Here is a 144,179-nt window from a genome sequence, read left to right on the forward strand (position 1 = left end):
TGAGAAGTTAACCCCAAGGTAAAGCTAATGAATGTTATGGAGAAAAGAAAAGAAAAGAAAAAAATCAGTCTACTGGCTGTTAAGAGACAGGACTGGTTAAATAAGTAGTGAGACCCTTAAACTGAAGTCTTGGCATCATCAAAGTGTGCCACTGGAAGAATGCTACTGGAAGCATGACCTGTGAGCTTAACAATGGTTTTGAGCTAGCTGATTCATTGAAATTTCCTGCTCTCTGCTTTTCAGAACTTTATTGAATCGTCAGCCTTTTAAGTCATGATGACTTAAATACTGCCATGAAAACTAGCTATGATGGATACTCGACATTTAGGAGTGATATTCATACTCGTTCTCCCAGAGCAAGGAGGGAGGGAGGAGAGAGCTAGAGAAGATTCTGTACTCTAAGACTGTAGTTAGAATACAGAATCAGACTTGCTTATTTAGAATCTAAGTTAGAAGCTGTGGGCATTGCTAAGCAGACTTTCCGAAACTGTGACATTTCATATTTAAATAAAGCCTTCAGGCACATGCTATTGTTTATTTCTTAATTGCTGGAAGTCTGTAGTTCTGGAAAACGCCTTTTCTCCAGAAGACCAAAAAAAAAAAAAAAAGAAAAGACTAGATTTCAATGTACTGCTAATGTAAAATATCTACATATTTAAAAGTTTGCCTTTTAAAACTTCTGTCCAGGTCTTGTCTATTTTATCTGTATGATTAATTTAAGTTACTCTCTCCATTATCGATTTACATCTGTTGCTTCTTCAAAAACATGAGAAATGTTTTTTTTTAAATTCTCGCTGAAATATTTTGATGGATCTGTGATCTCTTTGATATGATCATTCCTACCAGCAACTGTAAAATTTTAGTTTGCCTGTGCTAATTAAATACAAGAAGTTCTTTAATTGATTATAATGCCAGTTAAACAATCTTTTAAAATTTTTTATTTTATATTTAATTTATAGAATAAAACAAGCATTTCCATAACTTAGTAAAATAAAAAAGATGATTGCATATGAACCTTCTATTTATTCCACCTTCTATTTATTTTAAACATGTAACATTTAAAATATATAATAAAGTTATCATATAAATTTCTTTTTTCCCTTTTTTCTTCCCCTAACCCCCCAAGGTCACCATTAGACTTTGTGTATGTGTGTGTAGGGGTGTTTGTATGTAAAATCATTCTATACATTCTTCTATTTATCAGTAAAATGTAAAATATTCTGTAGACATCAGTAAAATGTAAAATTTCTCTAGATGCTGATAGCGTCTTCATATGTTTTTTGTAGCTAATTTGGGTATTTATAATAGTCAAAAAGACTTATTTGCTCAAAGGTGTTCTTAAAATAATATTGCCATTGTTGTAGAAAGTCTAAATCGCTTATGAAATATTTAAATAATGCTGAAAATGTGCTGTGTTCAGTTAAACCTTTGGATGTTATCCACTCCTAGAGCAAATATTCAGCCAAAACGATCACAGCTCTCTCTCTCTCTCTCTCTCTCTCTCTCTCTCTCTCTCTCTCTCTCTCTCTCTCTCTCTGTCTTTCTGTGTCTCTGTTTCTCATACACACACACACACACACACATTTAGAGAGAAAGACAGAGCGTTTCACAAATTTTATTTCATTGATCCTTATAACAGCCCTTGGAGTATATGTTATTATTTTCACTTCACAGATGAATAAAGTGAGCCTCAGATTAACTGATTTGCTCACTGTCATTGCTAGTAATGATCTGAGACAAGGTGCCAAGTCAGGCCATCCTAGGTCCCAGTACAAGACTCTGTCCACTATGCTGTACTGCCTATGTATCAGTTATGTGGAACTATCAGGTTGAGTGGTTGAATTTCTCTGTTTTCATTTAAATTGTTGATAAACATAAGTATTTGCTTGTTAATTTTCTTAGTTACAGGAATCTCAGTTTAATATGTTTTTGTGAAAGTATTTTAATCTTGTTTTTTTTAATTTGAAAAAGTGAACAGTGGCACAGTCTTAGAGCTTTCTTGTGACAATTGAATTAATGAAATTTTAGAGTTGAAAAGAAACTTTTCATTTTACAGCTTAAGAAATTTAGGCCCACAGAGGTGAAATGACTTGCCCAAAGCAACATAACCTATTTAAGGCAGAGATAGACTAGGATCCCTTCTTCCTGACTCCCGGTTCAATGCTTGTTTCTATTATAACATGTTTGAGGAAAATTTATGAGATAAATTTCACAGAAGCCTTCCATTACTGAAAATGCTGTGTCTATCATGTCCATTTCATCACTTATGAAATGTTTCTTGTTACCTGCATATGGTTTCAACATTCATCAATAAATTCATTGTAACCTTAAATATTCTGTTATTTGCTGGTCAGAGTAATGATTAAGGATATATGTGTCAATTTCACACAAATTGTGAAAAAATCTGAAATACAACAAATCTCTGGAATATAAATGACTTACTATTATAATGGTTAAGAAAGAGCAGCATGACTTATAGTCAGTATTTGGTTATATTCTGTAGTAGCAAATGTTTCCTTATTTATATGGCAGATTGAGTGAAACACACTTCCTGAACATATTTCCATGGAGGAAGAAAGCAATACGTGTTTAATATGACAGTGATATTTTGTTCAGGTGGTTTTAAAAATATTGGAGTTTTTTGGTTTCTTTGATTGGGAAACCAGGGGACAGAAGAACAGAACATTTGCTGTGAAAAACAGGAAATCAGATTTTATGCTTCCTCTTATGGGCATCTACTTCATTAACTGAATTATTTGTTTAGAAAATATGTATTTTCCTGAACAGGACTATTACAGTAAAAAAAAAAAAGTCTATGTGCTTAATTAGAGCACTGTTTTCTTTTTATTAACCATCCTCTCACTTAACCTTCATCTCACCCCATTCCCTTTTTCCAGTTCATGAGCTATAATCAGCCAAACTACCAAAACAATTTTATAGTCAGGGAAAATGAGACCCAGAGAAGTGAACTGACATGTCCAAGGCCACACAATTAGCTAGTTCTACAGGAAAAGCTAGCATGAGTTATTCTTTATTATTTTTCCGTATCAGTTTAGACAAGAGATCAAGAAGCAAGTTGCCTGTTTTCTTACCTGTATTAATCTGGTCATTTCTTCAACTTGTAATGATCCACTTTCCTCAGTCCTGCTAGAGGATAGTGCTGATGTAACAATGGCTCCCTAGGGATTCTGGTAGGTCTTTGGAGTTTTAATTATTTACACTGTAGCGTACAAGGTATTTTCTGAGGGATGGAGAAGAAAATCAGCGTGTTAAACTCCCTGTACTCTTTTTCTTAGGAGTTTTCTTTCTCTGTCCAGAGGCACCGTCAGTTTTTGAGAAGGTTATTTAGAATTTCTGGCTTTCTCCAGCCCTTGAAGAAGTAGCCTGAGAGCTTAGAATTCTGATCCCATATCCAGGTCATTTATGACTCTTAGAATGTGCATTATCCGTAAAGCATAGGGAAATAAAAGGAGAGGGTTCCAGTGCTATATTTTGGCTTTACCAGAGACAGGAAAGAAGGAAAGATCAGGGAATTCTCCTTTCCTTATTCCCTGTGTCTAAATGTGCCATCATGTCAATACCAGAGGATATCCGAGGCTCCCTGAAATTGCCACCCTTAACCATATATCAGAAGGGGAAAACCTTTCGCAAAACTGAAGATATCTATAGCACCTTTGACAAACTCTCTAAACTTCACAGACTCCTCCCTGATCCTCTGAGGGACTTGCTGTGCTCCTTCATTAGTGAAGAGGACGTTCGAGAAAGTACGTAGGCTTAGACTTGGTCATAGGATTTTTGTGTGAACAATCTGCTTCCTTTGCATTCTGTCAACACAGCCTATGCCATTGTTATAGGTCTATGTTCTCAGAACTTTATGGGCCATTTAGGTTTTATACATATATGTTTGCTCTTTCATAATTTCCTAAAGGACTTTTTTTCTTCAATTTAATGTAGCTCAACAAGTATTACTCAAGTTTGTGTCCTACACTGTATTAGGTGCTAGGGTAGCAAAGACAAGAACAGTATAGTCTGTGTCTTCCAAGATTTTATATTATACTGGAAGAAAACAATATGAACATAAGTATGTGTAAAGTAAATAAAGTAGTTGGGGACTGGAGGTCACTAAGAACTGGGTAAATCAGGAAAGGTCTCATGTTAGAGTAGACATGAACAGAACCTTGAAAAGGATCTAAGAACAAGAGGTGAAAGTGAGGAGGGAATGCATTGAAGGTATGGAGGGCAAGCTTGGGTGAAGACAGAATGCAGAAAAGTGAAATATCATCCATAGGGAAGAGCAAGTAAGTAAGTCAGTTTGTCAGGAAAGCTAGAGCAAAGAGTAAATTTTGGAGGTTGGGAGTAATAATATGTATTCATCATGAAAAGGGAAGTTGAAACCAGATTTTGAACAGCTAAATAGGTTTGTATTTCCCAAGGCAAGGTCTTAAAAATAACAGTTATGATAATAATAATGATAGCTAGCATTTGTATACTGCTTTAAGGTTTGTAATGTGCTGGACATATGTCATCTCATTAGATTTGTGTGATATCTTTTTGACTATAGTAGATGCTTCATGTACATTTTAAAAAATTTCTATGTACCTATAGTAAATACAATTTAAATTAGAAAAATTGCCTGAGGCATTCCTCAGTATCTAATACTTTTTTTAAAACTAAGAACATAGACCTAGAATTCTGTTTCTACTTTACAAATATTTCACATTGGGCTAATTATTGAGGTTCAATTAAATATACACTATATACTCTAAGGATTTAGTCCTGGCATATGTAATTGGATTACATACTTTTGAATAAGTCATTGCATTTGTGCAGAAAATTTACTATTTTATTAATTCATCCATTTATTCATTACCCATTCTAGCCAACCCTGAGTTTAGTGAAATGTATGGGAGCTAATTAGAAGGCTTAGATAAATAAGCTCACACTGAAAGCTACATGGGATGAGTATAAGAATAGCTAGGGTCTATTCCCAAGTCTTACTTAAATGTTGGGCAAAATGACTTAGAGTGGACCTACAAGTAAAGTTGTAAATTTATCCAATTATCTTTTACTTGAATTGATGAGACATGGTTCATTAAGGCAAAGTTGTGAGAGATAGCAACTAAGGAAAGGCCCTCTCCTGGGGGGAAGAGAGTGGGAGATTTTGTGTGTGTATGTGTGTGTGTGTATAGACATAGACAGATAGATAGATAGATAGATAGATAGATAGATACATAGATACATAGATACATAGATACACAGATAGATGGATGGATAGATAGATAGATACATAGATAGATACATAGATAGATAGGAGAGACAGAGACAGGTAAAGAGATACAGAGAGATAGAGAGATGGATAGAGACAGACACAGAGAGACAGAGAGAGAGACAGAGAGAGAGAGTGAGAGAGAGAAAAGAGAAGAGAAGAGAAAAGAAAGAAGAGAAAGTTTGAAATAGCATTTCATAAAATAGGATAGATTATTTGTCAGGGAGGAATAAAAATTCATAGTACAGTAGGGATGAACTATTTACGATTGAGTAACAAAATGTGTAGGAATCCCAGTCAGTATGATTTTGCTACTTCTTTCCATGGCTTTCTTCAAGGTAATATTGGAAAAAGCAGAGAGTGAGAATAATCCAAGAATAGGGTTCAGCAAAACATGAGTGATAGTAGGACAAGGAGAAAAGTGATTCAGAGGTCAAGTTGTCATTGAGTTGATTAGCTCTGGACCTAGGACCAAGAATGGGAAGAGAGGAAAGTGAGATTTGAAAGGCCATTATTAATAGGAAGAAAAATCAAGATTTGTTGTACTTGGTCTGAGAAGGACAGAGCTGAAAGAAATATGTTGTTGAGTTGCAAAGAGGCAAATTTAAGTTTGATCCATCAGAATATGTCCCAACAATTAGAGCTATGCCAAAAGTGTCATGACCAGACTCGGGAGATAACTAGTTCCTCTTCACTGCTGGTCTTCAAGCAAAGGTTGAATGATCATTTATCAATTAGGAGGAGATTCTTATCCAAGTAGAGGTTGAACTAGATGACCTCTGAGGCCTCTTCCAACTCTTAGATTTATTGTCATTTTGTATAAGATTTTGGATTTCGGGTTATTAGATTCTTTTGTAGCTGGATTTCAGAGGATCTTTCTGAACAAAAATGACACTTTGAACCAATTCTACCCTGAATCTGATATGAATTCCTTGATAAATGAAAGCAGAGAACCCTCTCATAGTATTATAACTGTCTGGTTATTAATGTTGATGAAAGCATGCTTGGCAAAGGTATTAATTACTGTCATGGAAGATTCTCTACATAGAGTCCAAATAGAGGATAGATTCCTATAGATTAGGTTATTTTGGATGCCCCTTTTTTGAGGGGGATAATCTTTTCAGATGATTTAAAGCCCCTCAGAACATTGTCAGATCTCTTCAATGAGATCTATGATTGCTTATTATTATTATAGAAATACAAAATGTGATTATGTTAACATTTTCAGTAATGACATGTCACTAGACTGAGAAACATTTTATTATTAATCATCTCTCCTCTATATATAATACTGTAACTTATTATTGTTGTTATCAAAGAAATACAATGCATATATTAACAGAAAAAAATCATATGGCAACTTGCCACTTGCCAGGCCTAGAGGCCTGAGGGCTACCCGAGTCTTCCCTTACCTCTATCGGAGGTCTTCGGTTGGCCAAACCGGATGCTCGTATGAGAGAAAGGACGTTCCAGAGTCGAACAAGGGTTGAGCTTTATTTCAGGGTCTAGTTACAAGTGCAGGGGAATTCTTCCTTAGGAGGGAGCGAAGAATCTCCCAAGGAGGCAAAGATCTTACAATAAGAGATTGGAAGTAGAAGTATAAGTGGGGAGACAGGGGGAGGGGAGAGAGGAGAGAGGAAAAGCGGAGCCTTGTTGTCCTGTCCACTCCGTGCCCCTCCGCCCCAGAGCGCTTTCAGGCTTTCCTGATCCTACTTAAACTCTCCAGCAGCATAGTTTGCATCTGAATACCGTGCTGTTAGATAACAATAGTGTGCCCAGATCCGGGACAATCTCGAGGGCGGGGAGAGCTCTCTCCCATCACGTTTCTCACGGGAAGAGGCGGAAATACACGAGATAGCTCGGTTCACCTCGATTCCCAGTCGTTTCCTGGGGGGTCTCGTGAGAACTCTAAGATTTAGAAGTTCCCACCTTTACCCGCCCGAGACTGTCCACCTGGAATTGAGCTTCCATCCCCAGCAGCCACTAGTTTGAGAAATGTTTGAATATTATTTATCAGAAATGGTGTCACTTATTGATTTATACTTATTTCATCTATCCATTTTTTAAAGAAAAATATTAATGCTATACCCTGTATTCTGGGGAAAAGATCACCAGAAATAATTTTTATTAATTTATTGTTATTCTAAGTTCAAGTATTGATCTTCTTGAGAGATGTCCAATCTGATAGGGTTCCCTGATCCCTTTATGTATACATCTCCAATATAAGAATTTTTAAAGTAACATTTATGGGAATTTTGAACAAGGAATAATAAAACCTAGTAACTTCCAACTCAGAGTCAGGCAAAATTTAATTTTTTGCTTCATTAAAAGTAAACAAGTGACCTGAAGCAATCAAGAGATCTTATTATCTCTCCTGTCAATACCCTAATTCTTTCAGGAAACAGGAAAGGCAATGATCTTAATTAGATGAAAACTGTTTCATTCTAAGTTTGATTACAATCCATAAACCATTTCCCCGAATTTTTACTTTCGTTCTTGATCTTTTACATGATTTTCTAAATGGAAGGCATTTTGGCTTAAGATAAAGAGGGAAAGAATTTCAGTGTTTGGGTACTGTTTCTTGGGAAGTTTAACTAGGTACCAGTCAAGTTTCCTTCTTTCAGGTGAGTCTGGAGAGAATTGTAAACTGGAAAAGTATTTATTAATATTTTAAGTTGAACTAAGCCTTCAACATGGTTCCACACATTCAAAAGTAATTTTTGACTATCATCTAGTAGAAAAGCACCATGCTAAATATTAAATAATGCTCAGTAATACTTCTTGAATAAATGAAGGGACAAATGATTAATTATTAAGTAGCACAAATATTATTTCATGCCATTATTATTTATCAGTGTTTCTCAGACTAGTAAGTAACCTGATGCATTTGTTCCTTAGTAGGCTTAAAATAGTAGAATGTAAGTTTTTCAAGAGCAGGAACTGTTTCACTTTGTATTCACAGCAACTAATAGTACCTCATAGGAGGATTAATTGTAGGAGATTATTATTAAAAGTAGGAAATTAATAAGTGTTTGTTACATTGAATTGGTAAAGTGGAACTTGAGTGGAACTAATACTTCTTCTGTTCCTGAGTATAGATTATGAATTCCCCAAACTTGAAAAGATTTTAAAAGTTAAGAAGCTGCCAAGTGAGATTTATGTAACAGCAGCACCAAATCATGTGGCCCTCTGGAGAAGAAACATTAACAACACAATGTATGAAGGAAGTAGAGAACTCAGCCTTCGGAAGAAGCAGCTTAAGGGGATTTTAATGTCAGCTGTAATTGCGAGGTACAGCTTTCCTCATTTTTCAATTTTTTTTTTTTTGGATTGGGCCTGAGGTTTCATTTGCTGTAAGGAACTCCCAGGTGAAGAAACTCCTACCAATGCAGGTCAGGATCTGACCAGCCATTTATTGACTTAGAGAGTTGACTAGAACACTGAGAAATTGACTTGCCTAGGGTCACATAGCCATATCTTCCTGAAACAGGCCTGCTCTCTAGCCACCATGCAGCTTTACCTCAAAATTTTTCATTATCAAAATGCTATTGAAAGATAAACAGGAGATGCGAAATTCCCTGTGCACCCCAGCTCCAAATAGCTCCACTCCTTGTTTACTACTTTGCATATACTTCATTTTTACTTATCTCTGTGTAAGCTCCTTGAGGGCAGAGCTAGTTTTGTCTTTGTATCCTCAACACCTAACACAGGGCCTCCCTAGCACATAGTAAGAGCTTAATAAATATTTGTTGAACTGCTCTGACTTGTCTAGAATCAAGTAGGAACCATAAAAGACCATGTAGTATACCAGAGAGAGCACCAGACTTGCAGTCAGGAAGCAGCTGTGGACAGAACTTTCAGCCTAAAGTTTGGAAGACCCAAGTTCAAATCCTGCCTTACCCTCAACATTCCCTAGCAGTGTGACCACCCTGGACAAGTTGCTTAACCTCTGTGTGACTTTAGTTTACTTGACTGTAAAAATAGCACTTGCCTTACAGGGTTGTTGTAAGGATCAAATGGAATAATATTTATAAAGTGCTTAACAGCACTTAATAAACAGCTCCCCACCCTCCTCCCTCCTGCCATTCCCTTCAGGAGACTTAGATTTGAGTCTTGGTTTTTATAAGGGTAAGTTATTTACTCACTCTAGATCTCAGTCTTTTCGTCTACAAAATGGCGACAGTAACAATGCCACTACCATGCTACCTACTATATACTAACAACACTACTATTATATTACCTACTTCAAAGGGTTGTTGTGAAGAAAGTGTTCTATAACCTTAAAGTACTAGGTAAATGTGAATTGCTATGGAAGTATAATCAATGATTATACTTCTGTGTACTATCATAGTTATTTAGAGAAGGGACACAGGAACTTTCGACTTATAATTGGAATTGCTCATTGAATATATAACATATTTAAAGCACATAAATGCATGTTGACTCCATTATAGTTAGCATGGTATTTTTTCATATGTTGGTTTTGTAAAACATATATGCCAAAAGATGCAAAACCAACATTCTGCATCCTTGTGTCATCAGTAGCTTGGTAGTTAGAAGTAGGGAAGAGACTCTGAAATGGTGTAATAGCATCTTATTAATGCAGATCCTACTCATTCATAATTTGTGGCAATTTGTATTCAATGTCAAGGACAAAATTACAGAATCTTCAAATTCGAGGGGACTTCAGAAGTTCATAGGTGTTACAGGGGCAAAATCTGAAAGTTGGAAAGAGTCATCAATGGCTATCTGGTCCAAACCATACCTGCAAGAAATCTTCACAGTCATATAAAGGAAATAGACTGTCCAGTGACAGTCATGGGGTGGAGTGGGCATGGAGGTTGTATCTCTCTCTTAGTTATGGCTGGCAAGTTTCTTGCCAGAGTTCTCCTTGAAAGGCTAATCTTTCACCTGGAAAATGGTCATCTCTCTGAGAGCCAGCATGGCTTCAGAAAGTGTCGAGGAATGGTTGGTATGGTGTTTGCTGCACAACAACTTCAGGAGAAATGCCAGGAGCACAACAGAGACCTGCACACAAGATTTGTTGATCTGACTCCAAGGTCTTTGATAGTGTTAATCATGAGGACTTATGAAAATTACGTGAAAATTTGGTTGCCCAGAGAAATCGATCAGTATTATATGTCAATTGCACAATGGCATGCTCGCCTGGGTACTAGATAATGGATGGTGCTCCTGTGCTTTCTCCCAGGCACCAATGGAATGAAACAAGGCTGTATGCTTGCTCCCATTTTTTTTAGCATGACATTTTCATCAATTTTGTCAGATGCCTTTTGTGAGGTCAAACACGTCATTAAGGTCAACTACTGCACTGATAGTAAATTATTTAACTTGAGAAGGCTATAAGCCAAGACTGAAGTGGAGAGAGAGTTGGTTCATGATTTTTTATTTGCAAGTGATTGTGCACTCAGTGTGGCCTCTGAAACTGAGATACAACAAAGTAAGAATTCTCTGCTGCTTATCCTAATTTTGGCTTAACAATTAACACCAAGAAAACACAGGTGTTCCACCAGCCAGCCCCACACCATCCATACATAGAATCATTGGTTACAGCAAATGGAGAAGTTCTGATTGCTGTAGATAAGTTCACTTACCTTGGCAGTATACTTTCCACAGAAAATGAGGTTGACATATGCATTGCCAGAGCTAGCTCAGTGTTTTGGAGACTTCAAAGGAAAGTGTGGGAAAGAAGAGGTATTGGACTGCCTACCAAACTGAAGGTCTACAGAGCTATTTTGCTGATCTTATTGATGCAAGCCTACGAAACCTGGACAATCTACCAGCACCATGCCACAAAACTGAATGTGTTCCATTTGAATTATCTTAGGAAGATTCTGCAGTTCATATGGCAAGATAAGGTACCAGACAATGAGGTCCTTTCTTGAGCTAAACTGCCAAGTATTCAAACCCTACTGCAGAGAGTACAACTCTGAGGAGCTGGCCATGTTGTCTGAATGCCAAATGCTTGCCTAAAAGACCATTTTATGAAGAACTAATGCAAGGCAGGTACTCACATGGTGGTCAGAAGAAGTGATACAAGGATGCTCTCAAGATCTCTCTGAAGAACTTTGGAATCAATTGCATGATGTGGAAGATGCTGGCAAACGACTGCACAGCATGGCATGCCCCATCAAAGAAAGTCCTATGCTCTGTGAGCAAAGCAGAATTGCAGTAGCTCAAAAGAAATGTGAGATGCACAAATTTAGAGACATCTCCTTTCCAAATGTTCCTTTACCATCCTGGTTGCTTTCTAACTTACCAATAGAGATAAGAACTATTCCATATCCTCCCAAAAATGTGTGTCCAGAATTGAGCTCAGTACTTCCCATGGGACCTAACTATCAACTCTCTAATCTTGGGTATTATGCTTCTCTGATTAGCTCTTTTGGTCACCATGTTGCTTTGTTAACTCAAAGAGACATTACAGTTCACCAAAGTCCTTGGATATCATTTGTCCTTCATTTTCTAAGAGCACCAATGACGCCACAGGGTGAAATCTCTAAAGCCCTTGGATATTTTTCAGCTGAACATATCTCTAACTGTGCTACTCCCATTTTGTACTTGTGAGATTAATTATTTGAACCCATATAAGACTTTATACTTACCCCTATTAGCTCTTATTTTAAATCTGACCCAATGTTCTAACCTCTTAAGATCATTCTGAGCAAAGGAAGGAAGTGTGGTTAGGGTGCCACTCTCACTTCACTCAGGCAGAGAAATTGTATGTAACACTCCTTCCTCACCTCTCCACTTGATGTTTTAGTCATGGAAGAATGAATAACTTGCTTCTGTAGATGCAGAAAAAGAGATCAAGTGGGAGATTAGGAGTTTATCAAATGCTTTATTCCAAGAAGATCAAGAATAAAGGGTTTATATTTGACAGAGATAAAAGAATGTTCTAAAGGCAAGGAAGATGAATAGTAGCAAGGAGAGGAACATCTGATCTCCCCCATAATCTCATCAATGTAGAACTCTTTCTATCAGTTCAGATTGTAAGTCATGCATACTTTTTTCCCCCTATGCTGTTCTTGTCCATCTTTCCATAAATCTCCCATGGAGAATTTTTAGTAATGAACTGCAGCCTATCTACAATGATAATATGTCTTTCCATTGTCCTTTGAGTCATCTGCAATTTTGCTCCTTCTGACAGCATGATATCCTGTGATTCAGAGTCACAAGGAGAATGCTGGTGTGTAAAAGTCATTGTTTAGGATTTTTTGTCTTTGTTTTGTGGCACTCAGCAGCCTGGAATCATTGAAAAGTGCTCCATAATTTACCAAATGCTCTCTAACCTGTTCTTATTTTCATTTCTGATCCTAGCTTGTCATCTATGCACAGCATCTGTCCTCAAGATAAATGTACTAAGGGACTAACTTAATGAACTGTCTATCCAACTGCATATCATAATTTGGGTACTATACATTATTCATCCTCTTGTTTTTATATGCATGAATTGCTCTGTCAATTTCTATTGAATGACCATGAATCTCATTGAGGATACCCACAGTGTCATGAGGTTAAAAGCATTCAACACAGTGTTGTTCAAGAAAAGAAATCCAGAGAACCTCACCAAATGGAAGCTCTTTTCCATTTGGACTTGCAGCAAGACATCCTTTGTTTTAAGGACAAATAACTTCAACAAGGATATATCCCCCTTATTTTTATTTCACTTGATGTTAATGCTCAGTCACTGAAAATAGACTTATTTCTATTTTTTCTTCTATCAAAAACATTTGTATGATCTTAACATATGCACAGGAGATCCTTTGTTACAAGAGAACTCTTAGGGATGTATTTTACTCAGATGAGTCTAAGATTTTGTGTTGTTTTTGTAATAAACAGATATGGCAGAATCCAGTATTCTCTATGCTTCTCAACTAATTGAGTGACTGAAGTTATAGCCTGCTATAGAAAATCACTGATGAAAAACTTTAAAAAAAAAGTATCATGTTAAAAACCATAAACATTATAGACATAGAAAGGTTTCTCTAGCTCTTTTCTATCTTTTAAATATGATAAAAAACATAGGTAAAAATAAAATGAGAACATTATTGATACTGGAGGAAAACTAGAAGATTCCTTAATATAAGTATGGACAAAGCAAAGATATGGTCTCTCCCCACTATAATTTGACTTGCTTTAGAAATGCTAGATAAATAAGAAAAGAGAGTGAGAGTAAAGGGACAAAACTTGATGTGGAGGAGATAGGATTATCCCTATTTGCTGAGGACATGAAGGTTTACTTACAAAATCCCAGAATGAAGAAATTAGAGATGATTAGTAGCTTAAGTAATGTAGAAAAACAAAATAAACTCACAAAATCATTACATTTCTACATAGAAAAGAATAAAACCAGAAGTAAATACAAGAAAATTCCATTAAAATGACTATAAAATGGATAAAAATAACTGGAAATTCACCCACCAAGATACATTTTGTTGTTCAGTCCATTTTCAGTTGTGTCTGATTCTTTGTGACCCCATCTGGGGTTTTCTTGACAGAGATCATGGAGTGATTTGCTATTTTCTTCTCCAGCTCATTTTACAGGTGAGGAACTAAGGCAAACAGGGTTAAGTGACTTGCCCAGGGTCACACAGTTAGTAAGTGTCTGAAGACAGATTTAAACTGATGAAGATGAGTCTTCCTGTCCTCAGGCCCAGTTGCTCTATCCATTGCAATACTTAGTTGCCCCACTCAAGATATATATAGGATTTATATAAATATGACTGCAAAACACTTCACCTAAAGTATTTTAAGAATTAAGTACTAATGGACTGTGCCAATATAATAGCAATGATACTAATTAATTTATGTATTCAATTCATATCAAACTACTAAAAGGACACTTTACATAACTGGATGAAAGACTAACAACTCACTTGGAGGAACAAAATGGTTGAGAATCTCAAAGGAAATTATGATAAAGTAGAAATAAAGGAGTATATCATCAGAATTCAAATCACAAAATAGTAAGCATGAAAACTATTTGGTACTGATTAAAAAAAATAGAAAAGTAGATCTTTTTAACAGACTTTTAAATAAACAAAAACCAGAAGTAATTGAAAACAATAACAATCCGATGTTGGATAAACCCCCAAAAATAAATTTTTGAGTGAAGGTTACTTCCTATTTGACAAGAATTGCTAGGAAAACAGGGAAGCAGTTACTGGAAATTAGCATTTTTAGATCAGCATATTATATGCCACAATAATCTCCAATTATAGTCAATGTAAAAAGAAAAGATCACATCATAAAAAGTTAGAGAAAAATAAAAGGAAATATCTTGCATAACTATGACTAGGAGGAGAATTCAGTGTTCATAGAAGACAAAGCTGGAAATTTCAATTACATTAAAAAGATTTTGCAGGAAAAAAAGCAGTGCAACCAGAATAAGAAGAAAAGTTGTTGATTTTGGAGAAAAATCTTCACAGTAAATATTTCTAATGAACATCTGACATCCAAGATATATAGGCATGTGACACAAGCGTATAGAAACAAGAGCCATTCCTCAATAGAAATATGGTCAAAGGATATGAAGAGTTTTCAAAAGAATAAGTATAAGCCACCACCAACATCAAAGAATGTCCAAAACACTAATAATGAGAAGAATAAAAATTAAAATAACTCTCAGGCTTCACTTCATGCCCAGCAGATTAGCAAAGACAAATATGGGAAGTGTTGGAATTCTGGAAAGACAGGTATAAGAATGTACCTTTGTCGTACCTGTAAGTAGTTCAATTGTTTTGAAAAATAAGTTGAACTTATATTAGAAAAATCACTGAACTGTACAGATGTTTTTACTTAGAAGTGTCACTACTAGGTATATATTCCAAGGATTTTAAAGATGGTCTTACATATACACATGATTATATATATATATATATATATATATATATATATATATATATATATATATACATACATATACATATATATATATATACATACATATACATACATATACATGTACATATATATCAGCACTTTTTGGAGTAGCAGAAAAATGGCATAAAAGTGGTTACCCACCGATTGGGAAATAGATGAACAGTTGTGGTATATGAATGTAAATGGAATGTTATTATACTGTAAGAATGATGGATATGAAGAATTCAGAGAAGCAAGAAGACTTGGATGAACTGATACAGAGTAAAATAAGTAGGATAAGAATTTATATGATGACCATAATAAAGCAAAAGAAAGCAACTCTGAAAGACTTTAGAACAGTGATCAATGCAATGACCAATTCTAATGTCACAGGACTGATAGTGAAAAATGCCTTCTACTTCTCCTTAGAGATGTGATAGATTATAGGTGCATAATGAAGTATAAATTGTCAGATTTGGTCAATGTGAGTTTTTTCTACATAATTGTACTTTTTTGTTAAAAGGAAGAGTTCTGCTGTTGAGGAGGAAGCCACTGAGAAGCAGTTACAATAAACATTTAAAAATTAATTTAAAAAATTAAAATATGATAATAAAGCATTTTGAAAAACAAAGCAATTTATAATTGTGCCAGAAAATTTACTGAACACTTTATACTCTTTGACCTCATATTCCCACTCCATAAGACATACCCAAAGGGGGTAAAAAATGGAAAGGTCTAATAAAATGCCAAATGATTCATAGCAGAACTTTTTGTGGTAGCAAATAAATGAAAACTGTGTGAACATCAATTGAGGAGTGGATAAACGAACTGTGGCATATGAAGTAATGCAATATTACTGGAGAGTAAAGAAATGAATTTGAGCAATTCTGAAAAACCATGGAAAGATTTGCATGAAATGATACAGAGTGAAGAAAGTAGAAATGAGAACAATACACACAGACAAATGGAATGAATACTAAAAGGAAGCAAAATTCTAAGAATTGTAAAAATCAATATTTATTCCAAAGAACAGATAATGAAGTAGATGTCTCTCCTCTTGGCAGAGTGGTGAGGAAGGATGGGGGGAAATTGCTGTATGATTTTCAGATTCAATAACTAATTGTTTGTGTTTAATTTTTTTTTTTTTTGCTATAGGGAGGGTTAATTTTGTGGGGGCAGAGCAATATATACAGAAATGACTGTGATATAAAAATAGACATCACTAAGAAAACATTTTTTAAACAAAGAAGAAAAATCATCTTCAAAAGCTGTTGTGTTACCTTTTCATATTTATATGAAATATGCTTGAACTGTCCCATACAATTTTGGTCCTTGTGAATCCTAGACCAGTCAAGGATCATAGCTGGTCAGGATTTATGATCTGGGTCCTGTCCTGTCCTGAGTTCAAGTGAAGTGACCAGGTCAAATAAAGTTCAGAAATGGAGAACAATCTTTCAATGTCAGGATCCAGGTGAACTGGTAGTTCAGTTGGAAAAAGTTAGAGGCAGGAAGTGGTGTCAAAAACAGAAGCAGATCCATAACTAAAAATTCCCAACAAGATACAAGAAAGGAGCTAACGAAGCAAGGTTTGATTTTCAGGCTGCAAGATCTGATGCCAGGAGACAGTCAAGATTTTGGTTCAGAGCTAAATAAAGAATGTGAATGTAATTTTTCATAAATTTCAGGGCATATGTGAGTTTTAAACCCATCTGTGTAGCAGCTGGCCACCATTCTCCCAACCCCACCTTTCCCCTCCTAACTTCCATTAGCTGCTGAATTAATTTTGTTGCCACCAACTTCATTTATATCTTCCATGGAAACTACAGAGAGGTGGCTTCATATACTTCAGCTGGAGGGCTCTTTGTGCCGTCTCTATCTTAGCATGCAAATTTTATGGGGGAACTATTCTAGGTGATCTTTTTGGCTCCTAAAGCCAAGGCAGTGGGTTGACATTGTTGAAAGGCCTTCATCAATTCAGGGACATAAAGATGGAGAGTTGATTTCTATGACATCCGCTTTGTTGCATTCTTGCCCCAACAAGTTTTGGAGATGCCTACATTGTCTATGTGAATAATGATTTTCTTTCACTAGAAATTCTTCAGCACTGAGGGTAGGTGTGGGTATGGTGGGTACAGGTCTGACTTCCTGTGTGAATGCTGGGAAAAATATTGGTGAGACGAAGTGAATAAATGGGGATGAAAGGCATCATAGATGATACAATGAAAGAGGGGCAAGGGATGTGCAAAAACATTTATATAACATCTACTATGTGCAGGCACTGGGCTAAAGTGCATTACAAATATCTATTTAATCTTCACAACAACCCTTCGAGGTGGGTGCTGTAGGGCAGGCAGAATTAAATAACTTGCACAGGATCACAGAACTAGTTAAATTTCTGAGGATAGATTTGAAATCAGGTTTTCCTGACTTCAGACCCAGGACTCTCTCCACTATGCCTCTGAGGAAGGATCCTATTACTCAATGGGTCAACTTCTTTGATAGCTTTTCTGTGACATCTGGTAAACCTGGGCTCCTATGTGCAAAGACTCCCCTGGGGTTTCTCTTGGTATCTGTCCACTTTCCATGGGCCTTTTTGGTTGTGTGAAATGAATATTGGGCTGACTGTAACACGCCTAGCTATTGTCTGTTGTTAACTCCAAATTCAAGTATGGAGGCAGGGCTGTGAATGCAGGAAGGAACTAAGTGAAAATCATAGTCTGACTGAAAAAGAAAGAATAGACTTAGTTTTATAGCCAAAATAAGTTCTGTGATATGACCATGGTCACATGGCTTGTAGGTAAACAGAAGTGCCCATTGATCTCAGGTTTGACTAAGTCTAGCACCTTGTCCACTCTAGTATGTTGCACCTCTCTTCTCATGATGAGTTTAAGTCAGTGGGACTGATGATTAGATCCTATAGGTATGGAAAAAACCTTCAGATATGAATAGAGAGCCTTTGCCACTGATCTTTGAGAGATTCTGCGGAGTACAAGAGGTATTGCTGGACTGGAAAATGGCCAATGTTTTCTCAGTTTTTAGAAAAGAGAAGAACATCAAGCCTATAGATGATAACCTGAGGAGCTTGACTGTGATTCTGGGCAAAATTCTTTGACATACTACAGAAGGTATGCTTTGTGAGCATTTATAAAGGGAAGAAATGATCACTAGAAAGAAGTATGATCTTAGGTCAATGCTAGACAAATCCATTTCCCTTTTTTGAATACATTACTAGCTGGTAGATTAGGAAAATGATGAAATAGTAATAGCTGATCATATATGTGATCGTATATCATATCATATAGCAAATAATGGAGCAGTGGATAGAGCACCAGCCTGGAGTCAGAAGGAGTCTGGAAGACAGCTTTCTGAGTTCAAATTTGGCCTTAGACATTTACTAGTTTGTGACTCTGGGCAAGTCACTTTAACCCTGTTTACCTCAATTTCCTCATCTATAAAATGAGTTGGATAAGGAAATGACAAACCACTCCAGTATCTTTGCAAAGAAAATCCCAAATGGGGTCATGGAGAGTTGGACACAACCAAAATGATTGAACAACAGCAAATTTATGTATAGCTTTAAGTTTGATAAAGTTTTTTTACATGCTTGATCTTTTGAATTGTTCTTACATCTTTTTTACTCCGAACTTAACAAACTCCAAATAAAATGAGAATTCCTTTATATACATAAAAATAGAAAAAGAGGATTGCAAAGGAAATTGTGAATCTCTAATTCTTGACATATATATTTTTCATTAAAAAAAGATTGTTTGAATAGGTCAGGTTGGAGCTATTTTAATTGCATGCTATATCTCTTCATCTTTATCCTTTCTTTGAATTTGGTACATTGATTTTTTTCTTTAACAAGTAGATGATCTGACTGTACAGACATAACTGATTTGGAAATGATTCCCACATTGATAATTGGTCATTTTCTATTTGCTAAAATATAATGTCATCAATTTCTCCTCTTTTTGGTGTATAATTCGGTGTTCTCCATGTCCAGAACTATCAGGTTTTCTTGAAGAAAGTACCCAGTGGATCATAATTTAGATATGGAAAGGATATTGGAGATTATTTGAGGACCACAGAAGAGAAAATGGCTTGCCCAAGGGCTACACAGCTAGTTAATGGTAGATTTGAACTCACACCTTTGAAACCTAAATCCATCCAGGGATCTTGTCCACATAGGCACAAGACTTCTATATGGTTTAAAATCTTCTGACTTCTCATTTGCTTCTTGTTTTTGAGTCACACTTTCCAATATACATTTTTTAGGGGGTCATCTTGACCTATGCCCAATTTTGCATTAAAGTCACTGATTATTATTAAACTATATATTGATTTAATTTGGAGGGTCTTCTTGAGTTATTCATGACATTTTTCTACCTCTTTGTCCTCTGAACTATTTGGCAGTAAACTTATACTTCCTTAACTCTTTTGTTTTCTTACTTTGTAATTCTTGTCATTAGAGGTATAATGCCTTAGTAGAGAGAGTGTGGGTTCAACTCCTTCCTCAGATGTGTCCCCCTGGACAAGCCATTTAACCTCTCTAGACCTCAGTTTTTTTCACTTTAAAGTGAGGGAGGTGGACTTGGGGGATCTCTGAGGTTCCTTCCTGCTCCAAATCTATAACCCTATCATTTTCTTACCAAGCAAAGAACTATTTACAGTTATTTTTACTGTTACTTCCAATTACTTCCCTTACTTCCAATTACTAGCACCTTCTCCTAATTGACCAGTCTTCTTTGCTTCATTTTTTTTTTTTCAACATGGAGTGGTCACACTGGGACAAAGCAATTGCCACACTTATTGTTTTGTCCTTAGAAACAGGATTGCAAGCTTTGTGGATGAAATACTATTGTTGCTTAGGTAGTAAGGCATAGGGTAGGGGGAGGGGATGACTGTAGAACCTTTTATTAGCATTCAGAGGTATCATAAAAGCAGGCTTAAGACTGGAAGGAAATTTAGTTATAATTAAAATTTTAACAATTAAGCAAATTTAGGGATCATGCTGAATTCTTTTATTTTTGTCTAGAAGAAATATATGGTTATACTTTTTTGTTGATAAATTTTGGCTAAAAAGAATTTTTAAAGCCCTTTCAAAAGTTATTAGGATTTTAAGTTAACTTTTATCTAATTGTAAAAAAGATTACTCCTTTGTTCCTGAATGCCACCACTGATTTATAAAGGAAAAAGAGACAAGTCCTTTATTTTTCCTTCCTTTTTTCTCCCTCCCTCCTTTCCTTTCTCCCTTCCTTCCTTTTTCTTGCCTTGACATGAAGTGTGTGTGTGGGGGGGTTATATTAAAAAATGAATTGTGATTATAGCATGGTATTGTGGAAAGATGACAAGACTGGTTATGAGTCAGCTCTCAGGGTCCCTATGACCTAGTCTACCACCTAGCTCCTGGACAACTGCAGCAATGGTGACAATTTTTTTAAAAAAACGTTTGAACCCAAGATCCTGGCTAATATGCTCCATGTATATATTAGCTCTAATCTTTCTTCTGTATTTTTTGAAAAAATGTCCTTACCAGAGGATATAGATGGTGAGGATGCCTGGTCAGAGACTACTTAACTTCCTGATATTTCAAAGGGACTGACTAAGCAAGTCATTAGTGAATTAGGAAACCTGAATTAAACTCCCGTTTAAAAGGGAGTAGGAGCTCCTTGGAGGCTGTCAAAGCAAATAATACTACAAGCCCTTCCAGGAAAATAGAGTCGCTTCTTCACTTCAGTCCCTGTCTCAGCCTTGTATATACCCTATACTACCTTGGACACTGAGATGAAACATATGTCTCATTTCCCTTGCTCTACCCAGTCACACTATTCTTGGCCCATGGTAATGAACCCTTGGTGACCTGGACTAGTAACCTTGATACTGTGTAACTCTCAATTGTCAATACTGACTTAGGTACAACATTACCGTTGCGGCCCAAGGTTAAAGTCAAGGTTTGGTTGCTTACTTGATTAGTGACCTTACATGAATAATAGATTTTAGAAATAGAACCCTTGAGATTCATCTAGATTAACTCCCATATTTTACAGATAACAGAGCTGAGTTCTAGACAGATGAAGGAACCTGTTTAAAGACCCTGAATTATTTAGTGATAGAGCTGATACTCTTAGAACACAGGGCTCCTGGTGGAAATTAGTTCAATAATCTTTCCACTATGTCACACTGAATCTCTACAGACCTGAGTTCCCACATGTGTAAAATGAGCTCAATAACTCTCCTTTTTGGCCTCACAGAATTTTTTCAAGAATCAGCTAAGATAATGGGAATGAAATCTCCTTAATAACAATAAAGGGCTATGTAAAACATTAAGGTATAGTATTATTCTAATGGACTGAAGCCAACAAAGGCATTTATTTCAATCCTACACTAAGCCATATTTCAAAAGATCTGTGACTTCATGGATCTCCGTAGATTTTCCACTGGTACAGAATGCAGCGTTTTCACACTTTCCTATCCTATGTATATCGTTTATGTTCATCCATAGATCTTCTAGGAGGAGCTATTCGAAGTTCTGAAAGCTCTCCTCTGTCATTTTAATATTTCATGGTTATCAGTGCAGTAATGTGGTTGTCTGTCTGCTATCTCATGCTTATTTTAACAAAATGTAGACAAAAGTAACTTTTATATATAATACTTAAAGCCAAGCTTCTTTCCTTTCCAGTGAAACAAAATAGAAATTTCAAAATAAATGAGGAAAAAAATGACAATACTACATACCATCTTCAAATAGGATCCTGCTGATTCTCCACTAAGTGGCAGAACTCAAATTAGGAGAGAATTCTAACTTTAAAAACTGTCATTTTAAACTGAAAGACTGTCTGTTAAACATCACAAATAAACATGCCAAAGGAGAAGTCATGTTGTCAGATGCCCACTTAATCCAAACATGTCTAACCCATTCTTGCTGATCTGCTAACCACATTGTCTCCTCATCAAGAAAGTAGACAGATGTGCATTGGCAAATACCAACTATACCTACTCACTGAGATGCAATATAGTTGTATGGCCCAATATGTAGAGAAGGAAAGGGGAAAAAAGCTAGAATTCTATATATACTTCTATGCAGGAGACTAGCACTTTTCAGTTTCCAGCAGTGTGAGAAAAGTCTGGTTTTTCCTTTTTTCTCATAGACTATAGTCTATGTATATTGATTTCCTAAACAGTTTATAAAAAGAAGGAATAAAAATGAATTTGGAACAGAAACTGGAAGCAATTCCTTTTCCACTGTGTTCTTTGTGAGGTATTCCTTGTTCTGCCTACATACACACATTAAAAAAAAAAGATTAAAAATTTTTTCTGAACAAAATTGTAAATTACTATTTTAGCCTTTCTTTCTTGGATATACTAGGATACTTCAACATACATTTTAATACTCCTTAAATACCATTCCTGGAATCAAGACTCCTCTTTATGAGTTTAAATCTGGCCTCAGTCACTTACCAGCTGGCTGACCCTGGGCAAGTCACTTAACCCTGTTTGCCCTAGTTTCCTTATCTATAAAATAAGCAGGAGAAGGAAATGGAAAACCAATCCAGAATCTCTGCCAAGAAAACCCATAATGGGGTCACAGAGAGTTGGACACAACTGAAAAATGACTTAATAGCAAATAGCTGAATTTCTCAGTTTAGTTCACTCATTACCCAAGATCTATTTCTTCACTACACTTACATATAGAGATGGATAGAGATAGTCATATCCTTGATCTTGTCACCTATTTGATCACATACTAATGTTCTGTTTCCATATTCATGAACTGAAATTCCTTTATCTGATCACAATTCATTGTCATTCCGCCTTTACCCCTGCTTTGTAAGCCCTGATCTGTTCTTTGTCCTCACATTCCTTTACTTTTCAATTCTTTTCTAGGTCATCACATTTGCTTTGGCTGACCTTGCCCTGCCAAGCCTTAGCCTCATTTTATTCCCACTATCTGCTGCTTTTACTCCTATTCACATGATGCAAATGAAGATGGAAAAAAAAATCACAAAACATAGTGACTGAGTGACACCACAAATTTATGTTACATAATCTCAACTGGGTCCTCACTGCAGCAAAGCATTCCTTTTGCCCCTTCTTGATTCATTATCCCATTCACCACAGGAGTTTTTCCAAGATCTTTTAATTCTTCCTTAAACATTCCATGGCTCTTCCTACCCCACACTTTCTGATGAGAATCTTGCCTGATATTTCACTAAAAAAACAAATCATGACCATTCTCTAAGAGCTCCTTCTTATTTGTTCTCACCTTCTTCTTACCTTACATCACTCAGATATCTTTTGCTACTATTTCCTTCTTTACTCTTGTCTCGTGGCTCTTCTTTTTGCCAAGGCCAATCCCCTCTATTTGTACCCTTGATCCTAACCTCTCCTTTTTTCTCCACCAGATTGCCCTTTCTATCATCTCCATTCTCTCAAATCTTCGATCTCTCCCTGTCCATTGGCTGCTTCCATAATGGCTACAAACCCTCATGTCTTCTCTGTCCTCAAAAAACACTCCCTTGATCATTGTGTCTGAACCAGTTATCAACCTAGACCTATCTCCTCCCCTTTATGGCAAAATTCCTTGTGAAGTCTGTCCACTATCAAAACTTCCATTTCCTTTCATCTCACTGTCTTCTTAACTCTAGTGTGGCATTCAATCTTATCATTCACCTGAAACTGCTCTTTCTATGTTTGCCAATAATCTCTTAATTGCCTTATTTAATGACCATTTCTCAATCCTTATTCTCCTTGACTTGAGGCTCTGCAGGTCTTGACACTGTCAGTCACTGTCTTCTTAATACTCTCTTCTCTCCTGGTTCTTCTAGCGATCTGACCACTCCTTAATCTCCTTTGCTGCATCTTCCTCCAGGTCATACCCACTTTCCATGGTAATCTGGGCTCTCTTCTCTTCTTTTTCTATATTTTCATTTGATAATCTCATCAGCCATCATGTATTCAATTATCTCTATGACGATTATTCTCAGATTTATTTATCCAGCCCTAACTTCTCTCCTAACCTCCTTTCTTACATCTCAGTTGCCCATTAAAAAATCTTAAAGTGTATGTCCCATAAAAATCTTAAGCACCACATAAGTTCAAAACAGAACTTGTCTTTACCCCAAAACTTTCCCCTCTTCCTAACTTCCCAATTACTATCAAGTGTACCACCATCCACCTAGTAATTTAGGTTTATAACCTAGGTGTCACCCTTGATTCTTCAATCTCTGTCACATCCCATATTCAATCAGGTAGCTGGTACTGTCAAATCTACCTTCTCTACATCTTTTGGATATGTGCCCTTCTCTCTTCTGACACTGCCACCATCCTAGTGCAGTTACTCATCACCTCATGCCTGAACTATAATAATGGACTTCTGGCTGGTCTCCCTGATTCAAGTCTTTCTCTATTCCAGTTTGTTATCCACTCAGCCAAAGTGATCTTCCTAAAGTGGAGGTCTGACTGAATCAACCCCACCCGCTCTTCAATAAAGTCCACTCTTTCCTTTTTTACTTCCAGAATAAAAAATAAGATCCTATGTTTGGCTTTTAAAGCCCCTTGTAATGTGGTCCTTTCCCATCTTTTCAATTTTCTTAACACAACTCCCCTTTATATGCTTTTTGATTCAATGACACAGGTCTCCTTGCCATTCCTCAGATAGCACACTCCATCTCTTGACAACATTTTCACTGTTCTCTATGCCTGGTGTTCTTTTTCTCCTTATTTCCAACTCAACTTCCCTAATTTCTTCTATATCTCAGAAACCCCACCTTCTGTAAGAAGCCTTTCTCAGCCCTCTTTAATCTTTGAAATTATCTCTAACTTCCCCAGCTGTATCTTATGTACCTAGTGGTTTGCATTTTGCTTTCCCTTTTAGGTTGTGATCTTGAGACCAGAGATGTTTTGTGCTTTTCTTTGTATGCCCAGAACTTAGCACAGCTCCTGACACATAAAAGTCATGTTTGTTGACTATGGTAGAAGAAGGAGCAAAAGACCTCAGGATAATAGAGTAACTAAGCACAGGAAGAAAAAACCAGACAACCTGCAATTTGCTCCCAGGGACTGAAGAAAGTTTGAAAGATAGAAGGATGCTTGGAATCCATCTGTGCTCTTCTTTTCCATTATCTTCACTTTTATCCACTTTCCTCAGTGACCTCTAAAGTCTCTTCCTTTTCCTTCTCATTCCTTTCCCCATCTCCTTCCCCTTCTTTCATTGTCTATATTAGACAATATGAGTAATCCATTAAGGAATCTGGCTAGATGTCATCTTTGGTGACCTGCGTGGGCATGGCCAATGAATCAAGTCAAAAAGCTTGCTGGTGCTTCATGCTACCTCTCCTGGCTGCTTTATTCTGCTCTTCATTTCTAACCTCCTCCTCTCTTCCAATCCCTGTAATCTCCTTAAGAATTTAATCCCTCCTTTGATAGACCCTGTTTCTTATTCTCTACTTTGCTTTCTACCATTTTGTTTTGAGCCAAGCAAGCATTCAAACTATGCTTCAGAGAGCACAACTCTGATGGGCTGGCCACATTGTTCGAATGCAAAATGTATGCTTGCCAAAAAGACTATTTTATGGAGAACTCACATGTGGCAGGAGATCACATGGAGACCAGAAGAAGTGATATAAGGACACTCTCAAGGTCTCTCTCAAGAACTTTGGATCTGACTGTGCAACATGAGAGACACTGGCACAGGACCGCTCAGCACGGTGTGCCCACCATCAGAAAAGGTGCTGTGCTCTATGAGCAAAGCAGAATTGAGACAGCTCATAGGAAACATAGGATGCACAAATTTGGAGTATCCACACCAAATATTCATCTGTGCCCAACCTGTGGTAGAGCATTTCAAGCTCATATTGGTCGGATCAGCCACACACACTGAAATTTCACTTTATCATGGTGATGTCATTTTGGTCCTCTTTGAAAACGGACAACCACCACCACACTTTTCCTTGTTTCCCAGTTGAGTTCAAGTGAGAGTGAGGTATGTGTCACCCACTCCACCCCATCCTTAATGCCTTGTTTATATAGGATTCTATTTTTGTACCCAATTATGTGAGATAATTTTCTCTCCTTTTATCCTCCCTAGTATTTTCCTTTCCCCCCCTTTCCATTTTTCTCTTAAGATCATCAGACATTATACACAACCACTCCTAAGTCCTCTAATTAACCTTCCTTTCTGATATTCTCTATCTTAATCTCCTTGACAGGCTACATGTAAGAACCCCACATATTAGAATGTGAACAGTTCATCCTTATTTAGTCCCTTTTGATTGCTTGTTCATATTTATCTTCCTACATTTATTTTTGACTCCTGTGTTTACATTTCAAAATTTCTATACATTTCTGTTTTTATCATCAGAAATGTTTGGAAGCCCCCTACTTCATTAAAGACCCATTTCCCTCTCCGAGAAGATTATACTTAGTTTCTCTGGGTAAATTATTCTTGATTGCAAGCCTTTATCTTTTGCCTTCTGGAATGCAATATTCTAAGACTTCTGCTGCTTTATAGTGGTGACTGCTAAATTCTGTGTGATCCTAACTGTGGCTTCTCAGTACATGAATTCTTTCTTTCTAACTGCTTGCAGCATTTTTCCATTAACCTGGAAGCTCTAAATTTTGCCTCTAATATTTCTGGAAGTTTTCACCTTGGGTTTTTTTTTTTTTTTCAGGAGGGGACTGGCCACTTCTTTCTATTTCTATTTTACCTTCTGGTTCTAAGAGATCTGGGAAGTTTTATGATTCCTTGAAATCTAAATTCTTTTTTTTCTTGATGTCTAACCTCTTTTTTTTGGTCATAGCTTTCACATAATCCAGTGATTTTTAAAATAATTTTTCTCTTTCCAGGTCAGTTGTTTTTTTTTTGCTATGAAATACCTTCCATTTTCTTCTATTCTATTTTTTTCAGTCTTTTTGACTTTCTTTTAGGATTTCTTGGTGTCTCATAGAGTCATTGGCTTCTATTTGATCCATTCTAATTTTCAGGGAATTTATGCTTTGGTCAAGGTTTATACCTCTTGTTCCAAGCTGTTGATTTTCTTTCCAAATTTCTTCCATATCTTTAATTTATTTTCTCATTTTTTCCTTCTCATTTCCCTCATTTTTTTCATTTCATTTTAAAAATCATTTTAGGTTAAAAAAAACCCAATTCTTTCTTTACTTCTTCAAGGAATTCATATTAGATTTGTGACCAAACTCTGTTTTTCTGAGGCTTTGCTTGCAGATGTTTTGAAGACATTCTTTTCTTCTGGATTTGTGTCCAGAACATCCCCATCAAAATAATACTCTTTCTTTGTTTGTTTGTTCGTTCTTTCAGCCAACTTCCTAACTCCAAACTTTATGTTAGGGATTATTTTAGGAAAGGGCTCAGTGAGAAGAATGTTTGAACTCAGCTTTTGTCATCTTGGTTCTTTTGCTGCTTTCTTCGAATACTGAGTGTTTTGTCATTTCACTATCTCAGGGACAATTCAGGCTGAGAATCTGGAAGGTTTCAATGCTCCCAAAGTGGTCTAATCCAGGATAAAATCTGATCATTGCTCTCCTGGTCTGAGCTCTCTGCAAGTTCCTGACCTGGATCTGGGTCTGAGAAACAAGCCTTGCCATTTGTAGTTTCAGCTAGAAAGCTCTGCAGGTTCAATATAACTGTTGAATATTTTTATATATAAGGATATACATATAAAAGGGAAGGGCTGGTGAAAGGAAGTTACATCACCCAGTTTCCCCAAGGACTTTCAAATACAGTGTTTAATTGAAAATAAGTTTGCCCCCAACAGTGGCATTCCTAAGGGACAGGCAAGTTGTACTGGGTGTCAGTGACATAAATCTGTACAGGCTATAACTTTATTAGAGCAGGTATCTTTTATTCACATGTTCTGAATTAACCTAATGCATGGGGGGCAAGGAATCAAGGAGGATCAGGAATTGTGAAGTTAGGTTCAAATGGGTTATCAACATGGATGTTAAAGTCACAAAGATGAACTGGAGAAGTTCTTCTGTTGCTTTTTAGTAAGGACATCTTTAATGTATCCAGAAGAGAGCAATCATCATGAGTTGAATGCCTGGTGAAGCGAAGTAGAGAGGACTTGAGGGTTGAAGGGAATATGATAATTGTCTTTAAAGTACCTAAATGTGGAAGACCCATTTTTCTTGCTTCTTGAAGGCAGATACTAGAAGCAATCCACAAAAGTTAAGGAGAGACTGATTTAAGCATACCATAAAGAAAACACTCCCTAACAGTCCTAATAGGACCATCCCAAAATTGGATAGACTGCCTTAAGGGTGTCCCTCTTGTTGGAAGTCTACAAGTCTACAAGTCTAAAGGCTGGATACCACTTGGGGATTTTGTAGAAGGGATTTTTGTTCATTTAAAAAATTGTTTTATTTTTTTTCAAATAGCAAAAACTTACCTCTTCTCTCCGCCTCTTCAACTCCTCTTCCCCCTACCCCACTGAGAACTAAAGGAAAACAAAACCCAATACATATATAGTCAAGCAAAAACAAATTACTGTATTGGCCACAGCCAAAAAAAAAATTATCTCATTCTGAATTCTTAGACCTTTACCTCTTTATCAGGAGCTGAGTATCATGTATCATCATTAGTACTCTGGAATTGTGGTTGATCATCATTTCTAAATCTTTCAAAGTTGTTTGTCTTTACCATATTGTTGTCATTGTATAAATTGTTCTAGTTCTGCTCATTTCACTCTGCATATGTTCATACAAATTTTCCCAGGTTTCTTGAAACCATCTCTCACATCATTTCTTACAGTCCAAAAGAATTCCATCACATTTATCTACCATAAGTTGTTCATCTGTTCCCCAATTTATGGACAATCCCATCAGATTTCCATTCTTTGCCACTTTAAAAAGAGCTATACTTTTATACAACCTTAGTTTGTTTTGCTTAAGACCAATCCCTCCCTTAATGTACCTTCCAATTTCCTCTTCTCCCCTTTCCTATTTCTCCAGTGAATGAAATATATTTCTGTACCCCACCATCTTAAGACTAGTTCAGATGTGAGGTTCAAGTGTTACTCTGCCCCAAACCCCTCTTTCTTCTTTGTAAAGATGTCTACTTGTATATTATATAAGATTATGTATTGCCCCTTAATCTAACTTCCTCTCAGTCCATTCTCTTCCCCACCCATGCTTCTTATCTTCTCTTTAGGTCATCAAGACACAAAAGAACCATTCTCAGTCCTTGTCTAATTAGAATTCTTCTCTGAACCCTAATGATGAAAGGGCTCAGAGGGGACAAATGTATTATTTTCTCATATTTGAATGTAAGCAGTTTATTATTGTTTAGAACTTTATAATTGTTCATTTGTGTTGACCTTTTTGTTTCTTTTAACTCTCATGTTTGAACTTCAAAATTTCTATGCAGTTCTGGTCTTTTCATTAGGAACGATTAGAAATCTTCCATTTCATTAAAGCTACATTTTCCCCTGAAGGATTATACTTAACTTTGCTGGGTAAATTATTCTTGGCTGAAAACCTGTATCATTTGTTTCTATAATATTATATTCCAAGCTCCGTAAGAGTGGTGGCTGCTAAATTATGTGTGGTCCTGACTATGACTCCTTGGTACTATTTTTTTTTTTGGCAGGTTGTAATATTTTTTTTCTTAGATCTAAAAACTCTGGATTTTGGATACAACATTTCTGGAAGGTTTTTGTTTGTTTGTTTTTCTCCAAGAGGTGACTAGTGGATTCTATTTCTTTACCCTCTGGTACTAGGAGATCTGGACAATTTTCTTTTAAGATTTCTTGAAACATGATGTCTAGTATTTTTGGGGGGGCATAGTGTGCATGTAGTTCAATGTTAATAAAATCACATTCTCCTCTGTTTTCCAAGTTAATTGTTTTTGTTATGAGATATCTTATATCTCCTATTTTCTCAGTTTTTTTAAATTTTGTTTTAATATTTCTCATTGTCTTATAGTTACTGGTTTCCATTTGGTTCATTCCATTTTCAGGAAGTTTGTTGCTTGGGCAAGGTTTTATACCTCTTGTGCCAAGCACTTAATTCCCTCTCCAGTTCTTCCATAACTCATTTCTTTTCCATTTTCCACCTCTAGTCCTCTCATTTCATGTATACAAAATTTTTGGAACTTTTTAAAAAAACTTTTGCTTTATCTCTTCCAGGAATTCTGGTTGAAGTTGTGCCCTACCTATGTTTTTCTTTGAGGTTTTGCTTGTAGATGGCTTGGAGTCATTCTCTTCTGGATTTTTTTGTCTTGAGCATACTTGTTACCGTAATACCTTTTCATAGAGAGATTTTTTTCTTCTTCATTCTCCTAGCCTACTTCTGCATTGTACATACTAGGTTTAGTTCCTGCATACTTCTGGAGGGAATGTCTGGGCTGGTTTTGTTGCTGCCTTCTTGGAGTATTGAACATTGTGTTATTCTAGGATCTCAGAGACAGCTGAGGCTGGAGGCCTATAAACTCAGTGTTCCCCAAATGATCTGATCCAGGACAAAGTCTGTTCACTGTTTTTCTTGTTTAAGTTCTGTAAGTTCCTGACCTGGCTTTGAGTATGAGTATGGTAGACTGCTGCTAGACTTGGCCATCATCAGTCAGCTAGGAAGCTCTGCTCCTTCTGAGAAATAGAATTGTAGGCTCCCCTTTGGTCCATGATTTCTACCCCAGTTACTCCTCTGCTGGCTTCAGTTTGGGCTAGAAGTTGCAACCAAAACCCTGCTCTGCTCCTGGGGTTAGTCACAACTGCTGCTGCTTGTTTCTGGACTCATTCCCCTCAACTTAGGGCCTGTAGCTGTTTCATATCATAGAATACCAGCACAGGGTACAAGGCCCATTACACAGTATGTTTTGGATTTGGGACCCACAACTGGGTAATGACAGACAAAGCTGCTAGTTGGCACCTGTTCTTGAACCCTGTGGTACCCCAGCATATATTTGAGACCTTATCTGATCCTGGTGTGCAGCCTTTCTGTGTGTCCTAGAATTCTCACAGCTGCCCATGGCTCTACCTGTCTCCAGTGTCCCCAGCTCTATCTCCTGATGCTGGAAAAATAACTCATTATGACTTTTTCTTGGATATTCCCATTAGGGTTTGATCTGGTGGATTTTCTAGATCTGTTTGGAAGAGTTTTGTGGAGAGGGGCAGTTTGCTGCACCTATCCCTGTTAACTCTGCCTTTTTGGCTTTGCCTCCCTCAATTCCTTGCTCATTTATGAAATGGATCAGGTGTCCTGAGGTCCGTTCAGTGTGCAGATTCTGTGATTCAGATGCCAACACTGTCTATGAATGCTTTCCTGAGGCCATGGTCATACATCCAGTCTTTATCCAGTTGCAAACAGATAGCTGAACAGAAGACAACAGCATCTTTCAGGTAACTTATTCATACAATACCAAATTCAAGTAGGATGTTAAGCACCACATAATAAATAAGGTAATAGTTATTAACCATAGGGACCAGTTTCCCTTTTATTCTCTTTATTACACTGTGAATAACTGTAGCTTATGATAATTTTTTTTGTAACATCACTTTCTCCTTTTATTCTTATGTTAGATGGCTGGAAAGAAACATGAAACCATCAATGAATCAAAAATCGGTTACTGAAGAACTGTTAGTATTTGGCCCTATTGAATCATTCACTCCTATGGGACGACAAAGTGCTTTAATTATATATGAGGACATTATTTCGGCTTGTAGAGCAGTCTCTGCTTTTCCTGCTAGTCTTCGAGGCACAAAACTACAGTGTTCTTGGTACCATAGATTCATGGAAAAAAATATGAAATGGGAACAATTATAGAAAACAGTTATATTGAAGCTCTACAGACCATTTAACATAATTATGTGGGTCCACAGTGAAATATAGGTATTCAAATAGTAGTTTAATAATGGCAAAAGGCACCCTGGTTTTAAGCCATGTCTAGTAAACAAGATGAAATTAATTATGGCCTCAAAATGTTTGATCTTCATTTTCAAAATCCTCAGAGTTTTGACTTTCTATTTATGAAATTTACTATGGCATTTAGGCAGTCCTCAGAGGCCCACCTTTCACGGAGTAAAGCACACTCTTCGACGTTAATTCTGTGCAGTGTCTTCTTTTCAAAATTTCGAATCAACTGTTTTGAAGCCACCATACTCTGCAGGAAAATGAAAGCAAAAATATGATAAATAAAAGATTATTTCATCCTTCACTCATTCATCCAAGAAAAAAATTTCTTGTCGAGTACCCTTTATGGGTCAAATGCTATAAACGGTATAAATATCAGGTATGGTCTATGCCCTCGAGGTCCCTGTGATCTAATTAGGGACATCATATACACACACATGTGTCCGCATATGTATGTGTACACATGCATACACACATATATAATGAATAAATAAAAATTATTGTAACAAAAGGCAGTGTGCTTTACGTGATATTTCAGAGTTATTTGTATTTTCTCCCACTGTATGCTCCAACACCTCATTCTTTCTTTTTTCCAATTTATTTTAGTTTTTAACATTCACTTCCATAAGTTTTAAATTTTCTCCCCCCTCCCCCAAGACGGCATTCAATCTGACATGGATTCTACACATACATTCCTATCAAACACATTTTCACATTAGTCATGTTGCACAGAAGAATTATAATGAAGTGGAGAAACCACAAGTAAGAAAACAAAACAAAAAAAGTAGTCGCTTTGCTCTGTATTCCAGCTCCATGGTTCTTTCTCTGGGTGGGGATGGCATTTTGCATCATGAGTCCTTTGGAGTTGTTTTAGGCCCTTGCATTGCTGAGAAGGGCTGAGTCTGTCGAGGTCAGGCATTGCACACTGTGGCTGTTTCTGTGAATAATGTTCTCCTGACTCTGCTCACTTCACTCAGCATCAGTTCAGACAAGTCTTTCCAGGCCTCTCTGAAGTCTTCCTGTTCATCGTTTCTGATAGCACAATAGTACTCCATTACATTCATATACCACAACTTGTTCAGCCATTTCCCAATTGATGGGCATCCCCTTGATTTCCTGTTATTGATCACTACAAAAAGATCTGCTATAAATATTTTTGTACATATGAGTCCTTTCCCCATTTCTATGATCTCTTTGAGATACAGCCCTAGAAGCGGTATTGCTGGGTCAAAGGGTATGTACACTTTTATAGCCCTTTGAGCACAGTTCCAAATTGTTCTCCAGAATGGTTCAACACATTCTATAAAACCTTTAGACATAGGGTTGTGTAAATGCACAAGGGATTTAGTTGCCATATTAAAGCAAGGGATACAGTTAATAAATCTACAAGGCTGTCACTTTAGGTAGCTGCATTATCTGCTTAGAAGTCACCAGTGGCAGCTCTTTGGTCTCTCGTTCACTTTCTCATAGGATGTGCTTTCTTGCCTCCATGTGTCATCCCCATGGCCTTCCTCCAACTCCATTTATGATAAACCAATGGGGCTGAACAAATCACATTCCTGCTCCTGCTTATACACATGCACACATAACATCTCATTGATTTTAAGACCCCAAGGGATTTACTGATAGAAAAATTTAATCTATTAATTGCCATGCAAATAACTCAAGGTAAACATGATTTTCTTCATTTTGCTGAATTGGAGTAAGCTTACTCGAAGTTAAGGTGGAGAAGGGAAGGAAAGGGACTTTTTTTTTTTAAAAATTCAGACTTCACCTACTAGCAAATGAGTACAAACAAAGGGCCTGCCTATCCACTGGGGAAGGAGCGAGTAAAGTATATGAATGTAATGGAATACTATTATGCCATAAGGAAAAAGAGAAAAGATGTTACAGAAACCTGAGAAGACTTGTGTGAACTGATGAGAGCGGCTGAGAGCGGCTGAACAAAACCAGGAGGACACTTTGTACAATTGTCCTTAACGCTAGAAAGAAAAATAACTTTGAAAGATTCAAGAATTCTGATCAATGCAATGACCAACCATGATTCAAGAGGACGGATGATGAAGTACCCACATCCTGACAGAGAGGTGATGGACTCAGCATACAGAGACATCTATTTTTCGAATGTGGACAATGAGGAAATTTACTTTGCTTGACTATGTATATTTATCTTAGGGCTTTTTTTAATGAGGAAGTGAGAGGGAGAGAAAGCAGATATTTTTTTAATTGAAAAAAATTGATAAAATTTTTAAAATTACTGAATGGTCAATATAATGATGAATGTATAAAAAATCTTTGTCAAATTTACAAAGTAAAGTCCACTTTTTACTTTTCACAATATCTAAAATGATATGCTATGTGATCTTCTTTCCTAAGAAGAGATATCCCTCTGTTCTAGAAATTTAGTTATGCATTAAATGGAATGTGGTGACCCTTTAAATCAAAATTTTTTTAAAAAGTGGAAATTAACTTTCAAGCTGTGGCATTAAGGCTGGTAGTGTCACAAACAGAGTAATTCTCTACTCCCCTCAATTCCCCCTCTCCGTTACTGGTCACCAAAATCACAAATGTCAAGGAAAATGAAATGTTTCATGTTTGCTTGAGATCCTTCTCATCCTAAGAGCTTCTAAGTATCAAAAGACTGTGATTTTAGGTTTTCTGAAAAATATATTGTAAGTCATTGGCTTCAGTATTCATTATGGTATTTGAATGACCAAAGGTCATACCTTCAAAGGCAAATATCATATGTCAAGATTTCAAAAATTAAGAAGTTTAGAAACCAAGATATCACTCAAAGTCCTGTCTTCCTACTTATTTCTTTAGTTTAGTTTCTTTTGGAGGGACAAAGGCAAGGCATTTGGGGTTAGGTGACTTGCCCAAGGTCATACAGCTAGTAAGTGTGTCAAGTGTCTGAGGCTGGATTTGAACTCAGGTTTGACTTCAGGACTAATACGCTTACTCACTGCACCACCTAGCTGCCTCCCTACTTATTTCTTTAAAGCAAATTTTCTCCTTTTTTGGAAAGTTATTTCCATAGACCTATATTTGTGAAACCATGAACACTTACCTTTGGGGGCAGTTGAGAGTAAGCCTTCAACCTGGTCCAAACTTCTTTCTGAAAAGTGCTATCTGGAAAAACCTCAGTAACAAGTCCTCGAGCACAGGCTTCTTGGGCTGTTACCTTCCTTCCAAAAATGAGCATCTCAGCTGCCTAAATTGAAAATCAAGGTGAAGATACTAGCTTGATGAAATAAATATAAGGTGTCTGGTAGCCTGAGACTGATCTATCCTCTGAGGGCACTGGGGCGTTTGCGGACATTTGCTTGGTGTAATCTGCACCTTTTGGGAAAGAGAGATGGGTGAGAAGCAGGGATGGGCAAATACTAAGCTTGACCTTCATTACATACCTAGTTTCTACCCAAAAAGATCTCATAGAAAATGCCAACAGCTCTCAGGAGCCCCTCCCCACAAAAGAGAAAAGCCCCCGTGTGTGGGAAGCAAGGATGTGACCTCAGTATATTTTACATCTGGGTATCATGGTTATAAAATAGTAACACAGCTTTATTGTGGAACTGTCCTTGGAAAAGTTACCTAACCACTTAGGTGACCATGGGTCATCTTTTGACACCAAGTCTTTTTTGTTTTGTTCCTATGTGACATCTGGCTAGGACTGAATGCCACCCAGGACCAGCCTTGTAAATAAGTTTCCTCAATAAAACCTATTTATTATCATGCTGCTATAGACTGCCTCTCTCTTCAGTACCTCAGTTCCTTTTCCTTATGGTAGGGCTGTCCATCTAGATGGTCTGCTCCCTGACACCCTGGGAATTCTGTCCCTAGGGTCAGCCTACTTGATCTGAATTTGTCTGGCCTATGGAGCAGACAGTCAGACCCTGACTGGCCATGAGGAACAGATATGAAAAATGTTAACTCAAATTCAGTGGGCTTTCATTCCTGCACACAAACTTCTGGTTAAGTAACATACTCTCCCCACAGGTTAACAGACAAATGCCCACATTCCCAAGGAGTTAGTTCTGCACAGCTCTTCAAAACAGTATATGATGTTCTTTTATACTTAAAACAATTAACCAAAATTTAAAAGAAGGTGGTATGTAACACGTTGGCCTTATTCTCCCTATGCCATCCACTAAGATTTCAATGATTTTACCTTGACTGAACCCATTATCTTTGGAAACGTATAAGAAGAACATGCCTCTGGACTCTGACCCAGCTGAGTAAATGGTGTATGAAATGTTGCCTGTTAAAACAAACAAACAAAAACACTCTTGTGACTTTTCAGTTGGCTTTATTCATCCATCCACCCACCCACCCACCCACCCACTCATCCATCTATCTATCTATCTATCTATCTATCTATCTATCTATCTATCTATCTATCTATCTATCTATCTATCTATCTAATTTTACTTTTGGGGGACCAAGAGGCCCTTGCTGGGAAGTGCAATGACCTTGCTCCCACTGCTGAGTGGCACCAACCTTTTGACCTGTTTCTGACATGGGAGGCAGGCTGGTGAGCCCTTGCTTCCTGGAGAGGGCGAGGGGAGCTTTAATAGCATTGGTGCCAGACTTATTATGGACACCTAATCAGTTTTAGGCCTATTACAGCTCAGAACTCCCGAACTCAAGAGAACCACTAGTTGCAGTCTTTCCAATAGTAGGAATTACAGGTACGTGGCACCACCATGCCTAGTTTCATTTTAAATGAAAATCAGTTAGTTTTAAAGGATTTTTAGTTAACTTGAAAATTGCCTCAAGCATGGACATTCTTAGATTTTCTTCAGGTCTTGAATTTTTTTCTGTGCTTCACAAAGAATAAAAGTCTTCATAAATTTTAGATGGAAGGGAACTAATTTACAGTAATTATAGTCTAAACTGAACACTCAGATTTCATTCAGCTTTTCATTTAGATTGTGATTAGATACATAGGCTGAGTTTTTCCCTCTGTTTTTCAAAGGTGCTTTTAAAAGTTATAGCTGAATTAGCAAGCAAATGAAATCAAGAGCATTTTAAATTTTCCTCATTCATTTCTCAGATGAAATCTTACCTTAAAAAATGCTTCTTGATTCAATAAAGTAGACACAATTGCAAATAGAGGGATATAAACAGAATATCTCAGCTATAGTTATGGAAAAAATCAGTAATAGATACTAATTAGATAGCTACTACTGTTAAAATAGTAAAAGATACATGTGGGGCACACATTAGGGGAGAATTTGGCTTCAAAGACAGATTTTGGGGCAGGGATGTATTTAGTATAATATAACTCTTTTTTAGTATATAGGAAAGAGGGGGCAGGCAAATATGCCCTTTGCTCACATGAAGGGAAAGGAGAGTCTTAGAATCATGGAGTTTCCAAAATAGAACAAACTGAACAAAATAATGGTGGAAGCTTTGAAAGAAATAGGGAAGTCTGGAAGAAGGGTTTTGAAGGAAAGAGAAAGAGTGTGGAGAAAGACAAGAAGAGGTCCAAGGCAGAATCTTGAAGAATACTCATAGTTAAAAGGGTATGATATGGATGATGAGACCTGTCAGACAGGTAGAAGAAAAACCAGGAGAGAGTAGTATCATGAAGGTCCAAAGAAGAAAGAAATTATAGGTGGAGAAAGTGGTCAAGTGCCGAAGTGTTAAGAGGTCAAAAAAGGTAAGGACTGAGAATAGATTTTCAGATTTGTCAATGAATATCTTATATATCTTATAACTTTGGAAAAAGCAATTTTAGTTGAATGATGAAAAATGAAAATCATGTTGCAAAGGGTTGAGGAATGAGAAGTACAGACAAAATAAATATAGGCAGTTATTTTTCTAGGAGTTAAATTGAGAAAAGGAGGAGTATTATTGGAAGTGGATGGTAGAATGTAATGGAATTTTTAGAGATGAGAAGACTTAGGCATGTTTGAAGGCAGTAGGGAAGGAACCAGTAGTAGATACAGAAAGATAAAGATTAGAGACTAAGACTTTCAGTTCTATGGATATGATCAAACAAGAAGAGATCACAAGAAGTAAAGTGGATGATTTTTATTACATGAAATTAGAAAGTTTTTGCACAAACAAAATTAATGCAGCCAAGATTAGAAGGGAAATAGAAAACAGGGAAATTTTTTACAGTTGGTTTCTCTGTTAAATTTTTTACAGCTGGTTTCTCTGATTCAAATTTATAAAAATAAAAGCTATTTCCCAAGTGACAAATGGTCAAAGGAAATGAAGAAGCAGTGTTCAGAAGAAGAAATCAAAGCCATCAATAGTCATGTTATAAATTGCTACTGATTAGAGAAATACAAATTAAAACAACTTTGAGGTACCACATCACACCTGTTATATTGGCTAGCATGACAAAAAGGAAAATGACAAATGCTGGAAGGGACGTGGAAAAAGAGGTACACTAATGCTCTGTTGGTAGAGTTGTGAACTGGTTTAACCATTCTGAAGAGCAATTTGGAACTATGCTCAAAGGGCTATAAAATTGTGTATACTCTTTAACCCAACAATACCATTATTAGGTCTGTATCCCAAAGAAATTAAAAAAAAGAAAAGAGGAAAAGGACCTATATATAAAAATATGCTTATAGTAGCTCTCTTTGTAGTGGCAGAAGATTGGCAATTGAGGAGGTGCCAATCAATTAGGGAATGGATAAACAAACTGTGATATTTGTTTGTGATGGAATACTATTGTGCTATAAGAAATGACAATCAGAATGGTTTCAGAAAAACCTGGGAAGACTTATGAACTAATGCAAAGTGAAGTGAGCAGAACCAGTAGAACATTTTACATAATAAAAGCAGTGTTGTATGATGATCAACTGTGAAAGCTTAGCTATTCTAATCAAGACAGGGATCTACAATAATTCCAAGGGAGCCATGACAAAAAATGCTATCTACCTTCAGAGGTAGAACTGATGAATTCTGAGTGCAGAAGGAAGCACACTTTTCTTACTTTCTTTATTTTCCTTGGCTTTGTCTGTTTTCTTTTGCAACATGGCTAATTTGGAAATATGTTTTGTGTGGTTTCACATGTATAACTGATATCAAATTACTTGCCTTTCAAGGAGGGGTTAGGACTGGGAGAGAAGGAGTGAATTTAGAACTCAAAAATGTTTTTTAAAAAAGGATGTTAAAATTTTTTACATTGGGAAGTATTTAATGAAATAAATTTTTTAAAAGAAAAGAAAAATGCTATCCATCTCCAGAGAGAGAATTGATGAACTGGGCACAGACTGAAACATCCTTTACTTTTTTTTTGGCAACATAGCTAATATAGAAATGTGTTTTGCATGAAAGAAAAAAGATTAAAGAATGAGAGGGGATGATTAAGGGTACATACAATCTGTTAAAGAAGACAGGAGGGAATGGGATCAAACGCATATACAAAGGGCTTTGTAAGGAGAAGGACTGCCTCATTTAAAGGACATGAGAATGGGGAATGATGTCAACAAGTTTTGAGATGATGAGAAAGGGAGAAGAGGGAGTTCTTGGTACAATGACTCAATTTTCTCAATAAAACAGGAGGGGAGGTCCTCAGTTTGGGGAGAGGGGCAGTGCTTCCTGTCTATTTACTGCAGTCTGTGTATGTTGCTCCTGCTGCACAGAAGTTCAAGTTTGGAGGAGTCTTCTGAGGCCATCTAGTCCAACCCCATTCACTATACAGATGGGGGAACTGAGTCCTAGAAAGGTGAAGATATTTACTAAGTACTAAGTACTAAGTCAGCAGCAGAGCTGCTGACAATACAGGAGTCTGGACTGCCAGTTCAAAACTTTCCTTTCCTTTACTAGTCATTAGCTGATGCCTGGGTTAACTTAGGTGGGCTGTCCTCTCAACAGCAGCCTATTTGAGCAACGTTTTCTTTATTTTTAAGTCAATCAGTGGGGGTATTCCCTTGAATGTTTTGGTTTACAATACTGTTGGACAAAATCCTTTGACAGAATCACCTTTTTCTCATCCTGAATTCTAAAACGGAGATGAAAAGAGAGTAAAAATCAGGGCAGGAGAAATGGCAATATGGCTATTCTTTTTCATTCTAAAGGAGATGTAAAGTCCCATGACCTGGTGCCAGCTTTAGTTCACCCTACTCTCTTTTATGCAATTCAAACACCAGTCATATTGCTGAACTTCTTATCTTCAGAACTCTGCCCTTTCATATTCTACCTTATAACATGTCCTCTGTACCGAGAATGCATTGTCCTCCTCCCTCCTCTCTACCCTAGCTCTGAGATCTTTCCTTCCAGCCAGCTCAGGTGTTCTCTCCTATGGGGAGTCTTTCCTAATGTCTCATCTAGCAGCTCAGGGTTGCAATGGATAATCCTGAACCTGGAGTTAGGAAGACTTAAGCTTAAATCCAGCCCTGGACATTTACTTCAATGTGTGGCCCCTGGGTATACATCACTTAACCTTTGTCTACCTCAGTTTCTTCATCTGTAAAATGGGAATAATAATAGCACCTACCTCACAGAGTGGTTGTGAGGATCAAATTAGATAATATTTGTAAAGTGCTTTGCAAACTCTATATAAATGCTAGCAATGATTCTCAGATTATCTTGTATTTACTTATCCCTTTATTTGTATTTCCTTCTCCTTCCCCCCTCGTAAGATCCCTGGGGTCAGGATTTAAAAAAAAAATTTATCTTTGTATCCCTAGCACCTAGCACAGTGTTTTCCACCTACCTAAGACCACCTTATATCAACTCTGTGCTTGTCTTAGATGAACCAATTTATGTATATCTTGCTTGTGCCTCCATGAGGGCAGGGATTTTTTTCAATTATAAAAACAATCTTAAATTTCTTTTTATTCTTAGTTCTAAATTCTTTCCTTTCTACTTCCCTCCCTCCTTGAGAAGGTAAAGAATTTGATATAGGATATATATGTGCAATCATACAAAACATATTTCCATATTAGGCATGTTGTGAAAGAAAATACAGATAACCTTCCCCCCCAAGGAAAAAAAAGAAAAAAGTCTGCTTTGATCTGCATTCAGACTCCATCAAGTCTTTCTTTAGAAGTGGATAGCATTTTTCATCATGCTTTGGAATTGTCTTCAATCTCTGTATTGCTGAGAATAGCTAATTCAGTCACAGCTGATCACTGTACAACATTACTGTTACTGTGTAAAATGTTCTACTGGTTCTGCTCACTTCACTTTGCATCCGTTCATGTAAGTGTTCCCAGATGTTTCCTGAAACCATCCTGATTGTCACTTCTTATGCCACAATAGTATTCCATCACAATCAGATACTACAACTTATTCAGCCATTTCCCAACTGATGGGCATCTCCTCAATGGCCAATTCTCTGCTAACACAAAAAGAGCTGCTATAAATATTTTTGTACATATAGGTCCTTTTCCTTTTCCTTTTTAAAAAATCTCTTTGGGATCCAGATCTAAGAGTGGCATTGCTGGGTCAAAGGGTATTGAGAAAAATAATTCCTAATTAAGTTAATATTGATTATCCTGATGACTTATTTTATCTTGTAGGGGTCTAATTCTGATAGCTTTTAGATTAAGAGGTATATAATCACCATAGTCAGAGACTAAGTTTCTCATTTTTGTAGAGCTGAGCCTCTGCAGCTAAGTGGACATGAACATTACCTCATTTCTCAAGTCTAAGTTACCCTCTGTGTTCACTTAACATCTTGACTACACCTTTCCACAATTACAGGACATTTCAGTTAGCGAAATACAACACTGATGGAACTGCCCAGCATGGCACGCTCACATCAAAGGTGCTGTGGTCTATAAGCAAAGCAGAATTGCAGTAGAAAAGAAATGAGAAAGAAACAAGATATGGACAAATTTAAAGACATCTCCACTTCCAATGTTCATGTGGACTATTTGTGACCAACCTGTGGTAGAGCTTTCTGAACTTGTGATCTGCTGTGGTCAGCCATATGTGGACATACCGTACTTTGATCCCGACATAGTGATGTCATTTTGGTCCTCTTGGAGAAGGAAGGACAACAACCACCAACTCCCTTCATGAACAGATTGATTCATGTGGTATCTTGACCAATTAAGTTAAACAGCTGGTGACGGTCCCTCCTCCGAAATGCTCCCTTTTACTCCCAAAACACCTACACCCCAAAAGCTATCAATAGTTGACAAGTTACATCTGCACTGTTCCAGGATGTACCTAGACTAACCCCAGGCAAGGCACTCGTCTCATACAAACAAGTTTTCAGGATTCGGTAATTTCCCAGGTCCTCTTTCACCACCATAAAAGAAGCTCTGTAAAACCCCTGTGTTTGTCTCAGACAACTGAGGAGGCAGATAACCTGATTTGTTGGCAACTGCTTGGCAACTTGCAAATGAATCGCTGTGCTCAGATCTTTGAACTGGAGTTTTCCTTATTTGCAGATTTTTATTGTGATAGTACACACTGTTCTGTAGCCCTTTGAGCACGGCTGCAAATTGCTTTCCAGAATGGTTGGATCAGTTCACAACTCTGCCAATTGGGACATTAGTGTCCCAATTTTCCCACATCCCCTCCAAAATTTGTCGTTTTCCTATTCTGTCATATTAGCCAATTTGATGGATATGAGCTAGAACCCAGAGTTGTTTTAATTTTCTTTTCTCTAATTAATAGTGATTTATAGCATTTTTTCATGACTATAGATAGCTTTGATTTCTTTTTCTGAAACTGCTTGTTCATATCCTTTGACCACTTATCCACCGGGGAATAGCTTGTATTCTTACAGATTTGACTCAGTTCTTTATATGTTTGAGAAATAAGGCTTTATCAAGGGAACTTGCTGTAAAAAACATCCCCCCCCTCCCAGTTTTCTGCTTTCTTTCTAATTCTAGCTGCACTGGTTTTGTCTGTGTAAAGCCTTGCCTTTTTAATTTAATATAATCAAAATGATCCATTTTTTTTTACCCCATAATGCTCTCTATCTCTTGTTTGATCCTTATTCATAGATCTGACAGGTAAACTGTTCCATGGTTCCTTAATTTGCTTATGGTTATCATCCTTTATGTCTACATCACATACCCATCTTAACCTTACCTTGGCATATGATGTGAGCTATTGGTCCATACCCAGTTTCTGCCAAACTGCTTTCTAGTTTTCCCAGGAGTTTTTGTCAGATAATGAGTTCTTGTCCCAAAAGCTTAGATCTTTGCATTTATCAAGTACTAGATTATTACATTTGTTTACTATTGTGTATTATTCCTATGTTTTCTATTACTTTTAAGAGGAATGAGTGTTGTATTTGGTCAAAAGTTTTTTTTCTGAATCTAGTGAGATAAATATATGATTTCTGTTGGTTTTGTTATCAATATGGTCAATTATGCTGACAGTTTTTCTCATGCTGAATTTGCCTTGCATTCCTGCTATAAATCCCACCTACTCATAACAAATGATCTTTGTGATATATTGCTGTAATCTCCTTGCTGGTATTTTATTTAAATTCATTAAGAAAATTGGTCCAAGTTTTTTTCTCTGTTTTTGCTCTTCCTGGTTTAGGCATTAGCACTGTATTCCTTCTTTGTCTATTTTTCCAAATAGTCTATGTAGTTGGAATTAATTGTTCTTTAAATGTTTGGGAGAAATTTGGTCCTGGCTATTTTTTCTTAGGTAGCTCATTGATAGCTTATACAATTTCTTTTTTCTAAGACTGTTCTTTTAATCTGGGCAATTTATATTTTGTAAATATTCATCCATTTCACTTAGAGTGTTAGATTTACTGACATATAATTGGGCAAAATTACCCCTAATAATTGCTCAAATTTCCTCTTTATTGGTAGTGAATTCACCCCTTTTATCTTTGATACTGGTGGTTTGGTTTTCTTTTTTCTTTTAAAATCAAATTAGCCAATAGTTTATTTTATTGGTTTTTCATAAAATCAACTTCTAGTTTTATTTATTAGTTCAATGGTTCTCTTACTTTCAACATTATTAACCTAACCTCTCTTTTGATTTTCAGGATTTCCATTTTAGGAATTATTTTTTATTTTTCTTTGTGTTCTCAGTGTGCATGGTGCCCGGTCACGGAGTAAGCATTTAATAATGTCTTGTTGATTGATGGCTTAAAAGCATTACTTCTGACAATGTGTTCTACAGGGTCTGGTTGAATACAGTCTAACGATGGCATAATCAGGAGGTATTGAATATTCTGATACATGACTAGCTTCCCTAGATGGAATATTTAGCACAGAACAAAAAATTCATGCCTTAGGAAAGGCAAAACATATCCCAAATGATGAGCAGATCATGATAATTTACTGAATTGGGAACACATAAAAATGTGAGCAAAAATTATTAGCAAAGGAGATTATTACAACGTGAAACAGTTTTAGGCCCTTGAAATTAGCTAGGGTCTTCTATGCTAGGCTGGGCGAGATATATTCAGGAATAAAGCACTCCTTTATGAAAGGTGAATTTTGGGGGAACATAAGGTCTCTCACTGGTTATGTAAATTTCAGTAAGCCACATAAACTTTCTGGAACTGTTTTCCTTCTCTGTAAAACATTGAGGTTTGATTATAAATAACAAAAATAATAATAGAGCTAGCATTTAGTGCTTTAGGGTCTGCAAATTATATTATTAGAGGCAGCTAGTGGAGCTGTGGATAAAGTGTTGGGCCTAGAGTAAGGAAAACCCAAGTTCAAATCTGATATCAGACACCAGCTATGCGACGCTGGATAAGTGACTTTATCTCTGTTTGTCCCAGTTTCCTCAACTACCAAATGGGAATAATGATAGCACCTACCTCGTTGTGAGGATCAAATAGGATAATATTTGTAAAGTGCTTAGCAAGTGTCTGGCACATAGCAGGTACAATATAAATGTTATGAAAAAACAAATTCTATGTCTTGCCTGCCTCATTGGGTCATTATGAGGATAAAATAAGATAACATTCGTTCAAAAAAGCACTTAACACAGTGCTTGGCACATAATAGGAGCTATATAAATGCTTATTACAGTGCCCATTTTCCCTTTTCTCATTTGATTTGATTATATAACCTTTAAAGTTGATTATAGCACTAACACCTTATGGTTCTAAGATGTATGTACTTGGGAGAAGTGGATTACAAAATGATTATTTTTTTCATTCATTCATAATTTTTATGTCAAATTTGGTATGATTCTTAAGCAACATTTTTATAAAGCAGCCTTAAACCAAAGACTGGATAATAGGCTGCCTGATATATTGACTAGCATGGCTCAGTAAGAACAATTCAGATGTTTTTCAGAAAAAAAAAAAGACAGGGCAGGGAGAAGGGGGAGATCATCTCTCTTCCAAAGAAAATATCATTTTTATTACACTTGGACTTAGACTCTGGGAATCTAAATGTAGCCACCAAAATTCTGTGCAATTTATCCAATAGCCATACAACTGCTACAAAGAATTATATTACTGATAGTGACAATTTAAAAAGAGAAATGAAAAGATTACCTTGTCAGTTGCATATACGATGTCAAATAGCGGAAGAAGTGTAACCGCGATTCCTACAGCAGAGCCATTTACTACTGCAACTAGGGGCTTAGGAAAATCTATGAAATGTTCAACAAATTTCCTAAAAGACAAAAAAGAACAATGGAGAGTAATAGTCTACATTTGCCCCCGCGGAACATCAATAATGAAACTATACAATACAGGAGAAATATTTCTAAGCCTGAATTAATGGATCCCTATGACCAGATGTAGAGTCCAATACAACAGTCTGTATCTTTACATTGATTTTAAGTATTCTTTGGCCTCCCGTTATATTCGTTTTAGATAGTCATCTAGGTAATGTTAGGGTGTCTGATATATCCTTTAAAAAAATTATGTGTGTGTGTGTGTGTGTCCCACAAATTTCAAGATTCCAAAATTTTAATGTCAAGAGTAGTATTGACCCAATGATCTGTAAAGAGACAGTGACCCTTTAGAAAACTATGAGTCTTTTCGGTATCACATTACAGTGTTCCAGCAGTGGGAATTCAAGGACCTTGGAAGCAACACATGGACTCCCCCACCCCTGTCTCCTGTTGAAATGTTTAAACCAAAAAATATTATTAAAAGAAGACAAGATGACTAGTTGCATTAATACTATCATAATATTAGTAATATTAATACTATTACTAGAAACTTTTATGAAAATATGATGGGATCTATCCAGAAGAATTTATAATTGGAAGAGGTGGTTCTAGTCATGAAGTCCTCTGGGTGGGGTGAGCATTTGCTAAAATCTGTTGCCTGTTACCTTAAAAAGTAGAAACATTTCATATGTCAACTGATTCTTAATCAGGTTTTTATGGACAGCAGCATCAAATGTAGTTAACAAATTGCAAAAAGCAGGAACATCAAATAACAGATGGGAGCAGTATAAAGAACTATGCTTTACTTTCTAAACTTTATTTTTCTTGTTCACGTGTGTGTGTTTGCAACATGGCAAATAGGGAAATGTGTTTTGTCTGACTTCACATGTACAACTGATATCATACTGCTTGCCTTCTCTATGAGTGGAGGAGGAGCAAGAGGGAGGAAGAGAATATGAAAGTCAGAATTTAAAAAACAAATGTTAAAAGTTTAAAAAATGCAGTTTGAGATGAGCAAAATAAAAATGTACTTAAAAATTAAAAAACTATGCTTGCTTACTAAATCTTCTTACTAGACAGACATATAGGAAAAATTTTTTTACTTTTGCACATAGAAGGGAAATTTTGATGAATACTGTTCATTCACCATGTAATCATCACTACCATGTAATCTTTGCACTGTTTTTTTCAGTTCAAAAGCTGGTTTATAACTTTTCCTAGCATAATTCTGTTTATCACACCTCTTCAAAGGTAACCAGAACAGCAATGTATTCACCAGTGTCATGTGGATACGCATTTATCTCTTGCACATTGTGAGCCATGAGCCTAGAATTCTCATTGCATTCACACTATCAGTACCTTTCTGAAAGCTGATTTGTGTGGTTTGTTTAGAGCGCAGCAGTATTAATTGTATTGTCCTTCAACGCAACGAAGAGCCATAGGCTCAAGGGAAGTGGGTGGGCAGGCAAAGCTGCCATGAGTAAGTCATGTGATATAGTAAGACTTGCATCTTCCCAACTGCAAGATATATTCACGAGTATTCTGTGCATCCTAATTTTGTACCAAAGATAGTTCAGTAAGAAATGATTTTTAAGTAATACCAGTACAATTTTAAAAAAATAAAGAGCTTCACATAATGGTCTTACCCCACTTTTTGGCAAAAAAAATTGTCATAAAATCTGCAACGATTATGTGGTGAAACACAGTAATGTTCTTAAAAACCAGTAAATGCCATTCCTACCTCAGTAACAAATAACTATCTTGAATTTTCTTTTCAATATCTTCTGGTAAAACAATCCCAAATTCACTTAAGTCATTCCCACTAGAGTAATAATCACCATTTCCTAAAACCAAAAAAAATCAACATCAACATAAAAGAATTTCAGAAGGAAAAATGCAACAGATTTTGTGGGTTTTAAAGTACAATAATAAATTATATAATTATATTTGCTTTTGGTGGTGTGTTTACATCTTGACATTTTTTTTTTCTTCCTGATACTGTACAATTAGCCCGAAGTGGCCTATAAGATACTAATAGTGGGGAACTGGTAAAAACATGTATGAAGTTCCAAAGTTGGGTCAGTTTGGCTTTATTTGAACATATAGGACCTGTGTGTCTGAACCTCAAAGGAAGACCTAAGGGTGACTTTTAGTATCAGATATGTCAGGCACCCTAACATTACCTAGAAGACTCTAGAATGAAGATGGTGGGAGACTAAAGACTGTTTAAATTCAGTGTGGAGATTTAGGAAAATAAACTGGATGAAAAAACACTCAGGAGAGAAGAAGAGAAGGGATACCATGATAACCTACCGTCTGTTATGGGGAAGTTGGGAAAATGAAAAAAGTCCAAAACATCATGTGTGTAGGCTAGCTTACATGTTTAGATGAAGGAGGAAAATGGGATGGCTTATTCTTGAGAAAATCTACTCCAATGGTTTGGAGATATGCAGCGGAACGTGATTTTTATTTTATCTGCAATTCCAAATTAGCCGAGGACACTGAGTGCAGGTGGTGACATCTGATCGTAAGCTGCATGCTATTCACACTTGTGACATGATTCTAAGGCAGGCGCGAGTAAGCTTGTGTCATACACCCCTGGGCATTTTAGGGAACACTCAGGACTCCCTCAGAAGAATGTTTTTAAGTCACTCAAGGAAGTCCTAAATTTCAATTAGAGGTTAATGAAAATAAAATGGCAATTTTTTTTCTATTCTAATTTGTAGACCCCTGATATAATAATAAATAGCATTTATATAGGACTTTAAGTTTTGCCAAGTATTTTATAAATATAATCTCATTGATTCTCACAAGAATCCCTAGATGTAGGTGATACTGTTATCTGCATTTTACAGACAGGGAAATGGAGGCGAGGGCAGGGTTAAGTGACTTGCCTAGGGTTACAGAGCTAGTATTTAGATGCTACAGCTGAACTCAGATCTTTCTGACTCCAAATCCAGTTCCCCTATGCAATGGGTCACCGAACTCTATGAAATCTATCCACAGACATTCAAAGGGTCCATGGACCCCAGATTAAGAACACTTGTTTCAGAGCATAAGAGGGGAATGTTTATAATAAGCAGGGCTCATACTTTGAGGTCTGATAAATGAGGGGTAATAAAACATCTACCTATCTCACAGGTTAATGGTGAGCAAAGTGCTCTCAAGACCTTAAAAGTACATCTCAATGGAGGTTATTACTTAGTACTATCATCTTATCATCTTCCTACTGTCTGTCTGGGGAATCCTTGTTTGGTACAGGTACTGTCTAATACCAGGTAAGCCATGACAGAAGGGAATAACTGTTCACTCTAGGGCTATGACTTGGGACCAAGAAATTTCCTGGTCTGGAAAAGTGTTAACTATGAGTCCTCTGGGAGAAAGACTCTTCTGACACTGTCGTGGGGTTCTGGGTGAAGGCAGTGGGTGTTATAGCTATTATCTAGGCAGTAGCCTACCTAGGAGCTTAGCACCGAGGGAACCAGGGAGCTCCCAGTGAGCAAAGCTTCCAGGGGAGTGCCGATTCTTACAACAGGCTAAATGTTTATGCTGAGGCTGCACTTAGCAGGTGGCTGAGCCCTGAGGATCCACACACCTATTCGCAAACAGAGTCTTCTACCCATTTACGTGAAGCATATCTTGAATCCAGGAGGATTAGGTGGAGAAAACAGGACTTGGTTCTCCCACTCTAAGGACCTCTTCCAAAATCTAACGACCTCTTCTTTGATTAGCAATTTGTTTTAAATCAATATTTGTACAAAGATCTCTCTTCATTCTGGGCAAAATCCCAGGCCACAATTACCATTATTAAAAGTTATGGGTTATTCTAATAGATTTTACCTTTTGGGGGCTGTTTTTTGGTGACATATATGTATGTATGCATGCATGTACATATATACATATACATTTAAAAATTTTATTTAATATTTTATTTTCCCCAAAATTACATATAAAAACAATTTTAACATTTGTTTTTGAAAATTCTGAATTCCAAATTCTCTCTCTCCCTTTCCTACCCCCTCATTTAGAAGGTAAGCAATTTGATATAGGTTATACATATGCAATCATATTTCCATATTAGTCATGTTGTGAAAGGAAACACAGACCAAAAAAACCAAAACAACAACCCAAGAAAAATAAAGTGAAAAAAGTATGCTCTGATCTGCATTTAGCCTTCATCAGTTCTTTCTCTGGGGATGAATGATATTTTCATCAGATGTCTTTCAGAATTGTCTTGGATCACTGTATTGCTGAGGATAGCTAAGTCATTCACAGTTGATCGCTATACAGAATTGCAGCTACTATGTACAATGTTCACCTGGTTCTGCTTGTTTCACTTTGATGTATATTTTCCCAGGTTTTTCTGAGAGCATCTTGATCATTATTTCTTAAGCACAACAGTACTCCATCATAATTATATACTATAACTTGTTCTAAATAGATTTTAAAAAGTGGGTCCATTATACTATGTTTTATTACTCTATGCAAACTAAGGTGGCAACATATAAAAGAGACATTAACTGTTATATAGTACTGGATATTGTTGATCACACTTTTCTCCAAAATCTTTGCCTTTTTTTTAAATACGCTGAATGATCTTGGATCTTTTAACCTCACTGACTGTTTCTCTCTCTCTCTCTCTCTCTCTCTCTCTCTCTCTCTCTCTCTCTCTCTCTCTCTCTCTCTCTCTCTCTCTGTCTCTCTCTCTCTCTTTCTGGATAGATCTGTTCCCTTTGCCTAGCCCTCAAATGCACATATTTCTGAAAATCCTGTTCTTAGTTTTTTTTTTTCTGTTCTATTCTCTCAATGATCTTATTCACACCCATAACTTCCAATATTATTACACATGCATGATTCTCAAATCTGTCTTTAGTCCATGCTCTCTTCTGAATTACAGTTTAGCATCTCAAAAACAAAAGACCTAAAATGGACCTCATCATCTTTCCTCCTATCACTTCTTCCTCCCATATTCCCAAAGAAAATTTACTTCAAATACTTCTGTCAATGGGACCTCCATTCTTCGAGCTACCTAGGTTCAATACTTTAGTCATTTTTGACTCTTTCTTTTCCCTTGTTTCCCCTAGCTAAAATCCCGCCAATTGCACCTTGGTAATTGTCTCTCTCCTCCCTCTCCTCCTTTCCATTCCTACAGCTGTCACTTGAATTCAGGTTCCTGTTACAGCCTACCTAACCCAAGGCAACAACAGTCTTCTACCCCATTGTTTGCCTCTTACGTACCCTGTACACTTCCGCCAGATGATTTTTCTAACTCAATATCTCAGAGTGTCACTTACAAACCTTTACTGGTTCTCCACTACCCATTAAACATAATCCAGATTCCTGAGCCTAATATTCCCATAATCTGGTCCTATCTTCATTTTCTAGTCTTATCTCTCAATCTATCTATCTTCCGTACACCCAACATGCCAATCATGCCCTAAACATGGCCTGGGCCTTCTTGTACTTTTCTCATATGCTCCTTCTACTTACCCAGGGCTCCTCCTGTCTAAATCTTGTCCATGTGTCAAGGCCTGGCTCAAAGACCTCTCCCCCTACCATCAGAGATCTCTGGTTTGTCTATTGCCTACACATTTTTATCGGTATCTTTATTGGCATCTATCTCAGCTACATTTCCCCCTATATTCCTCTTCTTCCTTTCCCCAGAGATCCACTGCGCTTATTAAATAGTATATTTAGGGAGGTTAGTATAGTATGTATATATATATAATATAAATAGTATGTTAGGTTATCTGTGCTTATGTCTCATCTCCCTTACTAAACTGTAAGCTTTTTGGAGGGCTCATTCCCTTTCTTTATCTTCTTTAGCACCCAGAATGGCCTATTCAACAGGACAGATGTTCAGTATTTATTTTGGTGAGGTAGATGGCCTACCATTTTCAAAGTCTGAACTTATCTTTCAGTTCCTGAAAAAAATTGACATTTTAAGGGACTTTTTTCAAAATCCTTTAATCATTAGCAGGTTGGAATTACCTTTTTTTTTTTTTTTTGGGCAATAGAAACTCATAAAGTTGTCTATTATGGGGTGATATATCAAGGAAGTGTGGAGACCAGGGTGCAAATCCTGTTTGCTGAAACTTATTTGCCACCCTGGAACAGTTCCTTAAACTTTCTGAGACTCAATTTTCTCATTTGTAAAATGGGGACAATAGCTGTGCTAAGAAAAATGCTCAATTACCTTGAGCTACTATATAAATAGGAGTAATTATTACGAAATAAAAATAGATAGGATATCACGGAATTTCAATGTACTAAATCCTGAAGAGTATCCTAATAAATTATTAAAATTAATAAGCATTTCTGTAAAGGCACTGTCTATCAGAAATAGTCTTCACACACTGTGGCTGTTACTGTGTATAATGTTCTCCTGGTTCTGCTGACTTCACTCAGTATCAGTTCATATACATGTTTCCAGGTTTTTCTGAAGTCTGCCTTTTCGTCATTTCACAATAGTATTCCATTGTGTTCATATACTACAACTTGTTCAGCCATTGCCCAATTGATGGGCATCCCCTTGATTTCCAGTTCTTGGCCACCACAAAAAGAGTTGCTGCACACTTTGTGTACATGTGGGTACTTTTCCCATTTTTATGATTTCTTTGGGATACAGCCCTAGAAGTGATATTGCTGGGTCAAAAGGTATGCACATTTTTATAGACCTTTGGGCATAGTTCCAAATTGTTCTCTAGAATGGCTGGACCAGCTCACAGCTCCACCAACAATGAATTAGTGTTCCAACTCTCCCACATCTTCTCCAACATTTATCATCTTCCTGTTCTGTCATATTAGCCAATTTAACAGGTGTGATGTGGTATCTCAGAGTTGTTTTGATTTGCATCTCTCTAAAATCAATAGTGATTTGGAGCCTTTTTTCATATGACTATAGATAGCTTTAATTTCTTCTTCTGAAAATGGCTTGTTCATATCCTTTGACCATTTATCAATTGGGGAATGACTTGTATTCTTGTAAATTTAACTCAGTTCTCTAAATATTTTAGAAATGAGGCCTTTATCACAGACACTAATTGTAAAAATTCTTTCCCAGTTTTCTGCTTCCCTCCTAATCTTGGCTGCATTGGCTTTGTACAAAAACTTTTCAATTGATTATAGTCAAAAGTATCTATTTTGCATTTCATAATGTTCTCTGTCTCTTGTTTGGTCATAAATTTCTCTGTTCTCCATAAATCTGACAAATAAACTCTTTTTTGCTCCTCTAATTTGTTTATAGCATCAATGAAAGGACCTAAAACATTTCCAAAGGACTTGATGCAAAACGCCATTCACATCCAGAGAAAGAATTGTAGAGTTGGAATGCAGAATGAAGCAGACTGTTTTCTATTTTGTTATGTTTTGTTTTGTTTTGGTTTATCTCATGGTTTCTCCCATTCCTTTTAATTCTTCTATGCACCATGACTAATTTGAAAATGTGTTTAATAAGGATGTATGTGTAGAACCTGTATAAGATTGCATGCCGTCTTGGAGAGAGGAGAGAGGGAGGGGGAGAAAAATTGGTTAGGCTTTCCTATCTGCTGCCCATGTATTCTTAAACCTAAGCAGAGGCCATCATCTGTATTTTTACTTCAGAACTGGAGGAATGAAGTGGAGAAATAGTCAAGTGACTTCTCTAGGCCCATAAGAACACAAAGAGCAGCCCATTTATCTAAGTTTACAGGGTGCTGATTTCTTAATGAGGAGGAAACATTTTTGTTTTCATTTGCCACTTACAAACACTACAGTTGATCAAGTCTGAAAGCCAAACTACAGAGAACAGCAATGCTATATATGGAAAGAAAATTTGTTTCCCTAGCATCAGTGAAGTAGAATCATAGAATCTTACAGTTGGAAAGGACCCTTGAGAACATCTAATCCAACCTCCCACCCAGGTTAGGGATCTATCCAAATACAAGAGCAAGATGTCCCACAAACAGATTACCTGTGATAACAGTTAGTGATGAGTCATCCTTGCCTGCAGCTTCGAGGGCTAGCACAATTTCATTATACATCTATAGGAGTGGAAGACAAAAGGAAAAATTAACCATAAGAAGAAGAATCATCAACCAATGACTTTTTAAAGGTTATTCTGGTGAGGCAGCATGTCCTCGTAGTTTAGCAGCTAGGTGGTATAATGGATAAGAAAGCTGATCCTGGCATCTGGAGGACACAAGTGCAAAGCTGGCCTTAGACACCGACTAGCTATGTGACCTGGGCAAGTCACCTAACCCTGTTTACCTCAGTTTTCTCATCTGTAAAATGAGAGAGAAGAAAGTGGCAAACCACTCTAGTATTTTTGCTGAGAAAAAGCCCAAATGGGCAGAAAATGACTCAGAGGACAGACATGGAAGAGGCCCAGTGCTGAAAGAAAAGGAGCTCTTGTCTATTCCCTTCATTTTACAGAGGAGAAAACTCAAACCTAGGTGTTTCCCAAGGTCACATAGACAGGAAGTCAGCGCAAAAGTCCTCTAATTCTAAGTTCTGTTCTCTTTCTGTGGTACCATGCCATCTCTCATAAATAACATGAGTGATATGTAATATGTGGTCGAAGATCAAAATGACAGAGGTATCAAGTACATGACCCATGGCCTCCAACACTTCCAAGTGTGGCCCAAACCAGATTAAAATATAATTGGAAAATATTTTAAAAAATAAATAAAAATAAACACAATGTAGAAAATGTTAATATGTGGCTTTCTGAGTCAATGTGTGGCCTGCAGTGATCCTTATATATGATTTAGTGGCTCTTGCTTCTGTTTGAGTCTGATACCACTATCCCATGGTATGGGGAAATAGGAAGGACTAGTGGGGTTACACACAGCAGTACTGGGGAAAACAGAGAAAACATATTGAGAACCAAGAGCTTTAAATTAATGCTACACATCTGACATTATCCAGACCTCATCCATGAATATTCTCTTATTAGTGTCATGTGTCCACTATAATATGAGTCCAATGGACAAGGTTTGCAACTATGCCTCATCTTGGTATTGATGACAAGTAACTTTTAAAAAAATTTTAATTAATTTTTTTAATTGGGGGGTGGACAATTCAATGACGCAGAGGCAGGGAGGCAGAGTGGATGGAGTGGTGGGTTTGGGGTCAGGAAGCCTTGCATTCAAATACTGCTTTGAGCACTTCCTATCTGTGGGATCCTATGGTGGTTACCATGCAAAATAAGGCACTTTCCTAGGACTTATGTATCAAGTCAAAGTCTGGTTGCATCTTTATTTGTAGAAGGAGATCCCACATTTGGAATTCCCTATGCTGCGGAGATTTTTTTCAGGTATTTGTATAATTAAATGATGGGAAAACCAGATGAAGGATAGATGGCTGCTCAAAATTTGATAAAAACACTAAGTAGAATGTAGGGCATCCTTTTTCTCTACATGACTTGAAAGGGTATCTTTGAGACTTCGAACATCTTCTTTCTCCCTGTCAGGGCACAGGATGAAGAGGTAGAAGGACTGAGAGGCTATCTGGTTCAATGTCCTCATTTTATGAGTAAGGGAACTGAAGTCCAGGGGAGTGAAGTGACCTGCCCAAATGCTAGTGTCAGAGGTGGTGTCTGAACCCAGGTCCTCTGATGCCAACAACAGCATACTTCTCACTATATCATGTCGTTTGTTATAAAGAAAAATGAACATTCTGAATCTTTTGGGAGCTCACCAGTTCTGAATACTGACTCAGACTTTTCGTGACTGCTTCTCTGGTATAAGAAGTCTATTTGTAGAGTAAGTAAAGATTTCCCTTCTAACTGAATGGTACTTTATGGATCACAATAAGGAATTATCTGAAAAACAATGACTATTCTGAAAGTCCAGAGTACTTAAACGAGAAGCATTGAAAAAAAAAAGGAAAGTGTTTACTAGCTGCGTGACCCTGGGCAAGTCACTTAACCCTGTGTGCCTTAGTTTCTTCATCTGTAAAATGAGCTGGAGAGAAAACAACAAACCACTGCAGTATCTTTGCCAAGAAAACCCCAAATGGTGTCCCAAAGAGTTAGACACAATGGAAATGACTGAGCAACCAAAGTACCATTAAGTAGGATTAGTTTCCTTACCTTAGCATTAATAGCATTTTTCTTGGCGGGGCGGTTTAACATGATCTTTGTAATATTGCCTTCCCTGGTGACTACCAGGTTTTCATATTCAGATTTGCTATCATTAGAAGAAGTCTTTTCTTGGTTTAAGGACTGAGCGGAAACTAGACTTGCTACTAAATCCACATAATTCTGCCTGGCAGTGTCCTAGAATGAAGATGACAAAGAAATAAAATCAGCCAACTGTATATGCTGCAAATCTGGCCGACAGTTTAGAAGAAATAACAATTCTGCTAAGGAAGGATTGCATCATGTAAAGCAGCAGATAAGGAGACCAGGGATGGAGAGGGGAAACATCCAGTGGAAAAGCCAGGAAGACTGAGCTCAGGCGGTTTGAACTGCAAACATCACCAAGAAACTCTCTTTCGGTATGTAAGGAAAAGGATGGACAGTAGCACTGATCGTGAGACTCACCTTTGGCAAGCTGCCGAGAGTGTTCCAGGCATCCCATTTTGCCTTGTTGACAAAGTCAAGCATGCTTGGCTTCGGTGAAGTACATGGCCCTTCAGTAGCCTACAAAAAGAGCAGGAAGGATTCAGTCAGCCCTCAATTACAAGTACATGTGCGAGCCCCAGATATCAAGGGTATGAAGTAGGTGAACTTAGGGGACGTGAGAAATAATAATAAAATTAGAGGCAGCGAAGGGGTGTAATGGAGCGAACGCTAGCTCAAATCCGTCCTCAGCTAGTTACTGTTTGCCTCAGTTTCCTCAACTGCAAAACAGGGAGAATAACAGCACCTACTTTGCAGCATTGTGCTGAGGATCAAATGTGATATTTGCAAAGTTCTTAACACATGGCCTGGCACAGAGGAGGCACTGTATAAATGCGTATTCTTTTTTCTTCCCTAATATCTAACAATTACATAGCATTTCAAAGTTCTCAAGGTGCTTAACATGTATTATCTCATTTGAGTCTCAAAACAACCCATGAAATAGGTGCTATTATTATCCCCATTTTATAGATGAGGAAACTGAGACTGATAGACAGGTTAAGGGATTTCCTCAAAGTCACAAAGCTAGTGTCTGAGGCACCTGAAAGGAAGAGATGAGATTATGTGGAAATAGCATAAAGTTCAGAGCTTAATGGCTAGTTGGGGGAATCGCCAGCAGTCCACACAGAAAATGTGAAGGGGAGTAATATGAAATAAAGCTGCAAAGGTAGGTTGGGGCCAGAGAGTAGGGTGGGTCCTTAAATACCAGGCTAAGGAGATGGGTTTATCCAAGAGGTCTGAACAGGAAAACAACATATCCAAGCCTGCGCCTTAGAAAGATAATTTTTGGTAGCTATGCGAAGGATGGTATGGAGAAAGGAGAAGCCTGAGGTGGGAAACTGTTTGGGAGGATCAATTTTCTAAATAAAATAGAAGGTGAGCTCATCTGTGGAAATACTGCAAGGTGGGGACAGTATGGGGGGCTAGACAGGAGAACTGAAGGTTTAGAACAATTGCTGATGAGAACGTGACAGGAAGGAAATCTAGATGAATGAAAAGGTAGCAATGGGAGCGAACTGAAGTTAGGTAGCATCACTTTAGAGTTGACTCAGTTTCATGACTTATTCTAGCATTGTTTGGGAATCTTGGAGAAAAGGAAGGAAGAAAGTGGATGGTGATGGTGACCCAGGGCTGAGAACGACAACAAGCAAGTTAAATTTTTGTTGTTGTTGTTTGGTTGTTTTTAAGTTGTGGCTGACTGTTTGTGATCCCATTTAGGGGTTCCTTGGCAGAGATACTGGAGTGGTTGCCATTTCCTTCTCCGGCTCATTTTACAGATGAGGAAACTGAGTCAAATAGGGTTGAATGACTTGCCCAGGGTCACACAGCTTGTAAGTGTCAGAGACTAGATTTGAAATCAGAAAGATTAGCCTTTTTGACTCCAGACCCAGCACTCTATCCACTGTGCCATTCAGCTGCCCTCTTCACCTTAAACTAAATGAGTCTGAAATTCACCTCTCCTCCTTGTCAGGGACTAGTTTCTGACCATGGTGCTAGAATATATCCTTTAAGGTGAATTAATATTTATGGAGCATCTTAAGGTTCACAAAATACTTTCCCTGCTATGTGAGTCAAGTAGAGCAAATATGACTATCCCCATGGTACACTGAGGAAACTGGGGTCCGGAGAGTGATTTATCTTATCTAAGGGTCTCACAGCTCCAAGTGTTAGAGGTGGGATTAGAATTGAGCCCTCTTGCTACAACATCAACATGCTTTTCTGAGAGGGAAAACAGGAGAAAAACAAGGGTCTGGAGGAGTCAATAAAAGGCATAATCAATTTAAGGATAATTAATCCATAAATAATAATTTATTATAAATTCATCCCATATGAAAATATTCCAAGGTAATTTTTTGACCATTTTGCCTTTTAAAAGATGTTTTATAAGGAAACTATATTCTTCATCGTAGGAAGAAAGTAAATTAAACTGTAAATCTAATTTTAGGAAAGTAGATGATAGCCTCCCCCATTAGATTATGAGATCCTTAAAGGGAGGGATTAGGTTTTCACTTTTCTCTTTTTGGATACCTATAACAGCTAGAAGTCAGTCAGTCAACAAGCATTATTAAGCTGGGTATACAAAGAAAGGCAAAAGACAGTCCCTGCCCTTGAGGAGTTTATAATCTAATGTGGAGACCACATAAAAGCTACTACACAGTTTGTCTTTTGTTCTCTAAGAGGGCCAATGACATCAGGAAGGTGATGTCTTGACTTGCAAGTGAATTGGATTTAAGTGAGGCAAGACTGTGCAAAGTCACCAGCCTCACTCTCTCTTCCAGAGTCATCAGAATCCAGTGACAAGACATAGGTCGTTACGACTAGAGATGATTCCAGATGCAGTGGGAGACCTTGGCCTTTTTAAGCTAAGATCTTTCCCAGGTCTCCATTTGTCTGAGGCAACACTCATTCAATGAACAAACTATATACACAGGATAAACAGGAAATAATCAACAGAGGGGAAACATAGAATTAAGAAAGGTTAGGAAAGGCTTCCTGTAGAAGGTGAGATTTTAGCTGGAACTTGAAAGAAGCCAGGAGGTGGAAATGAGAAAGGAGAGCATTCTAGGAATGGGAGACAGGGAAAATGCTTAGATTGGAGAGATGGTACATACTAAGCATTTCATAAATGCATGTTGACTTGACCTCAAGATAATTCAGTGATACTTTTTTACTTTATTTTTCTTGGGTTTTTTATTTTTTTGATCAGTGTTTTCCTTCATAACGACTAATATAGAAATATATTTTACATGATTATACATTTATAAGCTATGTCAACTTGCTTGCCTTTTCGATGAAGGGGAATGGAATGGAGCTCAAAGTTTTAAGAAAGTAACATTAAAATTTATTTTTATATGTAATTGGGGAAAATAAAACATTAAAAAAATTTATTTAGGAAAAAAAAATTACCTTCACTCATCCCCCACCCAGGACAAACATGTTTTGTTTACCTGTTTAAACAGTGCATAGAGTTTTAGTTTCACTTCATTTCCTGGATCCTCCTTCAAGTCTTTCACTTGCCTCTTTGCCCTTTCAAAGTCTTCCTGACTGGCTCTCATAGCCCCACTGGTCATGTGCAGCTGAAGTGCTGAAAAACTCAGGGCTGGAAGTTGCCTACAAACATTCAAGGAGGTGACAAATTACAGACTGATTTCTAATGACCCTGATAACACTCCAAAGTAATACTAACCCCTTAGCTATATTTCCTCCCATTGGCTAACAGTGAACAACAGTTTGAAGTTTTTGTCATTGTTTCCAGTAAGGAATCAATGGGAAGAAATCAACAGTAACCTACAAGACAAGGAAAAACCACGTCTGTGCAATTGGACAGACACTCATCCCATTTCAGGAAGCACTTTGAGTGGAAAGAGAAATAAAGGCTTCAAAAAGCAGAAATAAGAACCACATTTTTACTGGTAAATCTTTGCAGAAGGAGGAAAACAAAGCACCAATGGGGAGATGGGCATAAGGTAAGAGGACAAATATACCACCACCACAGCAGCAAACCTTGAGGACTGGGACCTGACTTTGAGCAACACAAAAGCCAGCATAAAACCAATTATATTTTATGCTCTTTGGAGCAGAGGAAAGGACCTCCTTCAGGCCATGACGGTCTTGATAGTGAACTTGGACTATGTGAAAGGCCTGTAGGATACGGACTGGACTTATCCTGTCTGGGCTGAGAGGGCAGAAGGAGAAGTTACAGAGAACTGAATATCTTATTAGATAAGACAGGGACAAATGCAGGCTCAGTAAAGAACTTTCTAACAATTAGAGAAACCTGTTTTTAACGGAGAAGACTGTTCTGTCACTGAAAGTGTTTAGAAGCAAAGACTAGAGAGCCACTTGTCAGAGAAATTGGAGAGGGGAGTCAGATTGGAGAAGGGTCCAAATCTATAATTCCATGGGGGAAATCTGACCCAATTAGGCACATTAATGGTATATACACCAAAGAGATCAAAGACAAAAAGAAAGGCTCAATATACACCAAATATATCTGTAGCATCACTTTCTACTGTAGCCCAGAACTAAAAAGAAATACATTCTCATCAGCTGAGGAAAGACTGGACAAGTTGTGTGATACATAAACCTATTGCTATAAGAAACAATAAAGAAGGAAGCATGGGAAAACTTATATGAATGAATGAAAGCATAGTAAGCTGAACCAGGAAAATGATATACACAAGGACTATGAGAGTATAAACGGAATGAAAAAGAACAAGAAAACAAGCAAAGCTGAATGCTGATAAATTAAAATGATCAGTCTTATCCCCCAAAGAAGAGGTTTGGGAAGACACCTTCCCATATTTCTTTGCAGAAGTGGGGACCACAAATGTGGAACACTGCATATAACTTTTTCAAAATGTTGGTTTGTTTTGCTAATTTTCTTTCCTTCCTTCCTTCCTTCCTTCCTTCCTTCCTTCCTTCCTTCCTTCCTTCCTTCCTTCCTTCCTTCCTTCCTTCCTCCCTCCCTTCCTTCCTCCCTCCCTTCCTCCCTCTCTCCCTCCCTTCCTTCCTTCATTACAAAGAAGAGAGGGTAGGGAAATATTGGTGATTAAAAACAAACCAAAGATATAAATAAAATTTTATTTTTAAGCTAAGAAGTAATTGGTGAGTAAAAATGAGTGGCAAACCACTCCAGGATCTTTGCCAAGAAAACCTCAAAATGGGGTCACAGAGTAGTTTTGATTGAAATTACTGAAGGACAACAAATTATATAAAAGTGAAAGATTTTTGGAAAAGTAATTTAAGCCATAATAAATTTACATTTATTATGTATATGTTTACATATTCCTTTTTTTTAAAGTTTTAATAATTGGTGACAAGCAGCACGACAGAGAAGACCTAGGTTCATGTCCTACCTGAATGAATGAAAATAAAAGAATGAACAAAAAAACATATTAAGCACTTAATGTGTGCCAAGCACTATGCTAATAGCTGTGGGATTAAACAGAAAAAGTGAGACCATCCCTGCTCTCAGGGAGCTCATCCACTAATTCTGAGAGTCAACACAAACCAAATTTCAGCTGCTGGGTACGTAAGAAGCCCTGTAAGTCCTAGAAAGTGCAAAGGTAGAGATAATGGCATGACCCAGGGTTCCTTGAGTTGACTCAGTAGATCAGATGGTAGTGCCCAGGATTCTGGAGGGCCTATAGGCAGAGCAGATGACAAGGCTTAGAGGACCTTAGGATGCAATGGAAAGGCAGTAAAGCCTATATCCCATCCCAGCAGTGTGAGCAGTCAAGCAGCCCAGACAGTGTCTGAGCTGCATTTTACAAAATGTGCTTTCATAGTTCCTCATATCTCTCTATTGAGAGGAGGGGTTCTTAACTAGGAATCCACAGATTACCCAATGGGTCAATAAATTTTTTTGGGGGGGTGCGTCTGAATTTGGATGGAAAAAATTAAGTTGATATTTTCACTAACCATTAGTTTCTTTCACAATCCTATGTATTTTATGTACTTAAAAACATTGCTCTAAGAAGAGAAACATTATCAGGCTTCTCCAGACTGCCAAAGGGGTCCGTGACACAAAATGGCTGAGTCCCTGCTCTGAAGGAAGTACATTTCTTCACCAGTTCTTTGGGCCCAAGATTGGTCTTTACAATTACTCTTTTATTGTTGCTTCCATTTACATTCTAACTGTCATTGTGTACACTGTCAATTCAAGCCCCAACCAGGGGTGGGGAACCTGTGGCCTTGAAGCCACATGTGGCCCTCTAGGTCCATAAGTACGTCTGGATTCAGTCAAAGCTGGATTCAGTCTCCTCTGCTGGATCTAATGGAATCCTAATAAAGCTGCCCCTATCCCCAACATTCTAACTTCCTTACGGGCCCCACTGAATAGCAGGCATGTCCTGATTTAACCATAATCTGGTTTTTTTTTTTTGATGTGTTCTTCTTTCTTTCTTTCTTTAACTTTTAACATTCATTTTCACAAAATTTTGGGTTCCCAATTTTCTCCCCATTTGTCCCCTCCCCCACTCCAAAACACCGAGCATTCTGATTGCCCCTATCACCAATCTGCCCTCTCTTCTATCATCCCTCCCTTCCCTTGTCTCCATGTTCTCTTTTGTCCTGTAGGACCAGATAACTTTCTATATCCCCATTACCCGTATTTCTTATTTCCTAGTAGCAAGAACAGTACTCGACAGTTGTTCCTAAAACTTTGAGTTCCAACTTCTCTTCATCCCTCCCTCCCCACCCATTCCCTTTGGAAGGCAGGCAATTCAATATAGGCCATATCTGTGTAATTTTGCAAATAACTTCCATGATAGTCGTCTTATGTAAGACTAACTACATTTCCCTCCATCCTATCCTGCCCCCCATTGCTTCTATTCTCTCTTTTGATCCTGTCCCTCCCCAAGAGGACTTCAAAATGCTCCCTCCTCCCATTGCCCTCCCTTCCATCACCCCCCCCCACACACTTATCCCCTTCTCCCCCACTTTCCTGTATTGTAAGATAGGTTTTCATACCAAAATGAGTGTGCATTTTATTCCTTCCTTTAGTGGAATGTGATGAGAGTAAACTTCATGTTTTTCTCTCACCTCCCCACTTTTTCCCTCCACTAAAAAGTCTTTTGCCTGCCTCTTTTATGAGAGATAATTTGCCCCATTCCATTTCTCCCTTTCTCCTCCCAATATATTTCTCTCTCATCCCTTAATTTCATTTTTTTAAGATATGATCCCATCCTATTCCATTCACTCTGTGCTCTCTGTCTCTGTGTGTGTGTGCGCGTGTGTGTGTATGTAATCCCACCAACTATCCAGATACTGAAAAGTTTCAAGAGTTACAAATATTGTCTTTCCATGTAGGAATGTAAACAGTTCAACTTTAGTTAGTCCTTTATGACTTCTCTTTGCTGTTTACCTTTTCATGCTTCTCTTCATTCTTGTGTTTGAAAGTCAAATTTTCTTTTCAGCTCTGGTCTTTTCATCAAGAATGCTTGAAAGTCCCCAATTTCATTGAAAGACCATTTTTTCCCCTTAAGTATTATACTCAGTTTTGCTGGGTAGGTAATTCTTGGTTTTAGTCCTAGTTCCTTTGACTTCTGGAATATCATATTCCATGTCCTTCGATCCCTTAATGTAGAAGCTGCTAGATCTTGTGTTATCCTGATTGTATTTCCACAGTACTTGAATTGTTTCTTTCTAGCTGCTTGCAATATTTTCTCCTTGACCAGGGAACTCTGGAATTTGGCCACAATATTCCTAGGAGTTTCTCTTTTTGGATATCTTTCAGGCGGTGATCAGTGGATTCCTTGAATGCTTATTTTGCCCTCTGGTTCTAGAATCTCAGGGCAGTTTTCCTTGATAATTTCATGAAAGATGATGTCTAGGCTTTTTTTTTTGATCATGGCTTTCAGGTAGGCCCATAATTTTTAAATTGTCTCTCCTGGATCTATTTTCCAGGTCAGTTGTTTTTCCAATGAGATATTTCACATTATCTTCCATTTTTTCATTCTTTTGGTTTTGTTTTGTGATTTCTTGGTTTCTCATAAAGCATTAGCCTCCATCTGTTCCATTCTAATTTTGAAAGAAGTATTTTCTTCAGTGAGCTTTTGAACCTCCTTTTCCATTTGGCTAATTCTGCTTTTTAAAGCATTCTTCTCCTCATTGACTTTTTGAACCTCTTTTGCCAATTGAGTTAGCCTATTTTTCAAGGTGTTATTTTCTTCAGCATTTTTTTGGGTTTCCTTTAGCAAGGTGTTGACCTGCTTTTCATGCTTTTCTTTCATCTCTCTCATTTCTCTTCCCAGTTTTTCCTCCACCTCTCTAACTTGATTTTCAAAATCCTTTTTGAGATCTTCCATGGCCTGAGCCCATTGAAAATTTATTCTGGATGTGTGGGATACAGAAGCCTTGACTTCTGTGTCTTTCCCTGATGGTAAGCCTTGTTCTTCCTCATCAGAAAGGATGGGAGGAGATATCTGTTCACCAAGAAAGTAACCTTCTATGGTCTTATTTTTTTTCCCTTTTCTGGGCATTTTCCCAGCCAGTGACTTGACTTCTGAGTGTCCTCTCCACACCCACCTTGCCTCCAGATCCGCCCAGCTAGTGCTTGGGGTCTGAGATTCAAATGCTGCTTCCCAGGCTTAGGGCTTTGGTGGGGCGGGGCTGCTATTCAGTGTGAGATTAAGTTCAGCTGCTCGGGTGGGGGCAGGGCCGCCACACAGGGCTCAGTTCCCTCAGGGGGTTTATGAGGAGACCTTCAACAATGGATCTGAGCTCCTGCCTGCTTTGGGAACCCCTGTCTGCTGCTGCCTCCGCTGCTGCCTCTGCTGTTGCCTCCGCTGTTGCCTCCTGAGGGGGCCTGAGTTATGGGGACTCCCTGCTCCCCTCTCGGCCAGCCAAAAAGACTCTCTCACTGACCTTTGCGCCTGTGGGTAGAGAGACCTGTGTGGCCGCTGGAGATTCTGTCCCTGAAGCCTGCTCGGATCTGCTCCTCTCGGTGCCAGGCGGGCAAGGCAGAGCTGGGCTCTGCTCTGGGGCCAGGGCATGATGGAACTTTCATGTTGGCTTTTCAGGTCTCTCTGGAACAGAAATCTCCTCCACTCCGTTGTTCTGTAGCTTCTGCTGCTCCAGAATTTGTTGGGAGTTCTTCTTTACAGGTATTTTATGGGCTGTGGGTTTGGAGCTAGCATATGTGTATCTTTCTACTCCGCCATCTTGGCTCCTCCCCCCTATAATCTGGTTTTAACCACACCACAGGCCCCCCAGATCCAGCCACTTCCCCCAGATCCAATTCACATATTTGAATAGGTGTGTCCTTGTACTCAACCATAATCATATCATCCATCTAGCCTAAGACAGGACCCCAATACCTAACTATCCATCTTGACCAGACAGGACTACAATAGCTAGCCAATCAGAAGGCACAACCAGGGTGTTTGACCACTGGACCACAGAAGGGGCCCTGCCCTATTGCTTAATCCCTTGACAACTCCCTCCTGCCTTTTAAATATCTGTAAATTTCCGTTATGTAATTGCATCTTTGTCCTATAAAAATCCCTCTTGCTTCCTCTGAAATTGCTGGTTCTTCTTGGAACCTAGCCCACTTCTGAGGGGCATCAATCCTCAATAAATTCCTACACTAGGATCAGTAGTCTAACTCTGAATTCTTTGAGATGGTGCCACCACCATGAAACTGCAATAGATTCCCATCCTTTAAATGGAGCTAACTCTTCGAGTTCTATCCTGGACCTTCTTTTTCTTCTCCCTCTATACTACTTCATTTGGTGATCTCATCAGTTCCCACTGATTCAATCACTGTCTCTATGGTGATGATTCTCAAATCTACCTTATTCTGTCCCATTCTCTCTGGTGACCTCCAATCTCAAATCTCCAACTGCCTTTCAGATATCTCAAACTGAATGTCCAGAAGTCACCTTAAACTCAGCATGTCTAAAACAGCATCCATTACCTTTCCACCAATCCCTCACTCCTTCCTACCTTCCCTATTTCTATCCTTCCGGTTCTTTAGGCTTACAACTTATATTTCCTCACTATCTCTCAGCCCCCTTATCCAAGCTGTTGCCAAGGTCTGTTGATTTTACCTTTGTTACATCTCCTGAATATATCCCCTTCTCTCCTCTGACCCAGGCCCTAGGTCCCAACTACATCAAAGGTAAAATCAAAAAGAGGGAGGATACACTTCAGCAAAAATAATGTTGTTGCTATTTTGTCTCACAGAGGTCCAATGACATCAGGAAAGGGACGTCATGACTTGGAAATGAATTGAATTTAAATGATGGAGGGGGTATGCAAAGTCTCCAGCTTCACTCTCTCCTCCAGAACCATCTGGTCCTGTGGCATGACATAGATCAAGACAACTGGGCACTACTCTAGTGGAAGCCCTTGTCATCTCATGCCTAGATTATTGCAACAGCCTGCTCATGGGTCTGCCTGACTCAAGACTCTCCCTGCTCCAATCCTTCTTCCATTTAGCTATCAAAATGACTTTTCCTAAACAGCTCTGTTTACATTACTTCTTTACTCGATAAACTTCGGTGGCCTTCAGGATCAAATACAGAATCCTCTGTGTGGCCTTCAAAGCCCTTCCTAACCTAGCCCCCTCCTACTTTTCCAGTCTTTCTATACTTTTACTCTCTGATACCTATTCTTTGATCCAGTGACATTGGCCTCTAGACTGTTCCATGAGCAAGATACTTCATCTCTCAACTCTGGGAATTTTTTCTGGCTGTCCCCCATGCCTGGAACACTCCCTCTCCTCCACTCTGACCATTGACCTCTCTGGCTTCCTTTAAGTTCCAATGAAAATCTCATCTTCTGCAGAAAACCTTCCCCAACCCCTCTTAATGTTAGTGCCTTCCCTTTCTTAATTATTTCCAGTTTAACCTGTATATAACTTGTTTGTATATATTTGCTTGCATGTTATTTTCTCCCTTAGACAGTAAGCACCTTGAGGGCAGGGACTTCCTTTTGTCTCTTTTTGTATTCCCAGCACTGTGACAGTAACCCGCACATAGTAAAAGTCTAACAAATGTTTATTGATTGATTACTACTAGCAGGCATTGTGCTAAGTGCTAGGAATAGAAATAGACACCAACCAATAAAATACTCCCTAAAGTGTCATAAAGCAACTTACACCTTAAGGGGGGGAGGGAACAGATAAAAGAAAGCTATAAAGGAAAGTCCTCCCCCCTATTTACCCAGGGCTATGGTGATGATATTGGAGAGTCAGAAGCAGAGTTGGGAAGGAATGAACCTTTGGTTGACCTGGGCTCTTCCTTAAGAGTTCACCATTGGGAGAAGAGGATCCAGAGATGGAAAGAAGCTCCAAGGTGAGAAGGCCAGAGACAGAGGGAACTTCCAACACGAGAAGGCAGCTGAGGCATGGTGGCAAAGTCCAAACAGTCAGGATTAGAATCTCCATCACATTACCCTTCTTCCCACATTTCTCTGACTTGCTCCCATTTGTCATTTCTCATGGCACAACAGTATTCCATTCCATCCAGATGCTGAAGTTTGTTCAGCTACCCCCTAGTCATTGAGTAATCTCTTTGTTCTCAGTCCCTAACTAAGAGTGTTGGATTTAAAGTAAGAGGACCCGGGTCCAAATGAGATCTTAGTCTTTTACTATGTAAGTCATAGTAGGCAAGTCACTCAAACATCTTAAACCTCAGTTTCCACATCTACAAAATGATGGGGTTAAACGATCTGTGCCTTCCAATTCTAAATCTATGATCCTAAATATGGGCATTGCCTTGCCCTGGGATAAGCCCAATTTGGTCTTATAGGTAGTAGGTTAACAAGTTGCATCATCTCCCCAGTTCCTCCTTGCCAAAAATATCATGCATATTTTACTGACCATAAGAACTCACCCACCACTTATTCTTCATCATGTCACAGTGGTGACCCTGAGTTCTCCAAAGCAACATTAGCAGAATACAAGCTCAAAAATATTCTACTGAACAGGAAAGGTTGGGAAACAGACTGTCAACTAAGGGTCCGGTTTATCTCTTAGAAGCTGCGCCAGAAGGTGATGAGCTAGTTTTCTGTCTATAAAAACTCATGAAACTGCTTGTTGAGCTAGCAGAGAGTCTAAAAGTCTGCACTAGTGAGAGACATACCCATAAATAAAAATATCATGTATCTTTTGAAATACTGACAAAACTGTAAGAAAACCAAAGAATGAAAAGATCTTAAAAAGAACAAATTTTAAAGTTCTTTATTCTGAAAGCAAAAAACCCTAAAAAGCCCATTTGTATATACAAAGTAGAAAAGGATTATATGTGAAATCAGGAATCTCTATTAGGTATAGCTTGCTTTAAAAAAAAGTTTATAATAAATTTAACATGTTAATTTCAAAGCTATTCTATCATTTCTTCTTTTCTGCAGTTTTTTTTTGTTTTTTTACAGGTTTTTCTTTAAAACCATAGATTTAGATCTGGCAAAAATCAATTAGACTAGAGGTGGAAAGGGCAACCACTAAGTATGTAAAGATTTATGAAAGCCCCATATTGACCTAGCTTTAAATGTAATATTATCTATGTTTCATTATATTTGGATTTATTTTTGCTAAATGTTTCCTAATTACATTTTAACTCAGTTCTGGTAACACTCAAGAATGTGGTAGGCTGCATGGGGCCATGTTTGACACCTCTGACCCAGATTAATCTAATTTTAGAGTTGAGGAAACTAAGGCAAAAAGATGTTAAGTATTCAAAGTCCCATAGACAGTAAATAGTAAAGGGAGGGTTTGAACCCACGTCCTTTGATTCCAAAGCCAACACTCTTCCCATTGGACCATTTCCCAATTTAAGGACACTCAACATCTTATCAAAGTTTCCAAAATGTGAAATAATCCAAAATGTGAAATATTCTTGGTTTGGGCCATAGTGTTTGGACTTGGAACAGGATAAATATATGCAGTGTTACAAATGATCTTATTAATAAACTAACTAGTTGTTTGGGCTGCTCCTGATCCTATTGCCAAGTTTTACGCAAGTCACCTGGCAAGGTGATTTTGTTTCCAAATCTTGTGGAAGATGGTGAAAAGATGTTCAATGGATACATACTATTACAGGTATCACAGAATTTGAGCTGGATGAAATTATCTACTCAGTTTCTTCATTTTACAGATGAAGAACCAAGGTCCAGAGAGGGCAAGTAACTTCACACAGATAGAAGGGCTAAGTGACCTGCCCAAAGTCACACAGATAGTAAGGATCAGGGCTAGGCTTCACACTTATCCAACAACACCATCAGTTACATAAAATTTTATTATATCCCGTATAAAGAAAAGGGACAAAGGTAAATCTGATTGATTTAGCCTCTCCTTTCTTCACATAGCCACCTAATTATTCACAATATATAAATGACCAATCATTACATACCTAGTAAATACACTTATCTCTTGAATTCAACTCAATTCAAACATTTACTAAGTGGCCACTATGTGCCAGGCACTGGGGGTAACAAACACAGAACAAAACAAACATAAACCAGTACTTACCTTAAAGAAGCTTACATTCTACAACCTATAATCCAGAGGTTCTTGACATTTTTTTGGTGTTACAGACCCTTTTGGCAGTCTGTTAAAACCTATAAACCCCTTCTCAGAATAATTTTTGTTGTTGTTCAGTAGTGTGTCTAACTTTTTGTGACCCATTTGAGGTTTTCTTGGCAAAGATGCTGGAGTGGTTTGCCATTTCCTACTCCAGATCATTTTACAGGTGAAGAAACTGAGGCAAACAGGGTTAAGTGACTTGTCCAGAGTCACACAGCTAGTAAGTGTAAGAGGCCAGATTTGAAAGCAGGACGATGAGTTTTCCTTACTTCAGATCTGGTGCTCTATCCGTTGTACTACCTAGCTGCCCCTCTCAGAATAATCATTACTGCATACATTAATAACTGAGAGAAATGTTAAGTTTCAGGTAACAGTGAAAATACAGATGATTTTTTTTCTTATCACTGAAATCTATCAATGGATCTATGAATCCCAGGTTAAGAGCTGCTGCAATAAATCTAAACTTATAACCTTTTATTACTTAAAATGAACATGCTGTGAGAAATAACTCAGGTTTGAGAGGAGTGAAGATAAAAAGATAAGTTTATTATGCGTGCTACTGCAGTTGGCAGGTATCTCATGAAATAGATACACCGTATAGAAACAAAAGCAAGCCTTAAAAACCTATGCCCGATGGCAAAGTCCCTCCCGTTTTCCCACTGGCTGGGTAATACAGGATATACAACTTTCTGATATGCCTATTACACAGTTCCCTTTGATATGTCCTTGCTCTTGCTACACGCATTTTATGACCATTAACATGAACCTTTAGTCCTCCCAGAGGAGAAGTTAATATGTATGAGCTTATTATGCATGAGTATTCCAAGCAAGATGTAACTTTTACTCTATTTAATTGATTTCTAACCTCAAAACTGGATAAAACAATTGGATCCTGCTTTGCCCATTATCTTCTGCTTGAGATAGAACTCAATTGTTATGCCTCCCATTCTGCTGATTATCATTCTGAATTTATGTAAACACATTTCTCCATTATATCTCTCAATTTCCATCTTCATCTGCTAGAAGATAATCTAGTACTAATCTATGTTGATAGTGTCCCTGTTTAAATGTCTCATCCTTAATAGCCATAGGCAGACAAATTCTCGGAGGTATCCTGATATCTTCACAAAATCAAATTATTTTCCTGCATTTTCTGTAAGTCAAAAGAGTTTCCGGTATGTATGGATCCCACAGATTTCATAAGTCATGTATTATATAATTTCTGTGAAAACAAAAGTTTTAATCATTCCTTACAATGCTACGTATGCTTTAATTTTGTAATGAAGAAGAGGGTGAATGGAAATTGAAACACATCACCAATTTCAAAAACAACTAAAATAGTAATCAACCTGATTTGAAGCTCCCCTCCATCATCTATTTGAAAAATGCCAACAAAAATAACCCAAACATCAAAAGACCATAAAAAGATATTCACCTATAATATTGAATAAATCTTGCTACTCAAAGGTACTCTAAGGGCAGTGGTAAATTCTTAACATAATTTATTTGGTTTTGAGATGAAGGAAAAGCCCAAGAGATAGAGTTTCTGGGTAATTAACAATCAATTTATTAATTATGGGTAGCAGACAATAAATTGAGGTCAGTGGTTCTCTCAAAAACCAAAGATGAGCCTTGGAGACAGACCATTGAAGAGGTTGTCCTTGATGGGTGGAAATCGGCTCTGATTGGTTAACAATTAATGAGAGAATTAATATTATAATGAGTGGTGGGTTCATTCTAATGAGGGGCTGGGAGACATGACTCTAATAATATCAGTGCTCTTGAACAAAGAGATTCATCTCAAGCCTCCCTCCTTGAGCAACGTAGACAAAAGGATCTATCCTCCATCCAATCTTACCTGCACAGAACAATGGGCCAAAATTCACCTAGCTTACATTTTCTTTACCATTTATCAAAAGTAAGTTCTCCCAAATGGGTGGGGCCCCACCCAAGCTTGAGAAGAATGTTTCATTATGGTATAGGTTCTACTTATACATTTATGTTAAAAATATATCCACATTAGATATGATGTAAAGAAGAATTAGAATTAATGGGAGGAAATATGAGAAAGAAGAAACAAAACAAAATAACAAAAGAAAAGGAGAACAAATAGTATGCTTCCATCTGCATTCAGACTCCAAAGTTCTTTCTCTGAGTGTGGATGGCATTTTCCATCATGAGTCTTTTGGAGTTGCCTGAGGTCCTTGCATTGCTGAGAAGGGCTAAGTCTATCAAAGTCAGTCATCACACAATGTAGCTGTTGCTGTGTACAAAGTTCTCCTGGTTCTGCTCCCTTCATTCAGCATCAGTTCCTATAAGTCTTTCCAGGTTTTCTGAAGTCCATCTGTTCATCATTTTTTATAGCACAATAGTATTTCAGTATATTCACATACCACACTTGTTCAGCCATTCTCCAGTTGATGGGCATCACCTCATTTTCGAATTCTTTGCCATCACAAAGAGAGCTGCTACAAATATTTTGTACATGTGAGTAATAATTGGTTGTTAATAATTATTTTAGTTTTGAGTTTAAAACTCATTATGTTTCAAATTCTTCTTGGATCTTTGCCTTTTAGCCTTTCTAATTAAAATACACACACACATATATATATATATGTTACATATATTTAATTAGACACACTTACAGGGAATTTTTAGGGTAAGAAGGCATGGCTGGACTGGTGGAAAGCAACATCATCTGGTATCATTGTGGATGTGTCTGGGTAGTCTGTTGAATAAGTGTGTAAAGATACACATGTGAGAGTGGCCTTGCTAAGAAGAAACTGTGCTCATTAGATACACTGTGAAAGAAAAGCAGATTCTAGGATTCTGGGGTTCCTTGAATTAGTAAATGATATATTGAGTGCCTGCTATTGGTCTGGAAAAGAAATAAGAAGCAAAAGGTCCCCAAGGCAACAGATGTTTATTCTTAAAGGCACAAGGCCAATAAAGACAATTAATGATGACGATGAAGAAAATAGCCACCACTTATTATAAAGTGCCAGAAGGTTTGGGGAGCAATTTGCAAATTTTTTTCTCATTTTATCCTTAAAACAAGCTTGTGAGGTAGATGCCATTCTCATTCTCATTTTATAGATGAGGAACCTGAGACTGAGGGAGGTCATGTGACTTGCCTTCAGTCTTGGAGTGGTGTCTAATACAGGATTTGAACTCAGGTCTTCCTGATTCCAAGTATTCCATTCTACTTCACCACTTAGCTGCCTCTACTGAAAGATTTCTTAACTTTTTTTGAGTCATGGATGCCCTTGGCAATCTATGGGCCCCTTCTCAGAATAATGTTTTTAGATATATAAAATAAAATACATAGGATTACAAAGGAAATCGATTATATTGAAATAGCGATCAAAATATTTTTTAAAACTATTCTATGACTTTATGTTTAGCATTGTGCTTGGTGCTATTGGAGATACCAAAGAAATACAGGCCATAGACTTTAATATGTCATACATTCATGAAACAAAGCACAACATACGACAATAGCATATTCAGAGCCCAAAGAAGAGAATGATTCCAATGGGATGAAGAGGTCAAAAGCAGGCCTCCTGAAAGCACTAGAACTATCTTAAAAACTCTTGAAAGCATAGGTATAAATGAATTTTTCCTTAAAATGATAAGAAGCATCTACCTAAAACGATCAGCTAAAAACTTTCCCAATAAGATCAGGAGTAAAACAAGGATGCCCATTAGCATCACTATTATTCAGTATTGGAAATGCTAGTAATAGCAATAAGAGAAGAAAAATAAATTGAAGAAATCAGAATGGGTAATGAAGAAATAAAACTATCACTTTTTGCAGATGATATGATGGAGTACTTAGAAAATCTTAGTGACTTAACTAAAAAACCAGTTGAAACAATGAATTATTTAAGTAATGTAGCAGAATATAAAATAAATCCGTATATGTCATCAGCATTTCTATCTATCACCAACAAGACCCTGCAAGAAGAGATAACAAGAGAGATTTCATTTAAAATAATTGAGACAATATATAATTGAGACAACATAAAATACCTGGCAGTATAGTATCCAAAACAAACCCAGGAAGTATATAAATATAATTTAAAAACACTTTTTATACAAATAAAATCAGACTTAAATAACTGGAGGAATATGAATTGTTCATGACTGGGTCAAGCCAATAGAATAAATATGACAATTCTAACTAAACTAATTAATTTAATCTGTTTCATCCCACTTAAACTACCAAAATTTATTTTATGAGCTAGAAAAATAATAACAAAATTCATTTGGAAGAACAATATGTCAAGAATATCAAAGGAAATACAAACATAAATGAAGGAGGTCTAGTAGTACTGATCTTAAACTATATTTTAAGGGGGTAATTATTAAAACTATCTGGTACTGGCTAAGAAACAGAATGGTGGATCAGTGAAATAGAGTAGGTATACAATATATGGTAGTACATTGTTATAGTAACCTCGTGTTTGATAAACACAAAGATCTAAGCTTTAGGAATAAGAATACACCATTTGGTAAAAATTGCTGGGAAAACTAGAAAGCAGTCTGGCAGAAACTAGGTACAGGCCAATATCTTATCCCATTTACCAAGGAGGTGCTAGTCTTCTCTAAACATCCCACACAATCCTAAGTAAATGAGAAGAGCACAGAACATACTACCTATCAGATTTGTGGATATGAGAATTTATGAAAAAACAAGAAATAGAGAGCATTGTGGGATGTAAAATAGATAATTTTGATTACATTAAATTAAAAAGGTTTTATACAAATAAAGCTCTGTAGCCAAGACTATACAGAAAGCAGAACATTTTGGGGAAAATATATAGCCAGTTTCTCAGATAAAGGCCTCAATTACAAATATAAAGAGAACTGAGTCAAATTCATAAGAATGAGTCATTCCTTAATTGATAAACTGTCAAAGGATATGAACAGGCAGTTTTTGAAAGAAGAAATCAAAGCCACATATGAAAAATTCTCTAAATCATTATTGATTAGAAAAATGCAAATGAAAACAACTCTGCGGTACCACCTCACATCTATTAGATTGGCTTAAAAGGATAAATGAGGAAAATGACAAACGCTAAAGGGACACTTTATCGAGACACTAATAATATATTGTTGGTAGAAATGTGAACTGATCTAACCAGTCTGGAGAGCAATTTGAAATTATGCTCAGTTATAAAACTGTGTATACCCTTGCATCCAGCAATACCACTATTAGGTCTATTTCCCAAGGTGATCAGGGAAAAAGGAAAAGAATCTATATGTCCTAAAATATTTATAGCACCTCTTTTGTGGTAGCAAAGAAGTGGAAAGTGAGGGGATGCCCATCAACTGGGGAATGACTGGATAAACTGTGGTATATGACTGTGATGGAATACTACTGTGCTGAAAGAAATGATGAGCAAGTTGATTTTAGAAAAACATGGAAAGATTTTATGAAATAATGCAATGAAATGAGGAAAAGCAAGAGAAGGGTGCATACAGTAACAACAATTATTATTCAAAGAGTAATATAAATGACTAAGCTATTCTGAGAATGTGATCATTTAAATCAACTACAAAGGACTTTGGAAATAAAATGCTATGCACCTCCAGAGAAAGAACTGCTATGTGGAAGCATAAATTATATGGTTTCACATACATACTAATATCAAATGTTGACCTTTTCTACTGTGGGGTTGGGAGGGAGGGAGACAACTTACAATCCCAAATGTAGTAAAAATAAAATAAAATAAAAATTTTTTAAAATCTGATTTCTGCCTTCCTTGTCTGAGCATTGCAAGCTCCTAATCTTAATTTGGGTATGGATGATATACCTGCAGATATACCCTTGGTGGAACTCCAGTAGGCTCTTTAGGCTCTTTAGGTTCAGAGTAAGACAACTGCAGACTGTCCCTTGGTTGGAACTTCCTGCCCTGGTTACTCAGCTACAGGCTTCAGATGTGACTGGGGGCTGAAGCCATGTCATGGAATAGCTATTTGATTCTGTCCTCTTCCTGCTGTAGGTCAGTCCATTTCAGGTACCCTCCTCAGTCCAAGTTGGATCTGCAACCCCTCTTTGAGGCTGGCCAGCCAATTGCAGGCTGGCTTCTGTTCCTGCATATCAGACCCCATCCCTGTTGGATTGAATCTGGGTCTACCTTTTGAGCTAGTACAGTCAAAAGTCCTAGTTCAGTCTCTGGGCTAGGAAATAGCTCTGTGTGAAGTTTTCCTGCTGGAGTTAAGGAGAAAAGAATGGAGAATGATTTTGACAAAGAAACCAAGGGGAATTAAATGTCTTGGCTATGATTGCTGATAATCATTTAATATCAATTTAATAACCTCAATAAGGGCCAGAGCCTGAACCAACCAGAAGAAGAGCCTGGACCTAACAGTTTCTTTGTTCTCTGATTAAACTCAGAGAATATCTTTTCCTACGTCAACAAGGCCAGATGGGCATTTTTAGTGTCTTTAACCCAAGACACTATCTTGAATAATGAGACTTTTTCCATATCTTAATGTTTTGTGGACATATACTATGTTATATAATATGTTAATGGTAAAGAAAACAGATATCCTGGGTCATAATTTCAATCAACACTTTGTCAACTCTTATTGTATTTACAACTTATTTAACTAAAGAACTTCCTTTCTCATGGTATAGTTCAACAAATATAGAGACCATAAATCTGAGGGACACAGACATCCTGGGATTGTCTTAAAACAGACTTAAGCCTGGTCATTCTTGTTTCAGACAGTCAGAACTTACGTTTTGGTTCCTTATACAAGTCTGCTAACTTAGACTAGCGTTAAAGGAATAAACAATATGAATTGACATATCGTCAAACCTGTTTGCTTTCTTTAACCAAACTTCCAGGTCGACACTGCATAAGTAACAATAACAAAATTTCAAGGTTGAAAGGGATCTCAGAAGCCATCTAGTACAACCTGTATCTGAACCAAAATGCGTTACAGAACATGCCCCCCAAGTGGTCATGAAGCCCTGGTAGCACATTATGCTACTGAACAATGTTTGTTAAAAATTCTTGTCCTTAGGAGGAGCTGAAATCTATTTCCTTGAATCTTCTTGGGGCCAAGCAGATATAATCCATCTCCCACAAGACAATCTTTTAAGAACCTCACTATCACCCAAGTCTTCTTTTCTCCTGGTTATATTATTATAGGCTGGGAAGAATGAAGGGTCAGGACAACAATTAGAACCTGTCTTCTGACTCCAAATCCAGGATTCCTTCTCTGACCTACCAAGTTGTCCTGCTAACAAAGGACAAGTGTCCTACTTAGGTTATTCCTAAATGGATTTCTCCTACAATACAACCACCAAAAACTGGAGAGGGAAACCCATTAGAATTATCTACTGCAATAGTCCAGGTGAGTCACGATGAGTGCATGAAATAGAGGGGGAGTTATGTAAGTAATGCGAAGGGGAGAAAAGTGAGAGATACTGTGATGGTGGAATTGACAAAACTTAGTGCGAGAAAGATACAAAGTTTGTTTGATCTCCACAGAATGAAACACTTAGTAGCTAAGTGATAGGAAGGGAGCACTGATCAAACGAAGTTTAAAGGCACTGCGTTTGCAGGAGAGGTAAGCCGAGGCCAAGTTATTCCCTCAGGCGCGCTTGCTTAACAAGCTTCAGGCGAACTCACTGACCCACCCCTCCGTTTTCTACTAATGGGATCTATGTTGAAGCATGTTTGGGAGGGGAGAAGGCACCAAGGATTACTATGTAATGGGAGTGTCAGAAAAGACTGTAACCCTGAGGAGCCTGGTCCAGTCCTGACTCTAAGGGGAGGTCTGATCACCCAAACAATATTTGAACTTGCTCCTGCTTCTGCATGGGGCTCTGTCCTGTTCTCAGTGAACAGTACTGATGTCCGGGGGTGTCAGTAAATTTGCCTTTCTCTGCTCACTCTGTCTTTGAGTTACTTTGATGAGCATGGCCTGTTTCCAGCACTTAGCAACTGAACCTGTGACAAAATCCGAATCAAAATAATCGTTTGTCCATACTGAACACCCACACCATTATGCAACCCAGAGGGTTACCTCAGATTTCTGGTCAGTATCCAGGGAGAAGAATGTTATTGCACGTATTTATACTTAAATAAATAAAATTGAGGGCAGCTAGGTGATGCAGTGCATAGAGCTCTAGGCCTGGGGTCAGGAACAGTCATCTTCCTGAGTTCAAATCCGGCCTCTGACACTTACCAGCTGTGTGACCCTGGGCAAGTCACCTAACCCTGCTTGCCTCAGTTTCCTTATCTGTAAAATGAGCTGGAGAAGGGAATGGCAAGCCGCTCCAGAATCTTTGCCAAGAAACCCCCCAAGGGGGGCTCCGAGCAGGCACCGAGCCATCGGATCTGGGTGAAGCTGTCCGAGTTCACGCAACATCTGGCCCAACGGGAAAAAGCCAACCCCGGTAAGGCAGGGCAGAAATCACTGAGATCTGACCTTGACCCGTCCGCAGAGAGCCACGGCCAGACCGAGCATGGGGATGGGGGACAGCTGATCCAGGCACTGCCGAGAGTTCAAGTCCGACCCCGGCGGCGGCTGGGTGACCGCGGGCAAGTAAGAGAGGGGGAGGAGGAGGGAGGGAGAAAGACGGAGAACCGGGGTGTGGAAGGATGGAGGGCGGCCGGGGGACTTGGGGGGAATGCCGCGGATGCGAGGGCGAGAACAGGAGGAAGGGCCAGCGGCTCGGGCCGGGGCCTAGGGGCTGAGCCGCCCCGCGCCCTCGGGCCCCCGGGCCCCTTTCCGTGCTCCCGCCCGGGGCGGCCGCGCCTGCCCGCTTACCTCCTCCAGAGGCTCCCGGGAAGCGGCGGCCTCCGGCAGGCGAGCAGAGCCGAGAGCATGCCGCGGAGCGAGGAAGCAGAGCGCAGACAAGAGCGAGCCGGCGCCTCGGGAACGCGCGGACCGCGGCTTCACTTACCTCTTCCGCCAGCTACGCGGCTGTACCGCCCCGGACGCGGCCCGGGATTGGGGGACGAGAGCCAGGAGAAGCCCGAGAGACGCTCCGGAGAGCCGCCCGCCGCGGGGTCCTCAGCGGGCCACGGTCCGGGTGCGGGACGCGGACGAGGCCCGAGCCGCGGGGTCTCAGCGGGCCACGGTCCGGGTGCTGGACGCGGACGATGCCGGAGCCGCGGGGTCTCAGCGGGCCACGGTCCGGGTGCTGGACGCGGACGATGCCGGAGCCGCGGGGTCTCAGCGGGCCACGGTCCGGGTGCGGGACGCGGACGATGCTCGAGCCGCGGGGTCCTCAGCGGGCCACGGTCCAGATGCGGGACGCGGACGAGGCCCGAGCCGCGGGGTCTCAGCGGGCCACGGTCCGGGTGCTGGACGCGGACGATGCTGGAGCCGCGGGGTCTCAGCGGGCCACGGTCCGGGTGCTGGACGCGGACGATGCTGGAGCCGCGGGGTCTCAGCGGGCCACGGTCCGGGTGCTGGACGCGGACGATGCTGGAGCCGCGGGGTCTCAGCGGGCCACGGTCCGGGTGCTGGACGCGGACGATGCTGGAGCCGCGGGGTCTCAGCGGGCCACGGTCCGGGTGCTGGACGCGGACGATGCCGGAGCCGCGGGGTCTCAGCGGGCCACGGTCCGGGTGCGGGACGCGGACGATGCTCGAGCCGCGGGGTCCTCAGCGGGCCACGGTCCAGATGCGGGACGCGGACGAGGCCCGAGCCGCGGGGTCCTCAGCGGGCCACGGTCCGGGTGCGGGACGCGGACGATGCGCGGGGTCTCAGCGGGCCACGGTCCGGGTGCGGGACGCGGACGAGGCCCGAGCCGCGGGGTCTCAGCGGGCCACGGTCCGGGTGCGGGACGCGGACGATGCTCGAGCCGCGGGGTCCTCAGCGGGCCACGGTCCAGATGCGGGACGCGGACGAGGCCCGAGCCGCGGGGTCCTCAGCGGGCCACGGTCCGGGTGCGGGACGCGGACGATGCCGGAGCCGCGGGGTCCTCAGCGGGCCACGGTCCGGGTGCGGGACGCGGACGATGCTGGAGCCGCGGGGTCTCAGCGGGCCACGGTCCGGGTGCGGGACGCGGACGATGCTGGAGCCGCGGGGTCTCAGCGGGCCACGGTCCGGGTGCGGGACGCGGACGATGCCCGAGCCGCGGCGCTGGTGAGCCGCTGTGACTGCGCAGCGAGAGGAGGTGTGAGTGAGTGAGTGAGTGCGGCTGTGCGCGGGGGCAGAGTCCTCTCCTTTCTGCCCCCTGGGTCCTGGTGGATGACGCAAGAGGGAGGCGGGGGTTAATCCACGTGATCTGCGCTCAGGCCAAGGGCACTTGTCCGCCCCCCAGCCCCCTGTATCCCTCGGTCCACAAGCGGTGAGCAGTGGCTGGCTCTCGGTGCCAGGCGGTGACCGCCGGGCAGACAGACAGGCAAACATGCCGTCCCTGCCCTCAGGGAGCTCGCCCTGTGATCGATGGGGAGCGCTGCCTTCCGCCTGCCCCTTCCAGGGGGCGCTTCAGTGCCAGACCGGAGGGATTTCTTGTGTAACTTTGCGCTGCCGGGACAAGGGTGGGCAGCCCCCTGGCAGGGGCAGGGACTGTAGGAGCGGGCAGTGCTACCGTTTAAAACGCCGGGTAACTTCACTCCACATGCAGGTGGGTATCTAGTTGTAGCAGCAGGCGTGTGGACCAGCGAAAGCAGAACGCCCCCGGTGGACCCTGGCACGGCGGCAGTCCGTGCCAACAGCCCAGCTTTCTGTTCTGTTTAACCGGTGCCGGACAGCACTAGTGATCGTTAGCTTTGCAATGTGGCTCGCAATCCGGCGGTGCTAGGTCCCTGTCCTTCCCAGTTTTTTTCGTGCTTTCCCCGTGGATAATTTCGTTCCTTCGGGTGAATTGTGATTAATTGTCCAACTCCCTCAAGTAATACTTGAGCAGTTTGAGCTGTAAGACACTGAATATATAAATTCATTGGAGCCCTATTGCCATTTTGGGGATGTCAGCCCATCCCAGCTAGGAGCAATGAATAGTTCTCTACTTACTTCACCTGTCTTTGTTTCTATAAAGGGTTTCCTATGGGACAAAAGCTAGATGTGGGCATCTAGGTGGGGCAGTGGATGGAGCTGCTGGGCCTGGAGTGGGAGGATGAGAGTTCATATTTGGCCTCAGACCTTACTAGCTACGTGACCCTGGACAAGCCACTTCATCCTGCTTGCCTCAGTCTCCTTCTCAGTAAAATGAGCTGTAGAAGGAATAGCAAACTACTCCAGTATCACTCCAAATGGGGTTTCAAAGAGTCACAAACAACTGATACATGTAGCCTAAAAGGCTTTTTGTCTGTAGGCAGCAAGAGAGGAGGACTCCCCTGAAAAAGCACTAAGGTAGTGACAAAGATCTAGTGATCAAAAAGTCAAACAGTGAGGAAAATGGCAAACCAGTGAAGTATCTTTGCCGAGAAAACCCCAAATGGGGTTACAAAGAGTTGGACACCACTGAAATGACTCAGCAGCAATTTGTGTATTGTATATCTCCTTTTTCCTCTTCACCCCTAACATAACCTCTTTGAGGGCAGGAAGTATTATATCTTGGTATATATTATATCTTGGTATCCGCAGTGGTTAGCCTGATACAGAAGGAGATAGAGAAGATAACCTCAATTTTTCCAGTGGGTTTTTACTCATTTAATAATAATAATAGCTAACGTTTATATACCTGTGTACTATGTGCTACTAAGGGCTCTTTACAAACATCATCCTCATAATAGCCCTGGGAGGGAGATGCTCTTATTATCTCTGTTTTACAGATGAACAAAGTGAGGCAGACTGAAGTTAAGTGACGTGCTGTGGGTCATAGAGGTAGTCAGTATCCAAGTGCAAATCTGAATTCCAGTCTTCCTGACTGCAGATCCAATGCTGCACCACCCAGATGCTATTTGAGAAGTGCCTCCAGAGATTTCTCAGGCTCCTGACACTTTTCAGTGGTTCATGGAAAAAGGGACTGGTAACATGAAGTATGTCGAAGAATAAGCAGCTCCTTTGAAGTTATTACATAGATTCCTTATCTCTGAAAATCAATCAGTCAGTTACCTACTACGTGAATATGGATGGAAGTCATTACAGTTAGCATTTAGATAGCGCTTTATGAGGTTTAAAGGGTTGTACATAGGCTGCTTCATTGAATCCTTATGATAAGCCTGTTAGCTAGGTGCTACGGTTATCATTACCATTTTACAGGTAAGAGAATTGGAGCCCAGGTTCACATAGCTAGTAAGTTTCCCAGAGAGGATTCAAATTCAAATCCAGCACTGACCCTTGAGTCCAGAACTCTAGCCACTGTGGCAGATTGTTTAAGCGTTCTGAAACTTGACTGTCATTGTGAGTCTGGTTGATGTGTTTCAACCACCTCAAGTAAGGATTGGTTCAGCCTGAAATGAATGTTGCCCAATAAAGAGACACTCCTTCAAGCATTTATCCAAAGTGTGTACCAATGGAGGATATATAGTACACCTCTTCTACGAAACCCAAGGCAGTTAGGTGACCATGGAGTGCTAGATTTAGTGTCCGAAAGATCCAGCTTCAGACACTTAATAGTTATTTGACTCTAGGCAAGTCACTTAACCTCTTTCTCAGTTTCTTTATCTGTAAAATGGGAATAATAATTGCCTCTATTTTATAGGATTGTTATGTGGATTAACTGAAATAATGAAGGTAAAGTGCTTTGCTAACTGTAAAACACAGGAAGGATGCTAGGTATTACTAAACCCCAATGTGTAATGTTATGTATTATGGGCTTACAAGTAAGCCATATACTTTGGTTTGCTACATACAGCCTGAATGTGAATATTGTATTCCATGTTACTGTACCTGTATGTTGCCTGTGCATCTGTGAGAATTTTCTGTGTTCAGGCTGTATGAAAATTAATGCATATATTTGACATGTATCAGCAGTTATGCATGTGCACCACATCTCATTTGTAAGACTTGCATTTTTTTTTTAATTGAGGGGGAAGATGGAACAGAGGCCTATGTGATGCAAAGAAGTAATACATTTCCCAGATTTCTGGTCCTGGAATGTGACTGCTCATTTGGGAAGTCATTCACTGGACTCATATCTGGTCTTCAGACTGGAGGAGAGCTGGAGCCATATTTCAGAACACAAAGATCTAATGGGAAGTCCACTGAGAAGATACTTTTGAAACTGGAAGAAATTGTAATTATTTAAAATACGGGTAGGTCTTATTTAATGTTGATAATGAATTCCTTTGAAGTGCTCCCATTATTTGAATCTATACCATGTATTTCCATTAGTTCGGAACCAATGACCATATTTTATATAATTATAACTTGCAATGGTGTGAATTCCAATACATGTTACCATTTCATGGGATTCATTATTTGCATTAATCCTAGACCTAGTTGTGCTCTCACATCTGACCCCTAATTTGTGTGAATCCAGAGTGCGGTGGCACTCAGGTTTCACGTACCTGGTTCCAGCTTGTCTTCTGGAGTAATCATCTGGAATGTATCAGGAATGTAGATATATTGTAAATTTATAGTTATCATACACTATAACTATATCTCAGATATATTAATTAATCTCTCATTAAAATCAATCTATTAATGTATATAATATTTATATATTTGTGTAAACATAATAATGCCAATATAATTAATATTTCATAGATACCATTTAATATTCTGCATTAAATAATAAAATATTTGAATATTTTAGATATTTAAGAATAAATTTAATTTTTAAAATGTGTAAATAAATATTATAGAGTAAGCGAATATCATATGATTAGAAATAGGTATTATATGACTATAAAATTATATATACATGTAAAATATAACTATTATATATGTGTGTGTGTGTATATATATATATACACATACCCATTCATACACATGCACATACATATAAATATGCACACAAATATAGGCACCAGCTCAACTGGGGATCTCACACTATACTGGCAAGTAGTCTGCTAAATGGCAGGCCCTTTCCTGATCGGCTTTAGACAGAAAGCTATCTTTATTGTATCTGAATGTTTGACTGTATAATCCTTTAATGATAAGACTGTAGAAAAAAATTCCCGTAAATACATGAGTGAGGAGTCATCCAGAAGAATTAGTAAGCGTAAGTAAGCTGAGCCTACGAAGACAGGATCATTCTCTGAACTCATATCTGGTCTTCAAGTTAGATGAGAGCTGGAGCTGTATTTCAGATATAACACAAAAGTCTAGTGGAAAGTTCACTGAGGATATACTTTTGAAACTAAAAGAAATAAGGAGTCAATTCTGTCAGTTGGAAGGGGCTGATACAGGCTACTAGGTGGTGTAGTTAATATGGTCCTGAGGCTGGAGTCAAGAAGGTTTTGAGTTCAAATGTGACCTCAGATACTTACTAGCTGTGTGACCCTGGACAAATGATTTAACCTTTGTTTGTTTGTTTTCCCATCTGTAAAATTAGAGCAGTAGTAGCATCTGTCTTACATAGTACTTGTAAGTACAGATGAGATATTTTTAAAGTGTTTAGCACAGTACCTAACTCTTAGTAGGTGCTATATAAATGCTAGATATTATTATAAGGTCTAGAGAATGACAGTGCCTGCCAACAAGGCATCATGATTTTTAAGGAGGCTGGGTTGAAATACTAACACAGAATAATCGATGAGGAAGCTCAGTTTCATGAGGGGGTAGAGCTAGCTTTAACAAGCCAGGTAGTGAGTATGCTTCAGGAAGTCTATACAGATCAGAGAGGTCCACTGGAAAAGAAAAGGACAGATTTGTTGCCAGTCAGTCAATGGACATTCCATAAGCTCTTATTATGCACCAAGCATTGTGCTAAATGCTAGAGATACAGAGAAAGACAAAAACACAATCCTTGCACTCAAGCTCACTTTAGAATGTGAGAGACAACATACAAGACACACACACACACCATATATATATACACACACACACACATACATATGTGTGACATATACATATACACACATACATATGCATATATACATATATATACAAACACATGTATGTGTACATATGAATGGAAGGTAATCTCAGGGGGAAGGTACTAATAAGGGGGGGCGGTAAAGACCTACTGTAAAATGTAGAATTAGAGCTAAGTCTTGAGAGAAACTAAGAAAGCTAGTTGGTGGAGGTTAGGAGGAAGAGTATTCCAGGCATGGAGGACAGCCAGTGAAAAAGCATAGAGTTGGGTGATTGAGTACAGTATTTGAGGAACAGCAAGGAGGTCAGTGTCACTAAATCACAGAGTGGGTGCATGGGACTAAAATGTAAGAAAATTGGAAATGCAGGAAGGGGTAGAGCTGTGAAGAGCTTTAAATGATAAAAAGAACATTTTATTATGGTCCTGGACATAATAGGGGACCCATGGAGTTTGCTGAGTTGAGGAGTGGACAGTAGTGACATGGTCAGATCTGCTCTTTAGGAAAATCACTTTAATAGTTGAGTGGAGGATGGATTTGAGTGACGAAAGACTTGAGGTAGGGGAACCAATTGCAAAGGTATTGCAATAGGCCAGACATGAGTTGATGAAAACTCACATTACAGTGGCAGCTGTTTGAGTAGAGAGAATGGGACCTATATGAAAGATGTTGTGAAGATAGAATCAAGACTTGGCAACAGAGTTGGTATGTGTAAGTAAGTAAGTAAGTGAGTAAGAGTAAGGAGTTGAAGATAACACTAGGGTTTAAAATGTGATGTAGAAAAAGGTTTGAAAGATATAGTTATATGTCACAAAAGCCTGAATGACTAGGAGGATGATGGTACCCTTGACAATAACAGGAAAGTTAGGAAGAAAAAGATGGCTTTTTAGGGAAGGATAATGGACTCTGTTGTGGACATATAGTGAATCATCTGATTTAAGATTTAGAAGAGGCAGCTGATGATGTGAGACTGGAGGTCATGAGAGGGATTAGGGCTAGATTTATGGATCTGAAAATCAGTTGCATAGAGATGACAGTTGAATCCATGGGAGTTGATGAAATTATCAAGTGAAATAGCATTGAAGGAAAAGGGAAGAGAGCCCAGGGCCAAGCCTCAGAGAACATCCATGGTAGTGTGCATGACATGGATGAAGATCCAGCAAAGAAGACTGAGAAGGAGTAGTCATACATATAGGAGAACCGGGACAGACCAGTGTCATGAAAATTTAGAGAGAAAATACTGACAGTGCTAAAGGCTGCATAGAGGTCAAGAGGGGTGAAGTTTGAGAAAAGACTATTAGATTTGGTAATTAAGAAATCATCGATAACTTTGGCAAGTGCAGTTTCAGTTTAATGATGAGATTGGAATCCAGATTGGAGAAGGTAAGAAGTAAGTGAGAGGAGAGGAAGTAATAATATCTAGTGTAGCCAGGTTTCTCTAGAAGGTTAGCCACAAAGAGGAGGAGGAATATAGTATAATGACTAATTTGCACAGTGAACTACATAGTGGAACATTAGACAACCCAATTAATTGTAATCATGTTTTTGTATTTTCTTTGCTTTTGTTTCCTACAGAAATTCCTTATAGAAAATTCCAACCTCATCTGACCTAAACTAAGGGGGAAAAAGAATTTTTTATACAAGTAGCTCAAAAGGAACATCCAACTTCTGAGAGAGATCAGGCCATGGTGGTGGCATTAGCCATTCCAGCTTTGAATCCTGGGAAGAACCAATGGAGTGAGGACAGCTTGAGAACCATCAGGAATCTCAGAATCACATAATTCTAAGAGTTGAAAGGGCCGTCAGTGTCTGTCTTATCTAACTCTACACTATAACACATCAAATAAGAGATTGTCTAGCCTCAGCTTGAAGAGCTTCAGGGGGAAGAACCCATCTTCTTCTTGAAGTAATTTATTCCACTTTTGTACAATTCTAATTTTTAAGGATGTTTTTCTGATATGAAATCTAAATTTGTCTCTTTGCAACTTCTATCCATTACTACTGGTTCTACTATAGAACAAATCTCATCTCTCTGAATTTGAAAACTTTTCAATGACACCCCATCCATCAAATATTCTTTTTTTCCATTCTACAAATGTCCAATTCTTTCACTTTTACTTATTAAGTTGACTTCTACTATCCAAGTGCAAGACTTTCTATTTACCCCTCTAAAACTTTTGGCTCAAAGTGTCAATTGGAATTCTTACCTCCTTGGTGGAGATTGATTACTCAGTGACCCATGCCAGAGTGAAGGATGGGGAACAGTTGATAAGAGCATAAGGGGAAACATATCTCCTCTGTGAGAAGATAAAGATTTATCCTGTATCATTTTCTTATTGGTCCTATTTGCAGTTTTGCCCTGTAACTGCTTAAAGTCATAGTTCTTTGTCTCTGAACTTGGTTCAGAGTTCAGCTGGCCTGTAATGGGTTAAGTTAAAAAAAATCCAGCTCTCCTTCCTCAAGGAATTTAACTGACCTAGGAGAAAGCATGTGAAAGGAAAAGGAGTTGAGCTTCAAGGATGTCTGGTTTGCTGTCCAACAGTCTGAGTCACTATCTTGCACCTGCATTCAAAGAGCACTTCTTAGTCTCATGACAGAAGAACTTTCAACCAATTATGTTGTTCCCTGTGCCTCAGCTCTGTGACTCGTCATGTTGACCTTAATTCCATGATGTCATTTACCCTGTTCTTTGTTCTGTACTCCCCAAAACCTATATAAGGGGAATTATCCTTTTGCTCAGGGTATTTGGCATTAATGAAGGCAAGTCATTGACCCATTTATTGACAGGTAGCTTGCCTCTGCTAATAAATGTTATCTTGCTTGGAGATCTGCCTCAGTTTACCCTCTTGTTAAAATTAAATTGTGACATTTATTTTCCAGTATTGAGACCGAAGACAAACCATTCCAACTTCTCTTTAAGTCCCTGAAGTTAAAAAAGACTCTGAGAGAGATCGACATGTAGAGTAACTGGAACTTTGATCATGTCCCTATTCTCAGCTTACTATGGACATTTTCTCCTTAGATGAGATCTGGGACTCCCTCTCTTTATTCAGCTATCTCACTCCCCAGATCTCATTCACTCTGTGTATTACCTACTAGATAGTCTCATATGCAAGCTTTACTTATGAAACTGATTTTTTTTATACCCAAAGGTAAGACTACATTTATCCCTATTGAATTCAGTCTGATACTTTCTAACCTGTCAAGGTCCTTCTGGATCCTGACTGTCTTTTAGTGTGATAACTCTTCCTCCCAGGTTTACGTCATCTGCAAAACAACCCAGGACTAAACATAGATCCTTACACTGGAGACCTCCTGCTACATTGATATACTGAACCATAAACAGTCATTCTTTGATTCCTGCCTTTTAACAACTTCTGAATCTAGCATATTATATTATCATCTAATCCCTATTTTTCCATCTTCTTCAAAAGAATAGTATGAGATATGTTATCAAAAGCTTTTCTAAAAATGAACTTAAACTTTACCCTCAGCATTCCTCTTATATAATTCTTTAATAATTATGCCCAAAAAAAGGAAATGAAATTAATCTGACATGTTCTGTTCTTGAAGCCATGTTGGCTCTTTGCAATCTCCAATTCCTTTTCTACCTGTTCAGTCTCCATCCTTTTAATGATCTGTTCTAGAATTTCCCAAGCAATAGAAGTTAAAATCATTGGCTTATAGTTTGAAGACTTTGTTCTCCTTCCTCATTTTTGAAATTAGGACAACATTTATCCCTCCTCCATCTTGAGATACCTCTCCTACTTTCTGTGATTCTTTAAATATCATTATCATGAAAATGGTCTAAGAAGAAAAAGAGGAAAAATCTAAGGACTTACTGCTTACTTAATGAATTGATTAATTAATTAATGAAATACTTAATGAACTGCATTATTGAATCCTTTCCCATTTGTACTTTCCCCTCTCAGATAGAGGATATCCAATGTGTAACTAGACAGACTCAAAGGAGAATTTCAATAATTTACATGTTCAATATTAAATGAATACCCATATGTTGTCTAGTATTATACTAGATGTTGTGGGATATACAGATAAATATATGAAATTATTCCAGGCTAAGATGCTTGCAAACCTATTTGGGAGGTAAAGTGGGCACACATTAAGAAAAAATTAGTAACAGTAAAAATTGAATAACAGCGCATTTAACATGTGCCTATAACAACTCCTATCATTTCTGAGTCCAGCTGTCTCCTTACTTACATGGAAATAGCTCACACATGCATGTTGTTGTTATTCTGAACTGGATAATGAAAATATTGGGGGGAAGGGTTTGTAAGACCAAGAAGAACAGGACAACCATTGTTGAATACCAGGGATCCTGCTTCAGAGAGTCACTTCAGGACTTTCTGCCATGTTAACAAGGTCCCATCTTTTGTGTGGGACATCAGGAGGCAGCTCTCTTTTCTTTAATTAAAAAGAGACAGAAAAGGTAGAGCCAAGATGGTGGAGTAAAGCCAGTGACTTACCTGAGCTCTTCCAAACTGTCTTCCAGACAACTTTAAAATAGCATCTCAAATCAAATTCTGGAGTGGCAGAACCAACAAAAGGTCTAAGTGAAACAATTTTCTAGCCCAGGACAACTTAGGAGGTAAGCAGGAAAGGTCTATTGCAGTGGGGTGGTGATTGGAACTGTAGCCCAGTGCAGACCAATGAGCACACAGACAGTGAAGGGGTTGGACAACTGGTCAAAAGGAGATTTGCTAGCACTGGGTGCAGGAACCTATCAGATTGCCCATGCACAGTTCATGGTTGCAATCTCATAGTTAAGAGGAGCACTAACGTACTATTGCTTATGGTTGCAGAGATGTGAGGGCTCTAGTCATAGTTTCGGATCACTCACAGGTGAGAGCACAGGCCAGGAAAGCAGTGACCACATCTCTCCTTAGATCTTATTACCTTAGATGAATTGAAAACCTATAGACTCCAGAGCAAGCTCTGAAAACAGAATTGCCTAAAACTTGAGATAGTTCTCCCTCCACCCCAGGAGTAGAGCCAAACTTTAACATAAGTTATAAGTTAAGAAATAGGCTGCAACAATGAGCAAACAACAAAAAAGGAACCTGACCATAGAAAATTACTGTGATGATAGGTCAAGACACAACATCAAAACAGTTACATACAAAGCTTCCAAAAAAAAAAGAAAAAGAAAAGTAAGTTGGCCCCAGACTCAAAAATAATTCCTGGAGAAGCTCAAAAAATATTTTAAAAATCAAATAAAAGTGGTAGAGGAAAAATTGAGAAAAGAGTCAACAGCTTGGTAAAGAAAGCAAAAAGAAATACTGGAAAAAAATAACACCTTAAAAAACAGAATTGGCCAAATGGAAAAAAAGATACAAAAATTCATTGAAGTAAAGAGCTCTTTAAAAAGCAGAGTTAGTCAAATGGAAAAGGAGGTACAAAAGCTCACCGAAAAAAATAATTGCTCAAAAATTAGAATTGGGCAGGTGGAAGCTAATGACTCCATTAGGCATTAAGAAGCAATACAACAAAGTAAAAAGAATGAAAAAATAAAAGATAATTTAAAATATCTCATTGGAAAAATAACTGACTTCAAAAATAGATTGAAGAGAGATAATTTAAGAATTATTGAACTACCTGAAAGCCATGATTGGAAAAAGAGCCTAAACATCATTTTTCAAGAAATTAGAAAGGAAACTATTTTGACATACTAGAACCAGAAGGTAAAATAGTAATTGAAAGAATCCACTAATCACCTCCTGAAAGAGATCCCAAAATTAAAACTCCCAGGAATGTTATAGCCAAATTCCAGAGCTTCCAGGTCAAGGAGAAAGTACTACAAGGAGCTGGAAAGAAATAATTCAAGTACCATGGAATCACAGTCAGGATAACATGAGATTTAGCAGTTTCTACATTAAAAGATCAGAAGGCTTGGAATGTGATATTCCAGAAGGCAAAGGAGCTAGAATTACAGTCAAGGATCACCTACCCAACAAAACTAAGTATACTCCTTCAGGAAAAAAATGCATATTAAGTGAAATAGAGGACTTTCAAGCATTCCTGATGAAAAGACTTGAATGGAAAATTTTACTTTCAAATACAAAACTCAAGAGAAGCATAAAAAAGTAAACAGGAAAGAGAAATCATAAGGTATTCAATAAAGTCTGTAGTTTTTTTCCTCTGTTTTTGCTCTTTCTGGTTTTTGTGAGGTAAAGGAATTTGATAGAACTCCTTTGCCTCTTTTCCCAAATAGTTTATACAGTATTGGGATTAATTGTTCTTTAAATATTTGGTAGAATTCACTTGTCCATCTAATCCTGGTGATTTTTTTTCTTAGGGAGCTCATTTATGGCTTGTTCAATTTCTTTTTCTAAGATAGGGCTATTTAAGTATTCTGTTTCCTCTTTTATTAATCTGGGCAACTTATATTTTTTGTAGATATCCATCCATTTCATTAGATTGTCAGATATATTGGCATATATTTGGGCAAAATTGTTCCTAATAATTGCTTTAATTTCCTCTTCGTTGGTGGTGAATTCGTCCTTTTCATTTTATATCATTTGGCTTTCTTCTTTCATTTTTTAAAATCAAATTAACCAATAGTTTACCTATTTTATTGGCATTTTCATAAAACCAACTCCTAGTTTTATTTATTAGTTCAATGATTTCCTTACTTTAAACTTTATTAAATTTCTCCTTTGATTTTTCAGGATTTCTAAATTGGTGCTTAATTGGAGATTTTCAATTTGTTCATTTTCTACTTTTTTGAGTTTCATTGATCAGCTCTTTCTCTATTGCTGTAAGCATTTAGAGATATAAAATTTCCCCTAAGTACCACTTTTGCTGCATTCCATAAATTTTGGTATGTTGTCTCATCATTGTCATTCTTTTAATAGAATTATTGTTTCTGATTTGTTCAGTTAGTCCCTCATCCTTTAGGATTAGGTTATTTAATTCCCAATTAATTTTAACTTATGTTTCCACAGTTCTTTAATGGATGTCATTTTTATTGTATTGTGATCTGAAAAACATGCATTTGATAGTTCTGCTTTTCTGCATTTGATTGTGAGGTTTTTATGCCTTAATACATGGTCAATTTTTTGTGTAGGTGTCACCTATTGCTGAGAAAAGATGTATTCCTTTCTATTCCCATTCAGTTTTCTCCTAAGGTCTATCATATCTACTTTTTAAAAAATTCTGTTCATCTCCTTATTTCCTTTTTTTTTATTAGCTTTATCTAGTTCTGAAAGGGGAAAGGTGAAGTCCCCTACTAGTGTAGATTTATTTTCTATTTCTCCCTATAATTCATTTAACTTTTCCTTTAAGAATTTGGATGCCATACCATTTGGTGCATATAATTTTAGTATTGATATTACTTCACTGTCTGTGGTACCTTTTAGCAAAATACAATTTCCCTGCTTATGATCTTTTGTTGTTTCTTTGACTGAGATCATGATTGCTGTCCCTGCTTTTTTTTTTATATCAGCTGAAGCATGATAAATTCTACTCCAGCCCACTACCTTTACTCTGTGTGTGTCTCTGTGTTTCAAATGCATTTCTTGTCAACGACAGTTTGTCAAATTCTGGTTTTTAATCCACTCTGCGATCTGCTCTTGTTTTATGGGTAAGTTAATCCCATTCACACTCACAGTCATAATTACTAACTCTATATTTCTTTCTATCCTATTTTCCTCCCTATTTATCCTCTCTCTTTCTCTGTCTCTCTCCCTCCCTCCCTCTCTCTTTCTCTTTCCTTTAATCCCATCCCTCCTCAAAAGTCTGCTTTGTTTCTGACTACTGCCTCCCCCAATCAGCCTTCCCTTTTTTTTTTTTTATCACCCTCCCTTCTTTTATCTTCCTCCCTTTCTGCTTCCCTGTAGGACAACAATATTTATTGCATGATGTTCAACTGTGAATGGCTTAACTCTCAGCAATACAATGATCCAGGACAAGTCCATACAACCCATGATGAAAAATGCTATCCACCTCTGGAGAAAGAACTGATAGAGTCTGAATATGGATCAAAACATACTTTTATTTACTCTATCTTTTTATTCATTTTTTGCCTGTTTTCTTTTGTAACATGGTTAATATGAAAATATATTTTTCATGACTTTACATGTGTGATGTATACCAAATTGCTTGCCTTCTCAAGACAGTAGAGGAACGGAGAAAATTTGGAACTTAAAATTACAAAAAAGCAAATGTCAAAAATTGTTTTTACATGTAGTTGGAAAAATATTAGAATTTTTTTTTAAAAAAGAGACAGGTTGGGATATTTTTATTTGCTCATTTTTTCAGCATACTTAATGACTTAGATCTTTATGTTAGTTTTGGATTCTGCTCAGTTCTGGAGAGAATGTCTGTCCTCAGCTTGTCTTCTTTGACCTTTTGCTGCATTCATAGCTTAATGTGGGGACCTTTAAGTTTTTGGTGCTCCAAAGTGGTATGCTCTGGGAAGCAGTCTATTTATTGCCCTCCCTGGTTTGCATTTTGTAGATTTCTCATCCAGGTTGGGTCTGTCGGCTTGTATATAGTTGAACTTCTGTAGATTGCTGCTGAACTTAGTCACAATTAGCTTACTGGAATGTTCTGCAGGTTCAAAGTGACTGAACTGCTAGCTCCCTATTGGTTTTGGTCTCATGCCCTGGTTTATTCCACTGAAGGTTTGTGAACTAGACCAGAGGTTAGAACCGAGTTCCTCTTCTGCTCTTGGGCTCAGAGCCACACAGCTATGCTTCTGGACCTTGCTTCTTGTGATTTACATAGGTAGGGTCCTTACTCCCTTATGACCAATATCAAGGCTGTTCATTTCCACCTTGAAAAAAAAGCACCAACTTCCTCCTCATAACATTCAGCTCATTCTTGCATAAGAGCCCCTTTCATGCTCCCTCTGTCCCATGTTTTTCTTAAGCTCTGCATGTGAGGTGTGCCATTCACTCACTTCTTGCCCCAGATTTCTGTTTCATCATACGCTTTTCCTGTTCCCTTCCCCACTGAAATCTCACATTCATATTTTGTTTATATTTGTTTGTTAGGAATACTTCTTTTTCAAATAAAATGGTAACAGTTTAGAGGCAGGGGTTCTTAACTTGGGTGGGAGAAAAAAGTTACATCTTTATTTTCACTAACTTTTAACTGAAATTTAGCATTTCCTTTAATTATTTAAAAATAGTTGCTCTAAGGAAGAATCCATAAGCCTCAATAGATTGTCAAAGGGGTTTATGACCACCCTCCAAGTTAAGAAACCCTGATAGAAATTGATTAAAAGCCACATTTAAAGTAGAAGGTATAGTTGGGGAAGTTCTATTTTCTCTTGGTTTTCTAGCATGCATTCCTTGGAAGAAACAACTCTTTTTGTGGGGAGTACTTAGAATACAACTACAGTATATGTGGCATATGACATATTTTGCCTGTACTGGGAATATTGCTGTGTTGACTCCATTGTGCTTTCTTTAGGCCTCAGGAACCCGAGCATGCTCATTAATTTTTTCTTTAATTAATTTTAGACTGAAACTTCTTTTTGCAATCAATTATGAAACCAGGTAAATGCATGTGAGTTAGAAAGCTGAACTTTCTGACATTATTCTTCCGTTTAATGTTTTTCCTCTTTTTTAGCTTCTGATTCTCTGGAATCATTACCCACCCCTTTATAATTTTTCTTAATAGCAGCCAGATCCTTCTTGGCCTTGGAATATTCACTTTCTTCTATACCTTCCCCAACATGTCAGTATATAAGGGTATATGTTACGTATTTCAGGCTAAAATTATGGCCCAACAGAGCCCAACCTTCTGTTAATTCAGTAGAGTTACCGAGCTTACAATTGAGAAGCTACGGCTTGGACAAATAACCTCCTGGCAAGACAGTAGGAGGTGGATTAGTTAGCATCCACGTAGGACTGACTGAGTAACAATCCCCAAACTAAATCATATGCTTTGTCTTGATAGTAGTAAATTCTGTGTTTAGATCTTTGGAGACCATGTCATCTCAATGATAACGGAGAACAGATGATATACTTGTGATAGCGGTAACATTTGCCATCTGATCGCCTGACTCAAAGCAGGCATTAGTGATCTTTGACATAGCTGCTTGGGGTAGGTCTTTCTAGGCAACAAGATAGGCATATATATGGCCAGGGGAAATGGATACATGGATATGACACAAGACATTAAAGACCCCATGGAAACAAGTCTTTTTTTTTTTTTAAATGGATGGGATAATCTGCCCAATAATACAATTTAGTTGGTATCAGTAGACTGACATATATCACAAATGGCTCCTTTGCCTAACTGAAGACCACTATTGGAATGTTCCAGGGTTGTATGAGTAGTGACAATGGAATTGTATGGGTCCCACTGCATGGCAAATTTTAATCTGTACTTTTCCCCATAATTAAGGAGTCTTTCTATAAGCCTGGATGAAGACTCTGGAACCAGTGTCCCCTCTAAAGCTAAGGAATATGAGGAAGCCCTGCATGGCACAAATCTGAGAGTCTGTGAATTTGATCAAGGGCCAGATCCATACTCTTCTTACCAATGATATAATGACCCTATGACATAATTTGTAGCTGCTTCCTCTTTTCTAGTTATCAGCAATTCAGGACAGAAAGTTGCCTGTGTGTGCCCATTAGGGACCTTATTGACCACATTTGGCTTGAAATCCACAAACATAGCTCTGGGCATGTGTTTGCCATTCTTATGTTCATTGAGAAAAGTATTGAATGAATGAACTATCCTCACTGACTATGATTTCATTCTTAGCCTCTAATCATTAAGCTGAATTCCAAGCTTGAGATAGTTCTTAGAAGGCACTGCTAATCTGAATCCCTGCTAGACTAATATAGAGATATACTAATAAATAATGAGATACCATTACTGACACTAATGCCTTCAATCATTATCCACTGACATTCCAGCATTTTCAGCAAATATGCAATTGAAAGGTTCAGTCTGTGGGTCTCCCTGAAGGAGGTAAGATATGGTTCTAGAATTCTTGATTCCTGCCAAAGTCAACATCTCCTTAAATAGTTAGCTCTCAAAGTCTCTACTTTGGTTTAAGTGGAATATGGCAGAGAAACCATATACAGAAAACTCCTCTAAACCTTAGCAACTGTAGTTTTGGCTCCTGACCAGGTATGCTTTTGTACACCAAGTGAAGAGTCTGACACTTCTAAACTACTGTATATATTTTTTCCATCTTCTTCCAGAGATAAAAAGGCTACACACTCAAGCACCAAAGGACTTATTCTCTTCAACTATACAGCACAAATTAGTTATCACTTTGCTTTGAACTTAGTATGTGCAAGTCTCATTTATTTTTAGAAGCATCTGCTCCTATTTTGGTCAAGTAGAATCTATTTAATATCAGTTCCAGGATTTTCTTTCGATACATGTATTCAAAGTCATTCCGTACTGCTTTAATGAAAAAGTGAAATACCTGAGGTAATAGCAATGAATAAGACATCACTAATACAATTGCATAACTCTAGTTTCTGCCATTCTCTCATCAGCACAATGTTCCCTTGGAGAACAAAACTTATACCCTTGAGGATGATGCCTTATTCCTTCTTGGCTTGCATCACTTCTTATGATTTTTCATAATAATAATAGATAGCATTTATATAAATTCTACTGTGTGCCAGCGTAATGGCAAACAAAGTAGGATCTTTTGCTTTTTGAGTTTTAGCCTGTCAAGTCCCTTTGATTGAGTCTTGCCTTTGATTGAGTCTCGCCTTTGATTGAGTCTCGCCTTTGATTGAATCAATCAAGAGTCTTTGATTAGAAACAGTACATACATTGTAGAGAGAGCAGTAAACAGCAGAGCTGAGAAAAGCGACCATGAGTGGACGAGGGAAACTTGTTTGTAGGGAGACCTAACAGAAAGAATGTTTGTGATGTTGGCGCTCTGTCTGTTGATCTGTCTTAATTCCTCAGACAGGAGCCCTGTCCACTGATCTGTGTTGATTTCTCAGACAGAAGTCCTGTCTTGATGTCACTGGTAATGTGTATAAATATTGTTGTAGCCTGTTAAGCTTTGTTTTCCTAGAAACAGAAACTGTGGGCAGGAGCCTCTGGAGCCTGCCATCAGGCAGAAGCAGGAAGGGTTTGGAATAGAACAGTTCCCGTGAGCTAAGACAAGGGGCAGGAGCAGAGAGCTGCCTGTGTGTGAACCCAGGCAAGAACTGGGAATGGTTGGCCCATGGAGGAGGAACTGTGGGATTGGAAGTCAGCCTTGAGTCAAGATGAGAGAGGACTTTACTTGTGTACTGATTAAGAAGATTGTTCTTACAGTGACCTAGGGGTGGAGAGTGTGATATTTTCTGCTACCCCTTAAGGATGCATTGTGCTAGGGAAGACCCTGGCGTGGGACCCCTTGACTTGGAGGATGCAATGATATATGCTATGTGCCATATGACATACTGAATGTTATGAGACACAAATATGTATTAGATGATATGTTTTACTTAAACATGTTGCTATGAATGTCATGCTTTACTTTTTTGAACAATGTTTAGTTTGTTGCTGAATAAATAGAGACTTCATTATACTACGCGATTAGACCCCAGAAATCATTCACAGTAGCAGTTCTCAGGTGTGCTGCCATGACTGGCATTACAGCCCGGTATTACACTTGGTGCTTTACAAATCTGATTTCATTTGATCTTCACAAACACCCTGGGAGGTAGATGCTATTATTACTGTCCCCATTCTAGAGTGGAGTAAACTGTGGCAAACAGAGGTAAGTGACTTGCCCAAGGTCACAGTGCTGGTAAGCAGCTGAGGTGGGTTTTCAAGTCAGATCTATGTGATTCTAGGCCCAGCATTTTTTCCCTTTCACTCCCTAGATACCTCATTTTTGTTACATAATTTTTCCACTGCTTGTTGTTCAAATAAGTCATCCTCCCATGAGCTGCCTGATATTCTTAAATCTGATATTCCTAAACTGATATTCCTAAAATATAGATCTGTTCATTCACTCCTCTACTGAAATGTCTTCAATGGTTTTTTTCTTGATTCTAGGATAAAATACAAAATCCTCAGCATTTAAAGTTTTCTATAATCTGTTTCCCATCTATATTATTTGTCCTTTTTTCATATTACTCCCCATGACACTCAATTTTCCCTTTAGATGATATACAATCTCCTCTTTCTATGCCTTCCCACAAGGGCCCCTCCCCATATATGGAATGTATTCCTCTTCATTCTCCCTTAGCCGAGGTTCCTTGCCATTGTTTTATCCTTAGCTTACTACAAAGCAATACTCAGATGTTACATCTCAATGAGACCTTTCTCGATTTCCCTAGTTAGTACTTTTTTGAAATTGCATTGTATTACTTTGCATATACTTTGAATGTAGTTTTGTGTTGTATTTCTCCAGGATAGGATAAGTTCCTTGAGGTCAGCTACTGGATTTTTTCTTTTTTTTTTTTTGCCTGTTTATTCTTAGGACTTTGCACATAGTAGGTGCTTAATAAATGTTTGTTGAATTCAATTGGAAAAGGAGAATTGGTTCAGTGTTATGAAGTTCTCATTCACTGGTGGCATACTCTCTGGTAGAAGTCTCAGACTTTTAGTTATTTCTACAGAAATCACCTTCACTCTTTCTGTGAGTACTGCCAAAGCATTGGACCATGAGATAGGACCCTCATCCACATCAATTTTCCTTAGCTGATAGATTATGCTGGACTAATAGTGCTAGAGTCACTATCCACTTTTGCCAAGCAATGGCTTGGCAACTTAACAATGACCAAAAGACAAATCAATATATTTGTCTGTTTTACTTGAGACTAAACTTCATAAATAGTCTCAGCACTTGTCAATGATAGCCCACTTCAAAAGCAACAACTCCAATGTGTGTATGGAATAATGTGTCTTACTGTCAATAAGTATTCTACTGGTGATCATCACTCTCTTGCTATGGGAAACTGATCTAGAACCTTGGAACTGAAACATTCTGTCTTTTCGTAAAGGAACACTGTATACTTCTGGTTTCAGAATTTTGATAAAAAGAAAATGCTATCTTGTATTTCTTTCTGGAAGAGGTTATAAGTTCCCTATATTCAATAATCCAATAGCTCATTAAGTCAAATAGAAAATATATTTTTTATTTGTTTTTAACGATGGAAATTCAAGTGACCTGGGGAACTAATCATAGAATTAGCAATAGGAACCAGATGTTATGGTGTTTATCAACCACAGCCTACATCCCTGTTAAACCATAGCACTCCATGTGAAGCTTCAAATAATTCAACACATACTTACTGACATGTCTATAGTATGACAGGTGATGAAAGAGATCAAAAGATGTGTAAGGCATGATCTATTATGTAGGGAATAGCATAGGCAAAGTCATGGAGGTGAAAAGTATAAGTAGAATTCAGGAATGTTTTAATACTTATATCAATTTCTGATTTCATGGGTGGAAGTATTTTTTCCAATAGTGAAGATGCAACCCATCCACACCTTCTCATCCTGTGCTACTCTTGACCATGGGCTCCTGCTAATCCTTTGACATGGAGCCCACAAAACATACTAGTGGCCTTCTTTTAGATTTCATGGCATTGCATTGACAGTAATGGAGCAGGTAGCCTGTCCATTCCTGGTTCTCTCTACATAATTGATCTACCTCCTTAAAGTCCCTTTCAACTAAAAATCTACAATCGTATGATACTGTAATTTCTCTGATGATATCCTTTATGACACTTATTCTGCACCATTCCTTGTTAATAATAAGTATCTTAGTGTTTTCCTTGTCATGACCTTTAAGTTTAATTCTGGCATTCCACGGCCCATAGCCATGGCATAGCATTGCTGGAAGAATTATGTTAAAAGGAGAAGATTTGCTTAAGGGACAATTTTAAGGTCATTAAAAGCATTATGCGTTTTCTAAAATGGAATCAAGCTTACTCTCCTCCACTTAGTCAAGCCTGACTAATTGTCATTTTGCAGTCTGTTCATACATATGTTGAAGGATGAGCTGTATAGGTTGTCCATCTAACTGCATATTATAATCTGGACATCTATTTGGTCTTTCCCATGTGGATAGTTAGACTATGTGGTTAGTTTTGAATGATTAGGGATTCCATTTAGGAGGTTATAAAATTCCAGAGCTTGATGTAATCATAACAATGTTACGAACAAACATGAACTTCAGGAGGACTTTGTTAGCTTTAGGGAATTCCTTTTTTCATTTGGATTCTGCATGAGATATCCACTATGACAGTGGCAAATACCTTTGGAAAGTATTACTCTCTTTCTTATGCATTGCTGAATATTAATAATCAGGGGATCATTGAACATTGTTTTATCTCTGTTATAAAACTTTTAAGGACTTATATGATATTAGCATATGCATGGGGACATCACAATATTTTCCCTACCAAATGAATTGCTTTTTGAAAGTCAACAAATAATAGGCTTAAGTGGGATGTTGTTTTTCTTGCACCTGTCAATGAGGTGTCTAGAGATGTGGTTTGTTATAGAATATTGTTTGTAAAGATGCACCTGTTCCCTTTTCATACCTTCTCTTGACATCATACAATGTGTGTTTAGGTTGTTCTCATCAGGATATCATAGAGATGAGAAAGTAAGCAAATTAGGTAATAATGATTGTCATTTTTCTCTATTTCCATTTTTATTGATGCTAATAAGATACATGATTTTCCCCAAGAATTGAACATACTCTTCTCTTTCAGAGATCTCAATAATTATCCCTTAATGTCCTCAAAATTGTACCACCTGTAGTATAGACCTGCCCTGTGTATACTTGATTGACTTCACCTGTTCTCCCAATCTTTTTTCCATTAGAGCTACTTCTGTTTCTTCATGCAGCACACCAGAGACAATCATGTTAGAATCCAAAGGTGGCAGTTTCACTATCATTGATAGAGAAAAAATTTATTTTAGTAAGTGTCTTGAGAGATCTTTTCCATTTTGGGGGGCTATATTCCTTCCAATTTTATACTTAAAGGCTCTTGAGATGATTTGGCTTCATTGGATCTCTAGCCAAGCTTTTTGTAAACTCATTCCCTTCTCTGCTTCTTGATGTTGTATTAGGTGATAGTGTTCATGATCTTATGTCTTCTGGCTCCAAGAGTTTATATTCTATTTGAGAATAATGAACATAATGAATAAATATTGGACTCATTTGACAAGAGTTTATATTTTATACTGATGTTGTTCTTCTGTTATATATATAATTTTGTTATACATATTTTTTACTGCTATATATATTTTTGACAGTAGAATCAAGTATTTCCTGGCTAAAGCAGCTTTTAGACTCTTCTGGTCTCCCAAATCCTGGCAGCCTTTATCTACGGAACTGTGGGATGCTCTCAATTCTTTCTTAATGAGTTTAGTGCAGGGGTAGGTTCCCCACCCCTAGTTTAGTGCCTGGCTCACATTTTCCATCTATTTCCATCTACATCTTCAAACCTTCCCTCATACTAGGAGAGAGATACATGCGTTTGTATTCCCTCAAATACCGTAACTTCCTAGTCCCTCAATTTACTTACTTAATTCCCATGATCTCTTCCTTTCCACCTCAACTACACAAAGGGATGGTCATACCCTTGAAGTAGCCATCAATCACAAATTCTGAAATTCCTTTATTTAATCATATTCATTTATCATTCCATTTTTCAAATGCCCTGCCCGTTCTACCCCTATTTTGTTGGTCTTTCTCGTAACTTCTTCTTCATGACCTCCAATCATTTTACCCCTCAGTACTTTCCCAAGTCATCACTGGCTGCACCCTTCTTTCCCAACCTCATCCCCTGTTGAACCAATTCAACTTTACTCTGTATTCTGCACTGAAGTCCCTTGCTCCTCTGTCCTTTCATTGGTCACATCTTGCCAAACCCCAGCCTTGGATGGTTCCTATCATCAGCCTCCTTCGCTCCTCCTCACACACTACTGAACAGAACTGTTGAACAAAACTATTCTGATTGTGTTCATTATGGATTTATGTTACCTGATTTCAACTGGGCCCTCACTGCATAAGCGTCATTCTTCTAAACTAATCAGTTTTCAATTCCATTCACCCCACTGACTGTTCTAAACTTTCTTGAGTCTTTTCAAGCCTCCCATGGCACCTCCATCTCCCATTCTCTAGGATAAGAAAATTGACTCCTTCTCTGCTGAAAAAATTTAGGCTTTGCCAAAAACTCCCTTATCCCCTCCTCTTTATCTTATACATTGTTCTGACATCATCCTTCACTATATCCTTCACTCCAGTCTCTGATGAAGAGATAGTTCTACTCCTTGTCAAGGCCAATCTCTTTTCTTGTTCCCTTGATAGCATTCCTTCTCATTTGCTCCAGGAGGTTGAATCTTTGGGCAGCCTAGGTGGCACAATGGATAGAGCATTGAACCTGGAGTCAGTCACTTAATCCTATTTGCCTCAGTTTATCTGTGAAATGAGCTGGAGAAGGAAATGGCAAATCACTCCAGGATCTTTGCCAAGAGAACCCCAAATGGGGTCACAGAGTCAGATACAACTGAAAAGTGATTGAAGAATAACAAATTAGAATCCACCAGAAGCTGTGTATTAGAGTATAATCTCTTGTTTTGTGAATCCAGATCATCGCTCCTTTAAACACTATGTATCAAGATTGCATGTGTTGGTTCAATAGAAGGGAGACTTGTTTACCAAATGCTGATGCTTGATTGTTGTCACTTTTATGAGGGAATATTTCAAGGCCACTTTCCCTCCATGGTCTGTCTCTCTCTCCATCTCACTGTTCACTTGCAGACCTCTAATAGTGCATTGGAAAATGACTACAGTTTGGGGAAAGAGATCCTCTCAATTCTATGGGAATGATTTCTCTCCCACAGAGGGAATCTTGGAGGAGGTGTGCTTTGGCCAGTCATTTGCTACTGGTATGCCCTTTACTATATTTTGAATTATAATTGTTTTCTGCATTAGTCTGGATAAATCTAAATTCCATCACTGTATATTTTTTAAAAAATATCTATTTCTTTCTTTCAGTTAGGTTTCTTGTCCCTTATTTATTTGACCAGGTAATTAAACAACATAGTTAGCATTTGTGACATTTTAAAGCTTGCAAAGAGCTTTATATATGCCATCTCATTTGATCCTCACAAAACTCCCATGAAGTAGATGCAGTTATGATCTCCATTTTAGAGATGAAGAAGTCTCTCTGAGCCTGAGAGGTGAAGTGAATTGTCCAAGGACATAGCTAGTAAATATCAAGAGTCAGTTCTTCTTGACTCCAAGTCCAACACTATCCACTAAACCACCTAGCTACCAATAATTCTGAATACTATTTGATTTTTGAATGCTATTAGGTATTCCCAGTTGGCATCATTCAGTGGGAAGGAAATTTCAGCAATGAGCATCTGTTCCATTTCATTAACTCTGTTCCATTTCATTAACTCTGTCCAAACATGTGTGTACTGGGATGTTTCCATAACCTCATGCAACTTTCTTGTGCCTCAAGGAACATATTTCCCTTGTACCCTCTCTCTTGAGTGAAATCTACCTTACTCAGGTAGTGGTACATAGTGATTAGATGCAGCAGGAGTGACTGTGGAAATAATAGCTAAGGACCAAGTCCAGAGAACCTTTCCACTCATTCTCTTGTCTCCCTCTTCCTCACTCCTTCTCCTCCCTGGCTTTTAGTGCAGAGATGAAGATGTGAAGAAAACACTGGGCTATAACAAAAGAGGAACATAAGAGGAACACACAGAGACTAATCAAATTATTATTATCGAGCAAGCCATTTGAAATGTTATGTAGCATCTGTGATTTGAGGCTGAAAGAGCCCTTCTCTTTCTGCAGGATAATCACTCATCCCTGTTGATGGAACCAGGTGGCTTGCTATGGCAGTGAGGATGACTGAGTTGTCCCTTTTCTGAAGGAGTTTAAGGCAAGAAATAAATTTGGAAGACAACATGGATTCTATTCCAGAACAATCTGATAATGCCTCTTTTAGAGGCTGAGGAGATCCTCTGAAAAAGTTTTAATTCTTTCCAGGTGTAGTGGTACATGATTCTAGTGCTACTGGAGGATATTGAGAGAGAGCAAGTGAGAGAGGGAGGAAAGGTGGGAGAGAGAGAAGTGCAGGTGAGGGAAGAGGGAGGAAGGGACAAAAAAGGAAGGGAGGGAAGGAACAATGGAAAGAAGGGAAGAAAGGAAAGAAAGAAAAGAAGGAAGGAAGGAAAGAAGAAAAAAAGGGAGGAAGGAAGGAAGGAAAGGAGTCTTACTTTGATGCATCGCTATAACCTGGAGATTACCTTGGTGTTCTGAAAGCTCTGTTGAAAGTGTCTAAGATGTGGCAGGTGTTACTAAGCTGGAGTGTCTTTGAGTACAGGTCTGGTGATGAGCTATTTGTCTTCCATCTGAGGACAAGACAGATAAAATGTGATGAGATTCAGCTCCAAAAGACTCCTGGCGGCAGGGAGATGGATTTTTAAGTCACATTAATTCATGAAGACTATCTCTGAACTTGAGGCGGGGTTGTAAGTTGCCTTGGTATCCACAGTAATGAAATCACAGATCTTTGAACTAAATTGAGCACTCACTGTATGTTCCAACTAAAATGGACTGCTGGTTCTTCCTTGTACATGACATCGGCACATGCTGTCCTCCCCATCCCCCAGCCCAGGTCTGAGATGCCCTTTTTTCTCCCTTCTGCCTCTGGATTCCTGGCTGCACTCAAGGATTAAGTCATCCATCATTTCCTTCTGGAAGCTTTTCCTCATCCTCATGGCTTTTAGTGCTTCCCCTACTTAAAACTACAAAAATACTAATATATATTTTAAAATAAATTTATCTTTTTTATTACAATGAGCTCAACAAGCATCCATGGACATGAACATTTCTTCAGATAAAGAATAGAAAGAGTGGATTTCATAAGATACCATGAACCTTTTTACATACAGCTTTTTAGAAAATGCATATATAGAATTTAATATGGTAATTCCAATGTTTTTCTGATTGCTTGTTTCCTCCTCTGTACGTCCTTCTGCTTTCTTTGTTATATTTTCTAATATTTCATTAATGCTCCTTTCTTTTTTAGTACCTCTATCAATAATTCTCCCCCACTCCAAATGAGTAAGTGAAAAACAATGCATTGACTATGTTTGAAAATGTATATCTCATTCTGTACCTATAGTTTTCATTCCCTCTGCCATTTGTACTAATGAAGCAATGTCATGTTGTATTCCCATCCCACCCCTAGTACAATATAAAATTTTTAAGGGAGGGACAGGTATTTAAAAAAAAATTCTTAGCAGAGTACCTGGCATATAGTCATAGCTAGTGGTAAATAAATGCTTGTTGAACTGAATTGAATTGAATTAGGCATTAGAAGGTGACAGCTGGGTGATGAAGTCATCATGGGCCTCATCTTCCTGAATGCAAATCTGCTCTTTATTTATCCTGTCTATATTTTGTTTGCATGTTGTCTCCTCATTATATTGTGAACTCTTTGGCAGAAAAGTCTATTGCGTTTTTTTCCCCTTTCATTGTATCCTTAGGGCTTAGAACAGTGTTTGGCACAAAAGTTGGTGCTTAATAAATGCTTGTTGTCTTGACTTAACTCAAAATATTGTTCTTCCTTCCACATTGCAGGGGATGGTGGGGCAGGGAGGAGTGTTAGGGGCATGATACCCCTGAGATCTGGGAAATACGCACAAAATTTTTTGGCTCTCCCTTTGTACCAGAGAAGAAGTGTGAATTATTATGGTATTAAAAGGTAAAATATGTTGATATTATGTAAACTATACATATATTTTATGCATTTCTGAGTTTCTGAACTTTTTCTCTGTCATCTCCTGATCTTCATGTGTCATCTGTGGCTTCCACAAAACTCCCCTCAAATTTCCATTGAATTTCTTATGCAGACCTGCAACATAGCAAAACTGTAATGGGGAAAGTCCTGGTGTGGAAGGGATAACTGTATAAGGAGTTATAGCTCTCTAGTACAGAGTCCTCTTAAAGAAAATGTGCAAAAGGTCAAGAGCTTAAGCGAAGGACAGGAAAATGGATTAAAGGTAGTAACTAAATTCAGAACACAAAATATTTCCTGTTTGATTTAGGTCATTGCCTTCCCTGTCCCCTGACGGAATAAAAGTTATCATGGGGTGTGATGGAGCAGGATTACCTGATTTAAATTTCCAGTGTGAACATTTACACCTTAGAAATCACAAATGCTTTACTATTTTCACTTCCCTTTTGTTCAGTTTCTTCTTCCACATGACTAATGTGGAAATGTTTTACATGATTGCACATGTATAACCTATATCAAATTGCTTGCCTTCTTGGGGAGGAGAAGGAGGTAGAGAGAAAAATTAGAAAATCAGAATCTTTCATAAATGAATGTTGAAAATGGTCTTTACATGTAATTGAAAAAAATAAAACATTTTTAAATTAAAAAATCACAAATGCTTCAGATCAAGACTTGCTGTATTGTTTTGATAGTTGTGTACAACTAAGGGAGTCATAGTGTCCAGTAGTTCCCACCTGATAGATGTCCCCCGCATTGACCAGGCCACACCTCCAAAACTGCATTCAGTTTTAGGTGCTGCATTATTATCAGCAGAAATAGTAATACTAATAAGTTTCTATTGAATGAACATTTTCCTAGATTATCTCACTTAAACCTCCCTCAAAGCTTTTTGAGGCAAGTATGAGAAATGTCATTTTACAGATAAGAAAATTGGCTCAGAGGGCATAAATGATTTATGCAAAGTCAATTCAATTCCATAAACATTCCTACTATGTGCCAGGTACTGTTAGAGGTTGGGGGGATACAAAAACTAAAATGAAAACTTGCCCTGTCTTTAAGGGGTTTATATTTTACCAGCAGGGATAGGAAAAACAACACACATGTGGGTAAGTGAATGCAATATAGATTCAAAATAAGCACAGTCATCTTGTGGGAATTTGTACAAGGCTCAAGTAGGAGGTGGCTTCTGAGCTGAGCCTTCAAGGGAGCCCAGAGCTCTAAGATGTGGACGTGAGGAAGAATGTTCTAGGCACTGGGATTACAGTACAGGTATTGAGGCAGGAGATGGAAGAGGGGTCAGCGAGTAGAACATTTTGGCCAAGGAGTCAAATAGATTAGAGAATTAAACTGGATTCCTATAACGTGGGGCTCTGAATGCCAAATGGAAAGATTTATTTTTTGTCCCAGAGGTAACCGGGAGCCATTGAAGCTATTTGAGCAAGGAGTGACATGCTCAGACCTGAGCTATAGCAATTTGGGGGCAGCTAGTTGGCATAGTGGATATGTTGTGGTTTCATGATGTGTTATGGTGGAACCATCTCAAAGAATTCAGAGTCAGACCAGCTCTAATCCAAGTACAGGTATTTATTGAGATTGATGCCTCTCATGAAGTGTGCTAGATTCCAAGAGGAACCAGCAGCATCAGAAAAAGCAAGATAGATTTTTATGGGGTAAGGATGCAATTACGTAACAGAAATTATGAATATTAAAAAGGCAGAAGGAGTTTGTTAAGGGATTAGGTGATGAGGGGGGGCCTCAGCCTCAGCAGAACTGCATATGTGATTATGCATGCAGAAAAACCCATTTTGGGGGGTAGGCATGATAATGATATTATAATAAGCCTCTCTACATCATAAGTTCTCTCTAGTTTGGTTCTTTGCTATTACTGTGCAGGTACCTACTCAGGGAAAGTCCCTTCTATTGTTTTGGGGTCCACATCCTGCTTGGGCATCCTGGTGGTGCTGCTTCCTGATTGGCTGAGTATTGTGGTCTTGTCTGAGGCTGGAGGAATGTGGTTGTGGTTGAGTACATGGACACACCTGCTGTTCTGTGAGAGCTACGAGGTCATGGACACACTTCTTGTTCTAGTGAGCAGTGAGGCATATATGAAAGAGTTAGGATATTGAGTTGGGGTGAGGGGGGTGAGAGGATAGATAGAGTCAGTACCCTTGCTGTTCAATGGGGCCTATAAGGAAGTTAGAACACTGGGGCTGAAGGCAGCTTTATTAGGATTCCATCAGATAGAGCCTTGGCCCTAGAGTCAGGAGGGCCTCAGTTAAAATCTGGCTTCCAGACACTTATTAGCTGTGTGACCCTGGGCAAGTCACTTAACTCTGCCTCATTTTCCTCATCTGTAAAATGAACTGGAAAAGGAAATGGCAAACCACTCCAGTATCTTTGCCCAAAAAAACCTAAAATGGGGTCATGGAGAGTCAGATACTACTGAAACAACTCAACAACAACAGCATAAGAATGTCACTTTGGCAGCTGTGTGGATGATAAATTGGAGAGCAGAGAGACCAGTTTCAATCGGTGCCTATTTTAGTAGTATAAGCAAGAAGAGTTGAGGGTCCCAATTCCAAGGTGGCTGTGTGATTGGAGAGAAAGGCATAGATGTCTCTTGCATTTTATTGGGTAAGGGGAACAACCCTCCCCTCTACTTTGTTTCTTTCAGGGTTATTAAATGAAATTTGTTTATACTTTGTTGAAGTAGAATTAATATGATTCATTATCTGTTTAGATATGGCAGATGAGGTAGGGGTCACTGAAAAATTTAGGATAATTGGAAAGTTATTAATCAATAACCTGGTAGGATGGTGATGCTTTCAAACAGAAATAGGGAAATTAAGAAGGAGGAAGACATTGTGGCATCTATGAGGGATTCAGGTAGAGATATTCAAACAGAGGGGGATGTGGGATTGGATTTCATATAACTAACAAAAAGTAGAACCTAGATGTGAAATCAGCCTTCCTGACACTAAATCCTGTGCTCTTCCTACTACTTTCACCTATGATAATTAAAAATGATCACAGCTGGCAATTTAAATAACAGTCCTTTTATTAATGCTCTTTTCTTTGGGGAGTGAGAAATCCATATCTATGTAAGAAACTTTGGTTAGGAGTAGTTGAGTTTTCCTTCGTTAAAAAGCAGTAGGACCTAAAATCCCAAGTAGTTCTAGGATTACTGCTATCAAACCATTTGAAAAATAGTCCAAAGTGTGTTCTATTCAATATAAGTACAAGATGCCTTGAAAAACACTTGATAGCAGAGACACTTGTTCTCTAAAATGTTAAATAAGTCAATAGCCTCCCCTCTCCTGCCCCATTATTCTGCCCACTACTTCCTTGATTCAGGATGAGGTTTGAATTTTTGTCCTTTGACCCCAAAAGGAGGTTTCAGTATGAGTATGTTGAGGGTAGGAAGTGGGGCTGTGTGTGTGTGTGTGTGTGTGTGTGTGTGTGTGTGTGTAGGTGGAGGGAGAAGTGTTGCATCTAGAACAGGGGTGGGGAATCTGCAGCCTTGAGGCCACGTGTGACCTTGCGGGTCCTCAAGTGCAGCATTTTGACCGAGTACAGGTTTTACAGAACAAATTCTTCTATCAAGGGGATTTTTTTCTGTGAAGCTTGGATTCAGTCAAAGGGCCTCTCTTGAGGACCTAGAGGGCCACATGTGGCCAGAAGGCTGCAGATGCCCTATCCCTGATCTAGACTGTGGCAGGGTCAGGAGTTCCTTTCTTGGTAGAAAGGATCCTGGAATTAAAAAAACACAAAAGCCATCTCCTTTCCCCCTCCTTCTATTTGTGGTCAAAAGAAATGATAGAGGTATAAAAGCGAAAAAACAATAATGCAACCCTAAAAAAATTAAAAACCAATCAAATAGAAAATGGCAAGTGACTACCAAGTAGTAGGCACTGTACTAAGTGCTGTGGACACAAAGAATAGTCCCTGCTCTCAAGAATTTAACATGTGAACAACCATGCACAGGCGAGCTACATAGGGCATCAATAGGAGATGGTCACCAGAGGGAAGGTGCTAGGGACTCGCAATGGCTTCCTGTAGAAGGAAGGACTCTAGCTGGAGCTTGAAGGAAGCCAGAAGTCAGGTATTGGAGATGAGAAGGAGAGCATTCCAGGCCTGGAGACTAGCCAGAGAAGATGCCTAGAGTCAGGAGGTAGAATGTCTGGTTGGAGGATCAGCGGGTTGGCCATTGTCACTGGACTGGGGTGTCCTTGGTGCTGTGGGAGTGGAGTGTGAGGTGTAAGAAGACCAAAAAGGGGAGAGGGGAAGGCTATGAATGGCACTGAATGCCGAACAGAAGATTTTATATTTGATCCTGGAAGTGATAGGGAGCTGCTAGAATTTATTTTATAGAAGGACACAGACCTGAGTTTTTGGAAGATCATTTTGATACCTGAGTGGAGGATAGAGTGGAGTGGGGAGAGACTTGTTGAATGGAGTTCAACCTGTAGACTTTTGAACTATGAACTATAGTGTTAGATGCACCTGAAAGTTCAGGAAGTGGGTCTGTAAGATGAAACACTTGGATCTCAGGCTTCCTTCTAGGCCTAGTGGTGGTAAACTGTATTCTTCATTTACTAGGCAATGTCTTTCAGAGATAAGTTGTTAATATTAATGAGCATTGCTGCTCGGAGGGAGACCCAGACTCAGACCCTGTTAACTGCAGTTCTCCATATCTAGGCAATGTCTGCTTCCATTTTATAGGGTTCAAGAAATAAGACAAAATAGTTCCTCAGCAAGGTTAGGTGGTCTAAAGGATAGGTCAGGGCTTCTGACAATTCAAACAAAGCTACAATAATGCTAATATCTGTGTGTCCTTGGGTAAATAGCTTCCCTAAACCAATTATTTCCTCTTTAATCACTCCCTCTGCAAGGGTTCTTAACCTGGGATTTGTGAACGTAAAAAAAAGTTTTGATAACTATTTTAATATTTTAATCCTATGTTTTTTATTTAATTAATTTTAAAATATTATTCTGAGAATGGGCCTATAGGCTTCCCCTGACTGTCTGTCCATGACAAAGACAGGGTTAAGAACTCCTACTCTAAGAGTTCCCTCTACTCAAAGAGATACTGCTTTTAAATTGGATCACAAAAAGTTCCTTCCAGTCTTAATCTGGTCATCACAAATAAAATAATTCTTGGAAATGTTATAAAAATTCTCACCTTAGTGGGGAGAATTGATGTCTTTTTATTTAAGGGCCAATTAGATCTTTCAATCAAGTAAGACTAAGGACTTTAGAACAGGACATTGTCATGCTTTTATTTCTTAATATTTATAACATAACTGAGGCATTAGGGGTATATACATCCAAATAAGCTCCCTTCTTTCCTTTTGTGTTTAGTACAGTATCTGATCATTAATTCTAGAATCTTAATTTTAATATTCTCTTCCTTAAAGCTATGTATAATTAGTAGCAAGAGACTTTATTTTCATTGATTCACAAATATGGAGTTCTCTGCACTTTAATACACCAAATGCAGCCCAACAGTAGTTGTAGATGCTATGAAGTGAGCTTGATCTCTCAGTTTGAACCAAGAAAAGGGGCCCAGTCTCACTCAAGAAGGTTCATTTTGCAGTTTCTAAGGAGGAAAGATGGAAATTAGGGACATATTAAACAGTCAGTTTCCCTTATATGTCTGCAACTTCCCTCTCCTTGTATCTCCAAGTGTCTCTGGAACTCCATGTGTCTCCCTACCAAGAAACTCTGGCACAATTCCATCCCTTATTCAGCTCTTTAGTTTGACATGGCATTCAACATTTTCTCTATCAGTCTGGAGCAGGGGTGGTGAACCTGTAGCTTCAAGGCCACATGAGGTTCTCTAGGTCCTCAAGTGTGGCCCTTTGACCAAATCCAAACTTGATGATTTAGTCAAAGAGCCACACTTGAGGACCAAGAGGGCCATATGTGGCCTTGAGACCACAGGTTTCCCACCCCTGAGATTCTGGGATCTTGTCTCTTTCCAAATATGTAGTAGTCCATGGCTGCCTTCATGACCATTGAAACAAATTGTTCTCATTTACCTATTCCACCAGGGAAAGTCTTCACATGCCTGAGGTAGACACACCCCTAACTCACCAATTGGTTTGAGCCCCTTGGTTACGCTCAACCTAATTTAGCCCATCTGCCAAAATGCTTTGCTGGGGTGTGGCTGCTGTACATGCTACAGCTTCTTAGAACCACAGGTGAGAGCTGGGTGGAACAGGTAGACACCGAAGGTGGAAAGCAGCCCTGCAAAGGGCTTGGGTGCTATCACACCAGAGGTACCATATTAGACTGACTACCAAACTGAAGGTCTACAGAGCCATTGTGCTGACCTCATTGTTGTATGCCTGTGGAACATGGACAGTCTCCCAGCACCATGCCAGGAAGCTGAATCACTTCCATTTGAACGTCTTAGGAAGATCCTGAGGATCACCTGTCAGGGTAAGGTACCAGATGCTGAAGTCCTTGCTCCAGCTGAACTGGCAAGCATTCAAACTATGCTTCAGAGAGCGCAACTCTGATGGGCTGGCCACGTTGTTTGAATGCAAAATGTACATTTGCCAAAAAGACTATTTTATGGAGAATTCACATGGGGCAAGCGATCACATAGTGGCCAGAAGAAGCAATACAAGGACACTCTCAAGGTCTCTCTCGAACTTTGGATTTGACTGTGCAATATGGGAGACACTGGCACAGGACCTCTCATGGTGTGCCCACATCAGAGAAGGTGCTATGTTCTATGAGCAAAGCAGAATTGAAACAGCTCAAAGGAAATGTAGGATGTTCTTGTTTAGAGTATCCACCCCAAATGTTCACATGAACTGTTGTGTGCCCAATCTGTGGTAGAGCATTCCCAGTTCATATTAGTCTAATCAGCCACAGTTGGGCACATTGAAACTTGACTTGATCATAGTGATGTCATTTTGAACCTCTTCAAGAACAAAGGACAACAGTCACCGGCAACACACAAGACATCTCATGCTTGCTAGGAGCTTTGGTTGTATGTAAGATTATATGAAAATTAGGTCCCCTGCTCCTCTTCACAGCAGCTTCACAGATGTTGTTACAGATGTGGATTTTGAGTAACTGTATTCTGAATCTGAGAATTCATGATTTGCCATGTAGACAGTCAGGCCAATACTTATGAAAGAAGTCATTATGAAGGCAATCATTCGAGAAATCTTGGACCTCAGAGAATGCTCTTGATCTCATTGGAGAGCATAGTCCTATTAGACAGCCTTATTCATTAATGCAGAAAGGAGCATTGCCATGTGGTTGTCTAGGGCAGAAATGATGTGAAGCTCTCCCAAACCCACCTACAGCTATTTTATTTGGGTTCCTTTCATTTGGACAGTGGCCTTTTCTAATTGCTCCAATTAATGTTCTCTTTCAAGACCCTCAAACATATTCCAGACTGAGACTGCAGTATCATTCTCATTCCAGAGGTGTCCTGTTCAGTCGATCAGAAAACAAGCATTTATTGAGTAGTTCCTGTTTGCCAGGCTTTAAGGAAAGGGCTGGGACTACAAAGAAAAACAAAAACACGTCTCTTGCTTTCAAGAAGCTCATATTGTAATGGGGAAGACAAAATGCAAATATTCTTATAACTTACTAGCTGTGTGACCCTGGACGAGTCATTAAACTCCTTCAACCTCAGCTTCCTAATCTGTAAAATGGGAATAGTAATACAATGTACCTTACAGGGTTGTGAAGATCAAGTGGGATAAAGCACTTTGCACACCTTAAAACACTGCATAAATGGTTTTATTGTTGTTACTACTATTAATGTAGATGCATGATATATACAGTATAAATGGAAGGTAATATCAGGGAGAAGGGATGGCTAGCATGGGAAGGGGATGCTGGGAAAGACCTCCTGCCAAGGGTGGAATCTGAGACAGGTCGTGAAGGAAGTCAGCGAAGCCAGGAGGAGGAAGTAAGAAGGAAGAGTATTTGGACATGGGGCACAGCCAGTGCAAAGGTTTTGTCCATGTTTTGTATGAGGAATAACAAGTAGAAGAGTGTTGCTAAATCACGGAGGGAAGTAGAATATCAGAAGCCTGGAAGAGGAATAAAGGTCCAAAGGTCATCTGACAAAAGGAGGAAATAAGGATCCACTGGAGTTTATTGAGTAGGGAAGTGACATGCTTAGACTTGTGCTTTAGTAAAATCACTTTGGTAACCTGAGTGGAGGCTGGATTGGAATGTGGAGAGGCTTGAGTGAGGAAAACCGATTACAAACCTTTTGCAATGTCCAGGCATAAGGTGATGTACAAAGATGGTGGCTGTGTGAGTATAAGAAATATGGGAGAAATATTGAAGGTAAAGAGTTATAAGATTTGGCAACAAACTTAATATATGGGGCAAATTCTAATGAAGAATTAAAGATGTCACACAGGCTGATAGTCTGAAGAATGGTGGCACCCTCAATAGTGATAGGAAAATTGAGAAGAGGGAAGAGTTTGGTGGGAAAAGATAATGAATTCTGTTTTGGGTATATTAATTTGAGATGACAACAGGACATCCAATATGATATGCCCAAAAGATACCTGGAGCTCTAGAGTGTGATTATGGTTAAATACATAAATCTACAGGGGCAGTTAGGTGGCACAGTGGATCGAGTGCTGGGCCTGGAGTCTGGAAGACCTATCTTCCTGAGTTCAAATCTGGCCTAAGACATTTACTAGCTGTGTGACCCTGGGCAAGTCATTTAGCCCTGTTAGCCTTAGTTTCTTCATCTGTAAAATGAGCTGGAGAAGGAAATGGCAAACCATTTCAGCATCTTTGCCATGAAAACCTCAAAGGAAGTCAGAAAGAGTTGGACATGACTGAATAACAAAATTTGAATCTAGAAATCATCTTCCTAGAGATGACGGTTAAATCCATGGTGATGAGATCTTTAAGTGAGATATTATAGAGAAGAGAAAAGGGCCCAGGAAAGCTTTTGGCTTTGACCTGTGTGGAAAGCCAGCAAAGGAAACTGAGAAGGAGTCATCAGATACATAGGGGGAGAATAAGGAGAGAGAAGTATCAGCAAAACTTATAATATGTGGGAGGTAATGATCAATAATGTCAAAGGTTGCAGAGAGATCAAGAAAGATGAACATTGAAAAAAAGTCCACTGGCAATGGAGGGATCATTGGTAACTTTAAAGAGAGCTATTTCAGTCCAGTGATGAGGTTGGAAGTTAAAATGTAGAGGGTTTAGATGTACATGAAAAGACAAGTGGCGCCCTGAGTGAAGACATGTTTTTTTAAAGGAATTTAGCTGAGAGATGGAGTGGTATAGAATCATAGCAGCTAGCAGGTATGGTTTGTAAAGGGAGGGTTTTTTGTTTTTTTTTAGGGATCAGTAGACATGAACGTGTTTGTACACACCAGAAAAAATGCTGCCAGATAGGGAAAGACTGAAGATTAGAGATAGTGGAAATGATAGTGACAATAATCTTCTGGAGAAGATGGGAGGGGAGGGGATTAGGAGTGCCTATAGAGAGGTTTGCCTCTGCAGAGGAAAAGGCTACCACTTTGTATGTAACACTGCATTAAAAAAAAAGCTCGTTTTAAATTGTGGGGGTCGAGATAATGACCTCTAAATTCCATACATCTTAGGCCTATAAAATCCTTCGATTTTAGGTAGTTTATTTCAGATAAAAAGTTATGAATTCAATCATAGCCATTCTGAGCCCCTTTGTCACCAAAATTGGGTTGGGTTCTCCGTATAACTTTATATCTGCCTCTAGCTAACCCTGGGTTTCTTTGTGGTTGAGGTAAAATTTGGGTTTACTGGAAGCATTTGGGTACCTGGAGTCAAGAATATTTGAGTCCAAATCTACATTCAGACGATTAGTAGCTACAGGTCACCTTGGGCAAGTCACTTAAATTCTACTGTCCTCAGTTTCTACATTTGTATAATGGAGATAACGAATTGCTCCTACCTAGCAGGGCTTTTGTGAGCTAGCTTAGATGGGGATCAAATGAGACATTTGTAAAATGCTTTGTAAACCCTAAGTGGTAAATAAAGGTTAGTTATTCCTATTGTCATTATTTCAGTAAATAGGAATCATTAGTGGAACCTGGGAAAAGAGTCAATATTTTCTTGGGACTTTTCTTAGTTTAGGTCTTCTTTCTGATGCCTGTAGACCCTCTTGGATGTCTCCTTTCTTCCATAACTCACTACTTTTCTTAGTCCTGGAGATGGTGCTAGAAAGCCACATTTGCCCCAGTTTTTGGAATGAATGTCTTCTCAGCTCCCTTGATAATTTATAATGATCTCTGGGGTATGGTCAAGTTTCCTGGGCCTGTCAGAGCAGGAGTCTTGCGAGAAGTCATTCACTCTTAGTCTAAGGCCTATGACTAATTGTGTATCTTATCACTTACTTTAAAGGAGGGCATAGTTAAATAAATCAATCACTTGGAGTTATACCTTCAAGGCAGAAGTGAAAGAGGAATTAATGTGGGAAGACTGCTGAGTGATGTGAGAAGAGAAGGAGGGACTGATGAATGGCCTCATTTTTTTTCAGTGTAGTATGAGAAGATGGGGGAGGAGATGCCATCAGGAACTTAAGAAAGGATGGAAAGGTTTAGAATAGCTACTGGCATGATTGGGATAGGGAACTGATTAGGGAGGTGTAAAAGGACGGACTTGCTACCTTGAAGGATAAGTTGAGACATGTAAGATAAATTTATAGTGGATCCACTCTGCACAGTTTCATGATTTTCTCCAGTTCCATTCAACAGCATGTGAATAGGGATGAAGGAGGCGGATGGTGGGAGTAATCATAGCTGAGGTCTGGCAAGGTCATTATCATTGATGATAATTGGACAAGGGGTCAAGACTGTAGAGAAAGTACAGGGCTGAACTGATTCACCAAGGTGAGGAGATAAGGAAGGGAAGAGAATGGAGCTAATGATGAGATGTTGGCCTGAGAAAAAACCAAGGGATTGAGGGATTGGAAGTAACATTGAAGATGAAGAACAGGATTACAGGTCATAAAGCCTAGGGAAAAATGGAATGATAGAAGATTTTGATCAGATAAAGGAATTTTGGAGTTCATGAACATGGAATCAAGAGGAAGCTAAATTCCAGTAAATTACAGAAAGGCAGTTAATGAGGACTTGTCATATGGGATTAACATATGTTTTTTGTCCTGAAATGCTACACGCTAGCTACTATGAAGTACAGACTCCACCTTCTGGATTGGCTAGTCTTCTTCTTTGGAGCAGGGAGAAATGCCTAGCCCCGTTACCCTACCCTTTTTCTTCAAATGCCATTGTAATCAGGTTCTTTTTATACTGAGATACAAGAACTCAGGGACGGCAGTAGGCTTTTGGCAGCCATATTGAAGGTCAACAGTGTCAGGTCTGGGGCAGTTTACTGGGGCCGCTTTAAGGTAGTTTTTTTGTTGTTGTTGTTTTGGAGGCAATCAGAGTTAAGTGATTTGCCCAGGGTCACACAGCTAGTAAGTTTCTGAGGCTGGATTTTAACTCAGGTCCTCTTGACTCCAGGGCTGGTCCTCTTCTGATTGGTGTTTTCATTTTTTTGAAGAAGGGTCAATTCCAACCCACTGAAAACAAAAATACTACACCGAAACAGTCACAGTCCTAGCATGTAGTTATCTAAATAAAATCAATTTTTAGGGTAACAAAAGGGAGAAAAAGCCCCACCTATACACTGCTCTTTCTGTTTTACTTGGTTTCCCAATGTGATATACCTAGCAGATGAAGCAGGGCCAGAAATATTGTTGGGTTATTCAAAGAAGATTTCGCTTTTATCAATCACTGCAGTAAGTCTGATCACTGCTGACCCTGTGTCTTGCCCCTGAAGCATGGGAAGAAGGTAAGTAATCCAGGCTGCTCTTATAAAAGAGAAAGATCTAAATGGTCTAATAGAAGCTGAGGAAGGAGTAAGATAAAATCATAATTGTTCTGCCTGAGGCATGAAAAAGAAAAGGCCACAGTCTTGGCTCTGGAATGAACCTCAGTCCGCTATTTCTGAACCGTCTGGTCATTTCTGGCAGGGGCTGACCTTGGGTTATATTTCTGAGGAACATCTGTACCCAGGCTTCATTCATGGGATTCTACCAAGAAAGAAAAAAGTGTCAATTTTGTTCATGGCCTATTGTCATTGAGCTCTTTACTCTTGTCTCTGGGAAGTTTCCTATTTAGGGTCTTTTTTCAATGCTTCACATACTCAGATGTCCCTCATCTTTAGGAGGGACCTACAGGTAATTGTCTGGGCCTAAACTGTCCCATTACAAGAGAGAAATAACAATCTTCAAGACCAGGTAAAAAGCATTTGAAAGACTGTAGAATTATTGGTTCCGATTTTTAGGGGAAAATGCCACATTTTTCATTTAAACATAGAATAGAAACTCATTTCACATTTATAAAGGATGGTGTGTGTGTGTGTGTGTGTGTGTGTGTGTGTGTGTGTGTGTGTGTGTGTGCATGCACACGTAGATTATGTATGACCACATGGGTCCTTCTGAATATGACTCACAGGGAGGTATTTCTCTTAGGGACACTTTGATTCTTTCTAAGAGGAGACCAAAAGATAGGACCAGAGGTTAGATATTGTGCTCTCCTAAGAGAAATAGTACTGGGATAGAATTATATCTGTTCATCTCCTTAAACATTGTTAGTCTGGGGGAAAAGGAGTATCCTCAGCTATACAGGCAAGAATCAATTACATTCCTACCAAATTCCAGTTCCACAACGAATACATAGCAAATAGCAAATAAACCCATTTATCCAAGCTGATAGCAAATACAAATCTGAGAAAGGACATAGATGAGAATATATCAGACAATATAGAATAAATGAGATCTCCAACTGGGAATGAGGAATGTTAGATAGTTCCAGATCTCACCTAAAGGGAAATTCCCTGAATCTCTAGTGCAGTAAACTTGGGATAAGGACATGATCAAGAAGCTGGTTCCTCCACATTTTGACTTCTTCCAGAGTCTTGCTCTCCCTTCAAGGACCTGAAGAGAATTGAGAATCACATCTTTTTTCCCCCCTCCAGGCTGGAAACCCAAAGGACCATGAACATTTCCCCCTCCACTCCCAGGCTCTTACCAACTCCGTATCTCACAAAGAGCATTGAATAATTAATGTCCACCAATAAAGAGAGACTTGTGGAAAAGGGTTTTGAGTTTCCAACTGCATATTTTTATTACTTTCCAAATAGAGAACAGACCTATAGTTTCAGTGATTTAGGAAGTCTTAAAGAGGAACTCCTCTAGCAATGCAGGTTGGTACCTTCTCTGCAACTTAGACAGTTACCTCGATAATAGTGCTAATAATAACACTACCAACATTTATAGAGTGCCTACTATGTGCCATGCATTATGCTAGTTTCTTAATAAATATTATCTCACTTGTTTTCACAAAATCCTGGTGGGGGAAGGGGTTAGGTGCTATTATCCTTATTTTTCAGTTGAAGAAACTGAGGCAAACAGAAGTTATGTGACTTGTTCAGGGACATACAACCCTGAACTGGGTATGTGTGAGAAGTAGGACTTGAACCCAAGTGCTCTTTGTGCCCAGGCTAGCTCTCTATTCACATCACGATGCCTTTTGCCAACGTAAGTTTGTTGGTGCAATCAGCATAGTTAATGTTGTTCTTTTCTCCCCTTCCAGAGGAATCTCTCCTACCTCAGAATTTCCTGGCGTGCCCTGTCAAGGCCACTGGATGCTCCAGAGCTCATCAACATTCTTGCTAAGAACTAAAATAAACACTTTAGAAGTGATGTGACCAGGACAGAGGACAATGAAAAAATTGCCTCTTTTATCTAGACATTGAGCCTCTCAAGATACCATTCGTGTTTTTTGCCTACCACATCATCCAGTTGACTTATATGGAACTTGCAGTCTACTCAGATGGCCAGATAACTTTCAAAAGAAATAGCCACATACTTGAACCCAAGTATAACGAGTAAGACTTTATTTCTCTCCCCACCCTATTAAATTACATTTTATTCAATTTATCCCACGATTCTAACCTGTCAAGATTTTTTAGTCCTCTCATATTCCAGCATACACTCTCTCAGTTATCCAAAATTGTCCAATAACTGTATACACCCTGAGGGGAGTATTAGCACCCATTGGAATTCATTCCAGACTTAACACAGCTATCCAGACATGAGTCCAGAGCCCTCATACTGTACTTTTGTTCTCTAAAGTTTCCACTTTAGTATTACACTAAGGCCTGTTTTTCTTTGACTTGCTCCATATTCCCAACCTCTCTCTCTTTTCCTCTGACCCCCATGATAATTCTTATTTCCTTTACATAAGAGATTTCTTATATCCATCAGTTGCCCTTCTGTCTCACTCATAGACCCCTGGATTTGAAACTTGGGTAAAGGGAGACAGGTGGCCTAGAAAAAGAGAGAAGGTTGAATGAGAAACTTGGGTTTTAGCTCTCTTCCTTACCAGATGGAGGCATTGGGAGGCCTTAGTCTTTGCTTCTCCTTTCCCCTTTCTGACCAGTTTCCCTTGTAAAAAGTAAAAATTAGTCAGGAAATAAATAATTTCTTAAATGCCTACTGTGGACCAGGAACTGTTCTAAACATCACAGAAAGAGGCAAAGGTTCCTGCCCTCAAGGAACTCATCATCCAATGGATCAACTGCTATTCCAGTCCAGGTCTTTCCCCTTAGTCAAAGAGGGTGAACCCCCACAGGAGAGGGGAGAATAATTGTTTGTTTTTTTTTAATTAAGTCAGTTATATCCTAGAATCTGCTTATTTATGTTATCACCTACCTCATAGAGTTATGAGGAACAAATGATACAATATATGCAAGTACTTTGCCCAGTCTAAAGTGCCACATAAATATTAGGTATTATTGTTCTGTTCCTTTTAAACTGAGGATGATAAAAGCTTCTAACTTGAAAACTTTGAAGTGTTATATAAATGTCAGCTATCATCATCGTCATCGTTATGATGCCATTGCTTTTCATACAGTGATCATGATGAAAATTTCTGACTTACGTTTGGGTTTTTGATGATACAGATTCCCAAAGGCAGCATGATGTACCTCCCTTGACTCTTTCCACTTATAAAACAATAATAGTTATAGACATTTATTTGAATTGGTTACTGTGAATCTTACCTTATCATGAAGCACAAGATATATATATAAAATGTACATGTACATATGTGTATGTGTTTATGCCTCTGTGTACATACACACACATGTACACATATTCCAGTGCATGGCTTCTTTTTGTATCTCCAATGCTTTGTGTGGTCCCTGGCACACAGTAGGTACTTAAGAGAGATTTATTGCCTTACTGGTTTGACAACTGTTCATGTAGCATGGCTTTTTAACTCATGTCTTGCCCCTCTGGAGATCAGGGAAGAGATAGAAGGAGCAATTGTGGATATAGGAAGAATTTACTCTGCTTCTATGCATAACATTCTGCCAATGAGATAAATGTTTCAAGAAACTAAGCTGCAAGTTACAAGTGACTAGGGGATGTCTGGATCGCATTCTCAGAGCAGTCTTAAGTGGTATATAAAACCCTAAATAACAGTAAACATCCTCCCCCTGAAGCATGCTTCCTCCCCATCCCCACCTCATGCCCATGAAACATTTCTGCCTTCAGAATTCATCATCAGTATGTACAAAATTCCTGTCTAAGATCCTCTAGTACAGCATGTCAGGGATAGAGGGTAGCTGGGGAGAGATGGAAAACAATTTTTGAATGAACTCTTAGGGTTTAAATCAACTAACTGAAAGGTAAAAATTTTTCACAAATCAGATTGCATGAATAAACTGCACTTGTAAATGTGAGGGGTTGGGATCCCTTCCTCCTTCTGGGAGTGCCCTATGAAACATGATGTCAGTCAACCACCATTTATTTTAAGCACCTAGTGTGTGCCAGACCCTGTGAGAAGGAGTAGGGATACAAAGAAAGACAAAAGACAGTCCTTACCCTTGAAGAGCTCACAATCAAATGCATTTTAATTTACATGCAAATAACTATGTACAAACAAGATATACACAAGATACGTTGGAGGTAAGCATCAGAGGGAAGGCACTGGCATTAAGGGAGACTAGCAAAAGCTTCTTTCAGAAGTAGGATTCACCTTCAGGTGACAGGCTCACCTGGAAATTCAGTTAAGACATAAAGGAAGCCAGAGAAGCCAGAACATAGAGATGGGGAAGAAGAGAGTTCCTACATTCCTGCATGTAGAACAGCCAGTAAAAATGTCCAGAGTTGGGAGATGTGGGATGAACAGAATTCATGTGTGGAGGGGTGGCTTGAGATGTTAAGGCATAAGAAGACTGAAAGGGTTGAGAGGGGCCAGGGTATATAGCAGGATCTCCTCCATTTGATTTAAAAGCCAAACAAATTCTTTTATACTTGATCATGGAGGTAATAGGGAGCCATTGACACTGATTGAAGAGGGGAGTGAATGTTCAGACTTGCACTTCAGGAAGATGAATTTGACAGAGGAATGGAGGAAGGACTAGAGAGGGCAGTCACTGGAGGCAGGGAGTCCAATCAGCAGGCTACTGAAATAGTCCAGGTGGGAGGTGATGAGAGCCTTCACTGGGTGATGGCAGTGTCAGAGGAGAATAGGGAGTATATATGAGAGATAATATAAAGCTGGAAACTACAAGACTTGACCACTCTTGAATATGGGGGATAGGAGGGAATGAGGAGTCAAGGACAGCACCTAGGTGGCAAATCTGGGTGACTAGAAGGATCTCAGTAACCTGCCTGGTATTAATAAAGTTAGGAAGAGGAGAGAGTTTGGGGGAGGGGGGAAAACAGAGTTCAGCTTTGCACATGTTGGGTTTGAGATGTCAATGAGACATCCAGGTTAAATATCAATAGTTAATAAATAAGCTATGTGGTCGGGGAAGTTGCTTAATCTCTTTGATTTTCAGTTTTCTTATCTACAAAAGGAGGTCAATAATGTTTGTGTGACACTCACATTGGAGAGAAAGGGAACAAGCAGCATATGTGTGTTTAGTTTTGTCTCATTCTATCAAGCAAGCAATAAGCATCTATTAAACACCTACTATGTGCAAAACACTGGAGATACAAAAGAGGCAAAAAGATAGAGCTTACCTGCAATTACAATCTAATGATCTGTGTGCACAATCTATACGCTGTCACATGTAGCTCACTGGGTTGTTCCGAAGAAAGTATTTTATAAACTTCTAAATGCTGTATAAGTACAACATTCTTATTAAAGATAGTTTTGGTCCTTTTTGTTGAATCATTAGGCCAAATACCTCCCTCCAGAGAATGGCTAAACAAGGGAAGCTTATCCTGTTGTTGTCCCCCCCAGCTGACAGGGAGTGGGCAGGGGCTAGGGCGGAGAATTTGTAAGGAGTTTGTGGTAAGAAGAGCTGGAGAAGTCAGCAGAGGAAGATGAAAGATAAACAAATTACAAGATAACATGACCATTGCCAAGAGAAATTGTAATCATTCTTTTAGAAGGGGGCTGCTGGTTTACAAATATAACCCTTTCAAGCATCCCAAATTCTTTACAAATGGCAAGATAGCAAAGAAATGTAATGGAGTGGCCTAAAATGGATTATTCATGAAACAAGTATATTTTCTGCATGTATTCAGTAATTTTTCAGTTGTGTCCAGATCTCTGTGACCTCATTTGGGGCTTTCTTTGCAAAGATACTGGAGTGGTTTGCTCCCGCTCATTTTATAGATAAGGAAATTAAAGCAAATGATTTTAGGTGACTTGCCCAGGGTCACACAACTAGTAAGTATAATACGTCAGATTTGAACTCAGGAAGATGACTCTTGCTGACTCCAGTTCCTGAACTCTATCCACTGTACCACCTAGCTAACCCAAACAAGTATACATAGAGCACTTACTATACATAGATTAATTGGCTGGAGAAGGAAGTGACAAACCACTCCAGTATCTTTGCCAAGAAAAGCCCAAATGGGATCACAAAGAGTTGGATGTGACTGCAACAACTGAGCAACAAGAACAGATTAATCGAGCACTTCTATATGCTGCAATAATAGCACCTACCTCTCAGGGTCATTATGGTCAAATGAGATAATAATCATAAAGTGTTTAACACAGTGTCTGGCACGCATTGCTACGTAAACGTTAGCAATGATGGTGATGATGATGATGACGACGATGACGATGATGATGATGAGGAGGAGGAGGAGGAGGAGGAGGAGGAGGAGGATGATGATGACAACGATGACGATGATGATGATGATGATGATGAGGATGATGATGATGATGATGACGATGATGAGGAGGATGATGATGATGACAACGATGACGATGATGATGATGATGAGGAGGAGGAGGAGGAGGATGATGATGATGACGATGATGATGACGACGATGATGATGATGATGACAACAATGATGACAACGATGATGATGACAACGATGATGATGATGATGATGATGATGATGATGACAATGATAATGATGATGATGATGATGATGACAACAATGATGACAACGATGATGATGACGATGATGATGATGAAGAGCCTCCTTCTGCTAAGTGATGTTAGAGAAGATGAGAATATCCCTACTTAGAAGGAGTTGACAATCTTGATAGTGAATGTGGAGAAATCACTATAAAAATGTTTGGGCACAGTCCGACATGTACCCTAGATTTGGTGAGGGCAGATTACAAAAGATTCAGAGAAAGGAGAAATAGGATCCAATGGTCTAAAATTCTGCAAAGGAAATTAGCCAAAAATAAAATAAAATAAAAATTCTCAAGAGTGAAATTCTGAGCACACAGAAATAATTCTAAGGAGGAGGTAGCGTGCAAATTTTCTAAGAAGTATGATGTGGATGCATGCATAGGGAATGTATAAATAAATTAGATTTTTAAAAAATTCCTGGAAGATGGAAGCAAGGAGAGATAACTGAGGATGACAAAGTCTGTCACAGGCCTTTGTAAATAGTGTCAGAATGGGAAAGCTTGCAAGGAATGTTATGTACAACAACAACAAACTATTAAAAAAATTAATATTGGATCGAGTAGGAAGATCAAGAAGGAACAAGACCAGGACTTTAGTGGATGAAATGATGATAATTGGCAATGGTGCCAAAGGAAAACTACTCAGTTTTTATTTTCTTTTATTTTCTCTTCCAAGAAGACTAATCTATGAACTGGAAAGAACTGAATAAATATGACTAATTGAGAGTCAAAAGCCAAGACAAATAAAAAAATAGCCAAGGATCATTAGATGGCCTTGATGAGTTTAGGTCACTAGGCCCATGTGAATCACATCCCAGAGTAATGAATAAACTAGAAGATATGATTGATTAACCACTGTCAGAGGGTGAGGGGCAGCCATTTGAGAATAAGTGCCAGGAGATCTTAATATCTGAGTTAATTCCAAGTTAATTGGTTTCATTAAATGTCTTTGCCTTGAATGTTCAGTTATTAGGTTTGGTTAATAGAATGGATATCAGTTGAGTTATGAAAGATAGAAAATGGGACAGTTGCCACAGCATTAGAGAAAGGCAAATGTCTTGATTTTTCAAAAAAGATCAGTGAGTGAACTTCTAGAATACATTGTTAAAGATATGGTGAATCAATATGTACAAAAGGAATGGTGATCACTAAGGACTCACATGACTTTCTTAAGAATATGCTTAATTCTATGCTACCCATAGAGAAATGATAAACTCAGAATGCAGATTAAGATTTTTTTTTTGGACATGGCCAACGTGGGAGTTTGTTTTACTTGACTAAGCATACTGGCTGCAAAATTTTGGTTTTTCTTTTTCTTTTCAGGGAGGAGAGAGGTGGAAGGAAGTGAAACTAGATTTTTGTGAATTGAAAAAAATAAAATAAAATGTTAAAACAGAACAGGTTGTGTTAGTTTAACCTTGCTACTCTGATCTATCAGGGAAATCTTGTAGATATGGTAGACTTCGATTTTTATTGAGGTACAAGACGGAAAGAATATGATTCTCCCCCTACTTACCTGCTTAGTCCATATAGCCACAGGAGGCCCAGAATGTAATCATAAGATGTTAACGATAACATAAAGATGTGTCTATTCTTGGATACCTTTGTGAGGGGTTAACATTTTTGAATGAGTCAGAGAAAGAAATAATAAGAATTGTGTGAGTAAGCAAATTGGGCGTACCTCTGGGGGCTTTAAATAGCTAAACCCTAGAAAAATTTCTGCAGTTTGAATCAGACTAGGAAAGATGACAAGCTAGAAGCTTCCAGAGGAGATCCCTGCTAGGAGAGAATTCTCCTCTCCTCCCTCTATCACAATGGCTTTGTGGCTTTGAGAGATGCTATTGAATAAGTAGGAGGTTCTATGGTAGGACACACTAGGGGTCAGAGACATACATTCTTGACAGATGTAAATATAGAGAAATAGTCACCAGAGGAAGGAAATAGCTTCAAGGAATGGGACGCCTGCTAGCAGAGACGTTGTGCCTTTGAACCCAGTTGAGCAAACTGCTTAATATAACCATCATTCTCAATAGCGATGCTACACCTCAGATGGGGAGAAGAACTATGTGAAGCTTTTATGAAGAGAGAAAGGACTTCAAGGCCCTACAGTGCTGACTTGTAAGTTGCCTTTGCCATCCCCTGCACCTTAATGATGTACCTCAATAATATTGTATGTTGTTTTAGCCCACTTTTCCTTTGGACGTTATTAATATTTATGTAGGGCTTATGGGGCAGGAGGAATGCTTTTGTAACTACTATTCTTGCCGTATATTTTTTAATAACTACAATTAATAAGAGTTAATTAAGTCTATTGACTGATTGTTAATTGGAAACACAGTGGTGGTGGCTCACAAATGCAATAGTGTGAATGGCTACCCACCCGATCACCCCTAGAATCCAAGATAGCATCTATCTTCTGGAGAACCCAACCTACTAGTGAAAGTACAAGTGTGGTAGCACAGTCCAAGGAGGTGCAACAAAAACATTACAAAGATTCATGCTATTCTGGTGAACAAAGAAGAGAAGTTGGCTAGATGTTAGTTAATTTAGAGAAATTAAGAAATAGTTGAATGACTGTATGCAAGGATTATTCATTAACACTTTAATATCAGTTTGGAGGAGGTCTTCAGTAGAGTGTCCCAGGGATCTATGTTTGGGTTTTATGCTAGTTAACCTTTTTATCATTGTTTTAGATGAAAGTATAGTTATCACAGCTATCAAATTTGTAGAAAATAGAGCTAGGAAATATACAAACATATACACACATACACAAACATATATGTACATATACATATATATGCATGCATATTACCTTTAATGATAAAATCAGAATTTTTAAAGAAAACCCAAGCAAAAATCCAAGAGTCTAGAACATTGTTAACTCTAGTAAGAAAAATTTAATAGACTCAAATGTGAAGTCTTACATGAATTCAAAATATTAAGTTCACAATTATAAATGGGGGGAAATATCTAGATAACAGATTTTCTGATAAAGATCTGTTTTTAGTAGACGACGTGATCAATAGGAGTAATTTTATTATGATATTGTAACCAAAACGGCAAATGTGGCTTCGTTGAAAAGCAAAACTCTCTACAGTAGGGAGGTAAAAATCCTGCTGTACTCTGCTCTGGCCAAACCACATTTCTAGTATTGTCATCACTTTCGTGCCCCATTTTGGGAAAGATACAGATAAACTAGAGGGTTTCTAGAAGATGGTCCCTGGGAGATCACCCCGTATAAAAATCCTTTGAAAGGTTTTGCTCATTTTATTCTTTATCAGCTTATGAAGATCCTCAAAATCGTTCATCTTTATAAAACTGATGTTACAGTATAAATTATTCTTTAGGATCTGCTCATTTCATTCTGCATTAGTTCGTATAATTCTTTCCATGTCTCTTTGAAATCATCTGTCTCCTAAACTGAGAGATTATTATTGACATCAGTCATTTCAGTTGTGTCTGACTCTTCATCACCCCATTTGTGGTTTTCTTGGTAAAGATACTGAAGGGACTTGTCATTTCCTTCTCCATCTCATTTTACAGATGAGGAAACTGAGGCAAACAGGGTTAAGTGACTTGCCTAGGGTCATACAGCTATTGGAGTGGTTTGCCATTTCCTTCTCCAGCTCATTTTACAGATGAGGAAACTGAAGTAAACAGGGTTAAATGACTTGCCCACGTCACTCAGCTAGTAAGTGTCTTTCTGACTCCAGGCTTGGCACTTTCCCTACTGTGCCACTTAGTTGTGAGAACTAAGTGTGGGCTACTACACAATAATTACATATAAAGAAACTGAAGCTTATAGAGATCAACTGGCTTGCTTGAGGTTATGTAGCCAGAATTAAGCTGATCCACTCTCAGCGTACTATTCTTTTCCCTACTCTAGATTTGCCAGCAATAGCTGGCATTTGCCCAGCCTTTTGCTTTGAGGCAACTAGGTGGCACAGTAGGTTGAGTACTATGCCTGGAGTTGGGAAGACCTGAGTTCAAATGTGACTTCAGACCCTTACTAGCCATGTGACCCTGGGCAAGTCATGTAACCTCTGTCTGCCTCAGTTTTTTCATTTCTAAAAAGGGATCATAATGGCACCTACCTCCTAGGGATGTTGTGAAGATCAATATGAGATAATAATTGTAAAGCACTTAGCACAATATCTGGCACATTCTGTTGATGCAATACAAATGTTAGCTACGATTATTAGTATTACATTATCTCATGTTATCTTTATAATAACCCTGTAAGTAGAGACTGTAACTGTTATTACCTTTCCTTTAATGTAAGGGGAAACTGAGGCTCAGAGAAGTTAAGTATTTTGCTTTTGTGGTCACATAGCTTGTAAGTGACAGAGTCAGGATATGAACCTATGTCTCTGCTTCCTCCAAGTCCAGCACTCTTTGCATTAAACTACACTTCTAGCTCTGCAATCTCTGGGAAGTCTGTTTCAGTAAAGAACATCATTCTGTGCCAAACATTCAAGAAAGAGAGGCAGATATTGGGGAGATGTATGAGAGGGTGAATTTTTTGGGGGGCATTTTGCACCTTGACAGATCTCCGATTTTACTGGTGTGACTAGTCCTTCCATTGACATAGATTGCAGCCCACTATGTCCTTTGTGATTTCTGTCCATCTCATCCTATAAATCCTCTACTATAGTTCCACCAACATGTTGGAGAGCCTTGCTGGTGTTGGCTTTGCTTGTTTTAATATTTTGAGATGACCAACGAACACTTAGTTCATCCATCTGTTGTCTTTTGTTTTTCCTACATAAATAGGTTCTTTCCTTTCCATTCATGTACTCTGCAATATCCTATAAACCACCCTTGGTAGCCTAATTGTTTTTGATGACATACTACAGCTTGCCTACACCTTCCATATTGCTTTTTATTGCAGATACAGTGGGCTGTGTGAGACTTCTAATTGGTGCAATGGATAGAATCCCAGGTGAGAGTCAGGAAGAGCTGACTTTAAATCCTGCCTCAGACACTTGCCAGCTGAGTGACGCTGGGTAAATAACTTCATCTCTACTTGCCTCAGTTTCCTCAACAGTAAAATGGGGATGATAATAATAATACCCATTTTTTGGAGTCATATGTGAGAGTTGAGTGCCCGGTGGACACCAAAGTTGAATGAGCATCCCTCAAAAGGGCTCAGCAAGCCCTCACACCAGAGGACACAGTCTTCCCCGAAGCAGCTTAAAGCAGTGTCTACTGATTATGAAGAGCACATCTGCAAACTAGTCCACAAAGCCATGGGAGGCTTGACCCCCAGTGACCTCTAAGAGCACCTTGCTATCCTCCTGTATCATCCCAGAGAGTGAGATCCCCCCACAGTGAGACAGCAGCTCTGTAAAAAACAAACAACAACAAAACCAAAACAGAGGAAGCCTTGGCTGGGGTTTCAGGGACTTTGAGTGCCAACACACCATCCTACAACATGTGAAGCTCTCAGAGAGGAAGAACTCTAGCTTCCGTATCAGGTACTGTTGCCATGAGTTGCATAAATGAATGAATAATATGAGGATGATCTCTAGTGACATGTATAAGCCCAAAAGCATTTATTAAGTACCTAATATATGCCCGACACTATGCCAAGCACTGGGGATATGAAAAAAAGGCAAGATAGACCCTGCCTTTGAGGAGCTCAAAATCTACTAGGCAAGAAAATATACAAAGAACTATGTTTGTTTGTACAAGCTATATAGAAGATAAATGGGGAGATGAAGGGAAAGAATGAAGGCAGTGGAATTAGGAGGAATAGGGAAAGTCTTTCTGTGGAAGATGGATTTTAGTTGGGATTTGAAGGAACCTGGGGAAACTCGGAGGAAAAGATAAGGAGGGAGGGCATTCCAGGCAGGAGGGACAGTGTGGTAAGTAAAATAATGCTGACGTGAACTGAGGCATGATTTTTTACAAAGCAATATTACAGTTTATTAACAGTGATGAAAACAGCTGTTAATAAAGTGGGTCAGATTGTCTTCCCCCTACCCTCCTTTAGTTGAGTCAGCAGCCATGAAAGGACTGAAAAGACCATATTTATTGAGATCCTATTGAGGGGAGTGTAGTTGAAAAACCTTACAATTAGTTGCAGCTGGGGAAAGTGGGTTGGCCTTCAGGTGTGGCTGATAAGCCCCTCTCTGACAATTAAGGGATGCTTATTCTTTCTGGGCCTCAGCTGCCTCTAGTAATATTGGCCAGAAAATCAGAACCACCCCAAGGAAGATCTCCTCTCTCCCTCTCTCTCCCTCACCCCCACCCCCCAGTCTTTCCCTTAGAGATCAAATCACCTCTAACTTTGACAAGAAGAGGGAAGAACAGGAGAGCTATCTCCTGGGGAGGTGCCCAGTCCAAGCTGGTTCTGTGTTCACAAGGCAAATTAAGCAAGGGGTCCAGAGTAGACTGATAAGCAAGCAGATATTCCAGGGGCTAGGAGACCATATTATTTAATCACACCTTTAGTTTGAACTGGGAGAGACTTGTCTTTTGAGCTGGATGGAGAAATGGGGTTTGACAAAATGGGAAACAGGATGGATTACAGAGTAATGTTGATTAGAAAATGATACAGCATAGTATAAATTTTCCTCAATAGCCAGTGCAAATACCTGGTGGAGACTGCACACCAAGAAGAAATCCCAGATCCAGCACAGAGGGACCTAAGCTTATGCTGTGTGAAGAAACAGGTGTTCTGTCATTCACAACTCAGTTCTGGGTCATACATGGACTGAGGAAGGGATCTGAGATTAGGGGTGTCAGTCCAAGGTGAGGGAGTGGTTGTGGGCTCTAGATTTTGTAAAAAGCAAGGGAAAAGTTCAGTGGTACTACTAGCAGAGCAGAATTTCAGTTTCATATTCTAGCTCAGTCTCTAGCCTGTAAAGGAATAATTAGAGCAGGAAATCTGTCACTCTGAACCAGCAGAAATTTCTAGCTGTCTGGTAGCATCTCAATTTAATGGCAGTCTACTGGAGCTCCAAGCCTACAGGCCCATTGCTTAGAACCAAACACACATCAGGAACTTGTAGAACTCAGACCAGGAGGGCAGAAATCAGATTTTCCCAAGATTTTCTCAGACAGCATTGGGAACACGATTCTAGCCTGGACTATCCTTGAGATCATGGAATGATCCAACATTCAATACCCCTAAGTAAACAAATTGCAGGGCCGACTCAGAAATTAACAAAGAGTTTGAAATCAGAAGTAGGAAGAGAGAATGAACAAATAAAAAAGAACCTATCATATAAAGGTATCATGGTAACAGAGATACTCAAGACAGAATCCTGGAGGAGGGGAGGAAGAGGAGACTGACTCCAAAACATCTATAATCAAACCCTCAAGGAAAAAAAACATATCTTGGGCATAAATTCAAGTATAATTCCTGGAAGAGATGAAGCAAGAATTTATAAAAGAATTTTAAAATGTTTTTATAAATGAAGTGAGAGTGCTAGAGGAAAATCTTGGAAAAGAAATGTTAGCTATGTAGGAAAAAACTGGAAAAAGAATTTCTGGTTTGGCATAAGAGATACAAAAGTTTGCCCAAGCAACAAATTCCCTAAAAATTGGAATGGGCCAAATAGAAGTTAATGTCTCCATGAAACAACAGAAAATATTAAAATAAAGTCAAAAAACTTTTTAAAAATAGAAGAAAATGTAGGGTATCTCAGCAAACATTACTTCCGTGAAAAACATAGCTGGGTTTGGAATGACGAAGTTACCAATTGGCACCTTTTCCTGTGCACAACACAAGTTTATGGCTTTCTATGCTGGATCTAGGATCTCTTCTTAGCATGATGCACAGCCTCCACAGGGCATATTCACTGGCTTCTTGAGGAAAATTAATATTATGCTGTATCATTTAAGATTGAGGGGAGATAATTGAAGAATCATTGGATTTCCTGGAGGTCATGTATGAAAAAAGATATTGTATTTCAAGAAAACATGATAGAAAACTGCCTAGGTCTCTTAGACTCAGAAGGAAAAGTGAAAAGAAAAATAGAAAGAATCAATGAATTCCTTAAAGAAACTCCATAGTGAAAACTCTGAAGAACATTATAGACAAAATCCAGAGCTTCTAGGTTAAAAAAAAGTAATGGAAGCAGCTAGCAGTGATGAATTCAAGTACTGAGGAACCAGTCAATATCACATAGAATTTAGCAGCCACCACAATAGAGAAGCAAAGAGTCTATAGTACTATATTCTAGAAGGCAAAGGATATAGATTTACATTCAAGTGAGACATAGCCATCAAAACTGATTATAATGATATGGGGGTGGGGGTGGAGGGGAGATTCATCTTTAATGATATAAAGAACTTCTAAGAATTCCTGATGAAAAAACCAGAGAGAAACTTTGAAATGTAGTCACAGGTATCAAGAGATACATAAAAAGGTAAACGCAAATGAACTACAAGAAACCAAACAAAACAAACCATTTACATTCTTATAGAGAAGAGATACATGTGTCTTCTCTGAACTCTATCATCATTAGGGATCATTAGGAGTTTAATTAGATAGGATAGGGAATGGTTCTGTTATATGATGATGATCTTAAGAGTGGAAAGAGTGGAGAAGAGAAATAAACTAGGAGGCAGGGAAGGGAAAAGATTAGAGAAAACCATCTCACAAAATCAAGGTATACAAATAGCACTCTAGGAGGTGGGGGTCAGGGAAGCAGCTGACACTTGAACTTGATTCTCATCTACTTACAGGAGGAAGATTATACACACATACATACACACACACACACACACACACACACACACACACACACACTGTTGAGTACAGTGATATATTTCACTTAATACATCCCACTCAAGGGAAGTATCTTCTTTTCCATTCAGATTATAGGGAAGAGAAACTCTTTCAATTATTGAGGGGAGTGGTCAAGGAAGGAATTGAGCAATTCCAGGGAAAAATTAAAATGACAATTGTTAGGTGATTGTTATTTTAGAATACTAAGCTCAAAATGTATTTTAACATAATTGTGATCCTTTTTTCATTCAAGATTCCTATAACTCAAATTAGAGATAGACAGAGAGAAAGAGAGACATCTTGAGGGCACAGGGGTTTGTGAGGGAGTATATGTTGGTTTGGACATTTGTCTTTCTAAGCTACAAGTATTTGAGTTTAGAATAATTTTAAATTGATTAAAATTAAATTAACTAAAAATAATTTCTAGCAGATATGTTTAAAACAAAATACATTAATATTTTTTTTTATACAGAAGTAAGTGTTTGAACCTAAATATCTTAGTTTTGGCCTGTAAATAAAGAGGATTCTCAATGTGATGACATACTTTACTACCGCTCGTAACATCCTTTGTGTGAAATGAGGTTTTTTGCTTTGGTTGTTATAAAAACAAAGTATGGGTATCTATTAGTAGTTGAAAAGAATTATGAGTAACAATATGATTAATGATGTTTGGAGAAAATTTGGACCAAAAAATAAGGTTATGCATCATATAATTATTATAATTAATAATAATAAAAATTTGAAAATGATGTGGGATTATCAATGAATACCTGATACATTATTTTAATTGTATGTTTAAGATTGATGTAGTTATAAAATTATAATTTCATAAACTTATTTGAGTAAAATACAAGCTAAGAAAATTATTTTTATAGATCTTTTTATGAAAAGTGTCCAGAGAAGAACAATTTTTTTTTTTTTAGGAAAATGTATTCCATCACTAAATAAGATTTGGAAACTACTGCCTTAAGGTATCATTTATAGATTTCTATGTAGTTTTTGCTTTTGTGAATAAACCATGGAAAGCATGCTCTGAAAGTCAGGGTAAGAAGGAAAAGAGAGAGAAAATGTTATATAATTGGATGTAATTCAGTCTTGAAGACAATGGAAGAAAGCTAATATACTCCAGGTTTCTGAATTCAAGAAGTCAATTATATTAAGAAACCAGGAAAGCCAGGGCTCAGTGTCTCAAGCCAAATTTTAGCTATTAGTATGGATTTAGGAATTTATGAAAATTAAAAGCCCTAGGGTCAAGGTTATAGGGGATAATAATATAGGGTCCCTCTACCTCATGGTTGTTATGATAAAAGTTATCTATAACCTGGAAAGTTCTACATAATATGATTCATTATTATTTCTCTAACAAATCTGGAGGATATGACACAGTAAGCAATATCGTTACTTGTGGACTTCTAGAGAAAGAGCTTTATGTCTTTGGAAACAAGGAGGAACTAGAATTCAGCTGTGAGGAGTATGAGTATATTTAAGAAGAAATGGTAATATAATGGATGAAACAGTGAGTGACCTAAATTCTATTCTCAGCTCCACTTAGTACCCTGTGATGTATATTTCTATCTTTATGTTTTCTTCTTACCTCAAACAAAGTCTTACTTTGAATGAAAATGCAGTAAGTTAGTAGATGTTCTGAACTTGAGGCTAGATGATGGATTCAGGCTTGTATTTTCTAGGTAGTGATTTATTTCTTAAGCTCCAAACCCTAGTTTGATTTATTTTCAGAAGGCAGAGCCAGCTTTACTCTCTCATTTTCTTTTTCAAACTTTCATGGGGTATTAATTGCTGATCTTGGTGATTCCTGCCATCACTGTACATTCTACATCCATCTATTCCTGCAGCAATCATACACTCAGTTCTTGTTGAAGTAGGTATAACGACCTGAATATCTACCATATGTGCTCATCTCTTCTTCCATGGGCAACTTGTGTTGAACTTCCTGTCTAATCATAGCTCCCCAGGAAAGATTTGTTTTTTCCTTTGAGATATTGTAGATTTACAAATGACAAGTTAGGTGTCTGATTTGAGATATACTTTTTACCATTGTTCTGAATCTACAATTTCACCAATGCAGGACATTTCTGGTGGAGAAACTCTTTCCAACAATTCAGATAATCGACTCATCTCAGTCTTAAGAGAGTGGCTTGGGGCACTGAGGAATTAAGTGAATCACTAAGAATCACACAATCATTTATACATTGAAAGCAGGGCTTGAATCTGGGTTTTATATACTCCAAAGCTTGCCTTCCATCATAAACAGTCATAACATGGAGCTTTTCATTGATTTTTGTGGCTAGATCCTTCTGTGTCACTCTCTTGCTCTGCAGGTCCTCTTGGATCACTTTGCCCACTTCTAGGATGACTGTCATGGTGAAGTTCCTTTGTCCACTTAGCTGTGATGGAGAGTTGTTTGTTTTGACCAGCAGCCCTTTCCTTGGAAGTTTCCACATCTCTTTTCTGAGCTGCTAAGATGACCTGCTTGGACTTGCCCTTAGCTACTTGGGGTCCTTCTTGTCCATCATGTCCTAGTTATTTTTGGTGTAAGAGAGGGGAGTATCATCTCTTGGGGCAGCCGCATTCTAATGCGGACAATTTTCAAAAGAAGAAATGCAAACTACAAACAGCAACTGAAAGATTGTTAGAAATCATAATCACCTCAATAATGTAAATTTTAACGGCCCTGAGATATCACCTCATAATTATCAAATTAGCAAAGATGATAAAAGAGGAGAAACTATTTTTGTAGGCATTCTTGAGTGATGGTCACACCATTCACTACTTGTACAACTGTAAGCTGTGAATTGGTTCTATTGTTATGGGAAAGAATTTGCAATCATGCCAGGAGCAGTTTATATATGAAACTATTTCTTTTCATCTTGCTATTATACCCTAAGGAGATTATTGATAATAAGAAACCATTCATATACAAAAATAGTAAAATTAGTATTTTTGTAGTAATAAGTCACATATACAAATGTAGTGGAATATGATTGTACCATAAGGAATGAGAAAAATAAAGAATTCATGGAAATCTAGGAAGACGTATGAAGGGATATAAAGTGAATAATATAGCCAACTGCTACAACAACGTGCAGTCATTGCTAAGAGGCAACAAAAATAGGATCAGATCCAATGGTGAGGATTGTAACATAGCAAATCCAAATAGTATATTATCAAGGTGGCAAGTGACATGTAACATCAGTCACAATTAAACTATTAGGCAGTTTAATTTTGTTGGGGCTGTTTGAAAAGTGTCTGTTGTGTCAAAATAATATTCATGAATGTAACGGAGAAGCTCCCAAGTCTTATCAAAACAGATTACCCATTTCCAGTGACACATAGATATATAAATGATATTGCTAGGAGGTAACTAGAATATTACAGAATATTTCAGCAATTGAAGACCATAGGATCATAGCCTGGATTTTCCTCATTGGTGCTTAATTTCTTAGAAAGGATGTAGAGTAGAAATTTTGACTTGAAAGGTGAACTTGGCTAAGAAAAACGATTGACTTGATTAAGAAACCAGTGTCTGAAAATGGGATTTGGGCTTCTAGATCATGGCTTAAGATATGGAAATAATAACTTCCAGGCCAGAGACAGAGTGTAACTAACAAAGACTGGTAAGAATGCATAATTCTAAAAGACATAGTAAAAAACGTAGAGCAGGAAGAAGCCTGCTGATGTAAATACCCCAGTAGAAAATTATCATAAAACGCTACCTACAATGAAAAAGAATGTAGAGTCACCCAAAAGTTCACAAGAAACAAAACCCAAAGAAGGAATCAGTAGTAACTCCCCTGTCTTCAAATATCTATACACAAATGGCCAAAGGTTGGTTAACAAGCAAGAGGAACTAGAGCTCTTAATCCAAGGAGGTACATTTGGTCTCATTTATATAGATACTACTGAGACTTGGTGGATGAAATCCATGAGTGGAAAAATACCTCTAGATGAGCATGCTTTAGTCAAAAGCAACAGTATAGGTAAAAGCAGAATTTAACGTGGTACATTAGTACATTGAAAACAAACAAATGATATGAGGTCCCCCTTCTAGAATGTGTGATAGAGGAAAAGAAATAGTCATAATCAGACATGTACTTTAGCTTTTGCAAAGCAGATTTCAAAGGGTTTAGAGGAAGACAGACTAAAATTCTACCAGAAAAGATAGCCCAAGAGAAATGGGAGAGGTTCAAGAAATCTGAAGACACAAAGGAGGAATTTCATTGAAGAGGAAAAATGGAATTTATCTGGAGAGATCAATGTAGATACAGAGGTAACTAACCAACAAGCTTACATTTTTAAAAAGAAATTTACAGTATATAAGAAAACAAACCATTCCCCAAATGATAAATGGTCAAAGAAATGAACAGGCAGTTTTCAGATGAAAAAAATCAATGCTGTCTACAGGAATATGAAGAGTACTCTAAATCACTTTTGACTAGAGAAATGCAAATTAAAACAACTCTGAGGTACCCCCCCCCACCTGTCAGATTGGCTAATATGACAAAAAGGAAAATAATAAATGTTGGGGAAAATGTGTAATTGGGAAAAAAATTAAATACTGTGTAAAAAAAGAATGAGATGGACTGAAGTGCAATGCCTTAGTTTCCTGCTCATCAGTAAACATTTTCTGCATCTTTCTTCTTTCTTTCTTTCTCTCTCAAAAAATAAATATGCATAAGGTGGAAGCAAAGCCAAGTAACAGCATAGTCCCATAAAAATAGGGTCATAAGGTTAAATGTAATGAATGCAAAAAAGTGGTTCAAATAAAATCTAAGAGAGAAGAAGAAGAAAGAGGAGGAGGAGGAGAAGAATATACAGAAGAAGGAGAAGGAGGAGGAGAAGGAAAAGGAGAAGCAGCAGCAGAAGAAGGAGGAGGAGGAGGAGGAGGAAGAGAAGAAGAAAGAGGAGGAGGAGGAAAGAGAAAGAGTGAAAGAGAGAGAGAGAGAGAGAGAGAGCTTAATTCAACTGGGGGAATTAAGGAAAGCTTCATTGGATGGAGTGAAAAAGAATATATTAAATGCTTACTCTGCACCAAGCACTGTCTTAACTGAAAAGTGATATTGTTCCTTTTCTCAAAGAGCTTACATACTAATTGAAGGAGGAAGCATATGTAAGCGTGTAGTTGCAGGGTGGTTGGAAAGTCCCAGTGGTCTTTAAGATTTATCAGAAAGACAGATGACAAAGTCCAAGGGTCTTGGGGAGTTCTGTGGGGAAGGGGAGATCTTGGTAGGATCTGGGTGGCTAGGGTTCAAGCTAGGACCATTGAGGAAGAAGGGGTTTCATGCCAATCTGGTGAGCTCAACCTTCTGGCATGCTGTGATGGTCTCTGGGTGCTGTTTTCCAAGCAGGCCTTGAAAGCAAGGAAAAATTGAGATTAACCTCAATAGAAGACTAACTTAAATTTCATAAAAAACCACCTAGGATGTGGTTTATATTGTGTGTATTCATTAATTCATTTGCTGAACAAACAGATATGGAGCATCTTCTATTTGTGAAGCACTGTTGAACTGAAATACTTCTGTATTTGTGCTTCTATAATTAGAATCATCAAGGCTGCCAAGGACTGTCAACATTATTGGATTTACTATTTTTAATTTTTATGCCTTTTCATAATGACTATAAAGCCTTCAGCAGGTCATACACAGGAAACCAGACCCAGGGAAATGTCATCCAGTCAGATTCCTGTCAGCCCCAACATGAGATTAAAGTGAAATAAAAATCTTAAAAATCACTATGCTATTCCAGTAAAATTATTCCAGTAAATTCACTCTGTGCTTTTTTTTTCCCATCTAGTTCCCATTACTTTCTTAGATCAAAAGAATGTATTTCAGTCTTATGCTTTTGGAGATTATGCATAATATGTGAAGAATGAAGATTGTGATCCACTGCATGGCTTCTCCTGTCTTCTGTTATTTCCTGTTCTGGTCATTTTCATGATTTTCTGTTTCCAAAATCAATGATTGAATGAAGAAAAGATTGACCAGATTTCCAATCTAAGAAAACTGCACTCCCTGACCTTGTTTGAAGGAAAGGGGGATATCATCTAGCTGATTCATCAGAAAGTTGAGGTGTGGCTCGTTTGTCTTGATACTAATGGAAAGCAGATTTTAAATCCCCTGCATTCTTATTTCCTTCCTTCTTTTGGTGAATTTATTTTTTTCATTTATGCAGACTTTGAGCATCCCTTAGACTGTAACTCACATTTTGTTTCCTGTAATGCAGATTCCAGGCTGGGGTGGGAAAGAGTTTGAATGCACTATTGATCACTTGGCATCAAGAGAAACAGTCCATAAAATTGGAGACAGATGCTCAGGGAGATGGCAAGGTAGGGAAGGGAGATAAAGGCAGTAACTCTAGAAGAAAGGCATGCATTGAGGAGCAGGTGTTTCTATTATCTTTCCCTTTGAAGGAGAGCTAATGGGAATAAGCAAGAAGATTGATTTAAGTTAAAACATTAATAGAATTAATTTCCTAAAAGAAGAATGAGGGCTGAAGGAGACTAAACAATTCTTTGAAATATGACTGGCTTTTATATTATGTTCATTGTGTTGTTGTTCAGTTGTTTCAGGCTCTTTATGATCCCTTTTAGAATTTTCTTGACAAAGATACTGGAATGGTTTGCCATTTCCTTCTCAAGCTCATTTTATAAATGAGGAAACTGAGGTCAACAGGACTAAGTGACTTGCCCAGAGTCACACAGCTAGTGTCTGAGCTCAGATTTTACTCGTCTTCCTGACACCAGTCTCAGCACTGCATCTCCTAGCTGCTCAACCTAAAAGATTCTCAATTGCCAGCATGTGGGATGCTGAAGAAGTCATAAATGCAGCAGCATAAAGGAAAGAAAGGTGTTATAAAAATCAGTGATAGCAAGCAGGGAATAATTATACCGTGTGTGTGTGTTTGTCCTTTGTTGCTGAAGAAGACCATGCCATCAGAGAAATGATGACATGACTTGCACTTGACTTTGTTTTGAGTGAGGGAGGGCTGTGCAGGTCACCAGTCTCACTTCTCCTCCAGAGCCATCCAAATCCAGTGACCAGATATTCATCAGAATGACTGGAGAGGCAATTGGGGTTAAGTGACTTGCCCACGGTCACACAGCTAGTGAGTGCCATTATACCATATGGTGGAATTGACTACTTATAATAGTTTCTGTTTCATATGGCCTGTTCCATGTGGTCAGTCCCAAGTAATTGTTCCAAGTTGGGTTAATTTGTTCTTTAGCTTAGAGGTAGTGTTTCACTTGGTCATAAGAGACAATGGAGAACCACTGAAGTAGCTAAGTGAAATATTGTGAGCAGCTGTTAAGCTAAGGATGCCAACTGTAGTCTGCCAGCACTATGAAGAAGCTCTTTTAAAATTTCAGTCCTTAGTGTGATCTGGGCTCTCACTGCTGCTCAGCAAACCTCCTGGACAGCCCTCATTGATTTCTTCTTTTATTCCTCTCATTGAAAGTTCTTATTTTTTTCCTTTTGGCTCAAAGCCCCTGTGGTACACCTTATACTGATAGCTGTATCATAAGATTTGCAAAGATTTTAAAGATCATATAGTTCAATCTCATTTCACAAATGAGAAAACTAAGAGCCAGAAAGGATGTGACCTGACAAAGGTCATGTAGGTTGTAAAAAAGAAATTCTGGGATCATGCCCTATGACTGTTTCCACTAAAATGCATTACATTGCTTCTTTTATGTCACTGAGATGATTAGGGTCCTCTGACCTGAGCTCCCTCAACATGACTGTGCTACTTGAAAAGTTTTCAACATACTTATCTACTCTCTCATCCTTCTTTTTTTTTTTTTAATGAGGGCAAGAAGTGGCCCTTTTCCTCCCTAGGGCTAATCTTCTTTTAAAATTGGGGTTAAGTAACTTGACCAAGGTCACACAGCTAGTGTCCGAGGCCAGATTTGAGCTCAGATCTTGACTCCAGGGCTGGTGCTCTATCCACTGTACCACCAGCTGCCCTTGAGGCTAATCTTTCTATCTGTGCCTTGGATCCTATTTCCTACTACTTCTCCCAGGATCTTGTTCCATCAACCATTTCCTCCCCCTCATCATACATCTTCAAGTCTCCATTTTCCCTGCCTCTGCCTCAACTACCTATAGACATGCTCATACTAAAAAGAAGGCTTCAGTTCAACCTGTCTGGCCTTTCATATTATAATTCCATTTTAAATATATTTTATATTATAATGTAATATATAATATATGTTTATATTATATATAATATATTATAAATGTATTATAATATAATATATTATGTATGATATATTATAATATAATATATTATTTAATCCTTCTTCCTTTTTTCACTTAATGCTTTACTGTTTAAAATCTGACTTTTACCATTATCCCTGTTTAAACTGCTCTATCCAAGATTACCAGTGATCTCTTGCTTCTTTTCTTATGTCTCCAATTAGTCCTTCATTTCCTTCACTGGCTCTTGGGCCTCCTTCCAACCCTTAATTTTCATATTCTACAAAGTGTGGTCCTTAACCATTTTCTTTGTGCTTTATGGATTTTGTCCTGAAGAATGTCTAGGTAAGAGCATGCTGCTGGATTCTGGTAGCCACACTACCAGAAGTGGTGGTAGCCCAGTAGCATGCTAGTGATTGAAAGCAGAGCTTTCAAAGATGACTGGTAGAGTCCTCAGAACCGAAAGGATCCAAATGCCCACTTTGGAGATTTAGATTGAAGTGCTGGGCAGCTCTGGTTAGCTGTTGATGCTTCTATACTTTTTGGGAAAGCCTCAGCTGCTCTGCTCTAGGCACTAGAGAGCAAAGGAGTCACTTATCATTGCCCTCTGCCGATTAGGTCCTGCCCCATGTAGTATGACCCAAAGTTGCAAATGGGGCAGTTAGGTGGTGGCATAGTGCATAGATCACCAGGCCTGGAGTCAGGAAGACTCATCTTCTTGAGTTCAAATGTGGGCTCAGACACTTACTATCTGTGTGACCCTGGGCAAGTCACTTAACACTGCCTCAGTTTCCTCCTCTGCAAAAATGAGTTGGGGAAGGAAATGGCAAACTACTCCAGGATCTTTGTCAAGAAAACCCCAAATAGGGTCATTTCAGCAAGACACGACTGAAACAACTGAACTGCACAGCAGGTTGTAAAGAGGGCGTGCACAGAACCAGGAGAACTTTATGCACAGCAACAACCACAGTGTGTGAGAGTTTTTTCTGGTAGACTTAGATTTGTGTAATAACACAAGAACTTCTTACCAAAAAAAAAAAAAAAATCCCCAATGGAGGATCTCAAGGCAAAATGCCTGCCACACTCAAGAGAGAGAAATATGGAAGTCATTCACATATTGTAGCAGATCATGTTTGTGTATGTGTATGTGTTTGTGTATCATGATCTGATTTGTTATACGATTTCTTTCATTTATCTTAGTCTGACTACATAGCATGACTATAGTGAAAATATACTCAATAGGAAAGTATATGTAGAATCTATACAGAATTGTATGCAGTCGTGGGGAGGGAGGGGGGGAGTGGGGGGTAGGTGGGGGGGATAAAATCACAATTGTATGGCAGTGATTGTTAAACATTACAAAATTAAAAAAAAAAAAAAAAGAGGGCCTGCACAACAGTAATGGCAGTGAAGTTAGGAAGGCTGTGATGGACCTAAGAGATATTGCAGAGGGAGGATCAACAGAAAGTGGGGACTGATTAGATCTGGGAAGTGAGGGAGACAGAAGAGTCAAAAATAACACCAAGGCTTCAAAAATGGCAGAGTGAGAAGAAAGACCAAGTTTTGAGAAGAAAGATAATATATGTAGGTCAGAACATGCTTCATTTGAGGAATTGATGAGAATCCCAAGTGGAACTATCCAGCAGGCAGTTCTAAATACAGGTCTCTAGTTCAGAAGAGAACCCATCACCAGACATAGAGATTTGGGAGACGACTGCATAGGGGTAATAGCTGAAGCTACAGGAATGGATGAGCTTGCCCGGCATTCTATTCACTGCACCATCTACATAAGCATTAAATTCATGTTCTGAGACTTGACAGTTCCAGCAACTTGACTTTAACAACCCAAGCCAGAAGCTACTGCATGCAAAGTGAATGTCTGTTGCTTATTGTCTTATTGTCTTTATTGCTTTAACTAGAAAACTGAGCAGAACTGTCTTAAACCCACAAACCCAAACACTCCCTTCTCCACCCTCCTGCAATAGCTTTTTAGTTTTTTTTGCTCTCTGCTCTCTCTAAGTCATCCTTTGTTTCTTGGTTAGTCTTCCTTATTTCAAACCTCTAATTGACTCCTTATTACTTACCCCCCAAATTCCAGACTCCCAAGGACTGTAGTTGTCCATAACCTAGCAATGCTCTAACTTTTGAGCCTCATTTCATGCTACTCCTTGTCCACATTAAAAATAACAAATGAAGAAAACCTGAACAAGGAAGACATTGTCTTGGTTGAAGTACAAAAGGTGAGGGCAGCAAGTCAGATCATAAAGTCAGATTATCATAGAAACGAGCCCAGAAGGGCTGACAAATTACTTTGACCCGCTCTGACCTGCCTCGGAAACTTTTAAAAATAGTGGTGTGACCCTGTGACTGGGTGTAGATGGGATTTAAAAGGTCCTTCAACAAGGAAACTGTATAGGGTTTGACATTAATTTCATGAAAATTACCCAGCCTGTTCTGACAGCAGCCACATAAATTGTCACCAATTTGACTCTATGACATATGGAGCAAAGTGTTCCAGAACTCAGAGAGATGGAAGATGGAGATTAATATACAGGCACACATGGCTGCCAGCACAATTAATCTCTAATGAATTTCAAACCTATGTGGTAGCTGTATCAACAAAGAACTGAACTGAGAATGAAAGCTGAACAGAAAATCTCTCACTGATGTATATGTAGAAAGGTTAGAAGGAAAAAATTATTTCAAACTCAAGCAGAGGCAAGCATGCCTGAGAGTTTAAGAACCTCAGAAAAATGCCAAAGGCCACACTTGAAGTTCCCCTAAAAAAATCATGAAAGTCAGAAAGCTGTCGCTGCTCACACATTTCACTCTGACAGAACTAACAAGGAGAACTTCCAATTAGTTTTCCTATGCATAATGATAGGTCTTTATCAATATGTAGTCACTACAGAATGATTATAAATTAAAGTTTCTTTCAGAAAGTACTGGGAGTATGTTTGGTCATTTGTGAATCCAGACTGATAGACAAAGTCCGTGCCTCCCACTTTGCCCTGCATATGTAAATTGTCTTTGTGGGACATAGTCCAGAGAAAGTAAAATATGCAACAAAGATGAGTGTCAAGGAAGTAGAGATGATGAATTCATATGTCACCCAGATGGCTCTCTGAGTGAGAAGAATAACCTTGGAATAGAATTTTCCCCCAAGAGCAAACTGTGGCATGATGTCAATAAAGTAAATGGATGATCTAGCTTTCTTCCTCCTTTCTCATGGTAGTCTTCCGTCTTTAAGTGGCCAGCAGCAGAGGTGATTTATTTCACTGTAACCATTAGGTGGTGCTAAGAGCCCCTCAATGTGGAGGAGCTCACTCTGTTGATTTGTGCATGTCCCAAATGAGATGGAAATATGGAGTCCATAACCTGCTCTTTATGATTACCAGAGTCCTTTTCTTCAACTGGGCTTCTTTCTGTGGGATGATGCCATTTCTACCTCACAGGTGGGAGTTATCTAGATGTGTATTGCTTTGTTGTTCTATCCAATGAAAATGGCTCTGAGACCATCCCCTATGCCCTTCTCCCCCCACCCTTCTTTATAGTGGTATATTTCAATGAATGATAGATGTGTGACAGCTGTATAATGAAGTTGACTCCCTCCAGAAAAAGACTCAGGATAGGATTCTGCATTATAACCTCTTCTTCCTCCTCCTCTCAGCAAAGAATTCATAAGTCAATAAGCAGGACTTAAAAATCAGAGAACACATTGATGTTCAGTCATTCAGTCAACCTCATGGATACTATCATGCCAAGCCCTGCTATCCTCCACTACCTCTCAAAGTCTGTCCAAGCTCTTGTTCACCACTTCCATGACACTAGTTATCCCTCTCATCCTCTGCTGTCCAGTTGTCCTTTTGCCTTCAATCTTTCTCAGATCAGACTCTTTTGCAATGAGTCCTGTCTTCTCATTATGTGGCCAAAGTATTTAAGTTTTAGCTTCAGTATTTAACCTTCTAGTGAA

General features: G+C 38.6%; 2 protein-coding genes across 4 annotated transcripts; one reads left to right on the plus strand and one right to left on the minus strand.

The window, feature by feature from the left end:
- Window positions 1-3,489: 3,489 nt before the first annotated feature.
- Window positions 3,490-32,063, plus strand: LOC140500790 (testis expressed protein 56-like). Of its 2 annotated transcripts, none has more exons than XM_072603708.1 (3): window positions 3,490-3,764; window positions 8,365-8,557; window positions 31,353-32,063. In XM_072603708.1, exons 1-3 carry the CDS (start codon window positions 3,572-3,574, stop codon window positions 31,471-31,473), a joined length of 507 nt encoding a protein of 168 aa, XP_072459809.1. In that variant the 5' UTR covers window positions 3,490-3,571; the 3' UTR covers window positions 31,474-32,063. The 2 variants fall into 2 exon arrangements, with proteins under 2 accessions (XP_072459809.1, XP_072459810.1); XM_072603709.1 differs by lacking the exon at window positions 31,353-32,063 and adding an exon at window positions 12,605-13,178.
- On the minus strand, window positions 31,565-78,237 carry ECI2 (enoyl-CoA delta isomerase 2). 2 transcript variants are annotated; one of them, XM_072603707.1, is made up of 10 exons: window positions 78,101-78,237; window positions 59,090-59,252; window positions 56,064-56,162; window positions 55,611-55,796; window positions 53,490-53,559; window positions 47,280-47,382; window positions 45,414-45,534; window positions 36,177-36,266; window positions 35,076-35,219; window positions 31,565-32,258 (listed from the first exon to the last, which is right to left on the minus strand). In XM_072603707.1, the coding sequence occupies exons 2-10, from the start codon at window positions 59,210-59,212 to the stop codon at window positions 32,103-32,105; spliced, it is 1,092 nt and encodes a 363-aa protein (XP_072459808.1). In that variant the 5' UTR covers window positions 59,213-59,252; window positions 78,101-78,237; the 3' UTR covers window positions 31,565-32,102. The 2 variants fall into 2 exon arrangements, with proteins under 2 accessions (XP_072459808.1, XP_072459807.1); XM_072603706.1 differs by having other exon boundaries at window positions 77,965-78,203.
- Between the last annotated feature and the right edge of the window lie 65,942 nt (window positions 78,238-144,179).

This window comes from Notamacropus eugenii, chromosome 4, assembly GCF_028372415.1.
Source record: "Notamacropus eugenii isolate mMacEug1 chromosome 4, mMacEug1.pri_v2, whole genome shotgun sequence".
Taxonomy (NCBI): Eukaryota; Metazoa; Chordata; class Mammalia; order Diprotodontia; family Macropodidae; genus Notamacropus; species Notamacropus eugenii.

Coding starts and splice junctions, on each gene's coding strand:
- LOC140500790 (XM_072603708.1), top strand. CDS start 3,572: ATGTCAATACCAGAGGATATCCGAGGCTCCCTGAAATTGCCACCCTTA. Junction 3,765..8,364: donor TGAAGAGGACGTTCGAGAAA/GTACGTAGGCTT, acceptor TCCTGAGTATAG/ATTATGAATTCCCCAAACTT. Junction 8,558..31,352: donor ATGTCAGCTGTAATTGCGAG/GTACAGCTTTCC, acceptor GAAATGGATCAG/GTGTCCTGAGGTCCGTTCAG.
- ECI2 (XM_072603706.1), bottom strand. CDS start 78,023: ATGCTCTCGGCTCTGCTCGCCTGCCGGAGGCCGCCGCTTCCCGGGAGC. Junction 36,267..45,413: donor TCGTATATGCAACTGACAAG/GTAATCTTTTCA, acceptor TTGTTTTAACAG/GCAACATTTCATACACCATT. Junction 32,259..35,075: donor ACTCTCAACTGCCCCCAAAG/GTAAGTGTTCAT, acceptor ATTTTCCTGCAG/AGTATGGTGGCTTCAAAACA.